Source organism: Bos taurus, chromosome 18, assembly GCF_002263795.3.
Source record: "Bos taurus isolate L1 Dominette 01449 registration number 42190680 breed Hereford chromosome 18, ARS-UCD2.0, whole genome shotgun sequence".
In the NCBI taxonomy this organism is placed as follows: Eukaryota; Metazoa; Chordata; class Mammalia; order Artiodactyla; family Bovidae; genus Bos; species Bos taurus.
The window spans coordinates 25,806,632-25,946,442 of record NC_037345.1 but is presented as its reverse complement, the minus strand read 5'-3'; the positions used below and the strand labels follow the sequence as shown (position 1 = coordinate 25,946,442).

General features: G+C 51.0%; 5 protein-coding genes and 1 long non-coding RNA gene across 15 annotated transcripts in view; 2 read left to right on the top strand and 4 right to left on the bottom strand.

Annotated features, from left to right (window-relative positions):
* MMP15 (matrix metallopeptidase 15) overlaps positions 1–6,496 on the bottom strand; it is a 20,774-nt gene extending 14,278 nt beyond the window's left edge. The window contains exon 1 of one of the 2 annotated variants that reach the window (NM_001191434.2): positions 6,270–6,496. In NM_001191434.2, coding sequence (NP_001178363.1) covers positions 6,270–6,431 — 162 coding nt within the window. In that variant the 5' untranslated portion in view covers positions 6,432–6,496. Of the gene's footprint in view, positions 1–4,127; positions 4,433–6,269 lie in introns of those variants that run through there. The other variant, XM_010814421.4, reaches the window with a different exon arrangement.
* A 16,788-nt stretch (positions 6,497–23,284) lies between these two features.
* Positions 23,285–38,783, bottom strand: USB1 (U6 snRNA biogenesis phosphodiesterase 1). Of its 3 annotated transcripts, none has more exons than XM_005218530.5 (7): positions 38,710–38,783; positions 36,893–37,059; positions 34,703–34,886; positions 29,276–29,329; positions 26,781–26,886; positions 25,456–25,539; positions 23,285–24,395 (listed from the first exon to the last, which is right to left on the bottom strand). In XM_005218530.5, exons 2-7 carry the CDS (start codon positions 37,002–37,004, stop codon positions 24,291–24,293), a joined length of 645 nt encoding a protein of 214 aa, XP_005218587.1. In that variant the 5' UTR covers positions 37,005–37,059; positions 38,710–38,783; the 3' UTR covers positions 23,285–24,290. The 3 variants fall into 3 exon arrangements, with proteins under 3 accessions (XP_005218587.1, XP_010812767.1, NP_001068945.1); XM_010814465.4 differs by lacking the exon at positions 38,710–38,783 and adding an exon at positions 38,553–38,621; NM_001075477.2 differs by lacking the exon at positions 38,710–38,783 and adding an exon at positions 38,436–38,587.
* A 763-nt stretch (positions 38,784–39,546) lies between these two features.
* Positions 39,547–45,652, top strand: ZNF319 (zinc finger protein 319). Of its 3 annotated transcripts, XM_024978965.2 has the most exons (3): positions 39,547–39,635; positions 41,657–43,624; positions 43,852–45,652. In XM_024978965.2, exons 2-3 carry the CDS (start codon positions 41,885–41,887, stop codon positions 43,864–43,866), a joined length of 1,755 nt encoding a protein of 584 aa, XP_024834733.1. In that variant the 5' UTR covers positions 39,547–39,635; positions 41,657–41,884; the 3' UTR covers positions 43,867–45,652. The 3 variants fall into 3 exon arrangements, with proteins under 3 accessions (XP_024834733.1, XP_005218873.1, XP_010812936.1); XM_005218816.5 differs by having other exon boundaries at positions 41,657–45,652; XM_010814634.3 differs by lacking the exon at positions 39,547–39,635 and adding an exon at positions 40,019–40,563 and having other exon boundaries at positions 41,657–45,652.
* Positions 45,653–50,891: 5,239 nt separating this feature from the next.
* On the bottom strand, positions 50,892–58,116 carry TEPP (testis, prostate and placenta expressed). Of its 3 annotated transcripts, none has more exons than XM_059876987.1 (8): positions 57,964–58,116; positions 56,965–57,223; positions 53,861–53,922; positions 53,464–53,638; positions 52,992–53,053; positions 52,705–52,769; positions 52,321–52,353; positions 50,892–51,054 (listed from the first exon to the last, which is right to left on the bottom strand). In XM_059876987.1, exons 2-8 carry the CDS (start codon positions 57,185–57,187, stop codon positions 51,024–51,026), a joined length of 651 nt encoding a protein of 216 aa, XP_059732970.1. In that variant the 5' UTR covers positions 57,188–57,223; positions 57,964–58,116; the 3' UTR covers positions 50,892–51,023. The 3 variants fall into 3 exon arrangements, with proteins under 3 accessions (XP_059732970.1, XP_024834373.1, NP_001289602.1); XM_024978605.2 differs by having other exon boundaries at positions 56,965–57,206; positions 57,969–58,116; NM_001302673.1 differs by having other exon boundaries at positions 57,969–58,075.
* A 5,784-nt stretch (positions 58,117–63,900) lies between these two features.
* On the top strand, positions 63,901–132,613 carry CNGB1 (cyclic nucleotide gated channel subunit beta 1). Of its 3 annotated transcripts, NM_181019.2 has the most exon segments (33): positions 63,918–63,951; positions 66,251–66,408; positions 67,471–67,528; positions 67,838–67,910; positions 68,707–68,827; positions 68,932–68,977; positions 69,386–69,422; positions 70,916–70,991; positions 71,233–71,272; positions 71,628–71,787; positions 72,782–72,857; positions 74,043–74,079; positions 79,955–80,123; positions 81,036–81,386; positions 87,753–88,008; positions 88,673–88,709; positions 97,438–97,600; positions 101,164–101,271; positions 103,353–103,510; positions 104,595–104,750; positions 106,079–106,287; positions 107,297–107,347; positions 107,606–107,692; positions 108,103–108,167; positions 108,998–109,120; positions 114,461–114,602; positions 115,387–115,546; positions 118,028–118,125; positions 118,220–118,303; positions 121,235–121,353; positions 121,917–122,063; positions 129,184–129,400; positions 132,172–132,613. In NM_181019.2, coding segments are annotated over 32 exon segments (4,161 nt in total). In that variant the 5' UTR covers positions 63,918–63,951; positions 66,251–66,258; the 3' UTR covers positions 132,559–132,613.
* On the bottom strand, positions 102,787–106,166 carry LOC132342814 (uncharacterized). Its single transcript, XR_009491333.1, has 2 exons — positions 106,081–106,166; positions 102,787–104,188 (listed from the first exon to the last, which is right to left on the bottom strand). It is a non-coding gene; the product is annotated as an uncharacterized lncRNA (long non-coding RNA).
* Positions 132,614–139,811: the final 7,198 nt, after the last annotated feature.

The window sequence follows — 139,811 nt, the reverse complement described above, 5'->3', positions numbered from 1 at the left end:
CCTTTGGCCAGTGGGTGGGCAGGGGTGGGGTGAAAGGGCCCTGTTGGCTGGTGGTTTCCGGTTGGCTGAGGGCCAGGCCTGGGCGGTCCACCTGGAAACCCCCCGGTAGGTGTGGTCTTTTCAGTGGGCCTGGCCCGAGTGGCTGGACAGGTGGGGGTAGGGCTCCCGGCTCCCGTGGTTGAGGGAGGCCCTGGCCCCACCCCCATCCCCTCCTTCCCACCTGGCTCTGGCCCAGCAGGCTCCAGTCTGGCCATGGAGCTTCCAAAAAATGACACCCTGGGCTTTGACCTGCAGCCTTTCACCCAGCCGGGAGCTGGGAGCTCAGGCTCCAAGCCACACTGACCGGCTCTGCTACCATCCAGGCTGCGGGATCAAGGGTAAGTTCTCTCACCTCACAGTCTCCACTTCCTCTTCTGTACAGTGGAGTCATGACTGCACCTAAACTTACAGAGCTAATTCAGGATTAAACGTGAAAATCTTACAAAACACCTGTAGGCCCTGCCCAGGATGGAATCAAGTATGTTGAAGGTGCTCACAAGTAACGCCTGGTTCTCCCCTGGGCACTGCGTGAGGGATATCGTGTGAAGCACTGGGTATTTTATATACAACCACACTGAATTTCCCCAATAACACCATCCCGTAGACACTACCACTAGTCTCATTTTGTAGACAAGGAAACCGAGGCTCTATCTTAGTCGCTAAGTCCAACTCTGCGACCCCATGGACTGCAGTACATCAGGCTTCCCTGTCCTTCATTATCTCCCAGAGTTCACTCAGATTCATGTCCACTGAGTCAGTGATGCTGTGGAACCGTCTCTAACCGTATTACCTAGCTGAGGCTCCGATGGGGTCAATGATTTGCCCAACAGCAAATGCCATCTGTGTCTCACTGTATTTTGCCACCATTTTGTAAGCACTTCCTATGTACCAGGCGCCGTGCTCAAATACAGTGGACTCAAAGTTGGGCTCTCACCCCTGGGGGGTGGGGGCAGTGGTGATCAGTACCCTCTGGGAGGAGGACAAGGTGGTGCCCAAGGTTCAAGGGTTAGTCCTGGAGAGCAGCTCCAAACCTTGGCCTCCAGCCTCCATGGCCATGGGGGCATGTCTGAGGGCTGGCTAATGGCTGGGACCCAGGGTCTGTCTGTCTAGATCCTAGAGGTTGAGTTGGGTCTATTTGTTCATTGTCTGCTGATCCCACGAGGGAAACGGGAGCTGGTGAGAGGCTTTCCTTTTTGTCTCTGTGATCCAGGCCCACCTTGAACATCTCTGCTGTTTTTGCTCCAAAACACAGCTGCAAAAATCTGTGCTACTCCCCTAAAGCGCTCAGGCATGCCTAAAACCAGGGTCCTGCTGGGGAACGGCTTCATATGAGCCTAACTCAGTCAAGGCTTGTCCAGTCAGAAAGCGCCTACTGTGTGCCTCAGGCCTGGAGTGCTCAGCAGCTGACAGGGTGCCAGGTCCTCACCGTCATCTGTGGACTCCTCCTGGGGCCCTCTCTGAGATGGAGGAAGCTCTAAGCAGAGAGCCCCAAGCCCTCTCTGCTTCTGCTGACCCAGAGAACACTTCTCCATGCCCAAGGCAGAGCTGGCCACGGGGTTTGGCCCCTGCCTAAGGAGCCAGCTGTGTGAACTACATAAATCTTGGGATGACACTGAAGGTGCCAACTGCCTTAGTCCATCCTGGCTGCTATAATAAAAATACCATAAGCTGGGTGGCTCATAACAACATTTATTTCTCCCAGTTCTGGAAGTAAGAAATTCAAGTTCAGAGTGACAGCATGCTCAGGTCTGGCTGCTAACTTTTTGCTGTGTCCTCACACGATGGAAGGGGCAAGGGAGATTTCTCCAACAGTTTTTGTGTTTTATCTTTTTACACCTCAGTCGCACCGTGAGGGATGTGGAATCTTAGTTAACTGTTGTTGTTCAGTCACTAAGTCATGTCTGATTCTTTTGCAATCCCATGGGTTGTAGCCCACCACGTTCTTCCGCCCATGAAATTCTCCAGGCAAGAATATTGGAATGGGTTTGGGTTGCCATTTCCTTCTCCAGGGGATCTTCTCAACCCAGGGATTGAACCCGTGTCTCTTGCATTGGCAGGTGGATTCTTTATCACTGAGAGAAGCTTAGTTCCCTGACCAGGGACCAAACCTACACCGTCTGCATTGGAAGCCTGGAGTCTTAACCAGTGCAGCACCAGTTAAGTCCCTCAGACAGTTTTTAGAATAACACTAATCCCACCCACGAGGGCTCTGCCCTCATGACCTAATCACTTTGCAAAGGCCCCCACATCCAAATATTGTCACCTTGGGGAAGTTAGGTTTCAACATATTATTTGAGAAAGCTGGGGGGTAGGTAGAGGGAGGGGAGGGGCTTCACTCAGTCTATAGCAACAACTTTAATTGGAGGTGGGAAGCTACAGCCACCACAAAGACCACCACAGCTGAGGTGGCCTCAGGCAGAAGTCAAACTGTCAGCTGGGCAGAGGGGTCCATGGCAGGGAACACCTGGAGGGCACGGAGGAGTGGCCAGAACCCAGTGCTTGGCAGGGAGAGGTTTATCCTTGCCGGGCAGTCTTGTTATTCTGAGTTGGTATTAGAGAATGCAGGCAGTATTTGGAGGGATTTTGGAGGAAGTATTTGGAGGGATTCTGGGGGAAGTCTTCTTTGGGAGGGGGGGGGCGTCTGGGTGTGTTTCTAGGTTATTTCCTCCCCACTGTCCTTGGACACAAATGAAGCAGTTTGCGTCTAGGGGTCAGAAGAGGCAGGTCTGTGACGCACAGACACGGAGCGCATGCAGAGCTGTTCTCTGCAAGGAGGCAGCCGACTGACCAGACCCCAGGGCAGCCCAAACATAGGGCCCTGGAGAAGGACTTGGCATAAAGGGCGTGGCCCAACAGATCCCAAGTCCCCGGCAGCACTCATCAGCCCCTTTCTCCCTGGGTTTTGAAACAAAGTATGGAGAACAGTGGCTTGCTACTGATAAGAGAATAGAAAGAAAAGAAGATTCAGCTTCTATAGGTTCTCAAAGACAAGGCCCTCACACGATCACACCTCTTCCCCTTGAGGGTGGGCATGGGGGCCCCTGCAGCTTCTGCTCCACCGTTAGGACAGGGCACTAATATGAGCACACCCGCGGAGCTCCAGGGGCCAGCACAGAAGTGTGGACAGAGACTGGAACACCGGAAGCCTGGGGCTGTGGCTCACCAGTTAGACCTGAAGGTCAAAGGCAGAATTCGAGCTGACCCCTACCCTCCTTTGTCTGCTCTTCTCCTCAGCTGCTGGGGAAGGGCAAGGAAGGTACCCAGGAGTCTGCTCAGGGAAAGTGGGTGTGCCCATGATTGAGTGGCAGGGGCACCACACCTGTGAACTCTGGCAGCCTGAGTCACCTCCCTGGGGCAGGGCAGGAGGGCTGAGGGCCTAGAGGTGTGTCTGGGGAGCAGTAGGGGGTGGGGAAAGACCAAAGCTTCTCTGATGAAAACCAAAGGCACTTAAGTGGACTAGGTGCTGGAGCCAGAGATAGGAGGACAGAAAGGGGAGCCTGGATTCTCAGGCCAGGAGGCCAGGAGCTGCAGCTCACACCTCAGTCAGGCAGGGAGGGCCTGGTTTATGCAGAACGGCTGCAGACTGGGAGGGAGGGAGTGGGACAGCCAGGGAGGGAGTGGGACAGGGCAGAATGGCTCAGTGGTGGCTTCCCCAAGACAGACAGCCTTCTCCAGGCTGGGGACTGGCAGGTTGCAGGTGTGTGCTGGCTCTGAGCACCTGCCTGCTTCCTTAGCCTGATGAAACTCTGCCCTGGGAGGGAGGGAGAGAGCAGCTGGCCTTGACTCAGCTGCTCAGAGACTGTCCTAGCTGTGACCTGACCCAAGGTCTGGAGCTGTGGTCAAGGACCAAAGCCCTTCTTCAAGGTATGGAGACTCTGGACACGGGGTGTAGCCAGGCCCATGAATCTCTGAGGCTGGTCATTGAAGCGCCTGGACTCGGCACAGTTTTCCTATAGCCTCGGGGCAAATGAGCTGGCTGTGGGCCCAGATCTGGCCAGACTTGATGGGACCCTAAGAAGCAACAGCCTGTACCCGAAAGCCAATTGTAGAATCTGGGCTAGCCCACCAGTCTTGAGCCCCCCATCTACCTTGGCTTCCAGCATTCAAGGGTCCCCTGTACTTTCCAGAGTTTCTTCCTGCAATAGCCCAACCCAAGTTTCCCCTGAGGAGAGGGGCTGCAGGTCAATCAATCCCTAGTCGGTGCCACACCGGCGTAGGGGCATGGTCTGTGCCCTCAGTGCAGACCCTGAAAGGTGAAAGGTGTTAGTCACTCAGTTGTGTCCCACTCTTTGCAACCCCACAGACTGTAGCCTGCCAGGCTCCTCCATGGAAATCTCCAGGCAAGAACACTGGAGTGGGTTGCCATTCTCTTCTCCTGGGGATCTTCCCAACCCAGGGATTGAACCAGGGTCTCTGGCATTGCAGGTGGATTCCTTACCATCAGAGCCCACAGGGAAGCCCCCAGTGCAGACCCTGGGCAGCAGGTACTCACTCAGCTGGGAGAGGACAGGGTGATGGAGAAGCAGAAGCAAAGGAGAGAACAAAGACCCTCACACCACAGGTCCCAGTGCCCAAGCTCCTATCCATCTAAGATGCCAAATCACAATACCTAGCTACCAAATCCCAGTTTGGTCCAAAGTGACTGCTTCTGTTCAGAGATGCCATTTCTAAGTAGATTATAAACTCCTGGGGGGTGGGTCTGTGACTTGCAATTCTTTGGTATTCCACTCCAGAGAGTGGCAGGTGGGTGCAAACAGCACTCTGGCCAGTACCTGGAGGCAGGCTGAGGGCCATTTCCCACCAGCAGGAGTTTTCAAATAAGCCCCTGCTTGTCTGAATGTGTGAATCAGGGGCGGGGTGATGGAGCTGGACTGGGCATGGCCTGGGCTCCCGGCTCTGCCTCCTGCCAGGGCCTGGCTCCTTGCTGCTTTCCCTGGCCAAGCCATAGAGGGAGGGCAGAGCAGGTGGGGAACTGGCTGGGAGGTGTAACTTGAGCTGGGAGGAATTCCCTGCCCTTCCTCCGAGCTTTTATTAAAGTAGGGCGGGGAAGGGCAGGCTTCTATCGGAAAAAACTCCCAGGCAGCCGGGGAGGTGGGGAAGCCGCAGGGAGGGTTGGGGGGGAGGGTGCTGGGAGGGAGCACCGGCCTGGCTGCAAATAGAAACGGCACTCAGGCCCGTAACCCGGGCGGCGAGAGGCTCCAGGCCAGCCCAAGGGCACCGAGGCCCAAGCCTACCGGGGACGTGCAGAGAAGGGTGTCTCCTCCACCATGCACCCAAACCTCACCTCTTCTCTGGGCCAGGAAGCAGTGTTTTGGGTGTCGGAGAAAGAACATGTTCGCTTTTGCTCTGACTCAGTGGAGCTAGTGCCCTCACTGTCCCTTGTCCGGAGGACAGCGCTCGGCGACCCCGTGGAGCCGGGGGCGCTGGCTAGACTCAGCTCTACGCCAGGAGGCCCCGCCTAATCATACATTATACATTGGACCGATCCAGAGATGAGTCCCCGTAGGGACGTCAGGCGGGTTCCTGGTGAAAAGATGTTCAGAGTCCACCCTCTTAGACCCGGGCCTTGGCCGTAGGGGCGCCGGTGAAGGGAGCGCCGGGTGAGATCCGGTCTCCCTCTTGATCCCATCTGGCGGTGGCACGACTTGCGCGCAAGAGTCCGAGAAAGTCGCCAAAGCGCCCCCTCAACCCTGATCGGCTGCCTCGGAGGTTCGCACCCCTTCCCCCTACCCCAGCGCGCCGCACGCGGCTCAGTGTCACCCAAACTCTTAGGCGGGAGCGCTGCCGCTGTGCTCAAGGTCCCCACCCCCACCCCCGGTCCCCAGAGCAGCCCCCTCTCGGTTAGCAAAGAACGTCACCGCGCGTCTGCAGGGCTCTCGAGGAATCGGGCATCCGGAAGAGAGGGGAGAGGAACAGGGGCTGGGGGCCGCAGAAGCAGCTCCCGGGAGGCGGGTTGTGAAGATCAGTGCCCTGGACATGGCTGGAGGAGTAGAGAGTGGGCTCAAGCCCTACATCCTCCAGGGTTTGTGAAGAGGTGCACCGCCAAGGGCCAGCTGGAGAGGGTCAGCTGGCCCGGTCCCCTTTCTTCCCCGCCCCCAACTCCGGGACAGGGGCTCATCTCTGCGCGCTTCCCCTCCACGCTTCAAGCTGCGGGCGTGGCTTCCTTCCCACCCTCAAGTCCCCCAGCCTCAAGTTCTCCAACCCCCGGCAAAGCGGCTGGCGGTCCTTACCTCCGCATTGACTTCGGCGTCCTCCGCCGCTGCGCCGCGGCCCAGGCAGCTCAGAAGCACCAGCAGCAGAGGCAACAGTTGCGGCCGCGTAGCCGCCTCCCGGCCGCCAAGGAGACTGCCCGCCCAGCCCGGCCGTCCGGGCGCGCTCCGGTCGCTGCCCATGCCCGCGGGGCTCGCCCGCTTGCGGGCGCCGGGTCCCCGCACGCGGCTCGGAACTTGCGACGCTCCCTGGCTCACCGCCCGAGCCTCGGCAAATTCCCACGGCCGAGGAGAAGCGGGCCGGGCAGGTCCGGGCGCGCGGAGCCGGCCCACTAGGGAGAGGGCGGGCCGGAGCCGCCCGCCGCGGAGTCCTGCAGCCTCGGCGCCCGGGGCCCGGCGGAGAGCAAGCGCAACTCCGGAGCCTTTGTCTGCCTCAGCGCTCCGGCCGCCCGATCCCGCGGCGTGCCCTGCGCGCCCAGCTCCTTCTGTCCATGTTGGGGGGCAGGCGCTGCCGGGAGCGCGCGCCTCCCGCCCGTGAATCCTGCTCGCCCCGCGTCCGACCCGGCCCGGCTCCCCGGGCAGCCTAAAAACGAGGCGCAGGGCACGAGCCGGAGCGAGTGAGCTAGCCAGGGAGCCGGCGCCCGAGGTTCCCGGCGAATTCCGCGCAGCTCCCGGCGCTCCCGGCCCTCCTCCCCGCGATCCCCTACCGCGGCTCTTAAAGGGCCAGCGCTCTTGTGGCGGACGGGCCCGGGCGGGGGCCGGGGGCGGTACCTCAGCCCGAGGTTTCTAGGTAGCAGGTGCCGGCGGTGGAGCCGGACCCGCGGCCCCTTTTACTCTTCCGGGACGGCGGGAATCTTCTCCAGCCCGCCCCCGCCACTCCCATCCTTGCTTTGGGGGAGCCGGATTGACCCCCCCCCACAAAGCGGCCCGCCCCACAGAGGGAGGGGCAAGGAGGAATGAAGACGCCTCTTTCTCCCACCTACTGGGTGGATGGGGATAAGGGTCAGGAAGGTGGGCCTTGCAAGGGGATCCAAGTGTCTGGTCTTAGGCTGAAAAAAAAAAAAAAAAAGATAAAAACCCAGAGATTGGTTGACCTAAGGCCTCTTTTCAAAAGCCTCGGGCTATCTTTGGCCCTTTCAGGACTTTACTCAGTTGCCCAGTGAGGCGTTGGGTACCTTGGATGCCATGCCACAGAGATGAGGTTGCCATCCTGGGTGGCTACAGACGTGCAGCATGGAGATGCGCAGGTTAATTAACTTTTCTGAGCCACCAAGTCCTTATCTGGAATGCAGGGCAAAGGGCTGGGGTGGGCAGTTAAGATACGCTTCCGGCTCCTGGCCTAGCACACGCTGGGTGTCCAAGCAAAGAACATTATTTTGTACAAACGAAATGTGACAGTGCAGCCCCACAGGGTGCTGGGCGGGTGGGCAAAACTGCCCGCAGAGCGGACTTTCAAGTGCGAGTCCCCAGTGGCTCAGATGGTAACGAATCTGCCTGCAGTGTGGGAGACCCGGACTCGATGCCTGGGTCGGGAAGATCCCCTGGAGAAGGGCATGGCACCCCACTCCAGTACTCCTGCCTGCAGAATTCCATGGACACAGAAGCCTGGCGGGCCATACAGTCCGTGGGGTTACAAAGAGTCGGACACGACTGACTTTCACTTAATTCTATTCCAAGATCGATTTGAGGATCTGGTTGGTTTGGATGCTGAAGGCTAGAGGTGGGAGGCCTGGTGTCTAAGGTTCACAAAGGTAACCTTCCAGACCAAGGGAAGTCCTGACCCGACGGACTGGCGTCAGGTCAGGAGGTGATGGCGCCCGCGGGAGGACAGGAGGGCGGAGACCTCGCCGGAGCCGCCTCCCAGCCCCGGAAATGGGAGCTTTCTTTACCTGAGGGCAGGTTTCGGTAGAGTAAGCCCTCGGGGTCGCCGGCAGGCCTCCCAACCTGGAAATCCGCAGAGATCTGGCAGGGCTTCAGAAAAAGCCTGTTCACCGACCTGCCAGGTGAAGACAAAGAGCACTGTTTGTTTTTTTCTTTTCTTTTTTAAATGGCCTTGTTTTCACTTCGGATTGGATTGGGAGGGGTTAATCTTTTTTTTTTAATTTATTTTTTTGGTTGCACTGGGGCATCCTTGTTGCTTGCGGCTTTCTCTAGTGTGTTTTTGGGGGAGGTGGGGGCTACTCTCCAGTTTTGGTGCACAGGCTTCTCACTGCAGTGGCTTCTGTTATTGCAGAGCACAGGCTCTAGGTGCACGGGCTTCAGTAGGTGCAGCACATGGGCTCAGCAGTTGTGACTCCTGGGCCTTGAAGCTGCAGGCTTCAGCTGTTGCAGCACTCAGGGTCAGTAGTTGTGGCACACTGGCTTAGCTGCTCTGCAGTGTCGACTTAAAAAATAGTCACAGCCTGAAAATTGGGAGTTATGTTTTATTTGGTGGGAATTTTTAGGACTTAAAGCCTGGGAGACAGCATCTCAAGTGACCCTGAGAGAACAGGTCTGAGGAGGGGGGGTGGTGTGAGGGTGTGTGTGTGGGGGGTGGGGGATCAGGTTATATAGAAGTTTGCAACAGGGCAGGTAGTCTGACCATCTAAAGATTATTATTAATTAAGTAAAACCAGATATTTCAAGTTGAGGAATTTAGCACTTTTCTATGTAGGGGAAGATGTAAGAGTCTAGGGTCACTGAAATCTTTCCTTTCAGATGCATCTCAGCTGCTAAGTCGCTTCAGTCGTGTCTGACTCTGTGCGACCCCATAGACGGCAGCCCACCAGGCTCCCCCGTCCCTGGGATTCTCCAGGCAAGAACACTGGAGTGGGTTGCCATTTCCTTCTCCAATGCATGAAAGTGAAAAGTGAAAGTGAAGTCACTCAGTCATGTCAGACTCTTAGCGACCCCATGGACTTCGGCCCACCAGGCTCCTCCGTCCATGGGATTTTCCCGGCAAGAGTGCTGGTGTGGGGTGCCATTGCCTTCTCCATTGCATCTCAGCTATCTGGGGTCAATATCCTTAGTTCCTCAAGGCTCACCACTGGGAGTGACTGCAGCCTAAGGGCTGCGAGATTATAGGTACTGTTCTTCCTGGGTGCTCTTGTAGCTCAGAAATTAACATTTGGAGGGACAGAGTCGCTGATGGCTGGGACATCCTTGTTTACTGATAATGGCAGGAAATACTCCATTTCTCAGCAGCATGTGGAATCCTTCTGGACCAGGTATTGAACCCATGTCCCCTGCATTTGCAGGCGGATTCTTATCCATCGCATTACCTGGGAAGTCCAGAAAAGAGCACTGTTAAAGAGAACAGGCAGAAGTTAAAATGGCCAAGACAGATTTTATTAAAAAAAAGATTGCAGTGGAGACTTGGATATAGAACTGGGACTGATTCAAAATACAACTAGAACAAGTGGGGATTTACTGCCAAGGAGCAACTTGGGGGGAGGGGCAGCTTTGGTGGATGGAAAATTACTAAGAAGAGTTATCAAGTCTTTGGGGGCAATTCTGGCTGAAGGTAGGTAAGGGTGATCACATATTCCCAGGGTATAGTGGGGATGCTGAGTTTGATCAGGTGTCAAGGGTAGGGTATTCAGCTAAATTGACTTAGCAAGATTCTTGCTAAAACTGGATTCTATAAGGAAGTACAGGGATGGGCCTTGCTGGGGAGAAGATTCAAGGGAGCCTGACTAACGTTGGGTTAAGCAGAGAGTCTTTGTCAGTTCCCTCTGACAAAGGGAAGAACGCAGAGGCATTCTTCTTTCCTCTGATCAATATATTAATACATTCATTTTTCATTTGGTTGCTTTTTATTCATTTAGAACCAGCTGAATCATCTGTTGAGACTTGATGAGGGTTGATAATTGCTATGCTGTGGGATCCACAGACATTTGATGAGAGGAATACCTTGAAGATAAATAGAAAGATGAAGACTAGAGGCCGAATTGGTCCTGTGCCCAACTTCGTAAACCTTCAGGGAGCCTCCAGAAGAAGTCCCCAGACCTGTTGTCCCTCCTCAGTGGGTGGTGATGGAAGTACTGCACACACCTCTTCATTCATGTCTCGAACCTTCCTGGTTAAGGCAGAGATTTCATGTAGATTGCCAAGGACAAAGATGCAGCAGTTGCTTCTGACCACTGCGCACGTGCCCCCTTTTTGGGTCATATCGAGACTGATGCAGTTATGGAGAACAGCGAGCTGGGTTTCTCATCCTTGGTGAGTCACTGATTTGAGGCCAATGGCGATGTTATCTGAGGACAAGGTGAATTGCTTCAGCAATGAGCAGGTGATTCTGTTGTTGAGTCTAACCTCTTGAGCCAGATGATAGATTCCTGGGAATTGTACCCAAAAGGTGACAAACCTTTGCCCCCAAATAGCAGTGAGGTAGTGGATGGAATGTAGGCCCAATTCTATAACTGTTTTTTTTTTTTTCTAAATAGCTCCCCAGGAACCAAGATCATCTACAAGGGTATTTGTAGATGGTGATGTAGATGATGTCCTGAATACCTTTTGTTCCTATAGTGGGAGGAAATTAAACTGAAGGAGTGATGACTGTTTTAAAGATAGTTTGAGAGAGGAAGGAGATCATGGGAAATTTAGTAAAATGAGGGGATGGGTGAGATTGTCAAGGTAACCAGTATCTGGCCCAGATGGAATGTAATAGCCAATAAAGCATGGGTTCCATGGACAAAATAAGAATCATTTGGAGTTAGGTAGTGGCTATAGAGATAGTTATCTGATGGCTGAAGGTAACCAAAGGATGCTTAATTTGGGTGGGGAAAGGATTTGTTTGAAGGTGGTCCTCCTGTGGTTGATCTGGGTCTGTTTCCACTTGTATGAGGGATGTGCAGAGTTCCTGGAGTGGCTTGGGGGTTTATGCTGTACAGCATATCCTTGCAACTTATTTGATACCTAATAGTGTGTACCCCTACCTGTATATTGCCCTTCCCCCTTTCCTTTCCCCCTGCCCCATAACCACTAATTTGTTCTCTTTATCTGTGAATTTGCATCCTTTTTGTTATATCACTAGTTTGTTGTATTTTTTTAGATTTCACATGTGAGTGATATACAGTGTTTGTCTTAGTCTGTCTGATTTATTTCACTTAGCATAATACCCTCCAAATCCATCCATGTTGCTGAAATAGCAAAATTTCATTCTTTCTTATGGCTTAGTGGCATTCCATTAAATATATATATCACATTTTCTTTATCCTTTCGTCTGTTGGTAGATATCTAGGTTGCTTCCCTGTCTTTGGCTATTGTAAAAAATGCTGCTATGAACATTGGGGTGCACATATCTTTTCAGATAAGTGTTTTTTTTTTTTTCCAGGTATATACCCAGGAGTGGAATTGCTGGGTCATATGGCAGTTCTATTTTTAGACTTTTGAGAAACTTCCATGCCATTTTTCCTAATGGCTGTACCAATTTACATTTCCCCCAACAGTGTGCAAGTGTTCCCTTTTCTCTGCATCCTTGCCAACATTTGTTCTCAGTGTTCTTTTTGATGATAGTCATTCTGACCAGTGTGAGGTGATACCTCGTTGTGGTTTTCTCACCTTTTTTTTTTTCTTTTTGGCTGTGTCACATGGCTTGTGGGATCATAGCTCCCTGATCAGTAGTTGTACCAGGCCCTGGCAGTGAAAGTGCTGAATCCTAACCACTGAACCACCAGGGAACTCCTCCCTTGTTTTTTTCATTGTCTTTTAAAAATCATTTATTTTTGGCTGTGCTGGGTCTTCATTGCTGCTCAGACTTTTCTCTAGTTGCAGTGCGTGGCTTCTCACTGTAGCGGCTTCTCTTGTTGCAGAGCATGGGCTCTAGGCACGTGGACTTCAGTACTTGCAACACAGCGGCTCGTTAGCTGTGGCTTGCGGGCTCTAGAGTGCGGGCTCAGTAGTTGTGTTATGTGGGCTTAATTGCCCTTGGCCTGTGGAATCTTCCCAGACCAGGGATCAAACTTGTGTCCCCTGCGTTGGCAGGTGGGTTCTGGTCCACTGGACCACGAGGGAAGTCCTTTTCATTGTGAGTTTGGTTTACATTTCCCTGATGATTAGCGATATTGAGCATCTTTTCATGTGCCTATTGGCCATCTGCATTTCCTCTTTGGAAAAAATGTCTATTCAGTTCTTCTGTCCATTAAAAAAAATCAGGTTGTTTGTGTTTTTGATGTTGTTATATGAGCTGCTTATATTGACTCTTATTTCTTTAGTTATGAAACACAACTCCAGTGTTGAACACCCAGTGATTTGACAGCAGTGTTAGCGATGAGTAAAGTGGTATAATAATCTTGAGCCTTCTAGGCTCAAGATTGGTTTTTTGACAGTGGCATTTCTAGAACACTAGATTGCTTATTGTAGGAGAAGGCAATGGCACCCCACTCCAGAACTCTTGCCTGGAAAATCCCATGGACAGAGAAGCCTGGTAGGCTGCAGTCCATGGGGTCGCTAAGAGTCGGACACGACTGAGCGACTTTTTTCACTTTTCACTTTCATGCATTGGAGAAGGAAATGGCAACCCACTCCAGTGTTCTTGCCTGGAGAATCCCAGGGACAGGGGAGCCTGGTGGGCTGCCATCTATGGGGTCGCACAGAGTCAGACACGACTGAAGTGACTTAGCAGCAGCAGCAGCAGCAGCAGATTGCTTATTGTAGTCACATGAAGGATAATCAGGAAGTTCTAAAGGGAAGGCAGTCAACGGAACCTTGACTTGTTGATTTAGGATCAAGTGTGTTTTGTTGATTCTTGACAGTATCTAAGGATGTCACATTGAATAAAGTTAGAATCTTCCACTAGTCAAGATGAATAAGGCGTCCCCATGAGCCTTCCTGTGATTGTTTCATAAGGGGATAGCTTGGGACTTCCCTGGTGGTCCAGTGGCTAGGACTCTGTCCTCCCAGTGCAGGGGGCCTGGGTTCAATCTCTGGTCAGGAAACTAGATCCCATATGCCTCACAACTAAGGATCCCACATGCCACCACTGAAAGATATTGCCACAGCTAAAGAAACCACGTGACTGAATCCCCGCACCGTTGAATAAATAAATAATTAAAAATAATAAATATTTTTTTAAAAGGGAGATAGCTTGCCTGAAGATAGGGGTGACAATGTGAGAGTCCTGAGAGCAAGAGGCAGGGCTTGTGGGCGTGTAAGCCCAGTCCTGGACAGTGGAGCCAGTCTAGCCTTGATGATGGTGTTTCTATGTTTTTTCTACGGCACTCTATGGCTGAGGATGCTAAGGACAGTGAAGTCTTTGACAATTGTGCTGCCTTTTCCATTCCCTGTATAATTTTACCAATGAAATGTGATCCCCTGTTGCTAGAGATGGTAGAGGGGATGCCACAGGTGGGGAAGATTTGTTGCAGCAACCCTTTGGCAACTGATATTGCTGAGGCATTTGGGCAGGGGAAAGCCTCTTCCCATTTAGAAAACAGGCAGACAGCGGTGAGAACATATTGGTAGCCTCGTGCTTTTGGTGCCTGGATAAAACCTACTTGCCAGTGAAGAAAGTTCTGAGGGGGAGCTGCCTCCCTTCCTGCCCCACTTTTACTTATATTTCTGGCAATTGAGGCAAGTGAACTGCTTGAACCAAATAAAAGCCAAATGGTCCAAACTACCTTTTGCCTAATATATCCTGCATCCTGTCCTTTCTGTATGAGTCATGTTGTGTGAACCACACCAAACGACTCGAGAGAGATATTAAGGGCTACCAAATAGACATCTTGGTGATGCCAAAGTCCATCTGAATGGCTTGAACAGACAGCTTTCTCCCATCCAATTCTTTCTGAGTCTGAAGCTGTTATCTGGGCCATGTGGACCTCTTTTATGATTTTCTTAGGACTCATTCTTTTTTAAAAACTAATTAATTTGGCTGCACTGGGTCTGACTTGCAGCAGGAGGGATCTTCAATTTTTGTTGTGGCATGCAGGATCACTTGTGGCATGTGGAACCTAGTTCCCCAACCAGGGATCGAACCCGGACCCCCTGCTTTGGGAGCACGGAGTCTTAGCTGCAGGACCACCAGGGAAGTCCCAGGAGTCCTTCTAAATTAGTGCTTTCCCTCGAAGGTAGGTGAGTAATCCCACTGGAGTCTAGGGCCTCAAAGAGGGATGCAGGGGGCTCCATCCCAAAGCATGGAAACTGCTTAGATTTTTTGGGTGGTTGGGGAAGATGCTACTAATTTATTGTATTTATTGGACTTTATCTGGATTTTTTTGTGCTATGTCTTTCAGTTTTAACTGTCATGATCTGCTGGGGTAATAACAATACCTTTAGAAGTTCTGCTATTTGGGGCCCACTTTTGACCAGGGTACCAGCTACTGTCATGAATCTTCTGTTTCTAGCATATACCAAAAGCATCCATTAACCCAAGGTGTAGTGGCTATCAGCATAGATGTTAACCTTCATTCCTTCTGCTCTTAGGCAAGCCCAGGTAAGAGCAATTAACTCAGCTACGTGGGCTGAACTGATGTTTGGCAAGCCTCGATATTCTAGAGGTTTATGTTGATCAGTGATGGCCTGTGCAGCCTGGAAGAGGTAGGAGCCATTAACCTCTGAAGAGTGAGGTCAACTAGGGGGAGGGGCTTTTCTGATAAATCTAGTTTAGGATAGAACAATGATCTAGCGTTACTGACGCAATCAAGGGATGTCCCATCAGTGGGTAAAGGAAGCAAGGGAGCAGGGTTAAGGTTTTGACTTTGATGTATACTAACATGAGGAGAGAGAGTAGTAGAAAGACAGTACCTTTCATGAGAGGTAAGTCAAGATGAAGAAAAGTACTGTATATTTTCATTAGGTGACAGGGTCTGTGGAGCACAAGGGACATATATATCAAGCGGATGACCTAATACTAAATTGGGGGTAGCTCAGACAAGCGTGGTGGTTGTAGCCATGGCTCACAGGCATGGGGGATATGCCATAGCTGCTGGGTCAAAGGTCAAACTATACTATCCCAGAGGTCTTGGGTGTCCATTACACTTCTAGGATAACACTCTGAGGGCATGACCCTCTTATTTATGCACAGACAAGAAAAAGGCAGGGAGTCCTTGGAAAGTTCAAGGGTGGGAAGTGAAAGCAGAGAGCCCTTGAGGTTCTTGGAAAGCATCTTTGGAAAGGGGGTTCTGAACTACTGGGACTAGGGGTGCCTCCCCAGTCATGGCATAGAGGGGTGAGGCAATCATAGAGAAATTATGGGATTCCCCTGGTGGTCCAGTGGTTAAGAATCCGCCTGCCAGTGCAGGGGACAGAGGGGCGATCCCTGGTCCACATGCCTTGGAACAACTAAGTGTGCCGCAACTCTTGAAGCCTGCTTGCCCTGCAGCCTGTGCTCTGCCGCAAGAGAAGCCCCCTCCACGAGAAGCCTGCGCACCACAGTCAGAGAGGAGCCCCTGCCCTGCTCGCTGCAACTAGAGAAAGCCCACGCAGCAACAAAGACCCAGCATGGCCAAAAATAATTTAAAAAAGATAAAAATACTTAAAAAAATGAGGTTTCCATGGCCTATAATATCCCGCAGGACCCCCAAACCCTGTCAGTTGTCCTTTTCTTTCAGGGAGAGGAAAAATGTTGAATAGCAGAGTCTGGGGAGATGGTTTTCCCTGCAGCTGAAATATCATGACCCAGATAGCAGACACACAGAGAGCATAGCTGAAATTCGTCTCTAGCCTCCTCGCGGCCCTTTCTTGCGAATGCCTTCGAAAGGTCTTCAGCATCCAAAAGGGGCTGTCACGACTGCCAGAACATAGAAGGAGGTCATCTGCCTTGTTGGATTGTGGTGGGGTCTCCCGGGAATTTTAAGTCCCTGGAAATGACATTCAGGATGTGTGAGAAGAAAGTGGGAGCCTCAGTAATCCCTGGGGCATAACAGTCCAAGTGTGTTATTGGTTATCCCAGGTGAAAGTAAAGTAAAGTGAATATATATTTATAATTGTTATATCTTCTTCTTGGATTGATCCTTTGATCATTATGTAGTGACCTTCTTTGTCTCTTTTCACAGCCTTTGTTTTAAAGTCTAATTTATCTGATACGAGTATTGTGACTCCTGCTTTCTTTTGGTCCCAATTTGCATGGAAAATCTTTTTCCAGCCCTTCACTTTCAGTCTGTATGTGTCCCCTGTTTTGAGGTGGGTCTCTTGTAGACAACATATGTAGGGGTCTTGTTTTTGTATCCATTCAGCCAGTCTTTGTCTTTTGGTTGGGGCATTCAACCCATTTACGTTTAAGGTAATTACTAATAAGTATGATCCCATTGCCATTTACTTTATTGTTTTGGGTTCGAGTTTATACACCATTTTTGTGTTTCCTGTCTAGAGAATATCCTTTAGTATTTGTTGGAGAGCTGGTTTGGTGGTGCAGAATTCTCTCAGCTTTTGCTTATCTGAAAAGCTTTTGATTTCTCCTTCATACTTGAATGAGATCCTTGCTGGGTACAATAATCTGGGCTGTAGGTTATTTTCTTTCATCATTTTAAGTAAGTCTTGCCATTCCCTCCTGGCTTGAAGAGTTTCTATTGAAAGATCAGCTGTTATCCTTATGGGAATTCCCTTGTGTGTTATTTGTTGTTTTTCCCTTGCTGCTTTTAATATTTGTTCTTTGTGTTTGATCTTTGTTAATTTGATTAATATGTGTCTTGGGGTGTTTCTCCTTGGGTTTATCCTGTTTGGGACTCTCTGGGTTTCTTGGACTTGGGTGATTATTTCCTTCCCCATTTTAGGGAAGTTTTCAACTATTATCTCCTCAAGTATTTTCTCATGATCTTTCTTTTTGTCTTCTTCTTCTGGAACCCCAATATATATATATATATATATATATATATCCACCCAACATGGGAGCACCGCAGTATGTAAGACAAATCCTAACAAGTATGAAAGGAGAAATTAACAATAACACAATAATAGTGGGAGACTTTAATACCCCACTCACACTTATGGATAGATCAACTAAACAGAAAATTAACAAGGAAAAAAAAAAAAAAAGCATGTATCTATAAAGTTCACTAAAGCAAAGCACAGTAAAATGAGGTATGGCAATAAAAGGCGTTAAATTTATCAAATTAAAAAAAAATAATAAAGTGCTGAAAAATTAAAAAAAAAAAAAAGAAAAGTATCTCCTGACAGATTGCTTCTTAGCTGCAAGAGAAAAAAATAGTGACCACGTGACCATGTAACTGGACCATAACTTGGCCAGGAGATCAGAGTTGACATCAACAATGAAGGGCAGATGGACATCATGTGCCACTGTATATGATACCCTGGAAAGGACATAAAATTACTTGAATAATATTTATATTAAGAATTTTAATCCAATCATGAGGAAACAGTAGAGAAGCTCCAAATGATGATCTTTCTACTGAGAAGGAAAGGGAGGAAGGATGTATGTACTGTTTAAAAAATGTCAATGTCATAAAAGATAAAGAAAAGCCAAGAAATTATTTCAGATTAAAGGAAATTCAAGAAGTCTGAATATTAAGTGTATTGTGTGTGACCCTAGACTGGATCCTGTACTTAATGAAAAAATGCTACATAGGCCTTTGTTCCATCCGTTGATAAAACTGCAATATGGTTAATAGATATCTAAGAGTTAAACATTTCATATTGATTATGTAAGAGAGTATCCTAATTCTTAGGATATACACATTGAAACATTAATGGGTAAAGGGTGATATTATACATAACTTATAAAAAAAAAAAGAAAAAAAGAAAATGCTGGTGACTCATTGAAACTTTAAAAAAAAAAAAAAAAATATGAACAACCTATAACCTTCCTTACAAGGTGGTTCTGAGGTGGTTTATAAAACACCCTTTTCTGTCTGGTATCTAGTAATAATCAAATGTTCATTTTCTTCCCTAATATCTTCAAATTTTCCTAGAGTGATAAGCTTATATAATTTAAATCAAAACACTACTTTGGTAGTATTTTGGTCTTTTAAAAATTATAATGTGTGATCCTGTGATATAATAAGAAATACATGAGACTTCCCTGGCAGTCATATTTGAATCTTGCACTAACTACAATAGACAGGCAAAAAAAAAAAATAATAATAAAGTAAAGTGAAGTCTCTCAGTCGTGTCCGACTCTTTGTGACCCCACGGACTATAGCCTACCAGGCTCTGAGGAGCCTCTCAGTCCATGGAATTTTCCAGGCAAAAGTACTGGAGTGGGTTGCCATTTCCTTCTCCAGGGGATCTTCCCAACCCAGGGATCGAACCCAGGTCTCCTGCACCGTGGGCAGATGCTTTACCGTTTGAGCCACCTGGGAAGCCTTCAACAAGGCAGAACACAAGTTGAGGGCTGAAAGTATTGGGTGTTGGGAGGAACAGCAGATGGGATAGTGCTAGGATTGGGCAGTAGGGCAAATCTGAGTTTGATGATTTTAATAAATCTCAGATCGGACTAACTAACCTCTTTGCCCATTGTGGGTTTTGATGGCCCAAATGGGAGTCATGCATGGATTAGAAGTAGGGGCTGAGCATTTCCTTTCTAATATACCTTGGATTATCAGTCAGGGCCCCTCAAGACCTTCTGGCTTTCAGTGCTATTCGGGAATCCTAGGCAGGGGCATGGAAAGATCCATTTCTATCTTAAGGGGTAGCTTTCCCCTCTTCTCGAGGTCTGGCCACTCCTAGACTCAAGTCCTTCTTTCTTACAATTTCAGAAGGAGGGGACCATGATTTTGGAGCTTGCCATAGATTAAAATTTTCAGGTCCTTCTAGCTGTTTTAACTGCAGTGCCTTAAGCTTGCAATTTTCTGGAAATACCATCTTCATAATGCTGGGCTAATGCCTAGAGTTAGACAAGTTTGCATTTTGCCCATTAATACTATTTCTCTGTAATGTGTCATGGAGCTCTGGCCTGAGGCCATTTACAAAGCTTGTGGTCAGAGCAGAGGCTGTTAGGGAGGTCAGGTCCAGCCCTGACTGCGTTGTTTCTAATTGATGGAGATGGCCATCAATTAGACGGGCAGCCACAGCTCATCTCTTTGCTGTTTACAATTTTGAATACAGGACCCCTCCGTTTTGGTGGAATGGCTCCTGGTGACTTTTCTCTTACTTCCCTCATTCTCCTGTGGGAATCAGGGTCATCTGAGACTCTTGAGGGTCTTCAGAAATGGGGTTCCCTTTGGCCTTCCAAACCAAAGGGCAGCATCCCTAGGGTCAACTGGTAGGGGGATAAGTTGACATCAGTTGGGGAATCCGGAGAGTATGCTCCCAGGACAGTCTTCAGTTCTTCAATAAATTTTTCCCTTTTCATTCGGCAGATCAGGAAAGTTAAAAAACAAAAAACAACACTATTTATTTTTGGCTGCACTGGGTATTCCTTGCTATGCATAGACTTTGTCTAGTTGTGGCAAGCGGTGGCTACTCTCTACTCCTGGTGCACAGGCTTCTCACTGCCGTGGCTTCTCTTATTGTGGGGTGTGGGCTCTTGGCACACAGGCTTCTCACTGCCGTGGCTTCTCTTATTGTGGGATGTGGGCTCTTGGCACACAGGCTTTGGTAGTTGTGGCGCATGGGCTTATTTGCCCCATCGCATGTGGAATCTTCCCGGACCAGGGATCAAACCCATGTCCGCTGCTGGTGAAGGACATTTTGGGGAGAAGGACAGATATCATAGCTGGAAGTGGGGACTCGGGCACTGTAAAGGGGTCTATGGGGTTTACTGGGTCAGAAAATATTTTCCGAAGACATTGTTGAAGAACTTCAATAGTTTGAATCAGCTGCTTTTTGGCTTCTTCATAGCAAGTGAAAAAAGTGGACCATTGTGCATCAGAAATTTGAGTTCTGTTTTGCCCTAGGGCTTCCCCTTAGGTAGACTAATTTGAACAGATTCCAGGAACCCCAAGAGGGGCTGTGTTAGCTCTAGAGTTTCGGGTAAAGTATTATCAGTGAAAACAGACAGTACTAGGGCCATAGAAGTGTGTGGTCCACAGAAATATGAAGACAGTTTCAGTCAATCAACAAGCCCCCATGTTTATTTTTTTTTAACTAATGCTTTTTTTTTTTTTTTAAATTAATTAATTTGGCTGCACCGGGTCTTAGTTGTGGCGGTTGAGATCGTCCATCTTCATTCTTAGATGTGGCATGTGGGATCTAGTTCCCTGATCAGGGATGGAACCCAGGACCCCAGCGTTGGGAACACGGAGTCTCAGCCACCGGATCCCCAGGGAAGTCCCAAGAAGCCCCTATGTTCTCGAACATGGTGCCTTTCCATTTACAAACAGAGAAACCTGGGGTTCTAACTCAGTCTCTGTTCCTTGTTAGGGAGAGGGTTCAGGAGAACGTGACTGAAGTTTGGTCAAGCACCGAATCTTGGTCAGCACCGACGGTGGACATTACCTGGTGTTGAACAGAGCATCCTGAGGGAAAAGAAGTCGAGGTTTGGACAAAGGGGACAATTTCATCCATTTCCACGACCTTTTGTGTAGGGCCCCTCATTTGGGAAATGGATTTCTAAAGTTTTCACTTTGAAATTTCCTTCTGGGAAATGTAGTGTAGTCATCAGAAATGGACAACAGGGTTGTCTCCATTTAACTGATTGCACTGCAATCTTTCATAATATTTATTCACAATTGGCAAAATAAAAAAAAAAAAGGCTTGCTTTTAGGGGTACCTAGTAAGGATGGGAGCCCAGGAACCGTAAGCAGTGCTGTCTGCTTACCCACAGTCAGGGCTGGTCGCTGTTTTCTCTCTAGTGACTGGTTTTGGCCCCTACAGGTACCTCAGGGCTCCAAGGTGGGTTTGTACCTGCACCCATCACAGGGGTCTGCAGTTCTGTGGCTCTGGCCAGACCCCGAGGCCTGAGGGGACCAGTGGGACTGAGCCCTGTGAACTCCAACCTTTCAGTCACCCAGTTGTTGTTTTTTTTTAAATTGGAGTATAGTTGATTAACAGTGTCATGTTAATTTCAGGTGCACAGCAAAGTGACTCAGTTATATATATACATCTATCTATTCTCAGTCACCCAGCTTTGAAACACCACCCATATCTTGCCTCAATCTTTTCATCTAGCCCCTAACCCTCCCCTCATTTTTGTCCCGGAGTCTTTTTTAATTAAATCCCAGACACCTCATTTCACAGCACAGTTTCATTCTGAGACCCTGCTGGAGTGTGAGAGGTTATACAAATAGCTCTGGATCCAAAGCCAGGCCAGGGGTTCCGGCCCAGCACAAATTTACTTACTGGGTAACCTTCTTAAAACTTTTTATTTATTTACTGGGCCATCTTGAGCAGGTGATCTCCCCTTTTGGGGTCAACCTCCTTATTTGTAAAAGGCAGGTTCTGGCTCAGGTAGAGGCCAAGACCCCTCCTTCAGTAAAGGAAAGGCAGGGTGGGTTGGAGGCAGGCCCGGAGCCCCCCACCCCCAACCCAAGGCCGCCCTGCTGCAGGCCCCTTGGGGCTCCTGGTACCGAGACTGGGAATAAACAAACAAGCTGGGGTAATTTCCCTCTTCCTTGGAAACAAAGCTGGGGTGGTCTGGAGAGGCGTGTGGAGAGACCGGAGAGTGCCAGGTGGAAGGGGGCCAAACAGGCCGGGAGATGATGATTTCCCTGCCCTGTGGGGAACATCTAAGGACAGATGTGTTGATTTTGCACCCTCCCTGGTGTGATAAACCCCCCCTCGAGAGCGTGTCTTTATTCCGAGCCGGCCTGCTGAGGGGTGGACCCCAGCTGGCTCTGGTCTCGCCTCCTGTCTCCTGAACACATCTCCTCTTATGGAAGAGCCCCAGCTGCTTCTGCACTGTCAGCGCGGCGCCCGATCGCAGCCTCTCCAGCGGCGCGCTCAGCGTCTGGGAGCCCGCCAAGCCCTGCTGCCCGTCACCCCTCCCCCCTCGGTGAATCTCCTGCTTCCTCCATCACCACCTCCATTCTCCCTGGAAGAGCCAGTTATTGATCTTGGCCCATCTCTCAAAGATGCCGCACTCTAATTCCATCCTTGCACCACATCCTCCCCCAGGGGGCCGGTCGGTCAATCAGTCCCCCTGGGTTTGTTAATGGTGATGCTACATGACATGGGGGGTGGGGGTGGGGGCTGAGGGGGGCCCTCCCAGGAAGAAGGAGTGCCTGAGATGGAGGCTCCAGGGCCCTGATGAGGATCAGGTGGTCCACGCCCTCAATACCTGCCTTGTGAGATGCTGGTCACTATCCTGAAATTGGAACCTGCAGGAAATTGGGTGGTTTTGCTTGCATCTCCCAGATGGGAATGGGTATTCTCTGCACCGTGTCAGCCCCACCCCCTCATTAGCATCCAGTGGGTTGGAGGAGGCTGATTCATTTAGCTGCCCAGGTCAGGGGCTGGCACAGAGCAGGTGTCAGTAAGCGCTGGCTGCACAGCAGAATTGCCAGGAAGGCTGGCCTGCATCTCCCTCTCCAGCCCGTGTGACCTCAAAAGCCAGCAGACCTGACTGGCCAATCCTGGTTGAATCAGCAGCTCCATGCAGAGGGCTTGGGGAAGAAGGCACAGAATGTGATTTCCTGGGTCTCTCCAGGGTGGTGATTGGGAGCTGGCCTCACGAAGAGGCCAGGAGGGAGGTTCAGAGGTGTAGGAAGGAGAGTGGGAACCAGAGCCACAGGCCCCCTTCTCCCCACATCCTTCCCAGGGGAGAGGGGGTGGTCTGGGCTGGAGCAGGGAGAGCAGGCCTGGCAGGCTGCAAAGGACAGCACTAAGGTTAGGGCCTTGTCTGACTTCTCATGTGACAATTCATGGAACCTGCTTTTCTGGAAAAGCAGAATAATCACTCCTACCTGGTTTACTCTCCAGGGGGTTCCTGGGAGGAAGAGATGAGAGGGTTCTAGAAAGGACTCCGGAAGTGTCACAGCAGGTTCGTGTCTAGATGTCTGTGCTTATATCTTGGTCCAGGTACCCAGCTCTGGCGAGCAGTCCTGGCAGGCCAGGTGCCCGCACCCTGTACTGATGCATCGTCAAGGCTTCTCATGGCCACCTTAAGAGGTCATAAGGGAGACTCCCAAGAGTGCATTCCCACCATGAAGCAGGCTAGAGAAGATGGGGGCAGAGGAAAGTCATCTTTGCACCTGGTTGAACAGAAGCAGTCCAAAACAGAGTCCAAAATAAAAATCCTAAGTTTTATTTGCTGAACATAATTTAAAACTAAAACATAAAAGTGTCTCTTCCGCCATCACTAGAAATACAGGTGGCCGCTGGAGAGAGGACTGGCCCTTGGCTCTGCTGAGGGCTCAAGGAAAACAAAAACCCCTGTGCAAGCCCTGGCCCTTCCTCTGAGTGCCCCCGGAACGCCCGCAGGCCGCAGCAGGCAGCCGGAGGCGGCAGAAAGAGAGCTCTGCCTCAGGAAGGCGCCTCTTGGTTTCTTTGGGAAGCTGATGGGAAGCCAGAGGTCAGAGCGTTGGAGGCCTGGCTTAAAGCCACCAGTCAGGCCAAGATGAAACATCTGCTCAAGTCTCCCAGGCACCTGGCTGGGGGTGAGTGGGAGGAAGGAATGGAGAAAACTGATGCTAAACCGCAAATTAGCACCCTGGGCCTTGGCCCTGAGATGGCCTCCACTGGCATAGGAGGGGGTGAGACTAAAAATAAATAAATAAAAGCGACACCGCTTCAAGGAGGGAGCATGACAGGCCCGTGGAAGCACCCTTTGTCAGGCCTGAGCAGAGATGAGACAGGGCATGATGGCTTCAAAAAGCCCTTGTCTGGGGGCCAATGGCATCCAAATGCAGACAGCCCAAGGGGGTGTGGGGGAAGGGCCATTTGTTGGCGGGACTACCATGGGGGTACTGGCTGAGTACGGGTGGGCTCACCAGGTGACCCCCATTTTTTGTTTTGTTTTGCTTTTTTGCATAACCACCACAGACCTAGAACTAGGAAGCCCAGGCTGCCCTCTACTGGTGATTTCTGGGAAAGACTACAATGCAGTGGTACCTGACCTGCAACTCAAAGGGGCCAAGAGAACCAGCTCCCAGAGAGCACCCAGAGCAGCTGTGCCTCCTCCAGCCAGGCCCCCCAGTGGAGGGCTGGCAGCATCCCCAGCGATCTGAGTGGGTTCTTCCATCTCTGTCTGGCTGCAGAGGGGCCCAAGACAATGAGGGCCTCTGGTGCTCACTTCAAAGGCATCGAGAAGAATTTGTTCCCAGACTTGCAGCGAATCTGCTCAGCGTATGCACGCAGCAGCATCTCGGAGTCTTCAAACTCATCCACGATTCCCTTAAAAGCAGGAGCCAGGAGAGGACAGTTGCGTTAAGAGGAATCAGGGACCCAGACGGCACTGCGAACAAAGCCAGCCTACCGAAATCCTTCACAGGTTAGGCTACCTTGTCTAATCAGCTCTGCTATTCTGTGAGGTCAGTACTATCATCCCACCTTGGCAGACGAGGAAATGGATGCTCAGAGTCCTGGATCATAGAATCCAATAAAACCAGGCTTGGGACCTGGGTCTGCTGGAGCCGGAGCCCAGAGCTCCTTGCCGCCTCCAGCGTGATCAGGCCAAGAACAGACGTGGCTACCTGATAATGGTCCAGGGGCTGTCTCCTGCCTGCATGTGTTTCCTTTGGCTCAAACAATATTTTCTTAAAAAATACATACTGGTGGCCAACATTTGAAAATAGGGTGATTACACATAAAAAAAAAAAAAAAAAAATCTAGGTTTCTGGCTTTTCTTGAAAAACAAGTGCTTGCAACACAAGGTCCACATTCCTACACAGCAACTCCCCACCGTCTCCTTTCCGAGAGGTATCAGCTCCTCTGAGGGCACTGACGGGAAAGTGAAAGTTACCCCCTACTTATCACAAGATGAGAAAGGCTGTGAGGATGGACGTTCTGGACACCTGGCACATTTCACTCATTTCCAGCCCCTGCCGGGCCCCTGTGAGCACCCGAGCCTTTGACCTCTGGGTGAGGGGCTGTGGACTTGAAGGGAAGTTGGCAGCGTCCTCTGAGATCAGTGTTCTCCGGCAGGGCATCTCCAGTTTTAACGTGCACACAAATCCCCAGACATCTTGTTAACTTCTGACTCCTTAGGTCTGGGTTGGGGCGAGAGAGTGGGTGTCGCTAATAAGCTCCCAGGTGGTGCCCTGCCGCTGGTCTGAGACTGCGCTGAGAGGAGCAGCAGGAGGTGTGGGTCTCTCTGGCCAGGCCAGTTATCTCCCAGGGATTCCAGTTTGTGGGCCTAATCCTCAGGGTTTGTCAGCCCCCTTCCCATCCCCCACCTTCCACAGCTTTACTTCCGGAGTTCAGCACCTGCCCGGCTCTCGTGCCAGGAATTCACCTGTAGTTCCTGCAGGCACGGCCCTTCCATCTGGAGACGCGCGTCACCCACACACCAGGCCAGGCTGATGTGGAAGGAGGGGTCCTGCAGAGGAACAGCAGGGAGGCAGGTGGTCACCTGGATGCCGTGGCAGATGTCACAAGAGCTCCGCGACGAGAGTTGTCCCAGTATCCCTACTGGATCCCTGACCTGATCCACGGAGACTAGATCCTTGGTGTTGATCCCAGGTGCCTCCACGGATAGATACAATAGCCCTGGGCTAGTCCTTGCTATGGACTGAATTGTGTGTTCCCCTCCCCCCCATCCCAATTCATATATTAAAGTCTTAATCCCCAAGGTGATGGTATTTGGAGAAGGGGCCCTTGGGAGATAACTGGGTTTAGCTGAGGTCATGAAGGTGGAGCCCTCGTGAGGGGGTTAGTGCCCACATAAGAGGCGGCAGATGGCTCCTCCCTCTCTCTTTCCATCGAATGAGGACATGATGGGAAGATGGCCATCGATAAGCCAAGAAAAGAGGCCTCACCAGAAACTGACCATGATGGCACCTTGGTTTCAGGCTTCTAGGCTCCAGAATTGCGAGAAAATAAAGTTCTATTGTTTAAGTCATCCAGTCTCTGGTATCTGGCTATGGCAGCCTGAGCTAAGACAGTCCTGTTCTCAGAGGCTCTCCTTTACATGTCATAACATTGAGTCCTTACATCTGGGACATGGAAGAGAACCCATGTCCCAGATTTAATGTTTTCTGATGTGAAACATTTCAATAGATGACATACTTTTTAAGGTGAACAAAACCTGAAATATCTAAAATTATGATTAAACTGTAAATTATCTCCATTCAAATTCATACTTCTATATCACAGCATGACTTTAAAAGAATATATCAAGCAAAACCACCGGCCCTTTAAACCCATAACATTCAACTTGGGTAGGTTCAAGTTCCCCTGGAGGGCACGGGGTAAGGCACAGGAAGGGATGTGAAGCTTTGACACTATCTGGAGTGTCGATGTGACTAAAAAATACTAGGGAAAGCTACTTCTTAAAAAATATAAAGATAAGCATGGATACATCAGAATCAAAGGCACAGATCTCGTCGAGCATACTGAAGAGATAACAGAAGATTTGTAAGAAATGCTGGACTTTGGCAGGGCAATATCTGACCCAACATCAGACCCTCAACTCCCCAGGGGTGTGGGTCATCTGAGGGCCAGGCGAATGGACGCTTCCCCTGGGAAAGTTCTGGAGGGCTCTGCAAGGGTTTCTTTAAGCTGGATTTATTGCCATTAGAGATGGGTTGGTGGAGAGGAAAAATGACGCCCGTTGATTACCTGGTAGAAAGTGCTGAGGTCAAACTCCTCCATGACCCTGTCTACCTCTGCAACCAGGTCCAGGAAGTGGGCGTGCCCTGAGGTGACCTCGAGCCCAACAAAGGTCCTGGGGGGAGACAGCAGTGGAGACAACACCGGTGTGAGACACGGCCGCTGAGAATGTAAACCAGCCGTGAGGAGGGCAGAGGATGCGACAGAAGGAAGCCGGGAGGTCTGGGTCATGAACTCAGTTCACTACCCTGCTCTCCCAGCTGGCTCTCCCATCCTCCCCTAGCTCTAACCACACACCTCCCCTCTTTCCCTAGGGTCTAAGATCCCCTGAAGGACCATCATCATCTGCCGCTGCCAAGTCTACGGACCCAATGCTTCTGTAGCCAGGCTCACCATCATCGCTCCCAGGTGGGTCCTTCTCCAGGGCTTCCCTCTCTGGCACTGACTCCCTCCCAGTAGCACACTCTCATCTTTATTCTCTTATTTATTTTTGGCCCCGCAGCACAGCATGTGGGATCTTAGTTCCCCCCACTGGAGATCAAACCCGTGCCTCCTGCAGTGGAACTTCAGTGTCTTAACCACTGGACTCTCTCATCCTTAAAACCCCTCCTTTGAACCCGAGTTCTCAGCCAGTCTTCATTCCATCCTCAGTTAGACTTGATGTTCAGATGCTCTGTCTCCCTCTGCTGTCTCTCCCGCCCCGCCATCTTCAGCCAGCTCGCATCAAAGCTGCCGCCCACCTCCGGGTTACTGCACTTGATGGACACTTCTCCGGCCTCACCTTGGCCTCTCAGCAGGGTCTGACACAGCTGGTTCCTCTCTCCCTGAAACCCATTTTTTTCCTCTTGGCTCCAAGAGACCACCCACTACACAGTCCTGGTGTGACCCTGCCTCTGGCCTCCGGTTCAGTCTCCTCTGCTGCCCTCTGTTCTTTCCAGCCTCTAAATGGTCAAGGGTTGCAGAGCCCAGCCCTCAGGCCTTTGATGTGCTCTGTGTGCCCTGGCCCCCACCCCAGCCCTGGTTTCAGTATCACACAGCCCGATGGCTCCCACATTTCCATCTCTGGCTGGCACCTCTCCTGTCTGCTTGACTGTGTATGTACCTCTTCCACCCATGGGTACCCGGGGATATCATCAGTGGCAACGTTTACTGGGAACAAAGCAAAACCGATTTTCCTCCCACAGGTGTTTCCAAACTCGGGAAGTGGGACCATTTATTTACCCAGCTGTTCAAACCCCAAGTCCAGGCATCTACTTTGGTTCTTCCCCTTACTGTGCATAGATCCGACTCACTGATGATTCTGGTTGATTCTCTCTGCAGCGTATCAGGAATACGTCTGCTTCTTGGCCCTTGCACTGCCATCATCCTGAGTCAGGACACCCTCGGCGCCTCACCTGGATGGTGACACCTGTCTCCTCTCTCTCTCCCTGCATCCAACCTCCTTTACATCTTGTCTCCATGTGGGAGCCACAGACACGATTGGGCCAGACCGGCAGTTACAAACGTAAGTTGGATCACGTCTCTGTGCAGATCCCTCCAGTGGCTTCCGTGACCCTGAAAACTCCTGACCCTGACCTTGAAGGCCCGGTAGGAGCTAACCCAGACTGACTCATCTCCTCCCACTCTCCCACTTGCTCCCTGGGTTCCGCTTCATTGGCCTCCTCAAACAAGCCAGGCTCCTTCCTCCTTAGACCACCTCCTCGGCTGTGTCCTCTGCTTGGAGGCTCTCTCAGTATCGTTTCCCAAGGCTCATTACTTTTCATCCTTAGGTCACTGGCAAATGCCAGCTCCCTAGGGGCGTCCTTGGCTGCATGATCCAGACTCATATCACAGTAGTTTCTAAGAGTCTCATTTCCTTGTTTATCTCCCCCTGCAGAACGTGAGACCCCAAAGAGCAAGGACTGTGCTGACCTTTTCATTGCTGACCTGCAGTGTACAGCAAGTCTCTGGCACCAGGACGTGCTGAACCAATTTTGCAGAATGAAGGAATGAGCTGTCCTCTCAGAGGTGCTGAGAGCAGAAGCAACTCAGTGAGTGGATCTGACAAGGACGTTTGCTTTGAAGCCTTGTTAATAACAATTTCTTTTGTTCATCTCATCCTTGAATGCTTTTATAAAACTCGTTCAGTTCATTTGAGCCTCACAACTGCCCACTGATAGATGTGTCAGGGCATGCCTGTGACAGCTTGGAAATGGCAGGTCACAGAGGTTGAAGGTATGAGCTCAACGTTAAATTGGAGACAGCTGGGCAGGCACCCAGGGTTTTTTTGTCTCAGGCTTTCCCCACTAAACCAAGATGTTATTCTCTACCTCTGCTCCTCCTCTTATGCTCCTGGAGTTATTTTTCTTAATGAAAGGTTCAGATTTGGGGACAACTGCCTTGGTAGTCATAGAGCTGGTTAAAACACAAACAAACCAAAAAATGAGACAGACAAGGCCTCCTCAAGTCTTTACTGCAAAGAATCCTCTTCTGGGAACAACTGGGGGCAGAGCAGGGAGACCCACCTGGTTTTCTCTTGATTGGTGTAAATCTTTACCTGGTCGGTGGTAAAGCAGAATCTGAAATTCAGAAGAACCACATTTCAGGAAAAATGATAAGGAAAATATTTTTAGAGAAAACAGTTTATATTAAAGAAACATCACTTTGAAACTATAGTTAACTCATTTCACGTGTAGTATTGTTGCCCTGTTATACAGGTGGTAAACTCAATCCTAGAATACAAGAGCTTAAATAATCGCTGAGTCCAGGTAACCCAGAGCTTCATTCAGATGCTAGTAAAAATTTTACTTTATTAAGAACAGTTGATTTTGATAAGCAATTTGAGACTATTTCAGCTTTACTGATGGGAACTGAGAAAGACATCATCAGGTTGGTGTTAATAGATGACTTAAGGGCCAATTTTTTCCTTGTAGGTTAAAAAAAAAGACAATTCTGACCCCGGCTAAGCAACAACAGGGGGCTTCCCACGTAGCTCAGATGGTAAAGAAGCTGCCTGTAATGCGGGAAACCTGGGTTAGATTCCTGGGTTGGGACGATCCCCTGGAGAAGAGATAGGCTACCCACTCCAGTATTCTTGGGCTTCCCTGGTTGCTTAGATGGTAAAGAATCCACCTGCAACTCGGGAGACCCAGCTTTGACTCCTGGGTTGGGAAGATCCCCTGGAGAAAGGAATGGTAACCCACTCTGATATTCTTGCTGGAAAATTCCATGGACAGAGGAGCCTAGCAGGCTACAGTCCATGGGGTTGAAAAGAGTCAACCACAACTGAGTGATTAACACTTTTCATGTACTTTATTCTATAACAGAACCCACGCTATCTGTATCTGCTCTGAATCAACAGACATATATGGTGCTGATTCTCCCGTAGCCAGGATTCACAGGGCCAGGAATCAAGGGGTGGAAATGGGAGTGGAACCGCTAATATGAGTGATCTATTAGCAAAATGTTTACTTTCTGTTCCCACAACTTCATGCTCTGGTAGCCCAGAGGTCTCAGTTCCAGAGGGAGGAATACTTCCCATAGGAGACATAGTGCTTTCATTGAACTGGAAGTTGAGACTTGCCACCTTGGTGGTCCAGTGGCTAAGACTTCACACTCCCAATGCAGGGAGCCAGGGTTTGATCCCTGGTTGGGGAACTAATCCTACATGCTGCAACTAAGACACAGTACAGCCAAATAAATAATATTAAAAAAAAAAAAAAGACTTGCCACTTTGGGCTCCTGTACCTTTGAATCAACAAAGAGTTCCAGTGTTGGCTGGGGTCCTTGATCCTGACTACCAAGGGGAAACTGGACTAGAACTCCATGATGGAGATAAGGCAGAGGGTGCCTGGGATATAGAAGACCTGCTGTTAGATCTTTTAGTATTAACCATGCCCACTGACTCAGGCCAGCGGAAAAGTACACCAACCAACCCAGGCAGGACTAGTAATGGCCCTGATCCTTCAGGAATAAAGGTTTGGGTCACCACCCCAGGTAAAGAACCATAACCACCTGAGGTGCTTGCCAAAGGCAAAGGGAATAGAGAGCTAGGAAGTGGAAGGTAGCTGTAAATATCAGCTGTGACCACGTGACCAGTTACAGAAATGAGGACTGTAATTATCATGAGAATTTCCTTATTTTATGAATACATCTGTGAGTATAAATACCGGACACCTCGGGGACACTGTGAGTTTGGATCTAGAACACGGCAATAAAGTGAATACTGCAATAAAGTATGGAGAAGGCGATGGCACCCACTCCAGTACTCTTGCCTGGAAAATCCCATGGAGGGAGGAGCCTGGTAGGCTGCAGTCCATGGGGTCGTTAAGAGCCTGGCACGACTTAGCAACTTCACTTTCACACATTGGAGAAGGAAATGGCAACCCACTCCAGTACTCTTGCCTGGAGAATCCCAGGGACAGAGGAGCCTAGTGGGCTGCTGTCTATGGGGTCGCACAGAGTCGGTCACGACTGAAGCAACTTAGCAGTAGCAGCAATAAAGTGAGTCACAATTTTTTGGCTTTTCAGTGCATATAAGAGTTATGTCTATACTACACTGCAGTCAACTAAGCATGCAAAGGCATTATGTCTAAAGAAACAATCTACATAATTTTTTAAATACTTTATTACTAAAACCTGCTAACCATCATTTGCGCATTCAGTGAGTCATAATCTCTTTGCTAGTGGAGGGTCCTGGCTCAGTGTACATGGCTGCTGACTGGTCAAGGTGGTAGTTGCTGAAGACTGGGGTGGTGAAGGCAATTTCTTAGAATAAGACAATAAGGCAAACGAAGTTTGCGCCATCAACCTTCTTTTCCTTCCATGAACAATTATTCTGTAGCATGCATTGCAATGCTGTTTAGTGGCACTTTATCCACAGGAGAGCTTCTTTCAAAATTGGAATCAATCCTCTCAAACCCTGCCACTGCTTTATCAACTAAGTTTATGTAATATTCTAAATCCTTGGTCGTCATTTCAACCATCTTCATAGCATCTTCACCAGAAGTAGATTCCGTCTCAAGAAGCCACGTTCTCTGCTCAGCCGTAAGAAGCTCCTCAGCCATTAAAGTTTTATCATGAGATGGCAGCAACTCACTCCCATCGTGAGGCTCCACTTCTAATTCTAGCTGTCTTGCTTCTTCCATCACATCTGCAGTTACTTCCTCCACTGAAGTCTTGCCCTCTTCAAAGTCACCCATGAGGACTGGAATCAACTTCTTCCACACTCCCGTGTATGTTGGTATTTTGACCTTTTCCTATGAATCACAAATGTTCTTAATGGCATCTAGAATGGTGAATCCTTTCCAGAGGTTTTCAATTGACTTTGCCCAGATCCATCAGTGGAATTATTACCTTTGGCAGCTATAACCTAAATGAAACATATTTCTTAAATAAGACTTGAGGGTTGAAATTTAGCCCTTGATCCATGGACTGCAGAATGTATGTTGTGTTAGCAACAGAGAAACGACACTGACCTCATCTGTCCATCTCCATCAGAGCTCTTGGGTCTCCTGGTGCATTGTTACTGAGCAGTAATATTTTGATAGGAATCTTTCTTCTGAGCTGGCTGTCTCAACAATGGGCTTGAAATATTCAGTAAACCAAGCTGTCAACAGATGTGCTGTCATCCAGGCTTTGTTGTTACATTAATAGAGCATCAGCAGAGTAGATTTAGCATAATTCTTAAGGGCCCTAGGATTTTTGAAATAGCAAATGAGCATTGGGTTAAACTTAAAATCAACAGCTGTATTAGCCCCTAACGAGAGAATTAGCCTGTTCTATGAAGCTGTGAAGCTAAGCCCTGACACCCCCTTTCAGGCTATGAAAATCCTAGCTGGCATCTTCTTCCAATAGAAGGCTGTTTCAGCTACACTGAAAAATCTGTTGCTTGGTGTGGCCACCTTCATTAATGATCTTAGCTAGATCTTCTGGGTAATTTGCGGCAGCATCTACATCAGTACTTGCAGCTTCATCTCACACTTTCATGTTATGGAGGCGGCTTCTTACATTAAACTTCATGAACCGACCTCTGCCAGCTTCAGACTTTTCTGCAGATTCCTCCCCTCTCAGCCTTCACAGAATTGAAGAGTTAGGGCCTTGCTCTGAATCAGGCTTTGGCTGAAGGGAATGCTGTGACTGGTTTCATCATCTGTCCAGACCACTAAAACTTTCTCCAGGCTCTTTTGCTTTACCATTCCTGCATTCGCTGGAGGAGTACTTCTGATTTCCTTCAAGAACTTTCCCTTTTCAGTCACAACTTGGCTAACAGGGACAAGAGGCCTAGCTTCCAGTTTCCTTCCACTTTTGACATGCCTTCCTCACTTAATCATTTTTGGCTTTTGATTTGAAGTGAGAGACGTGTGACCCTTCCTTTCACTTGAACACTTAAGAGGCTAGTGTAGGGTTATTAATTTCAATACTGTTGTATCTCAGGGAATAGGGAGGCCTAAGGGGAGGAAGAGAGATGCGGAGGAATGGCTGGTCGGTGGAGCGGTCAGAACATTCACATTTATCAATTGTCTGCCCTCTTATATGGGTGTGGCTCCTGGCACCCCAAAACAATTACAATAATAATGTCAAATATCACTATGACAAATATAAGGATAATGAGAAAGTTTGAAATATTGCAAGAATTACCGAAATATGACAAACACAAGAGCAAATGCTGGAACATGATGCTGACAGACTTGCTCAATGCAGGGTTGCCACAAACCTTCAGTTTATTAAAAAATGCTGTATCGGTGAAACATAAAAAACAAAATTTGCCTGTACATATATTAAGCAAATATCTTTGTTTTCTTCTCTTACTCCCTTATCACATAAGATGGAATGACTTTATTTTAGCATTTAAGTGTTGCTAATTGGTATTCAAGTTATGGGCTTCCTAGGTGGCTCAGGGGTAAAATAATCCACCTGCCAATGCAGGAGACATGGGTTTGATCCCTGGGTTGGGAAGATCCCCTGGAGGAGGAAATGGCAACCCATTCCAGTATTCTTGCCCGGGAAATGCCATGTAGAGAGGAGCCTGGCAGGCTATAGTCCACAGGGTTACAAAGAGTTGGACATGACTGAGCACGCATGCACGCATTCAAGTTAGGGGTGATTAGAAGAGCAAAAACATTGCTCAAGAACCTTACCCCCGCTTCTGGGAAAGGGATTAGTGCATTTTCAGGAGCACAATGGACGTTGTATTATGTTAGGCAGAGTTATGGCCTTGTTGTAGTGTTAATTTAGAGATTAAGTGTGGTTTAAGAAGATGCATGTAAGTGTCAAGTCAAGAAGGGATAGACTGGTGATGGTTAATTTTATGTGTTAACCTGACTGATCTAAGGGATGCCCAGAGAGCTGGTAAGCCATTATCTTGGGGTTTGTCTGTGAGGGTGTTTCTGGAAAGACTAACATTTGAACTGATGAACTGGGTAAAGCAAACGGCCTTCCTCAACGGGTGGGTGTTATCCAAGGTGCTGAGGGCCTGAACGGAACAGAAAGGCCGAGGAAGGACAAACTCCCCTTCCCTGCATGAGTTGAGACATCCATTTTCTCCTACCCTCTGACATCAGCACTCCTGGTTTTCAGGCTTTCAGGCTCATATCAGGACTTACATCACCAGTCCCCTGTTATTTTAGGACTTTGAAATCAAACTGAATTACACAACCAGCTCTTCTGGTTCTCTCCTTGTAGATGGCAGATAGTGGGCTTCTTGGCCTCCATAACTGCATAAGCCAACACCTGTAATAAATCTCTTCTTATCTATATACATCTTACGGGTTCTGTTTCATACATCAAAGTCACACAGGATGACATGTACAGGGCACAGCGCTAGGAGATACTCAGTGTGCTAGCCTTTAGGTCTGGCCTGCTTGCTGGGGTAACACCATCCCACAGGTCCATCCCCATGGGAACTTGGAGGGGAAGGAGAGGAGAGGCAGACAGAAGCATGGGACACTCACCTGTGGAAGGAGGCCACTCGGTCTTTCAGAGCCTGCACGAAGGGGAGGATCCAGTGGTGGCGCAGAACCACGCTCTGGGACAGGCTGAGGTGGAAGGCTTCCATCCTCACCAGCCGGGGGACGTATGTCTGCGCGTGGCACAGCAGTGCGTCAAGCAGGTCCAGGAACTCCTCCCGGGCTTCGTCTGGAGGGGAAGAGTGGAGTGGGTGGGCCATTCTCTTAGCAGGATGGCCACATGATGGCCAGGAGCAGAGAAAGGCTTTTGTTACTCTAGGTTTTAGGAGAAAGTTACTCTGAGAGCAGCCAGCATCTTGTTGTTGTTTAGTCGCTAAGTCGCATCCGACTCTTTTCAACTCCATGGACTGTAGCCTGCCAGGCTCCTCTGTCCGTGGAATTTTCCAGGCAAGACTACTGGAGCAGGTTGCCATTTCCTTCTCCAGGGGATCTTCCCGACCCAGGGATCCAACCTGCGTCTCATGCACTGGCAGGTGGATTCTTTACCACTGAGCCACCTGGGAAGCTCAGCCAATGTCTATGTATTCTAATCATATTTTAATATGTGTTTATGGTTATAGAATACACATATAGCTTGTTCCTTGGAAGAAAAGTTACGACCACCTAGACAGCATATTAAAAAGCAGGAACGTTACTTTGCCAACAAAGGTCCGTCTAGTCAAAGCTATGGTTTTTCCAGTAGTCATGTATGGATGTGAGACTTGGACTATAAAGAAAGCTGAGTGCCGAAGAACTGATGCTTTTGAACTGTGGTGCTGGAGAAGACTCTTGAGAGTCTCCTGGACTCCAAGGACATCCAACCAGTTCACCCTAAAGGAAATCAACCCTGAATATTCATTGGAAGGACTGATGCGGAAGCTGAAACTCCAATACTTTGGCTACCTGTTGCAAAGAACTGACTCATTTGAAAAGACCCTGATGCTGGCAGAGATTGAAGGCAGGAGGAGAAAGGGACAAAAGAAGATGAGATGGTTGGATGGCATCATTGACTCAATGGAGTAAGCTCTAGGAGCTGGCGATGGACAGGGAGGCCTGGTGTGCTGCAGTCCATGGGGATGCAAAGTGGTGGACATGACTGAGCAACTGAACTGATACATATATATACATATGCTTTTTGAAAAGAATTCGAGTAAAAAGAGAAATATGTGACAGAGAAAGCAGGGGTCCTCAAAGTCCACATCTAAAGCAGGGATATCCAAACTACTGTGATCACATGTGCCATTAGTCAAACGAGCTTGCACACATACCTACAGTCAATGTACATTTATTAATAAATTACAAACATGCGCTCCACTGCAAAATTATGTTATAAAATGTACACTCTGAAGAGTAGAAACTTAAAAAGATGAGATAAAGAGAAATACATTAAAAAGTCTTAATGCTTTTCTTTCTAAGAGGTCACCTTGATCTCTCCCTCAGGGCACATACCCCACTTTCAAGACCACTGCTACCTGCTAAGTCACTTCAGTCGTGTCTGACTCTGTACGACCCCATAGACGTCAGCCCACCAGGCTCCCCTGTCCCTGGGACTCTCCAGGCAAGAACACTGGAGTGGGTTGCCATTTCCCTTTCCAATGCATGAAAGTGAAAAGTGAAAGTGAAGTCGCTCAGGCCTGTCCGACTCTTAGCAACCCCGTGGACTGCAGCCTACCAGGCTCCTCCGTCCATGGGATTTGCCAGGCAAGAGTACTGGAGTGGGGTGCCATTGCCTTCTCCACAAGGATGGGTTACTGTGGAGCCATAATCATGAGCTTGCCTTCTGTAATGAGAGGAAGGCTGTCCAACATGTAGTGTCATATGGAGAAAGCTCAGGAAGAACTGCATGCCCTCATCTTTTCTAACAAATAAAATATATATATTGGCACAACACTGAAAAAAGCTGAGGAAATAAGCATCTGAGAAGTCTAGCAACTTAACTAAGGGCACCCAGAGTAATGGGTAGTGGAGTGAGGTCAGATTCTGAAGCCTGGGCTTTTTCTGCCTGCCACTCACTCATCAGGGTTAGGGTGGGGTGGGACTTGAAGCCAGAGCTTGCCCTCTCTCTGCTGAGTTGATCTCTTTCTCACTACCAGTGTCAGAACTTGAGGTTTCTGGCTTCCTCCTGGTTGGGGCCAGCTTCCTCCCATAAGAGGCACCTTGTCAGTGTCAGCCACATGTCTCTCAGGCATTACTTACAAGGTATGTAGACATGGGTGGCCCAGTTGCCACGCTCATGGGGAAAGGTGCGCACCCGGCCCCCGTGTTTTGCACTATCATCCACAGGCCCCTCCTCAGTGCTGGGGAACATGTGCAGCACACTGTCGGGTACTGGCAACCTCTGGCCGGGAAGGGGGCTCTGGCCCCTGCAAGAGGAAAGAAGAAAATAAGCCCAGTTAGCTTCCTACTTTCTCTGTCTGTACACATGAGGAAAGTTGTAACCCCTTGTACAGGGTGACTCTGCATGATTTTTCTCACCAAGTGCCATTAGATAACCACAAAGCTCTTTCCCCAACACTCTTTCATTGGTGTCTCCCAGATTTTTCCAGTAGTCATGTACAGATGTGAGAGTTGGACGTTAAAGAAGGCTGAGTGCCGAAGAATTGATGCTTTCAAACTGTGGTGCTGGAGAAGACTCCTGAAAGTCTCCTGGACTGCAAGGACATAAAACCAGCCAATCCTAAAGGAAATCAACCCTGAATATTCATTGGAAGGACTAATGCTGAAGCTAAAGTTCCAATACTATGGCCACCTGATGTGAAGAGCTGATTCATTGAAAAAGACCCTGATGCTGGGAAAGATTGAGGGTGGGAGGAGAAGGGGATGACAGAGGATGAGTTGGTTGGATGGCATCACCGACTCAATGGACATGAGTTTGAGCGAGCTTGGGGAGATAGTGAAGGACAGGGAAGCCTGGGGTGCTGCAGTCCATGGGATTGTAAAGCATGGGACACGACTCAGTGAACAACTCCTGGAAGCAGACTTTCTAGGAACCTGGTCCCCATCGGAAACAAAAGAGCAGGTGGCGATATGTGGAGGCAGGAGGGGGGCAGGAGGAGAAGGGGACGACAGAGGATGAGATGGCTGGATGGCATCACCGACTCAACAGATATGAGTTTGGGTAAATCCTGAGAGTTGGTGATGGATAGGGAGGCCTGGCGTGCTGAGATTCATGGGGTTGCAAAGAGTCGGACACGACTGAGCAAGTAAACTGAACTGAACTGGACAGGCCTGAGCCAGAGTGACGCTTCCTAGCTCTGTGGTCTTAGGCAAGTAATATGCTCTCTGTGGACCTCCCGTTTCCTCATCCATAAAGTGGGATGAACGAAAGTGCTGCTTGAAAAGCACTCAGCAGGTACCAGGCCTGGCAATTAACAACCGAAGCTCCTCCACAAAGTAGGAGACTTCCTACTTTGCTCACTGCTGAGTCCCCAGTTCCCAGCCTGGCGCAGAGCGAGTACTTCATGAATATTTATTAGATTAAAGAAACACTTTCCAAATGAGGAAACAGACCTATGGTGGTACAGTGGTGCGTACCAGGAGACAGAGTGGGCCGGCGCCCGAGGCTGGACCCAAACCCACCCCGTTTCCTGCCTCCTAACCTTGACCCAGCCAGGTGGGGGCACACCGAGGCTCTGTCTGGTCCTCCTTCCCCCCACCCCGTGCCCCTTTTCTTTCCCTCGCGAGCAGCCCCGGACCCTCTCCAATCACCCTTCCCCAGAAAGACTTCCTCGCTCCTCACCGACTGCGGCCTTCAGCCCCCGGCCGAACCCGGGCCCCGGCCTCGGCCTCATCTTCGGAGCCGCTGCTGCTGTAGCCCACGAGGGGCGCCGCACTCATGAGGCACCCCCGCACCCACCTTCAAGACCGCACAGACAGCCGGCAGGCAATCTCACCCCACCCGGAATTCCTCTGTGCCGGAAGTGCTCTCCCGGGGGCGGGGCACAAATTAGCACCGCCTCGGGGCGGGGTGCGGGGGCGGGGCCCGGCAGGACAGGAGCAAAGATTGTACCCACCCAGACCACGCTGCGTGCCCGCTCGCCTCGCTTTGACCGCTCCCTTGGAGCCTCCTGGCACGGCCATCCTCCGTGTGCCCATTTCAGAGATCGCTCTGGGTCCTGACCTCTCTCTCTGTCCGCTGCTCAGTCTGCAGCAACTCGGGACCTCCCGGCAGCCGATGGTCTCTGGGTCAGAGGTCAGAGCACTAGACCCAGCGGAGATCCTTGCCCTAGCCGTCCGGACTGGGGTCAGAGGTCCCGGGGCCCCTTCCCCAAGCCCCGCCCAAAGTCCGAGCTCCGGGGGGCCCCCTTCCCTAAGAGCGAGCTGAAGAATCAGAGGCGGGTCCGTTTCAGAAGATCAGAGGGTCTAGGAGGGCTCTCCTCTCAGGCTCAGGGGTCGGGCCGAGGGCCGGGCCCTGGGAACTCGCTCCCCTAAGGCCGAGTGGGGTGGTCGGAAGCAGAGCGCCCTTCCTGGGTCAGCTGAGACGTGCCGGCCGAGCGACCGGAGAGCCACCCAGCGCGTCCGGCTGTCCGACCCGGCCCGGCCGCGGGGTCCCCGGCAGGGGGCGGCCTCGCTCCGTGCCGCCCGCTCCTCCCGCAGCCGCCGCCGCCCGGGCTGCCGCTCCTCCCCCGGCCCCGCCTCCCTGGCCCCCGCGCCGCCCGCCTGTCCGCCGGTCTCTGCAAGGCCATCGTTCCGTCCGCCCGCCCTCCCAGCGCTCCTCCGCCCCGGCCCCGCTATCCCGGCCGCGCACGTCGCTTCCTCGATTCCGGCCGCCGCTAGCCCGTTCCCCGCCCCCGGGCCGGCAGCCGCCGCTACGCGAGGCCGGGGATTGGCAGCGCGCGTAGGCCGCGCTGCCGCGGATGGAGTCGGAATAAAGGGGCGGCTGAGAGAGCAGCCAGTCGCCACTCGCCCCGCGCCTGACCCCGCGGGCGGCCCGGAGCAGGTGAGCGGCGGGGCGCCCGGGGCCGCGTCTGGGGGCCACTCCCGCGCCCGCCGCACCCCTTCCCCAGCTGGTCCGGCAGTACCCGCCCCAACCCCACCTCCGGCCCGACCCGGCGGCCTCCTGAGCTCTTGGGCGGCCCAGGCCGACCTCGACACGCAGCTACCTCCCGGGCCCGGCCTGCAGCCCTGGGCCCTTTCTCGGGCCCACTCGCCCGCAGGTCCGGCGCCGGGGCCGCAGCGTCCTGGCCATTTCCCGGCGAGGGCTGACAGGAGGCAGCCCAGCTGGGCCGGCGGGCAGTGCCGGCGGGGAGGTGATCGGCTTTCATTCGGTTGGTTTCCCAAGGAAGAGGAAGGGCTGGGGTGGGGCGCAGGTGGGGGCCTCCCCTTGCCTCCCTAACCCTAGTCTCTCATCCTCTTTGCTGGGTGATCAGAGGCCTCCTGACCGCACCTTCCTGGAGGGGGGGCCGGAATGGTCAGCGGACCTGGGGGCCCGGGGCTGGGGACCCTGGGTCTGGCAGCCATTCATGCCAGGAGAAAAAAAAACAAAAACAAAAAACAGTTGGGTTGGCGCAGTCTGACCTAGACCTGGCTCAGAGTAGTCCTGCTTCCCTCTTTCCTGGGGAGGCTTCGGTACCTGCTGGCTCATGCAACCTGCTGCCTCCACTCGGAGCAGCGGCTTCTTCACTTCTTCCCTTCCCGGAAAGATGCTGAGGCTGACAGTTTTTAGCCTGACTCTTACGTTTCTTTAGCAGAACAGTTAGAAGCCCGGCTGGCTTGTGAAGGCATCCCCTTCCTTCTCTTTTCATCGGGAGAAAACTTAGAAACTTTTCAATGTTAGAAGCGGAGGAGCTGGGAACCTGAAAGCGGGTTGCATCTGATTCTAAAAGTTCCTCCCTCTCGCTGTCATTACCTTATGCTGCCACAAAGTGGTGAGTTAGAGATTTGCCTGGGCTGGGTGGTCTTTACCTTCCATGGATTATCCAGTGTTACAGACTTGGAGCAAGGAAACAGGGTTGTCTCCGGAAAGGTGACAGGGATGGTTAGCATGCTACATCCCACATTGCAGAGGCAAACTCAAAATTGCTTACATTTCCTGCAGGCCTTGACACTATCATATTAAGAGGATTTAAGGCTTTTTTTTTTTTTGGTGCTCTGGGAGATGACTAGCCTGGGGAACTTCTGCGGAGTAGCCATCAAGGCTGTGTGGGTCTGTGGATCTCATCCTTATCGGGCATTGGCTCAGGTCCCTGCAAAACCATCCCCCTTATTGAATGAAGAGAGAATAGGCACACAGTCAAGGGGGAGGACCTGGGGACAATTGAGAGAGGTATGGGCCAGCCCCTCACAGGAGAAGTTTTCTGAGATGGGCCTCCATTCCATGCAGGTGTTTTAAATATCGGTTGACTGAGGGGCCTTCAGATCTGGGAGGTCTGGCCCTTGAGCTCTACAGTCTGTTCTTATGAGCAGTTGTGTCCTGGGTCGAAATTCAGGGCAGCGACAGGAGAGGAGCTGGCAGGTCTACAGGGAGGCCTCAACCGGAGCCTCTATGCTTTTATCTGTCTTCTGTATTAGGCTTCCAAATAAGAAGTGTTTTGCACACACACAAAAAAAGGTTATGTTTTTAAAATTCTTGTTTTGTGCACCAAGGCCCTCACCGGTCAGTCTTTCCCTCCTTCTTTCCTGGGAGCATGAACAGAACTTGTGACTTCTTTGTATTGTGGGCAGATCACCCCAGACTGTCACTTGTGAGACAGCTAATGGAAATGGGTTGGCAGTAAGCTGGGAGACTGGGATGCCTGGCCAAGGGATGGGGAACTGAGGATGGGTGGGCCTGGAGACAGCCACCATCCCCTTTACTGAAGGAGTTGCGCTGCCAGAAAGTGAAGATCTCCCAGCCCAGAGCCCCCTTCACTTCCCTGATGTGTTTAATGTCAATGTGGCGAGTGCAGGCAGATCAGGGAGAGGCCCCGGGAACAGCTGTGTGTCCCTGCCTCAAGCTCACAATTTCTTTCTTCTCTGCAGAGCCTCCCTGCCACTCCTGGCACCCTGCCCGAAGACCCCAGTCCTGTAGGCACAGCCTTGTAGTCTGTCTTGGTGAATGACTTGGACCGCCTGACCAGTCCCGCTCCGTGCCTTGTCCGAGGTCCTCGTCCATCCCTGATCCTGGGCAGCTTCTCTCTTTGGTGTGGGTCACCTTAAGCAGGGAAACTGAAGCCATTACTCTCCAAACCCTGTTTCATCTTCCCAAGCATGTCGGAGAGCTGGCAGCAGCCGCCGCAGACGCAGCCGCAGCAGCCTCAGCCCCCACAGCCGCAGCACCATGCTGAACCCCCGCCGGCCCTGGCGGAGCACACGCTGCCCCCAGGCACGGCTGAGAACCCCCTGGGCTGCGCGGTCTATGGCATCCTCCTGCAGCCTGAGCCCGGCCTGCAGCCCCCGCAGCACGTGCCCCTGCAGGCCGCGGGGGAGCCGGGCCCCAAGTGTGGCGTGTGTGGTCATGACCTGGCGCACCTGTCCAGCCCACATGAGCACCAGTGCCTGGCGGGCCATGATCGCTCATTCCAGTGCACGCAGTGTCTTAAAATCTTCCACCAGGCTACCGACCTGCTGGAGCACCAGTGCGTGCAGGCCGAGCAGAAACCTTTCGTCTGCGGCGTCTGCAAGATGGGCTTCTCACTGCTCACGTCGCTGGCGCAGCACCACAGCGCCCACAGCGGCACCGGCGGCCTTGTGAAATGTTCCATCTGCGAGAAGACCTACAAGCCCGCCGAGGCGGCCGAGCCCGAGGCCACCGCCGCCCCCTCCCTGCCCCCGGCACCCCCGCCTCCGCCTGCCGTAGCCCCGGCGGAATCGGCCGACAAGCCCTACAGCTGCCCCATCTGCCAGAAGCCCTTCAAGCACCTGTCGGAGCTCTCGCGGCACGAGCGCATCCACACGGGCGAGAAGCCCTACAAGTGCACGCTGTGCGACAAGAGCTTCAGCCAGTCGTCGCACCTGGTGCATCACAAGCGCACGCACAGCTCGGAGCGGCCGTACAAGTGCGCGGTGTGCGAGAAGACCTTCAAGCACCGCTCGCACCTGGTGCGCCACATGTACGCGCATTCAGGCGAGCACCACCTGTTCCGCTGCAACGTGTGTGAGCTGCACTTCAAGGAGTCGTCGGAGCTGCTGCAGCACCCATGCACGCCGAGCGGGGAGCGGCCCTTTCGCTGCGGTGAGTGCCAGAAGGCCTTCAAGCGGCCGTCGGACCTGCGGCAGCACGAGCGCACGCACAGCGCCGAGCGGCCCTTCAAGTGCGACCTGTGCCCGATGGGCTTCAAGCAGCAGTACGCGCTCATGCGGCATCGGCGCACGCACAAGGCCGAGGAGCCCTTCAAGTGCGGCCTGTGTGAGAAGGGCTTCGGGCAGCCCAGCCACCTGCTCTACCACCAGCATGTGCACACCCTCGAGACCCTCTTCAAGTGCCCCGTGTGCCAGAAGGGCTTCGACCAGTCGGCCGAGCTGCTGCGGCATAAGTGCCTGCCGGGTGCGGCCGAGCGGCCTTTCAAGTGCCCAGTGTGCCACAAGGCCTACAAGCGGGCCTCGGCCCTGCAGAAGCACCAGCTGGCCCACTGCTCGGCGGCCGAGAAGCCCCTGCGCTGCACCCTGTGTGAGCGCCGCTTCTTCTCGTCCTCCGAGTTCGTGCAGCATCGCTGCGACCCGGCCCGCGAGAAGCCGCTCAAGTGCCCGGACTGCGACAAGCGCTTCAAGTACGCCTCCGACCTGCAGCGGCACCGGAGGGTGCACACGGGCGAGAAGCCCTACAAGTGCCCCAACTGCGACAAGGCCTTCAAGCAGCGCGAGCACCTCAACAAGCACCAGGGCGTGCACGCCCGTGAGCAGCAGTTCAAGTGTGTGTGGTGCGGTGAGCGTTTCCTGGACGTGGCCCTGCTGCAGGAGCACAGCGCGCAGCACAGCGCCGCAGCCGCTGCGGCCGAGGGCGCCTACCAGGTAGCTGCCTGCCTGCCCTGAGTCCCCGCTGCGGCCCCGGCACGGCCCGGCCCGGCCTCCTTGCGCCCATCCCCGGACCTGGCCCTGGGTGTGAGGATGAAAGGGCACCCGGGCAGGTGGAGGGTGTAGGTGCCAGGCACCCCTGGTACCGGCCTGGAGGAGGTGGGGTTGGGGGGGGCAGATGGCTGTGGCTGGTCTTGATCCTGCAAACCTCTTTCCCCTTACAGGATTCGCTCTCTTGAGAGACCTCAGCCTCCCTTTTCTCAATGGAACCAGGCTGGAAGTCGAACTGGCCTCTCTCCACCCCAAGGAGGGGGTGGTGCTAGCCCAACCTTCCCAAACGTTTCAGCCTCACTAGAGAAAACAGATAGGTTAGGAAAGAGAAGGGTCACGGGAGGGCCTGGGTGCAGGGTGGCCCCCTTCAGGTTGCTGTTTGAGGGGGAGGGCTAACTCCAGGAGGGAATCCTGGGGCCAGGAAGCAACTTCAGCCAGGGGCAACCCGCCCCCCAGGGTTCTGACAGGCGAGACACACAGGAGTGCTGCACACCTGTGGGCCGGGTCTCTTGGAGAGCAATTGGCCCAGCCAGAAGGGAGGAGGCAGGGAAGTTCTTCCACAACAGGCTCAGTCAGAAACAGTGCTGTCCCCAGGGAAAGGAGGAAAGGCAGCCTTTGCACGGAGGGCTCATCCCAGCGTTTTGGAAGCGCCCCTCCCACCTTTGCCACAGAGTTCCAAGCGCAGGTGGGGAACGTGCCCTCAGCCAGACAGAACTGCTGATGTGAAAGAAGGGGACTGTTAGACCCCCTGGTGCCCAGGAGGAGGAAGGGCCAAGCCCTTCATCTTCCTAGTGGATGGGAACAAGTGTCACTCCCTCACTCAAATCAAATCGTGTGAACCAAAGCCTCAAGGGTGTGGCCCTAATCAGCTCACCCCAGCCCTGCCTCAGGGCCAAGACCATGCCTGGGTGCCCGGAGCAGAAGAGGTAAAAAGAGGGTGGGAATGCCTCTGACCCCACAGTGCCCTCCCAGCCCCTGGGCCCCCTCCCCCATCAGTCTGGCTGCTGGCCTGTACTCCAGGGGTCTTGTGCTGCCAAGATGCTCTGGACAACATCCAGCTATTTCCAAGACCAGAGTGTTCTCCCTCGGGTCCTTTTAGGGTACCCCTAGGTCTCCGGCTACCCACAGGGCTCATGGAGCCTTGGGTGTCCTGGATAGGGAGTGGGCAGGGGAAGAGTGTTGTTAAGGAAACCAGCAGGTAGATGGAGTCAGCTGTTACCACTTGATGGCTGGGGCTCTTCTCAAGAAGGCCAGAAGACGTTGACTGTCAAAATGATTCTTCTGAACCCAGCTCTGCCCCCGCCCTCTCCCTACCCACCTCCAAGCTTGTGGTAAAAGGAGACTTTAATCAGTGCCCACCCCCAAATCCCAGAGGAGCAGGGAGACCCGCCTTGTCCCACTGTCACCTTCCGAAGTCTGAAAAGCCCACATCCACCTCCTCTGACTGGATTCCCTTCCTGTGCCTGCAGAGAGGGGCAGTCCTTCCCCTCGGTGCTGGCTTTAGTCACAATGCCTCAAAAGACATGGAACCCAGGCTGACAACAGTCCCAAGTGCTCATTTTCTTTTTTTTTCCTTTCATTTTGCTTTCTAAAAGCAGTTGTTATACTGTTCATAACATTGTATAGTTTAATTTCATGTCATTTTGGATCTTATCTAAAAATGTGAGGATTTGAGTTTTTAAAAAGAAAGACTCCATTTTAGATAGCCCTTTTTGATGTTAATATATAGTGAGTCCAATGTATGCTTTAGAAGTAAAGACATTGACCTTCACAGACCAAAGCACAGCTTCTTCTGGTCATTCTTCCACAGACGGATGTTGAGCCGTGGAGAGGGGGTGGTGTGCAGGCTAGGGGGGCCAGGCTGGGGACTGGGATCTAAAGCTGGGTTCCAATCCTGAGTCTGGAACACTCTGGTCATGTGACTTCGGTCAAGCCCTCAGTTGCCTCGTCTATAAAATACGGAGATTAACACTTGCCTTGTTTGGTTCTTGTGAGAGTTAAGTGGAGTTGCATATGGAGCTTCCCCAGGGGGGATGTTGTGACGATGCTGGAACCCTCAGGCTGCAACCTCTTGACCTCTATGGGGTTTTGCTGCAGCCACTGTAGAGGGAGCTGGACTGAGGGACCAGCAGCTCATAGATGGTCAGAAGCTGGGGCCTGAGCCTGGTAAGCAGGAGAGCTTGCTTGGCTCCAGTGGAAAACCAGGGCCTTCCTGGAGCAGCCTGTGGGCCCCACCCCCAAGGATGGCCTGTTCTGGCTTCATTTCCACTCACCATGTCACAGGGTGATCCTTTCGCATGTCCAACCCAGCCACTTCCATCTCAGCCTATCTGAACCCCTCTTCTGCCCCCATCCCTGTGTCCCCCAGGGAGCCAACTGCAACTTGGGCTCCTTCTGCTTCTCACAGGCAAGGGTGGAGGTGGGGAGAAGCAACTACCTCTGCCTGGGGTCTGAGAGCTAGTGGAGTGTGGTCAGCAGGGATCCCTGCCCTGAAGGTGGGATGGAGATGAGGGTAGAAAGAGGACCAGAAGCTGCCCCCGCTGCAGGGGACTCAAAATGCTGCAGAAGGCTTAGTGGAGAGGCTGGAGGACCCCAGATGTGACCAGGACACCATGCTTCTCTCCATGTGTGGCCATGGGGGACCTGCCCTTGAGAAGTTGGGTGGTTCCTTCCTGCAGGCATCTGCCTCTCAGCAATGATGCCCAGGGTCCCTTGTGTGTCTGCTAGGCTCGAATTCTGGCTTCCTTTCTAGCTGAATGACCTTAGGCAAAGCCCACCCACCTTGCAGAAACTCCTAGAAAGCACTGGCATGTGTTTGGTGCTTTATAGCTTCAGGTCGCCCTTCCTGGACAGACGATGGTCTGTGTGTGCCAGGGGCAGGAGGAGCCCTGGCAGATCTAACATAGACTGCAATGACTTTTTCTTTCTTCTTTTCCCACTCCATCTCTCACAAAGCAGTGGGGCTCCCACCTGGCCCTCAGCCTCTGGGCTCCAACTTGGGCCAAAACCAGGGCAGTAAATGGAGCCCTGGCCTGGGGGTTCAGGTCTTAGAGCTCTGATTGCAGGTGGTCCCAGGCAGGCTCTGCTCCTCTCAGGACCTCAGTTCCATCTGAAGTGGAGGTGTTGACTCCGATCTCTGAGGCTCCTAAGAGACCTGAATCTGGGAAGGTGATAGGATCGACCTGTGGCCCCCTTTCCCCTCCCTGCCTCTCCGGACCTCCAGTCTGGTCTCCACCTGCCTCATTCTGGTCTCTTGGTTTGTGTCAGAAACAGCATAAACTGGCTTAAGCAGCGGCCTTTCACTGTACCTGACCACGCACAGATAACCACTCCCACCTACCTACCAGGAACCCCGGTTTCCTGTGCTCCATAACTCCATCCTTAGAGCATGGAATTTTCATGGGCGAATGTCCAACATTATGGCTAGGGGTACAAACTAGCACTGTCTTCTTCTTTCTTAAAAAATACATTTATTTGTTTTATTTGACTTTGCTGGATCTTAGTCGTGGCATGTGGCATGTAGTTCCCCAGCCAGGGATTGAACCCTGGACCCCCTGCACTGGGAGTGCAGAGTCTTAGCCACCGGACCACCAGGGAAGTCCCAGACACTATCTTCTCTAGTCTTCCCAAAGTCAGAGGCTTATCATTCTCTCTGCCCCAACCACTGACAGCATAGGGACAGGGTGGTCCCTTGGGGTGAGGGGTGACATCTGGATGAGAGCCAGAGGACTGAGAGGGAGAGGCTAACATAGGGACTTCCCTGGTAGTCCAGTAGTTTGTTGCACTTACACTGGCAGCAGGGGTCGTGGGTTTGATCCCTGGTCGAGGATCCTGCTTGCTTCGAGGCTCAGCCAAAAAGAAACACTAACATAAATTTCACACTTTGGAGTTAATAATTCCCCCTGCATGGCTTGGGTGGGTGTACATTCTCTTGGGTCCTCAAAGTCATTGCCAGGGCAGGCTGGATCATCAGAGACAACTTTCCCAGGGAGCCCACCATCTTGCTGACTTTGTGTGGCCGGCTCTGTGCTCAGCCCCTCAGCGGGGCAGTGGGAGGGGACCCTGCTGTCCAGGAGTGGAGCCTGTGCCCGTGAACCGTTGTGGCCCTGCTGTGCTCTTGTGGTTAAGAGCACCACAGTCAAGCCCGACTGGAGTCCTGCCTCTGCCACTCATAAGCACCAAAGGTTTGGGAAGGTCTTTGAATCTTTATGGGCCTTATTCCTCATCTGTGAAATGGAGCCAGTAACACTCTCTTCTGGGCTTAGGATGAGGGTCCCATGAAATGACCCATGTGGAGTATTGGACATGTAGCAGTCACTCAGGAAAGCAGAGGACTGGGAGGTCTGAGGCAGAAGGGAGCCAGCCTCGCTCTCCCATCCGAGTGTCAGGGTTCTCTTTACCTTTCCCCGCCACCCCCCCAACCCACCGTCACTTTCCTATCTACCAGTTGGTTGGAGCCTCATATCATCTCCATGAGACGGGCCGGGCAGACCTGAGGATCTGCTTTGTGTTGACCCTTGAGAAGTCCAGAGGCTTCCCAAAGTCAGATAGTTTGTGATGAGAGACGCCTGGAATTGTGGGGGCGGGTCAGGTGGGCCAGGCAGGGGATAGGCAGTTGGGCAGGACCGTCCTAGGCTCTGAACCTCACAGGTCTCCACCTCCAGCCACTGGAGCTCGGGGCTCTGGTTCCAACCTACTCTTTGCTGGCCAGGAAGCTGGGAACAATGGCCGGGACTGGTGCTGGCACCCGGGCTGGCCAGGGGAGCAGGAGAGCTCTTCAACCAGCAGTGGAGGTGGGGAGCGTGGTGTCGCCAGCCCTCTGGCCTGCTCTCAACTCCTTGAGGGATTGGAGCCACCGTTCTGCATCTTCCCATCTGTGCAGAGACAGCTCCATAGAGAGCCTTTGCCTGACCTCCCAGCCCCCAACTTCATCCCTTCTCCAGAGCAGGCCCTAGCCGAGGACCACAAACTGCTCAAACCTTGGAGAGTTGCCTGGGGCCTAATTGCCTGGCCCAGACTCGCCTGTGATAAGCTCCACATCCCATCCTCAAGCCGGTGCTTTCTTTGTTCCTTGAAGGTCATGCCTCTAGGAAAAGCCTTGGCCGCTATTGATTTTCGTAGATCTACAAAGATTCTGGCAGGAATGTCCAGTCCTCCTCACAGGGTCTTGAAAAGGAGGTCGAGGGGAGGGGTGGGGGTGGGCCAGGGCTTGTGGGATCTCCCTCTTCACTCTGCGTGCGTGTCCATCCCCATTCTGGGTCTGCGTTCCTGCCTTTGTTCGTCTGTAAGCATCACTGAACACCTGCTGTTTGCCAGGCCCTGAGCTGGTGCAACTGGGCACGAAGGTAGGACTTAGGATGAGAGAGTTTTGAGGTTTTCATGTATATCAAAAGATAGGGTCAAAAATATCAAAGCTGCTGGAATACAGTACAAAATACTGCCTGCAAGAGTCCTCCTTGACCCTCCCACCACCCTCCCTCAATCAGGACCCTTCTTCCATCCCCGATCCTCCCCATTGCCAGGCCCAGGGTGAGAGGATGTGTCTGTGTGTTACTCTGTAATAAACACAACTATTACTTTGTAGGAGTTGTTTCATTTCATCCAGGTCTTGTGTTGGTTCTGGGAGGCCCCAGGCCCCCTTCCTGAGTCCTGGATCCTACTGGATAGATGAGAGGCGGCCAGCAAATACAGTATTTCCCAAGAGCCTACTGTGGGCCAGAGGCTACGATTCCTGTCCTCATAATCTTGGGGAAGAACTGGGCAGAAGGGAAGACTGGGGAGAGGCCTGCCTGGAAGAAAGGATGAGATTTGGGTAGGAAGAGATGGCGAAAGCATTTCACGTGGAAGGAAGGCTTTGACCAAGGGTTAGGAGGCAGGCAAGAGTCTGAGTGTTTGGAACAGCAAGGAGACTGGTGATGGGGTTTGGGCTGGGTAGTGCATTGAGGCCCAGGGCCTGGGTTGTGGCTTGGGGTCAGGCCAGAAAGGCCTAGAGGTGAGACCATGGAAGCTGGGCTGTCCCCAAGTCAATGGCCACAGGGAGGATTTCTAAAGTAATCTCTCTATGAGGAGCAAAGAGCCCCCTGGGACTGAGGGGACTTAAAGGCAGAGATAGAGGCAATGGCTCAGGCTCAGTGGCCTCTCTCCGTCTCTTGGGATTTTTCAACCTGCAGGTGATGAGGAGGATGTAAGTCAGGGTTTCCTAACCTTTGCGGGCACTGACTCTCCTGAGAATCAAGTGAAAACAAGGAGATTTTCCATGGAAAATGCACATGTGAGTGGACCCATGGCTTTGCACGTGATTTCGGAAGATTTGTGGATCCCCGAAGTCCCAGATCATAATAGTGTCAGAAGTCCTGTTCAAATACCTCGTGAGCCTCGTGGCTACTGACCCTGACTTGGGTCTGTCCTTGCAGACTGGCCACAGGTGGGATGGTCTTTGGAAGATCCTGGAGCTAAGTGCCGAGGATGGCTGCTCTAACCCCAGCCACGCCGAGACGTTCTTCTTTCCCCCTTTGAGCAGGGTTATTTTGGACTTGGCCCAGGAACACCCATGGCTGTCTGCAGGGCATCAGACCTCCTTTCTGTAGGTTGGTAGGCAATCAGAACTAGTCCTGAAGCTTTGTGGACAGAGCAAATAACTTTTGTTTCTATGGTATATTCATTGGCAATGCTCTGGGCAGAGGAAACCTTCTCTGAGTGGCCTCAGGCACCTCGCCTTACTTCTACACTGCAGGTGATGAGGAGGGTTACACTGTGTTGCTTCACCATGAATCGAGGCCCTAGGCCAAACCTCCAGGGCCTGACTCCACTTCTTCAAGGGGACCCAGGCCCAGGGAAGCCCCCCAGCATATATTGGTATGGCAAGGGCTTCTGAGAGAGGGGTCTTAAATCCCTTTTGTGCCCTCTCTTTTCTCTTTTTGACTCAAGTTCAGAGTCTGAGGCGGAAGGGGCTTGCCTGCAGGTCTATAAGCAGTGGACAGGGGCACAGAGAGAACCTAATTCCTGGCCTGAGTTTGCACCTCATCCCCAGCTGGGGCTTGGGGCTTAGACCCTGACTCTCTGCCTGGGGTCACCAGATACATCTTTCCTAGACCCCATCAGTCCTCGAGGAGCTGGCAGGAGGCAGGTTAGGGTAAATATCATCATCCTGAGGTCCTGATCCTCCCCCAGCCTTTGCAACACACACACACACACACACACACACACAGGGGTTGGGTGCCTCCCTGTGGAGTGTAAGGTTTATTTCTACTTAGGGAAATGGGTATGGCCACCATATACCCTTGTCCTGCTGGGGAACGCAAGTGGCACAGTTAGGCAGCCCGGGTGTCAGCCTCCTTTTCACAGATTAATGCCAGGGGGTCAGATAGTTGACACGACTGTGAAAAGAAACATGGGTGAGATGGGGGCCTCCAGGGTGTCCTGGGGAAAAAAATCAGTTTGTCTTTCTCTAGGTATTCCTCACAAAACCTATCTACCTGCCTTCAAGGCTCTGAAAACAGCTTCCATCCTGTCTCTTACGGCTCAAGAGCCTTCACTGGCTCCCTATTTCCTTTCATATATTTTTGGCTCATCCCTTTGATTTTAAAGCCCCATTTCCAATTTGCCTCATTCTTATCTCCTGTGAATCGGACTCATTTTTCAATCATTTAGTGAACCTACTCTGGGAGGCATTATATACTAGTATAAAAATAGATAGCATTCCCTTCTATGTGCAAGGGTAGGTGAGAGAAGAGAAACTTTCATCAATGTGGCATTATAATGCAATAGTCTGTGTGCTCCAAAATAGAGAGGGATGCACATGAGGTGACCCTCTGGAGGGGGGTGGTTTGAGTTGGAGGGGAGGGGCAGAAGGTCAGAGAAGACTTCAAGAAGGATGGGACATCTGGGTTGGGCTTTAAAGAGTAAGGAGGAGTTTTCCAGGTAGAGATGGAAGGATCATCTAGGCGCTGAAACAGCACAAGCAAAGATGTGGAGTGCTCCATTGTGTGGGTGGTTTGGGTTGCCCCCAGGAGTCTGGTACCGCTGAAGTGTAGGGAATGGGACTGGAGAGGTGGGAGCCAAGTTATGAAGGTGCTTGAGTATCTCGAATTCTCCTATTGGGAACACTAGTCCCAGTCCCTACCACCTTACCTGCCTCCTGGAAGGCAAATTCTTGGCTTTTTCCAACATATTCCTTATACATCTCTTTACTCTTTCCGCCCCTGCTCTTTGTCCAGGTAAACCCCCACCCCGCTACTCCCCATCTTTGTCTTTTGTCCTGACTGGGCCAAATCGAGTGGACACGAGTTTGAGCAAACTCCGGGAGATGGTGAAGGACAGGGAAACCAGGCGTGCTGCAGTCTACGGGGTCGTCGCAAAGAGTCGGACACGACTGAGGGGCTGATAACTGCTCCCTCCACCTCCCAATAGGCTGCACTTTTGCCTGGAGAGGATCTCTCTAGGGGGAAGCCCTTCGAATCCTCTTGACATCACCCAGGAGGGTACAAATACCCCGGGAACTCCCACAAGAGGCTCTGCGAGTGGAGAGGGATCTGAGCATGGCCTGAGGACTGTGGACGCCAAGCGCCGTCCCACCGGAGGCGTGGCCAGATGGGGCTGGGCGGGACGGGGTCATTCCCCGCCTCCTGCAGTTGGGGCCTTACCTGTAGTTGGAGCCGAAACGTCGGAAAGCATTCCTGAAATAGAGGAGGGTGAGGCCGAGGCGGAGAACAGTGATCCTCTTTGGGAACCGCCACGTCGGGAGGTGCCATCCCACCAGAATTACACTGCACCTTCGCCCCACCCAAACGCCTCCACTCTGAAAGGGTGGAGTTGCTAGGGACTGGATGACAAGATGCTCCGTTTGGTAGGAATTAAACATTTACTCATTTTGAAATTGCAATTTTCTTGTGGTATTTTGGAGCCAATCGATGCTTTCGAGGTCTCACATTTTCAAGGGCCACTTGGTATGTGCTGGTGAAAGCTGCCAAGACCCCAGCCTCCTTCCCAGGTATGGGGTCCCCCGGGGTCTGTGCGGGGTCACTTACAGGGAGTCGAAAGGCAGGGGCTTCTGTCCATAGCGGTCCAGACTGGGATTCTGGTTAAGACAGAACTGGGGCGGGCCAGAGGGATGGGGGTGTCTACTGAGGAGGGGGGGACACGGACATCGCCCCTCTCCGACGCCCCAAACATTGCTGACTGCCGGAGATCTTGGCCTTCTGGGCTGTCGGAGACCTTAGTCCGGGTCTCTTCTCCCCCTCCCCGACCCCCGTGTTAGCAGCTCCTCCTCCACCCCGGCGTCCTCAGGGACCGGTCGGCGAGCAGCCCTTCCTACCCGCCAGCTCTGGGTCACCTCCGGCTTCAAGTACCGCACCGCATAGCCGCTGAAGCTCTCGACTGCGAAAAGACCGCTGGTCTCCGGCCCCACACCCGCCCTGAGCAAGCCGGCGCCCCGGCTCTTACCTGATCCCCGCCCCTAGGTCAAGACACGCCTCACGCCCGCTCGAGGAACCAGTCCCACCTCCGGACTTTGTTCCGCCTGCCCTCCACCTCCGCCCCACTGGCTCCCACTGCTCGGACCTGGCACCGCCCCCTCCCCAATATAAGCCCCGCCTCTGTAAACCTCAACCGGTCCGCGTGCAGCACCCTCTGAGTGCCGCGGCTGCTGCTAGTCCCCTGTCTTTTTCAGATTTCACCCAGGAAGCCCCCTGCTCTTCTTTGGTCAGCGCTCGGGGTCCCAGCTCTATGGACCCAGCGGCTCAGTTGTCTCTCCCGCCCTAGGGCATCCTCCGCGCGGTTAGACTGACCCTTCTTGCTCGCGCAGGGCAGCTTAAACTCTCCCGCGGAGGACACGAATCGGGACCAGTCCTCGATGGCGCGCGTGAAGCAGGGCCAGTCGACCCTGTTGATGCCCGGTGCGATGGGAGCCAGCTTTCCCTCGTGGTACCTGTTTCGGAGCCTCTGGCCGGTCTCCGTGATGTCCTGCCAGGAGGAAGGAAGTCAGGGAGCCGGGCGCACTCGAACCATCTGACCCAGGGGGCTCCCGAAGCCCCTCAAAGAGATGGGAAGGGCAGGGTAGGGTCCCAGAGAGGTAGCTGAGAAAGTGAGCGGAATGGAGATTGGGACCGGAGGTGCTTGGTGCTGGGTGCACAGAGGACCTTCTGGTCCTCTCTCCAGGGCAAACCAGGGAAAAAGGACGCTCACCAAGCACTGCAGGGGTTTGTTGGGGACACCGAGAAGTGTGAAGTAGGCATTATCAAAGTCATCTGAAGGAGAGAGAGAAAGGGAGAGGAGTTAGTGCAGTTATCAGAAACAGGGTCATTGCCATACATTGCCAGAGGGGATAATAAATTAATTTGAGCCTATGGAAAGAAATTGGCATTATCTATCAGAACTATAAATACACATATATTTTGACCCTATACTCCTACTTCTGGGAATTTATTCTATTTTATATTTTGCACAACTGGGAAATGATGTGGGTATAAAGTTTACTCATTTCAGCGTTGTTTGTATTATAATAGAAAATGACTGGAAAAAACCCAAGTGTCTGTCATTAAACGACTGGTTAAATAAACCATGATGCATCCTCACTATGCCTTGATTACAAATAAAGTTCTTGATTCAAGAACTTCCAAGGTACAGAAGAGTATATGCCATGTGCTACCTTTGTCTTTAAAGACTAAAATTGAGACGACTGGAGGCAAACAAGAATATACATTTAGGTCATCACCTAACCACGTCATCAAACAGCACCACTAATAGTCTGTTTGATGTTAAGCGCCCCCTGCCGAGCCATCATGGCAAATATGGCATTCAAAACTTGAGAAAGCTTTTACAGTCAAGCCTCTACACCTAATTCCTGGTTTACAGAAACTAGACTATCAAGGTAAACAACACTGTAAGGAAAGAACTACTCAAATTCACTATGTAAGACTTGTCTACAACACAACTGTTTTGGATTTCTTAAAAAGTCGATATTATGAGGGAAAAATGGAAAGTGGTTAGATTGGTTCTAGACTAAGGCCCAAGAGACATGACAAGCAATTGCAAGGCACAATCCTAGATCAAATCCTGGTTCCAAAAATGTTTTAACAGTTGTAAAAGACATCTTTGGGGATAATTGGGGACATTTTAATATGGACTGAATATTGGATGTTAGGGAATTATCTTTAACTTTCCTAAATGTGATAATAGTAGGGAGTCATGTAGGAAGTTGTTTTTATCACTGGAAACTGATTGCTAAAGTGTGTGTGAGTGTGTGTGTGTGTGTGTGTGTGTGTGTGTGTGTATGAGAGAGAGAGAGAAAATAAATATGGCAAAACATTAATTGAAGCAGGTAGAAGGTAATAAATGTTCAAAATATTAGTCTTTCAACTTTCCTCTATGTTTGAATATGTTCGTAATAAAAAAAAAGTTGGAGAGGAAAAGAACAGATTTGTATTTGCCATAGTAAAGAATGAAAAGATACACCAGGAACTCAGAGTGGTTACTTGTAAGTGAGAATGAGGGGAATGAGGAGGAGCAAGAATTTTTAAAAAGTGCATTGTTATAACATTTTGAACCTGTGGCTCCATTGCCTTGATTAAAACTTACTTGCAATAAAATGCATATCTAAATCAAGAGCTCTCCCTATAAATCTAGATTCCTGGCTTCTCCTGGGAACTAGGAAATTGGTAGACCTGTGCTGACCCTTCCCACACAGCAGTCAGGGGGGACCCTATAGCTGCTCCCCTTTATAGAGGGGCGGGTGAGGGGGCCCCACCTCACTTTCACCCCACCCCCCACTGCTTCCCTACCCACTTCCCCTATTTGTGTTTTCCCTCTTGGCCCTGCAGGGGTCTCTGTGGGACCTCTGGAGAGCCCCCTATCCTCTCTGACAGGCTCACTCCATCTGTCACCCAAGCCTGAACCTGGGTGTCACCCTGGACTCCCCACTCTTACCCCTCTACTTACACTGGTACCAAGTCCTATTCCTTTATCTCCTAAATACCTTCCAAATCTCTCCCCCATGTCCAAGACATAGTCACTACCTCCTGAAGGCTGTGGTCCCTCCCAGTGTCCTAACCACTAACCCCTCCCTATTATCCACTTCTAGTCCCTCTCGGTCACCCCCTCCCTGACACCCCAATGCTCAGACCTCTTTCCTATTTAAAGTCTTCAGGGGTTCTTATCTACCTCCCAAGAAAGTCCAGATTGCTGAGCTCAATGACAGGGCCCTCCCTGAGCTGTGTTCCCCACACCACCAGCCACAGCTCCTGCTGCCCCCATGTACTTTGTCCTTGGGCCCAAACAAATCCCTCAAGTTCACCTTGAGCAGCTTTTCCCCTCCAGGCCTCGGTATCTGCTGCTCCCTCTAGCTAGAAGGCCTTTGTACAAAGTACAAACTCAAGTACAGACTCAAGTACAAAGAGGGCAACGAATAAATGTGCTGAAATGCATGCATGTGGGCATCTGTGTGACACCCCTATCTCAGTGCCCAAGCTTCTCAGCCAGTGAAGAGTTCTTCCTTAGCCCCGTGTAGTCCTTAACCCCAGAGGCTTCCATGTTCCCCTCTCTTTCATGACAGGTATCTTTCTCTTCCTTTTTCAAAGGGAGAGATAACTGGGCAGAAATTATTACTGCTGTTATTATTCTTCCTCTTCCTGCACTGCTGACCTCTGCTGTTCTCTCTCCATGAATAACAACATTATTGTTGAACACATAGTATGTGCCAGGCACTACTCTAAGGACTTCTCATGCCTTATCTCACTTTAATCTCACAATTTAATCTCACAAAGTTAATCTCAAACCAGTTGATCCTAAAGGAAATCAGTCCTGAATATTCATTGGAAGGACTGATGCTGAAGTTAAAGCTCCAATATTTTGGCCACCAGATACGAAGACATCACTCACTGGAAAAGATCCTGATGCTGGGAAAGACTGAAGGCATAGGAGAAGGGAGCAGCCGATGATGAGATGGTTAGATAGCATCATCGACTCAATGAACAAGAATTTGAACAAACTCCAGGAGGTAGTGGAGGACCCCCACAGGGTTGTAAAAAGTCATTCCTGACTTATCGACTGAACAACAACAATCTCCCAATAGCCCTGAGAGGCCACCCTGTTAGACTTCCCATTTTACTGATAGGAAAACAGAGGCTCAGACCCAGAGGATTCTCAGGCAAGGAGGAGCAGAGCTGGGACTAGTCCCTCTAAGCCTTTCATCTGCCACTCCTGGCTTCTCCCTCTGAGATCTTTCTCCTCCAAACCATCCACACCTTCCCCTAAGACCCCGAGGGGCCACCGCAGCGCCCAGGTGGCCCAACCTTTGCGGCAGTAGGTGGTGGACTGGCAGTGCTCGTCGGAAAGGCAGGCCTTGACAGAGTCCATGTCCATGCGGCGCAGGCTGGGCAGGGCCGGGTGGTAGAGCTGCTGTTTCACGCCGGCCAGCTGGTTGCGCCGCCGGGGAATGGGGAGTAGGATGGCTGGGGATGCATACACGTGGGTGGAGCCATCCTCCCAGGGCACCAGGTCGATGATGCGGGCCATGGCTGGGTGGTGGAGACACCTGAAGCAGACACCCTTCTGTGTAGGAACACAAACTTGGCCAGTGCTGACTTGTCATCCAACAGGTATTGAGCACCTACTGTGAGCCAGGAGCTGTGGTGGGGTCAGGGACACTCAGAAACACACAGACACACACAGATACACACACACTCACAGAGCATGTGCTAAGGGCTCTGGCAGAGGTCCGTACAGGAGGGGGTGTGTGGAGGGAGGCTGGGGCTGGGGCTTTCAGGGAATTGTCTAAAAGAGATGCTATTTGTGTCTATTCTGCAATAATGAGCAGGAAGCAACAGCAGCAAGTGGGTTCAGAAGTGAGCTCAGCCTGCCTCTGGGTAATTAATTATGGATTTCTGGCATTAGCTCAGGTACCTGGCATTTACTCAACATTCTACAGGGAGACATGGGGAAGTTTTAAATAAGGGGAGAAACATAATGGATATGAAGTAGAAAAAATATGGCTGGTTCTCCAGCACTCCCTTTTAAAAAGCAGATATTCCCAGAGCCTTTGAGTCATTTAAACTTCAGTCAGAATTTGTTGAGTCCGGTTGCTTCCTTTCTGACCCTAGTGGGAGGTGAGAGATGGAGGAGGGCAACAGGGAGGTGGATAGGAGGAGAGAGGACCTTTAGTGGGGAGAGGGCATGACGACGGGATGGGGAAGCTGCTCCAGGGGCTGGGCCTTCGAAGGGAGGGACAGGGAACAGGAGCAGTGAGAGGAGGGGGAGGGCGACCCCTTGCCCCCCATCCACCTTTAAAGTACCTCACCTGCAGGCCACCAGCCACAGGTGCACAAGCTTATAGAGAATTTCTCCTTCCTTGCCTGCTCAGTGGGGAAGAGAGGTAGAGAGATGGGCCAGGCCCAAGTGCCTTATGAGACAGGAGAATCAAGGGACATTCTGCAGAGACAATGCCCATTGTAGGCTCATTGTGAGGGCACCAGCTCCTTGGCAACCGTGGCAACCACAGGCTCCGAGGAGAAGAGCCTGCTGCCCTCTTGGGTCCTTACACTGGCCCCCTTGTTCAGCCTGCCTGAAGGTTGCTTGTCTCTGGGGCTCACACAGGATGGGCATGTTGAGAAAATCAGACAAGGAGCTGGGGCTTCCTGGGGGTAACCATGGTAGGGCTGGCCAGGGCAGGCTGTGTGACCTTAGACTAGTCACTGTCTCTCTCTGGGCCTCAACGTTCCCATCTGTGTTAAGCAAGGGTCCTGGGCCCTGTCAGGAGGGGTATCTGAACTGGCAGGGTGTTTCTCTCCTTGCAAACCTCAGAGAAGAGGGCACTGCCCTGCCTGCCAGTCCTTGAGGCTCCAGAGGTGGAGATTAGTGGCTGCCAGGATCCAGGGTCAGCATAAGGGGATCAGTGAGATTGGTGGCCTCAGCACGACAGGGATTAGCAGGTGATACTCCACGGCCAGCCCCCTGTAGGCCTGCAGCTTCCCTCCCACCTTCCCCAAGCGAGGTCATGAGGGCCTAAGCCAAGCACCCTGAAGTGGTCAGAACCACTGCGGGAGATCCCTGGGCAGCCAGTGGTTACGACTCAGCGCTTTCACTGCTGTGGACCTGGGTTCAGTCTCTGTTCGGGGGATTAAGATCTTTGCAGATTACATAGTGCAGCCAAAAAAAAAAAAGAATTACAGAAAGTGGGAAATCCTTCCAGCCCCATGAGGGAACCCTGTGGAGACACTAACTTATTTGCATATCTTGGCATGTGCTTTGCATACACCTGTCCACTTGCTGAGCCTAATGGGCTGTGGGACCCCTGCTGTGAGATTCCTGTAGGATTTGGCTCCCTAGCTACTCCTCCTCAAGTGTAGTGTTCCATCCAGCCCCCAGAGCAGCATCTCCAAGTTCCACCCCTTAGAGAAAAATTTCCTAGAGTTGACTTCATTCACCACCTCATTGAAAATTTTTCACTCTTTTAAAGTTAAAAATTTAACAAAATCCAGGGGTTCCTTGACGGTCCAGTCATTAAGACTCTGCACTTCCAATGCAAGGGGTGTGGGTTCAGTCCCTGGTTGGGGAGCTAAGATCCCGCATGCCTCCCAGCCAAAAAACAAAACATAAAAAAAAAAAGAAGAAACAATACTGTAACAAATTCAATAAAGACTTTAAAAATGGTCCACGTTAAAAAAATCTTAAAAAATAACAAAATCTAAAAAGTGCTTAAATATGTAATATAACTCATAATTACTGGACTTCCCTGGTGGCTCAGAGTGTAAAGCATCTGCCTGAAATGCGGGAGACCCAGCTTTGATCCCTGGGTCGGGAAGATCCCCTGGAGAAGGAAATGGCAACCCACTCCAGTATTCTTGCCTGGGAAATCCCATGGAATGAGGAGCCTGGTGGGCTACAGTCCACCGGGTTGCAAAGAGTCGGACATGACTGAAAAAGTGAGACTTGTAACCACCAGTTGAGGGGTACTACTTGGCAAAACAGTGTAGCAGTCTCTTGAAACATGAAACATAGATTTACCATGAGTGTGTGTGTGTGCTAACTCGCTTTAGTCATGTCTGACTCTTTGTGACACCATGGACTGTAGCCCTCCAGTTTCCTCCACCCATGGGATTCTCCCGGCAAGAATACTGGAGTGGGTTACCATTTCCTTCTCCAGGGGGTCTTCCCGACCCAGGGATCGAACCTTTCATCTCTTGCATCTCCTGCATTGGCAGGTGGGTTCTTTACCATTAGCACCGCCCGGGAAGCCTTAAATTTACCATATGACCCTGAAATTCTACCCCTAAGAATCTTCCCAGGAGAAATATATGTCCACACAAAGACTTGCATGCAGATGTTCATAGAAGCATTCATTATAATAGCCAAAATATGGAAACAATTTAAGTTGACTAATGAATAGATAAACAGACTGTGATATATCTATACCATGGAATACTCTTGGGAATGAAAAAGGTAAGAATTATGAAAACATGCCACACTGTGAACGACCATCAGAACATTATATTAAATGAAAGAAACCAAATACAAAAACACTCTACACATTATACAGTCCATCTGTGTGTGATGTCTAGAAAAGGCACATCTTTAGAGACAGAAAACACTTTAGTGGTTGCCTGGGCCTGGGGGTGGGAATGGGGAGTGACTAATGAGCATGACGGAGGCAATGGCACCCCACTCCAGTACTCTTGCCTGGAAAATCCCATGGACAGAGGAGCCTGGTAGGCTGCAGTCCATGGGGTCGCTAAGAGTCGGACATGACTGAGCGACTGCACTTTCCCTTTTCACTTTCGTGCCATTTCGTGTGAAGGAAATGGCAACCCACTCCAGTGTTCTTGCCTGGAGAACCCCAGGGATGGGGGAGCCTAGTGGGCTGCTGTCTATGGGGTCGTCGGACATGACTGAAGCGACTTAGCAGCATCAGTAGCGATGAGCATGAAGGATCTTATTGGGGGTGATGGAAATGCTCTGAAGTAGTTTATTTTTTGAAAGTAGATGTGGCATTGTCCAGTCAATTTACTAAAAATCATTGAGCTGTACACTTAAAATGGGTGAATTTTATGGCATACAAGTTATACTACGATAATGTTTTAAAAAATTGAGGTCAGCTAAAGAAAACATGTTAGAGCCCTGCCAATCCCTAGGAGCTTCCACAGCCCCTTTTCCAATCCCACCTCCTGAAAGAAGTAACCAGTCTGGTGGCTGAGTAGTATAACCACTGCTTTTCTTTTTTTCATTCCTAAGATTTTTTTCAATGGGGACCATTTTTAAAGCCTTTATTGCATTTGTTACAATGTTGCTTCTGTCTTATGTTTTTTGGCCCTGAGGCATGCAGATCTTAGTTCCCCTACCAGGGATCAAACCCACACCCCCTGCATTGGAAGGTGAAGTCTTAACCACTGGACTACCAGGGAAGACCCCCTCTGCTTCTCTTTGTAGTTTCACTATCTACGTTTGCAGCCATATAGACAAGACAGGCTGATAATGCTCTTTCTGAGCTTTGTATGCACAAACCATTGGGATCTTTTGAGTCTGGCTTTTTACTATCTGTGTATATTTTTAGGAGAGTCATCCAATGGGGGTGTGGCTGAGCCCCATTCACTTTCCTCACCCTAGAGCCCATTACTCTTCAGCCAGGCCCACCTGACTCTGCCCACTGCCCACGCTTCATGCTCCAGGTTGCCCAGCCTGGGGGCACAGCTCAGCCTCTGCTCACCTGGTGGTCCCAGGAGACCACTCCTCTTCCCAATACACTCACCTGTCTTGGCTGCAGCACACTCCACTTCTTGGTCCTCCCACTCCCTCCCCAGCGGCTCCTTCAGTTTCCTTTCCCAGCCCCTCTTCCTTTTCCCCAAATCACACCAAGCCAGTGTGCTCCAGGCATCATCTTTGGTCCTTCTCTTCTTTACACTGGATTCAATCAGTCCTGCAACTTTAACTGTCATTTACAAGCTGAGCTGATATCTCCAAAATTTCTATCTCCAGGCTCTCCTAAACTCCAACCCCACCCCCCTCCCCACCCCTGCCACCACCGCAACACTCACACACCTCTTGCTACCCACTGCACACTTCCACTCGGATGTCTCTCAGACATTGTAACCAAGTGGAGCTCATGACTTTCCCCCAAAACTCTTCCCAAGCTGAATACCCTCAATACCACCCTCTTCCCTCCTCTCCCCTTTGCTCTCTCCTGCCACCCTAGTCCAAGCCTCATCATCTCTGCCCTGGCCTCTGTTGAGAAGGTGTCACCGATGATATAGGCCATCACTTGGGCACCCAGAAAGAGTAGGAGAGCTGGCTCTTCCTAGAAGGGGTCTGGCTGGAGATGCCTGGGGGAGGAGCGCTGATCCCCAGCAGCCAGGTATTGACAAAGCACGGCCGGGGCCACCTTGAGCTCTGCCATTGGTGTCCAACCTTGCTGACAGAAAGAGCATCCTCTGATACCAGTTGCCTTGCGGGTGAGTTGCATATCTGAGTTTTAGCATAAGAAGGACAGCCCATGGGTCATCCAGTCACAAAGTGGCTTGCTCCTCCACTACCTCCTGACTAGTTTCTTGCTTCCACACCTGCCCACCAGAGAGCAACTTCACAGATTGTGTCCGGCCCCTGTTCTAAACTGAACCATCGTGGGCTTCCATGGGCCATCAGCTAAAACCCAAGCTTCTGACTGTGGCTTACAGGCCCTACGTGATTTGTGCTGGACCTCATCTCCTACCACTCTCCCCTGCCCCCACTAAGCCCCTGGTCCCACTTTGTCCCTCAGGGGCATCCAAGCTTATTTCAGCCTCAGGACCTCTATTCACCCTTCCAGTGTCCTCTATCTGAAACACCATTCACTTAAATCTTACGTCTCAGCTCAAATATTTGCCTCTGCGTAGAGGCACCTATGCCCACCCCCACCTCATACACGTCTCTTTTCTGTGTGTTTCTTTCATGGCACTCAGCATATCTGCAATATTTTTAAATTCATTGTTAATTTTTTTATTTCTGAATCTTCCGTTGGAACAGAAGCTCTGTGAGGGCAGGTCCGATTTCTATCTTTCTCAGTGTGCAGGGGCTGGCACACTGCCTGGCACACAGGCAAGGTTGAGAAATGTTGTAGATAATCAAGTCAAGTCCCCTGTTGTTCAGTCGCTAAGTCATGTCTGATTCTCTGTGAATCTGTGCACTGCAGTACACCAGGCTCCTCTGTCCTCCATTATCTCCTGGAGCTTGCTCAAACTCATGTCCATTGAGTCAGTGGACTCATCTTCTTTTGCCCTCTTCTCCTCTTGCCTTCAATCTTTCCCAGCATCAGGGTCTTTTCCAATGAGTGGGCTTTTCCCATCAGGTGGCCAAAGTATTGGAGCTTCAGCTTCAGCATCATTCCTTCCAATGAATATTCAGGGTTGATTTCTTTAGGATTGACTGGTTTGACCTTCTTGCAGTCCAAGGGCCTCTCAAGAGTCTTCTCCAGCAAAATTTGAAAGCATCAGTTTTTCAGTGCTCAGCCTTCTTTATGATCCAACTCTCACATCCGTATATGACTACAGGAAAAACCATAGCTTCGACTCTACAAATTGTTGGCAAAGTGATATCTCTGCTTTTTAAGTCCCCTGCCTTTTGCTAAACAGCCCACCGCCCTGCCCCCCACCCAGGTCCTGTCACCTCACTGAACCCCTTTGCACTGGGTCTCTGTTCCTCTCCCCTTCTCCTCTGAGATCACCATCTCCCCTCTAGGGTATGACTTCAGTTCAGGAGGCTGGCTTGAATGCGGTCAGTCCTTTGATCCTCCCTAAAGGCCCAGCCCTGGGACTACAGCCATTCTGATGGATCCCAAGGCAGGGGTGCTGAGACCCTGCCCAAGCTACAGAAGATTCTGGGACAGAAAGACCCTGCTTGAGTCCCTCCATTAGGGCTGGAGAGCTGGGATGTGCCTGCTGCCACTGCTGACTGAGACTGATGAGCCCCTGTCACCTTGAGGAGTCTCCCAGGGTCCCCTGGGGGCTGTAAGCAGTTATTCTCCTACCATCACTAGGTGGGTTGGCCAAGGTCTATGGGGAATCATGATGCCCCAACCAGGGTCGCGTAGAGCTCCTTCCCTGAGGCCCAGATCCCTGCTGGCCCCTGGGGGGTTGCTGACAGCTCCCTTGGCATCGATTGCCTCTCTTCCACCACCACCTCCCCACCCTCTCTAGAGTCTCCTAATCCTTTGCACACGGCCCTGCTGCTGCCAATTAATCCCCGCTGTGTCTGAGAGGCCATCCGAGAGAAGCAGGAAGAAGGCAAGTCCTGGCTGGTGGACGGCATCCGAGCAGGTAACTCAGGGTGAGGTGGCAGCTCTGTGGGACCCCTTCCATGCTCTTCTCCCAGCAAGGCATTTAGACATGGAGAATCTGGCAAGGCTAGAAACCTGAGGCTTCTATTTTTCCCTGTGAGGCTCAAACCTTAGTGAATCTCCAAGGCAGCTTGTGAAATATGGATTCCAGGTCCTGCAGAGTGTTTACAGGGGCCTAGGAATCTGTATCCCCCCAGCTTCCCTGGAAGATTGTGAAAGGCTGGTGGTCCAGGTACCATTGTTGCTCTGAGTATCACTCCCAGGCCCCCTTCCTGCCTATGCCTCCCTCATCAATGTGAAATCAGCAGCAACAGGGCAAAAAGACGGGAGGGACCTGCACGTGTTTCTATCCAGGAGGAAATGGCTGGGGAAAGAAGGAAAATTGGAGTGGGGAAGGCTCCCCTAGTCATTTCCAAAAGGTTCAGAAACACAAGCCAGAATTGCTGCCTGCTGGGAAATGGCTCGTAGCACTGGGGTGCAGAAGCAGCCAATCCTGGGCAAATGTCAGCACCTCCAGGTAGACGTAGGACACTTGGAATCAGGCCAGACTGAGCATAAGCGCAGCTGGGTCACTTACTGGCTGTGTTACTTTGGGCAGGTCTCCTGACCTCTCTGTGCCTCCATTTCCTTAGCTATAAAGCGGTGATGAAAAAATGCTTATTTTCCTGAGGCTGAGGAGGAGGCGGAGGTGAGAACAAGGATGAATGATCGTGGCTTATGGAGCTGCCTGTGCCTGGCTGGGGTGGTGAAATCTGCCATCCTAAACATGCCATGTGGGGTTCTGCCAACCTTGGAAATCAGTGTCGACACCCCCACACCCAACAAGGAAAGGGAAGACCAGAGATGTCATGTCTGGCCCAGGTTCACATTGTTGGCAGCTGAGCCAGGGATCTGACCCCCTCACTAAGAGCGGTGTCCCCAAACCATAGCTTCACTTAGGAGGAGTTGGGCCGCTGATGCCAGAGTGGAGACAGAAGTCGGGGCTGTGAGCAGAAGGGCAGGCAGTGTGGAGCTGGGCCCTGGGGCAGGGATCCTGGGCCTGTGATTGCCCTTTGCAGCCCTGGACCAGGGTCCTTGGCAATGGAGGGACAGAGAAGCACTCTAATACCTTGGCTGCCCATGGCCAGGGGAAGGAGGCCACACCATGCCAGCACAGCCTCAAAAAGGTCCTATAAGGGCTGGGAGTTTGCATATATTGATCTGTGTGATACTCGCTGGGCTGGGCCATCCTGTGGGGGTGTAATCATAAGGTCAGGGCTGCCCATTCCCTAAAGATGTATAAAGCCAGAATCAGAACCCATGTAAGGTAGCTATCGCAGTAAACCACGAAAAAGGGTGCCTGTTATTTTATCTTAAAATTTTCTAAATCATGAAAATATATTAATTTTTATAATATATTAAACAAAAAAGTTATTTTCCATTCACATGCTGCTCATCATGTATTTTAAAAAATTTATAATGGGGTTCTGCTGAACATGATAATCTAAAATTAGCATTTTTGCTTGACATCCAATAATAGTCACAGCCAACATTTATTAAGCTCTCATCATGTGCCAGTCACTCTCATCAGTTTGTTTTATCCTCACGATTATCTCCACAAGATAGCTACTATTCACGTCCCCATTTTATAGACAAGCAAACTGAGGCATAGAGCATTTACTCGATTTGCTCATGACTGGAGTCCAGAGCATGTAGGTCTTTCCATGTTAGTTCAAATAGATCTATTTAAAATCAATGGCTCCATAATATTCCATTATTGGATATTTATTTAGTCTGTGCTCTGCTTACAGATGAACAATTAGGTACTTCCCAATAACCAGCCTCCTACAGGCTTCCCTGGTGGCTCAGCAGTAAAGAATCTGCCTGCAGTGCAGGAGACACGGGTTCAATCCCTGGGTTGGGAAGATGCCCTGGAGAAGGAAATGGCTACCCACTCCAGTATTCTTTCCTGGGAAATCCTGTGGACAGAGGAGCCTGGTGGTTACAGTTCATGGGCTCACAAAAGAGTCAGACACGACTTAAGTGACTACACAACACACGGATGGATATGTGGATATTTTTCATCTTTTTCTCTAACACAATCATGACCCACCTCTTTACACATATATGTGTGGGCTTGAATGCTTCTATAAGGAAAATACCTGGAAGTATAACTGCAAAAATGTACTTTAAAGATGGTGAGTGAAAAGGGAAACATGTGACTCACAAAAGCAGCCCATGAAAGGTGGGAGCAACCGCGAGCTCTCAGGGGATACTGAAGGACTTTTTGTCCCCTGCAGGTGTCAGGATGCTGGGCTGGGTCCAGAGGGTGCTGCCTCAGCCCCCAGGGACCCCTCAGAAGACCAAGCAAGAGGAGGAGGGGACAGAACCAGAGCCAGAGTTGGAGCCGAAGCCTGAAACAGCTCCCGAGGAGACTGAGCTAGAGGAAGTGTCCCTGGTAAGAACTGAAGGGCCAGGAAGGTCACGCTGGCCTCGCTGCTCAGAGAATCCCCAGCTTGGATCAGTTGCCCCCACCCAGCTTCCAGAACAGAGAAAGTTGGGGCCAAAGTGAAACGTGGGGGGTGGGGGTATCCTGGTTCTGTAATCAGCCAGATAGTAAACATTTTATGCTTTGTAGGTCACGCTATCTCTGTTAATTACTCAATTCTGCCACTGTAGTGTGAGAACAGCCATGGACAATATATAAATGAATGAACATGGTGGCTGTGTTCCAATAAAACTTTATTTGCAAAAACAATCACTAGGCTGGATTTGGCCCACTGGCCATTGTTTTCTAACCTCTAGAGTCTAAAACAGACCTAATCAAAGTAGCCAGGCCCTGAACCATTTGTTGCTAGTCCAGGAGGAGACCAGGAGCTTGCCAGAGATAAACCTACTATATATTAAGCACACTGCTTAGTTCAGCTGGTATTGTTTTGCAGTATGACTTTCTCCTTAAAGGAAGCAGTGTGTTGATATACACACTGCTGCAAACCTCTTAAACATTGTGGACCAGTAACAGTTTGCAGACTGCCACTGGTTCCTGGTCCACATCTGGGACAGCTCTAGATTTATGTACATATTTTGTGCACTTGTGCATGTATGCACATCTCTGTGTGTATTTGTGTGTTAATAGACCTGAAATAATGTGTTTATGAGTACATATTTGTGTGTCAGTGCAAAACCACAAGTATATTTGTATACGCCTATATATGTGTGTGTGTATGTTTATGTGACTGGCATATACATGTACATGTGTACAAACAAATATCTGTGTCTGGGTCTATATGCAAATGTAAGTGTTTGCACACTTGAGTGGGGCAGCTTTCTGGGCCAGGTGGTAGACCTGGGAGACACTTTGTCCCAGGTGGGAGGTGAGGCCCTAGGATTTCAGAGACCATTGTGAGAATAGAGCTGTTTGTTCCTGCTGGGGCTTGGTCATGGGTGGGTCAAGGGCTGCTCCGCCTGTACCAGGGCTGGCATCACTGGGGGCTCACATGGCCCTGTTTGACCCCTCCAGCCACCAGAGGAGCCCTGCGTGGGGAAGGAAGTGGCTGCGGTTACTCTGGGTCCTCAGGGTGAGTGCTGGAAGCCCTGGCCGGTGGGTGGGGGGAGGGAGGGAAGGGAGAAGGGCTGTATCCTCTGCTTAGAGCCCTGCAGCAGCCCATGAGGCTGGCAGACCCATTTCACAGATGAAGAAACTGAGGCTCAGGAAGCTAAGGGCAGACTCCTGGGGACTTTCTAGCTGAGCTGAGGTAGGACTGCAGGCTTCCAACTCCCTCAGGGTTCTCCCCTCCCCTCTCCTCTGCCTCTGACTTGACCTCCCCAGCAGGTAGAAACTGGCCTCTGAGAGGGTCTAGTCCTAAAGTCAGAGGGACTCTTTCCAGGAACCCAGGAGACTGCTCTCACTCCGCCCACATCCCTCCAGGCTCAGGTCTCTGTGGCTCCCGAAGCTCACAGGTACTACAGCACCCTCCCCTCTCCTCAGGGCCAGCCCCCCACCCAAGCTAGGGAGCCACTGAGGGGGCGGGGATGGCCACTGCTCTCTGGTCTGCAGTCATTCCCAAGCAAAGGCCCGGGTGACCTTAGGAATTGGCTGAGGGGAGCCTCGGGCAGAGGAGGGGGTTCTCCTGGGCCAAATCGACCATATGAACAAGAGAAATGGAGGCTGGGGACCAGAGATTTCTCAGTGATCAGGTGAAATGCAGATTTGGTGTGGCCAGAGCTTCTGATTTTCCACATGAAGACAGAAATCCAGACTTTCCCACGAAATCTCCCAAAAAGGTCACATTTTAGACCCTGGGTGGTTGCCCCAGTGAGCATGTGTGTGGTGGGGGGTGGGTGGTTGGCTTCAGATGGTGAGTCTGTGATTCTGTCTGGGCTCACAAGCTTCTGTCACAACACCCCACAGGAAACCCTCAACCCTTCCAGAACACAAGACACGAGCCAAGTGCAGGAGGGGCCCCCTGGAGCCAGGCTAACTGGGCACAAGGATAATTGGCTGATGTTTTACTGAGTATCTCAGCAGGGTGGGCTTCAAATGGCATGGGGCAGGCCTGGCCTCGCCAAGCATTGGTGTCCCCCATTTTCCAGAGATGAACACGAGGCTCTTGAAGGGAGTTGATGTGTCTGAAGAATCACAGTGGGAGATAGAGGCTTGGGGTTCAAACCAAGTTCTTTAGGATGCTGTGGACTGCCATGCTGACCAGGGAGGGGTTGGGGGCGTTGAGGGCAGGCCAGTCTCTCTGTCCCTCAGCAGTCCCAGAGGCTGGGTGCTGACCTGGCTCAGGAAGGGTGTGGAGAAGGTTGTCCCGCAGCCCGCCCACAGCAGCAGGCCCTCCCAGAACATTGCTGCAGGCCTGGAGAGTCCAGATCAGGTACTGCTGGGGTTGGGAGCTGCGGTGGGTCAGGGGGTAAGGGGCGGGACGGAGGTCAGCGCACCTGTATCCTTTGCCCACGTCTGTCTGTCTGTCTTTCTCAGCAGGCAGGAGCACAGATCCTTGGGCAGTGCGGCACTGGGGGCTCAGGTAAGGACAGGAGGCCGGATGGCATTATAGTGGTGGCTTTAGAGGCTGCTAGGACTTCGCTAGTGGCTCAGTGGTAAGGAGTCCGCCTGCCAATGCAGGAAATGCAGGTTCAATCCCTGGGTTGGGAAGATCCCCTGAAGAAGGAAATGGTAACCCACTCCAGTATTCTTGCCTGGACTATCCCATGGACAGAGGAGCCTGGAGGGCTATCCATGGGGTCGCAAAGAATCAGACATGACTGAGCAACTGAGCACTGAGGGGCTGCTGGGTTGGGCCCAGCTCTGGGGAAAGAGTCCATGGGGCCAGAGCTCATCTGTCTCAGGCCTGGTTCAAACCTGGGTTTGAGTTGGGTTGACCGGGGGCTCTGGGCAGGCCTCTTGCTGCTGACTGGCTTCTTTTCTTTTGCAGATGAACCCAGTGAACCCTCCAGGGCCGAAGACCCCGGGTGCGTCCCTGTCCCCGAGCGCCATTGTAGTGTGTGTGGTGGGCTCAGCATGCCCAGAGCCCAGGGTCCACCCCTACCTCTATGTATGACCTTGGACAAGCCTCTTGTCTTTTCTGGACCTCACTTTTGTCATCCACAGTATGGGGATGATGGGCCCTGTGCTGCTCATAGTTTTTTGTGTTCATTACTGGGAGATCCTTGGATAGGGGCCAAGGCAGGGGTGAGCTGCTTAGGGGTGGGCCTTGTGTAGGTGGGTGCCACATGGAGGTGGGTGCCCAGAGGCAGGATCTGGGCCACCATGGGGGACAGTAGGGTGCCCAGTTGGCCTCACAGCTGGCCACAGCTTCTGACTTCTCAGGGTGCTTCCCTGGTGGCTCAGACAGTAAAGAATCTGTCTGCAATGCAGACGTGGGTTCTATTCCTTGGTTGGGAAGATCCCCTGGAGACAGGAAAGCTAACCCACTCCGGTATTCTTGCCTGGAGACAAGCCTGGTGGGCTACAGTCCATGGGGTCACCAAGAGTTGGACACGACTGAGCGACTGATACTCTTGCTCCAGTTGCTCTGACTTCTCAGAACTGACTGAGAGGGTGGCAGGCTGGGTGGTGACTGTGGCAAATGGTGGAGCCCATGTCCTACTCCTGGGAGGGGCCTCACTGAGCTCCACCTGCCTGTGCCTTGTTAGACTATCGGGTCCCTGAACTCAGGTGTGTTTGTCTAGGTCACTGCCAAACCCCTAGTGACCAGCACAGTGCCTGCTGTACAAAGCCGACTGAGCACAGGAGAGATGAATGAATGAATATACAGTCACATACCATTCATACATTGATTCATTGCTCCCGCTTGCTTTCTATTTCTTTTGTCCCCTGGAGGCTGCCTAGGTCATGGGTCCCCAGGGTTATTCTGGAGACTAGTGAGACCAGTAAAGCCATTAAGGATGAAGGCATCCAGAGGACCTGCCAGCTTTCTTTTGGGCCACACCTGGGAGATGGGTTCCCCTGGGAGCATGGAGCTTCCCTGAAGAGAGTGGGGCTGCCTGGAATAGATGGATCTGGGGACCCAGTGTTTATCCCAGAGCCAGCTATGTAATTAGTGGGGCCCACTGCAAAATGAAAATACAGGATTAAGATGGTGACAATAGAGCATTAAACCAAACATGAGCCTTTCTAAGTATGGGGCCCTGTGTGACCACACTGTTCACATACCCATGAAGCCAGACTTCTCTGTGCCAGTCACAGGGAGCACCCCTCACCCCCATGCTGCATTCATGTCCGCAAGCAGCCCCAACTCTCATCTGCTGCCCAGGAGGCCAAGGCTGGGCCTGTGGTTCCAGAGCCTTGTCCAGCCTTGGGTCAGAATTTCAGTTTGGCAGAAGTCCCCTACCACTGGAAGCCCTTTAAGAGTATGCAGTCCCAGGTCCCCACTGTGCAGAACGGGAGCCGGGGAAGGGCTGATCACTTGAGTTTGCTCAGCTGACCGCTGGCCCCTCTGCAGGCCTGGGCCCTGGCTCCTCCGGTGGTTCGAACAGAATCTGGAGAAAATGCTGCCTCAGCCCCCGAAAATCTCTGAGGTGAGTTGAAAAGGGAGAGCAGGCAGCTGACTACCCAGGAAGGGCCCACCTACTCCAGCAAGTGCTCCTCACCCCTGGGACCCTTGGTGGGGGACGGGTGCTCTCCTCCCTGCAGGATCCTTAGTGGGGAGGAGTGGCTGCAAGAGGGGATACGGGTGGAGGGGAAGAGTGGGCGGGGCTGGCCAGGGCCTGAGCGCACCTGACCTCTTCCTCCGTCATGTCATTTCCTGTTTTGACCCAGGGCTGGAGCGATGAGCCTACAGATGCTGCCTTGGGTCCAGGTACAGGGAAGGGACCTGGGGAGGGGCTGCCTGGGATAGTCACAGACTGGGCTGGGGGTACAAATGGGACTCCAAGGGTGCTCGGGGAGTGGTTCAGCTTGCAGGGAACTGGCTGTTGTGGGAACTCTGAAACCCCTTCCCTAGTCCAGGCTGGGAAGCCGGGGACAGCCTCGTCAAGGCCTGGACAAGGCCCTGCACCTCAGCTCCATGTCTGTCTGAGGATGGGGGCAGTTAACATGGTCCCGAAGGGCTCCCCACTCAGTCACATTGGCACCTCGAATCTGGATCCCATGCCCTTAGGGGTTGCATGGAGCCCCGCCATGTCATCCTTACTCCCTTCCTCTCTGTTACTTAGAGCCCCCAGGACCCGCCTTGGAGATCAAGCCCATGCTGCAGGCCCAGGAGAGCCCCTCCCTGCCAGCTCCTGGCCCCCCGGAGCCTGAGGAGGAACCGATCCCAGAGCCCCAGCCCACTATTCAAGCCTCCTCCCTGCCGCCCCCGCAGGACTCTGCCAGGTGAGCCCCTCAAACACCTCTGCTTCCACAGGCAGCAGGCTCAGTGCCTGGCCCCAGCCCAGTACCGCACCCACCCACCCACCAGCCCCCTGCCCCCCCAAAACAAGTCTTTTAAATTAGAAAAGTAACACATGCAGCTGGGAGAAAATTCCAGCGGGTTTGCAGCGCCCCCTCCCTGGGCCATCACATCTGCAGCTTCTCCTGCTTCTGCACAATTCCGAGATGCAGACGAGCTCGGAGAACATTTCTCCTGCAAACGTACATACCCGGCAGCAGCAAACTCTAGATACGCTAGACTCTAGTAGTAGATTCCAGTTCATCTCACTTTTTTTTAACCTAAAAATATATCTTAGAGGTGGTTTTTACACATAAAGCTCAGTTCCACTCTTTCGGCAGCTGCATACTACTTCATTATACCCATGTACCAGCTTTTATTTAACCATTTGGTGGACATTTAGGTGGGTTTCCACTCTTGGAACAGATAATATACTTGTACAGGCATCATCGCGTTCATGTGCAAGAGAATCAGAGGAAATGGAGTTGTTGGCTCAAAGGATACACGCATTTAAAATCAGGATGGCTACTTCCCTGGTGGTCCAGTAGTTAGGACTCCACTCTTCCAGTGCAGGGGACACGGGTTCGATCTCTGGTTGGGAAATTAAGATCCCTCATGCCATGTGGCCAAAAAAATAAAATCAAGATAGGTACTGCTAAGTGCTCCCACCCTGGCAGTGAGTGAGGGGCTGGAAATGAATCTTAGAGGTGGGGTGGAGGGTAGCGGGGGACTGAGTTACTTGCTGGGGTCTGAACAGTCACCAGAGGCTCACCTGGGGAGGCCAGGGATGGGGCAGCGGTGTTCAGGCCTCGGCACTTGGGCTCTGGTTCATCTTCTGGCGGGTTGCTACCTGCCTTGGGGAGGGGTCTGACTCTAGCCTCAGTCTTCCTATGAGTTCTCCTGCCTGGACATGGCCCCTTCTCTCTCTCCCACTTGCAGGTTGATGGCATGGATCCTGCACAGGCTGGAGATGGCCCTGCCACAGCCAGTGATCCGTGGGAAGGGTGGGGAGCAGGTGGGTGCTGTCTGGGGGAGTAGGGGTCCTGGGTCGTGGTGGTGGGAGGGTCCTGGGAGCTCAGACAAGGGTGAGATTGTCCCTGGTCGGGGAGGGCACAGACGGAAGATGGGAGCCTACAACAAGAACTCAGCCCCCCTAGCCTGCCTGTCTGCATGGCTCATGTCCATTCCACATACACACACTCTCTGGTCACTGTAACCACAGTGACTGCCTGCCCGCTGGTCACAGTCACTGGGGAGGTGCTTCCATGGGGGGAGCAGGGAGGATGTGGGATGCAGAGGAGGAGCCTCCCAGGAGCATCAAGGAGGACTTCCTAGTAGAGGTGGCCTGCAAGCTGAGACCTGAAGGAGGAGTAAGAAGAGGGTGGGTGAAAATGAAGGGGCTGGTGTAGGAAGGGTCCTTTAGGCAGGAGGTCAGTATGCGCAAAGGCCCAGAGACAAGCAAGGCCCGGAATCTTCTAGGAAGAAGTGGGGCTCGTGGGAAGCCACCAGGCCCTGTGTGCATTTCTGACGATCTAGAGCTCCCACATGGGTTGGAGAGGGGAGCAGGGCACCCTACCTTGCCCTCTCCAAGAACCCGCCGCCTGGCCTTTCTCCTTTGGACACAATTGAACATTTTCATAGAAGCACCTGGAATGGGAGGCCTGGGTGGTAGTCCCCCTGTAGTGGAAGGTGGACAGGAAGCTCCAGGACTGCTTCCCTGCCGGCTGACCCCTCAGGCTCCATGTTTACACACCCTCTGTGGGCGGCAGAGGAAGGAACAGCTTTGGAGCTCCCCAAGAGGAGGGAAGGGGGGTGTCCAGCAGCAGGAATGATTAGTGGGTGAAGATGCACTGACTGAGTGGGGGTCTCTGAGGATGGGCTGGTGGGGAGAGGCCTGCGTGCAGATGGAGCTTTGAGAGAACCCTCAGGGGAGGATGGGAGAGGGTTTTCATGCATAGAGAACCAGAGAGAGGGCAACCAAGGCAGGTGCCCACCTGGGCAAAGGAGCTGAGGTGGGACCAGGCAAGCGGTGAGCCTGATAGGGGAATGACGAGTGCAGCGGGCCACTCTAAGGGGAAGGGAGTGTCTCGGGTGCTGTGAGGATACCCTCTTACTCCTGGCGTGCCAGGAGTGCTGACTGAAGCAGGAAGGCCGGTAAGGAGCCCACAGAAACTGTTTCCCCATTTCTCCCCCCATACAGGAGTCTGATGCCCCAGTGACATGTGACGTGCAGACCAGTAAGTGACACCTTAGTGGGTCCTTGTGTGCGTCTCTGTGGGGGTTGTTTGGTCTGAGTACGTATGGGCCAGGCAAGGACATGGGGATGGCTGGGGTAGCCAGTCTCCAGACCTGGAGCTGGGAGAGCCAACGCTCTGCAGGCCACACTTCAGGTCAGCCTGGCCAGGTAGCCAGAGCCTGGCCCAGAATCAGATGGTGGTTGGAGACCCCCTCCTGGGGACCGGGGAGCCGAGGGGATGGGCACATATTCAGGAACTTGGCCTGCCTTCCAGCTTCTATCCAGAAAAAATAATTCTGAGATCAAGTCAGATGAGCCTCCCTTCCTGCGAGGAAGCCCTGGAGAGAGTGTCCCATGGTCCCCTGGGCTAGTGGGTTTGGCTCAGCAGAGTCCCTGGTTATGGGGTGAAAGGAGAGAGATGGGCTTTCTATGGGGGTACTGGACGCCTTGAGCTGGGAGGGCATCCCCTTGCCTGTGGGGGGTATGTATTGCTTTTTATCTCAGCCCTGCAGGAGGACTGGGGCCTGGAGGGGAGGGCTGAGATCCAAAATCTGCTCTTCCTTCATGTCATAGCCTCTGGAAAGGCATGTGGGATATGGGGCACCCACACATCCATTCATGTGTTCATAAATGCTCATGGAGGGCTGCTCTGTGCCAGGCCTGTGATGAGAGATGGAGGTGAGCGGAGCAGAGTTCAGGTCAAGGGCAGTGGCCCTCTTTCACCCTGGACACAGGCCCTCAGAATGTGGGCCCTGGGTGTCCCAGAGCTGCCTGCCCCAGCCCCACTATGGTGGCCTTTATGACCCACTCCAGTATTCTTGCCTGGAGAATCTCATGGACAGAGGAGCTGGTGGGCTGCAGTCTATGGGGTCAGAGTTGGACATGACTGAAGCGACTTAGCGCACGTGGTCACTCCGACACAGGGCGGCACGCGCAGACTGGCTGATTGTGGAGCTCAGGCATGGGAGGCGATGGGGTTTGTATAATCATGGTAGTGTCGTGAAGGGAAGGCTCAGAGCAGAGTTCACTCAGTCTCGAGCTCACGGCCATGCTAAAGGGTGCAGAGCAGGGCTGCCCACGGCTATTGGGGTGGGCAGAAGGGCAGAAATGTGCCCAAGGTCACAGAGCAGTTGTCATGGGGCAGTGACTAGAGTCCCTTGGGCCCAGCAGCAGCTGCTTAGCCAGGCCAAGGTTAGAGGACCGGAAGCCCTTCCCTGGAACAGAGACCCATCCCCTCCACCCCCAGGGGCCAGTGAGAGATCTGAGGATGGACCCTCACCCCCCACCCACCCTCTGAACCCGCTCCCTGATCCTCTGAAAGCCAGCTGCAGGCAGGACCTAGCTGTGTGCCTGGAGCATGTGGGTCATGAATGAAACTAGGGGTGTGTCAGTTTCCTAGGGCTGCCATAACAAAGACCAGAAATGGATACCCTCAAACGGCAGAAATGTATTCTCTCTAAGTTCAGGAAGCTGGAAGTCTAAAACTGAAGTGTTGGTAGGGTTGGCTCTGGGGCTCTGAGGTGGGCACCATGCCATACCTCTCTCCTGGCTCCAGTGGCTGCTGGCTATCCTTGATGCCCCTTGGTGTCTAGCTGCCCTCCAAGCTCTGCCTTTTCTGTGTCTGCCAAACCTCCCTCTCATGTCTTCTATAAGGAGGTGTCATTGGGTTTAGGTCCCTCCCATTCTAAATCCAGCATCACTTCACCCTGAGATCTTTAACTAGTGATACCTGCAAAAACTCATTTCCCAATAAGGTCCCACTCACAGGTAACAGGGGTTAGGACTGGGATATAGTTTCTTGGGGTGAACACTGTTCAGATAAGGGTGACCCCTCCCCTGCCCGGTCTCCCAGATCCCCCCATCCTTTCACTCATTCACTCCCTCTGCCTGTCCACCCCGCCACCCACTCCTCTGTCTTCTCCTTTGTTTCAGGGGTGGTGGCAGCTGGAAGCCTCTGAAACAAAAGGGAAGGGAGCCTGGGAGAGCGCAGATGGACACATGGACAGATGGATGGAAGGAAAGAAGGGTACCCTGAAGAGAAGACCTGCTGGGGAGGGGAATGAGGTGGCCATTGAACTCCCTACCCTCCTTGAACCCCCTGCTGCCCACCCCCGCCACCAATCCCAGGCAGGGTGATGGGGAGCCAGTCCCAGAACTGCCTCTCAGAGACTAAGGCTGCCCTTTTCCACCTAAGCAAGGGGAAGGCCAGCCCGGCAGCCTGTAGGGTTTAGGCTGGACAGCGGGAAGACCTCCCACCAGAAGGCTGCAAGGACGCCCACGGGCATGGCTTTCAAAGGACACCCACACAGTTCTCAGGATGGTGCCTGACGCACTCAGCGCCCCCACGGGACAGTTTTTCCCGAAAGAGGATCTCCTTAGGCTTGGCCATGTTCTCCCCCTCCAAAATTTGGAGGCCACTAGTGGATGACATCACATGCTTTAACTGACATTAAAAGCATATAGTAGTACATCAAACTTGTGATTGCATGATGTTACTGCTCCGGGTAAGGCTAAAGGGAGTACTTAGGCTTGAGACGTGGGTGAATTAATATGGCCCGCATATTGGGGTTGTTGGAAGGAGTCAGCCAGGGGTCCTGAGCCAGTTGCCCTGGGTCCCAGCTGACCCATAAGATGTCTTTGTTTCGGGCAAGGAGGATTTTAAACATTGGCATTAGTTGTCAACATTGAAAAATCAGGTGGCTTGGCACAGAAAAACCTGGCTTCTCTTGACAACTGGGAATATCGGGCTGTCATGGTCCCACACTGTGTGTTGGGGACAGTCTGAGTGGCAGCTGCCACCTGAGAGCAGGTGGCACCCTCCACTCTCATCTCCCCAGCTACATAGGCCTTTGAGTTTTGAGACCCCCGAGGTCTCAGACTGGCAACGAGGGGAGGGCAAGCTGGTAGAGGGAACAGGGTGAACATATGCCTGGCGGTGAGAGTGTACAGGGAGAGGGCTGGGCACTTCAGCTAATCTGGAGCCCAGAGTCCTTGATGCAGAAAACTAGAAAAGTCAGGGCCTGATGTCAGGGGACTAGGCTGTAGGTGACGGGGAGCTGTTGGAGGTGGTCGAGCAGGGCAGTGACTTCACAGAGATTACTCTGAGGCCAAGCAAGCATCGGAGGCAGAGAAGGCCACTGAAGCAGGGGTTCTTGAACTTCAGGTGACATCTGGGGGTGGCTATGAAGAATGTCACACACCCAGACCTTCCAATTTAAAGAGTGGGAGCCTGATAATCTGCACTTTCAAGAAGCACCCACTTGCTCAGATGATTCTGACGGTGGTGTAGTGAAGAGGACCACACTTTGAGAAATACCCAGTTAGTGAGGAGTTAGTGCTTCAGGGGCCATAAGATGCGGGTCTGGGCTAGCGAGAGACAGAGAGAACGGGTGTCATGACCCAGTCGTGCCAGGGAGGATGGGGGTTTTAAGTCCAGGCCAGGGCTTTGCCAGCAACCCAGGGACCGGGTGGGCGGCTTGGCCTAGAATCCATGCCCCTGGGCTCCCTGTCAGGTGGTCTTAGAAGCAATAGCTCCCTCCCTGTATAGAGCTATCGACCTGCGCTGCTGGAGTCAGGACCCCATTTGGCTGCCCTGAAGACCACCCTAGGCTGGGAGGATACTGCACAGGAAGGGGTGTGCCCTGAGGCACTCCAGGGTGAAGTTTAAGCCCTGGATGGAGCAGCAGTTTCCATGTGAGTTTGAGCATCCATAGCGCTTCGTGGCTCCATCTGTGACCTGGGTGCCTGGACGGACCCTGGAAAAGCCGAAAGAGCTGAGAATCAGATGCCTGCGGAGAGGGTCCCACCTTACAGCTACAGGGACAGGAGGGCCCTGCCCCAGGATCGGTACCCCCTGCCTGCCTTTTTGACTGGTAATCTCAGGCACCATCCTCTTCTTTGGCTATAAAATGGGGACAGGCCTGGCACGAAGATGAAAGGAGAAAATGCTTGTAAAATGCCTACTCACTAATTAGTACCTAAAGAGAGAGGGTTAATGAGAGGGAAAGCAAGGATGTGAGCAAGGATGGCATCCAACACCTGTCATGGGGTGGCTGCCAGTGCCGGGCAGGTGCTTCTGGGGCATGCTTGTCACCTAGGATAGCACCTGGGAAGTGAGTCAGGGGACCTGGCCCTGCCTCTGGCATCCTGTGTGGCCTTAGACACAGGTCTAAGGTCTCTGGTCTATAAAATGGGGAGAGGACTGTTCTTACCCTGCAGGGTTGCTGCAAAAGCTCATGAGCTCATGGGTCAGGGGATATTCTGTCCTATGGGTGACCCCTGGGTGTCAAGCAGGAACTCGCACCCTCAAGGCGTGGTCCGCATGAAGACCCCACACCAAGGCTGGGTGACGACATAGAACAGCAAGCACCTATGACCTGTATGTCCCACCACTGGGTTCAGGGCCACAGTGGGAGGGTCTTCCCTGGTCAGAATCCAGGGTGCTTAGAGGGATAGGGGAGATAGGACTGTAGTCCAGGATGTGGTGGGCACCTCCTCTGTGAGGCAGGATAACATCTGTACCTGGAAGACAGGAGGCAGGAGTGGGGAGTGAGAACTCTTGGAAGGCAGACTGCCCCTGAGCCTGGCGTGAGGGAAACACCCTATAAAAGAAAGCCTTAATCTGCATCTCAGTTTGCTCATCTGTAAAATGGGAAATAAATCATAAAAGAGGGAAAATAAAATAGGGATAATAGTTATTCCCACTTCAAAAGGTTGACGTGAGGACTAATTGAGTTAATCCATGTAGGTCACTTAGTACCGGGCCTGGCACATAGTAAATGCTCAATAAGTGTAGCTGGTGCTATTGTTGTTACTATCCTGCATTATGAACAAAACTCCCAGAGTCAGAGGAGAAGACTTGAGGCCAGCTTCCACTGAAAGTCACCATTAGTAATTCACACCTGGCTTCAGGCCCACCAAGAGCCCTGGAGGTTTTGGGGACCACCTGCTCCCAGGTAATCTTCAGCTTTCTCCCATTTTTCCTGTCTGGGGGTGGGCTCAAGCTCCTGATGAACTTCCCCTGCACCCACTTCTGCCACGCTCACAGCCCCACTTTCTCTGCCAGGGACCAGAGTCCACAGAGTAACGTTGAAAGTGAGACCACGTCCATGAGAAAGTCAGGTTCCCTTGGAGCTGGAGCCTCCAGTTCAAGAGAAAATCTTTCTAGACTTCCAGGGGCAGGTTCTGAGATTATGGGCATGAAGGGTGCTGTCGGCAGGGGTGGCATCTGGAGAACAGGCAGTGAACAAGCTCTCTCTGTAGCCCTCGGGACATTCCAGGCCATTGCACCTTGATATGGCAGGGTGGACTTTGAGCATAGTGTCACCTCATGGTGTCACCTACAATTCTGTGTTTGGAAGCATCGTTTCTGTACAGACCTCCAGGAAGGAGGCCCTGCTGAGAAACAAAGACTAACTATAATTGAAAAGTGACAGTGTCAGTTGCTCAGTTGTGTCCGACTCTTTGTGACCCCATGGACTAGAGCCCGCCAGGCTCCTCATTCCATAGGATTCTCCAGACAAGAATACTGGAGTGGGTTGCCCTTCCCTTCTCCAGGTGAGATCTTCCTGACCCAAGGATCGAACCTGGGTCTCCTGCATTGCAGGCAGATTCTTTACCATCTGAGCCACCAGAGAAGCCTTGTCTCAAAAGGAAAAAGAGAGGGGGAACTAATGGAAGGAGACAGGGTGAATTATTGTGGGCTTCAGCCCATCACTTTAGCACTGGCCTGGTCGTCAGTGGTCCCAGTGATGACTGCTGTTTCCGCTGCTTGGCTGAGAACTGGCGCGTGGCTGGTGATGACCAAGGCTCCCTGTGTGGTCCCTGGGACTCAGAGGCCCAGGCCCACTCTCTCCCATATCCTGTGTCCCCTGTAGTCAGCATCCTCCCTGGAGAGCAAGAGGAGTCGCATCTCATCCTAGAAGAGGTTGACCCTCACTGGGAGGAGGATGAACACCAGGAGGGCAGCACCAGCACCAGCCCGCGGACCTCAGAGGCAGCTCCAGCTGATGAAGAGAAGGGCGAGGTGGTGGAGCAGACGCCCAGGTGGGAGCCAGAGAAGGCCCTGAAAAAAAGATTGTCTGGGAAGATAACAGGCATATGGTACAGAATCCCCATATGCAAAAGGGCAGAGAGCTGGGACCAAGCCTACCTTCTCCTCCCTCTCCCTCCCACCAGATACACATCTTTCTCCCCATGGGCACGACAGCTGCCAAGGTTCTTCTGTAACTTTCCAGGGCCTATCTGAGCATATGTGATCATGGATTCCCTTCATTTTTTGCACAAAAGATAGCATATCACATCCATCGATCTTACTACATTTATTCAACAATGTACCTTGAGATCTTTCCGCATTGATAACATGGAGATCATACTCATTTTTTTCAACAACTGCATAGAATTTCATTGTATGGATATGCCAGAATGTACTTAACTTGTCCACTATTGATGGCCGTTTTTATTATTTTAAATAATTCTGCCACAAGCACTCTTGTTACATGTCCCTGAATGTGCATATATGGATATCTGCAGGGTACATTTCCAGAAGGGAATTGCAGGGTCATCAAGGAAAGGAGTGTGTAACCATGGTAGTGATGGCCAGGCCACCCTCCGCAAGGACAGGAGCTTCTCAGTTCAGTCCCTGTGGAGTCTTAGCCGCTCAAGTCAGGAGGCCTCAGGTCCATAGGTCCATAGGTCCATAGGTCCATGACCTACATTGCAAAGATGGGGAAACTGAGGACCAGGGAGAGTGAGGGGTGACCTAGGGTTGGCACCAGGGTGGTTGGGGGCCAAGACAGGCCCCTGATGCAGGGAGGGAGCCTTCATTGCTAGAGAGAGGCAAGGGCTCCCCACGTGCAGTCTTGTGGTTATAGGACATCCTACTGAGAACTGGGGCAGGAAGGGGACTTGGGGTGCAGCTAAAAATGACCTCGCCTCTTGCCTCTGACCTCAACTCAGGGAGCTGCCTCGGATTCAAGAGGAGAAAGAAGATGAGGAGGAGGAGAAGGAAGACGGAGAGGAGGAAGAAGAGGAAGGCAGAGAGAAAGAGGAGGAAGAAGGTGAAGAAAAAGAGGAGGAGGAAGGCAGAGAGAAAGAGGAGGAAGAAGGCGAAAAAAAAGAGGAAGAAGGCAGAGAGAAAGAGGAGGAAGAAGGTGGAGAGAAAGAAGATGAAGAAGGCAGAGAGAAAGAGGAGGAAGAAGGCAGAGGGAAAGAGGAAGAAGAAGGTGGAGAGAAAGAGGAAGAAGAAGGCAGAGGGAAAGAGGAGGTGGAAGGCAGAGAGGAGGAGGAAGACGAAGAGGAGGAGCAGGAGTAAGACACTTGTGCGCCTGGCTTAGGGATGACCCAGGGAGGGGCTGCCATGGCTTTTGGGGTGGGAATGCTTTCTGCTGCTCACGGGAGCTCCTCCCTTTGTTCTGTGCTGTGTGCTGAACAACTGAGCACTGATCAGAGAGGCTAGGGGGCTGCTGGGAGACCTCCACTGGGCTCATAATGACCTTGGGATTCACAATACCCAACACTCAACAACCACCCCCACCCCACCCACCCCTATACGGGCAAACAAATGTAGAATGCACTTCCACAAGAAGGGGGTTTTGGGGAGAGAATCCTGAACCATGAGAGCTGGACAGAAGGGCAGATGGTGAGATGGATGCATGTGGAGGTGACGCACAGACTGCTGGGTGCCTGAGTGGGGTTAGTGGGTAAGAGGCTGGACCAGAGATGTAAAGGCAGGTGTCTAGTCTGGTAGACGGAATTGAAAGTGGGGCTAGAGGAGGTGCCCAGGGAGTGAGTATGGATGAAGGAGAGACCCAAAGGCCAGATCAGAGTTCAGGAGGAACCAGAAAGGACCAAGGAGGAGGAGAGGGAGATGAGAAGAGTGTGGGACCTGGAGGTCAGTTGGAAAGTGTTTCAAGGAGGCGAAAGTGAACTGCAGCCTCACGAGCAGCCTGCGTGGCCCAGGAAGAGTGACAGTGTAACTTGAAGTGGGGGAGATGATCCTTCAGAGGAGCCGGATTGTGAAGGCCTTGAACTTGACTTCCTGGGAGCAATAGGGAGCCACAGAAGGTTTGTGAGCAGGGGAGTGACGCAGGCTGGCAGCTGCACTGTGCAGAGATTGAAGCAGGAGGAGCATCGAGGTGGCTGGGTGATTTAATCTCTCCCCTGATCAGACCGGGTGATTTAGTCTTTCCCCTTGATTCACCCCCCTGGCATTGTTCCCTGTCCCTGTCGTTCTGCCCTCTGTGGTACCCCTTGGCCCACACCCTGCCTCCCTGTCCCTTTGGCTATGGCCTAAGGCAAGATAGCACTGCGAGTGTTAGGAGCCCAAGCTTTGCTTCTCTCAGCAGAGTGACCCGGGTGAGCAGCAGGTGGGCATAGATCTTCTGCCTCTGTATCTGTAAAATGGGAGGTCTGGCAGTGGGGATAATAGCCCCTGCTGAGTGGCCAGAGGGCCGGCTGGGAACAGATGCAGTAGGACCTGGTGTGGAGTATGCGGTCCATCAAAAACTACCAACCTTCTCATCTCTACTAAGGGTCGCTTTTAGTCTCAGTCAGGAAACAGTTAAATCATGAGACCACATAGGATTTGGGAGCTAGAAGCCTGCTTAGTCTCATCTGCTTTGAGTCCACACTTGCCCAGTTCACATATAATCTTTCCATCCTTAGCAGGAGGCCACATAACTACTTGCTTGCCTCCAATAATGGGGTGCTCACAACCTCTAAAGGCTATTGATTCCATCCACACATACCTCTGACTTAGAAAATTATGTCTACTGCCAAAACTAAGAGTGCTTCCTTTTGGCTTCTGTAACCTGGTCCTAATTCTGCCCTCTAGGCCCCTCCAGAGCCAGGATGCTCTCACTCCCTTAGGTGAAGACCTTAGGTGCTGCCTGGGTTTTCATTAGTACAGCCCTATCTGCTCTCTCCTTTCCTCTTGCCTCTGGGTATAGTGCAGAGCCCTGAGCTGTTCTGCCAGAACACACACATGCCCAACACTCAGGCCTACAAATCCCTTTATATGCCATGGCTCTTGAACTAAACACCACTGGAAGGCCAGGGAGCCAATGCACCCAGGCACACATACTAACTACACATATGTTCTCTGCCTAATACACACGGGCACTCCACACATATCTGCACTGTGCATACACACCTGCACACAGACACAGATGTGCTGGGTTATGTGCACACTTACGTGTTGTCAGGGCACTTATACCCACACACAGCCTGCAGACAGGCACAGGTGCATTCACCTGCATGTATCCACACTATACACAAGCACACGCATACAGTTACCTACAAACACTGCCAGGCACGTACCTGATCACACAAATATTTGCCCAGAACTTCAAACTCAGGGAACTTTGGGACCTAGGGCCCCAAGTAAGGACAAGGGTCTTGTGATGACAGAGTGGCTGATCCCAGGCACAATGCCAGAGGCTGTCAGGCGTGGGACAGGCGGCTGGGCTGTTGCTGCCTGGGGAAGGATGCTCTTGCCAGCTCTGTGGAGACACAGGGGTTACTGATGACGCGCAGGCCCTGGTAACGGGCAGATGGTCGCCTAGCGACCTGATCTCTGCTGGCAACAGCTCGGCTTTTCCTAGCAACCACAGCCTTTTGGTCCCCACCTGGTCTCCCTGGGGGCGTTTCTGCAGAGTTCCCCGCACATCCCCTCAATCTGATTAGAAGCAGGAAGGATTGGAGGCTCATCCACCACTCAAGTCACACTAGCTCTGGAGTTCGCCTTGCAGACTCGGGGCTGGGCCAGGGCTCCCCATTTCTCCACTGGCACGCACCGACCTGGGGCTTGGGATGAATGTCATTGCCCCCCGCTGAGCTCCTGCATCATGGGCGTCCCTGTTGGCAAAGACAGCAAGACCCAAGTAGGTGCCTGATTCTCCCTAAGGGCTCCCCTCCGTTCTTTCGGGGTTGAGGGATGCTGGGCGAAGAGTCTACAGTGAGGTCCTTGAGCTGGGGACACGGCCTGCTTTGTGACTTGAGGGAGGAGCAATGGGCTGGTAAACTCTTGCCAGAGGCTATAGCTGCTGCTTCCCACATCTTTAACTCAGAGAGCCAGGATCTCTGTGTTCCCCGCCTCAGCCGGTCTGTCTGAGCCCCTGCTTGCAAATCCCAGGAATTTGGGAGCTTTCCAGAAGCTCATGGCCTGCTGCTTCTGGGCAGGTCAGGAGGGGGCCTTGGCAGGCAGTGGGAACACTCCCAACCAGGGGCAATAAGATTTTTGTGTACATGGGTCCCCAAACAGCCCCTGGTGAGGCTGACAGGGGCACCGTAGGGCCTGTTATGGTGTATCAAGAGCTAGAGTTGTTTGTGTAAAATGTTCTTCCATCTCCGTGGGTGATTCATAGATCGCCTCCTCCTCTGGGATTAATAATAACTATGACAGGAACAGTCTTAATAACAGCTGTCAAATATTTGATGAACACTTGTGTTCCCTGCCACATGCTGTGCCAGGGCTCCTACTGCCAATCCCATTTCACAGATGAGAGAACTGAGGCCCAGAGACAGCAGCCCACACATCCAGGGTGCCCTGGCAGCAAGCGCAGAGCTGGGATTGTGTCCCAGGTCAGGCTGGGGTCTTAAGCAGACATCTGGTACTGCAGACAAGGAATGGTTCAACTTACCTGTGTTTAGAGATGGAGAATCCAGATGACTCTGGACAGGGGGAGATTTTTTGACTTTTCTCTTAGCTTCTTACTGGCACTTCTGACCTCACTCAAATAAGCCAGGCTGGGACTTCCCTGGCAATCCAGTGGTTAGGACTCTGTGCTTCCAATGCAGGGTTATGGCTCTGATCCCTGGTCAGGGAACTAAGATCCCACATGCCATGCAGTGTGGCCAAAAAACAAAAAAAAAGGCCAGGCTGTATGGTAGAGGCTGCACAAGTCCTACCCATTTGCTGCTGCTGCTGCTGCTGCTGTCACTTCAGTCATGTTCGACTCTGTGTGACCGCATAGACGGCAGCCCACCAGGCTCCCCCATCCCTGGGATTCTCCAGGCAAGAACACTGGAGTGGGTTGCCATTTCCTTCTCCAATGCATGAAAGTGAAAAGTGAAAGAAGTCGCTCAGTTGTGTCCGACTCTTAGCGACCCCATGGACTGCAGCCTACCAGGCTCCTCCATCCATGGGATTTTCCAGGCAAGAGTACTGGAGTGGGTTGCCATTGCCTTCTCCACCTACCCATTTGACTGAAAAGCAAATGGAGGCTTCCCAGGGACTTGCTTTCCAGGCCTGATTCTATAATGAGCAAGACCCCAGCAAGTCTCTGACTGGGACTGTGGGAAGTTCATTTCCTGGGCCTTCGTGCTCTGAGAACCGAGGAGGCCACTGCATCTGTTTCAGGGAAGGAGAGTCAAGTCAGCTTCTTGCAGCACCAGCCCATCCACCCCTTCCAGGCAGGGCCTTCTTCTTTGTTAGGCTTGAGGGCATGGTTTCTGTAATACTTTTAGAAGCCCTCCAAGAACATGGGCTTCCCAAGTGGTGCTAGTGGTAAAGAACCCGCCTGCCAGTGTAGGAGATATAAGAGATACAGCTTTGATCCTTGAGGTGGGAAGATCCCCTGGAGGAAGGCATACCAACCCACTCCAATATTCTTGCCTGGAGAATCCCAAGGACAGGGGAGCCTGGCGGGCTACAGTCCATAGGGTCAGAAAGCGCAGACACAACTGAAGCGACTTAGCATGCAACTGCTAAGTCACTTCAGTCGTGTCCGACTCTGTGCGACCCCATAGACGGCAGCCCACCAGGCTCCCCCGTCCCTGGGATTCTCCAGGCAAGAACACTGGAGTGAGTTGCCATTTCCCTCTCCAATGCATGAAAGTGAAAAGTGAGAGTGGGGTGCCATTGAAAAGCAGACCCAACAAATGAATTTTAAGATGGAAGAGAATATTTTAAATATAATATTAACATGTTAATCTTCATATAAATGCAGTCACAAAATAGAATTTTAAAAATATATTTATGGAGGAAGGGGCCCATGTAGGCTGAAGTGCCAAGCCCTGTGAAAGTCATAATATGCCTTTTTCTTTAAGAAAATCTGTTTCTTCCTGGGCAGGATAGAATCTGACAACTCAAGGCCCCTCACAATGGAAATATGTATACAATGAAGAGAAAGAAAATGTGTTGGGTGCTTGAATCCTCCAGACACTCACGTCACTCATCCACATCACCTGGGGCTGTGCAGACACTCAGAGGCTGGCAGTGGAGTATTAAGGACTTGGCACTGGGGTCAGATATACCCATCTTTTATCCAGGTTCACCTGGTACAGGGTATGTGACCTTGGCCAGGCCATCTGACCTCTCTGAGCCTCCAATTACTAAGCTCAAATGGGATCAATCGCAGCTGGGCTCTTAGGGTCATTTGGGTGAGGATTTGGTGGGACAAGTGCTTGGCCCTGTGCCTGGCACTCAGCCCTTGGGAACTGCTGTGATAATATGATTGCTGGCTGATTCCTTCTCCCAGGCTGCTGTCTCCAAATCAACTGGGCCCCATCTCCTCACCCACCTCAGAGGCTGAGACTTGCCCCTTTGGGTAGAGGATGGGGGATCCAGGTTTTCTGGGCAGCAGACGCTAAAGAGCGTCCTCCGTGAGCCCCTCGGTGACAATGGTCCATGGTGTGGGTTGAGGCTGCTAGGAGGCCGGATCTAATTCTAACCACAAAAATCACATTAGCCCTTGGTCCCAAGCCATCATTTTAATCCAGAGATTGCACACAGGCATCTCAGGGCCCAATTTAGCCTGGAGACAGGCTCTTTGAGATATTGACATATTAATATAGATGTCAATATAGATCATACAGATTTTAATATAGATATTAGTTTGGATTAATTATCAGCCTCTAAAGATGGGGAGATTCCACATTCAAATGTGTATGTAGTTCAGTCTTTTCTTGAAAATCAGCAGATCTGGCCGCGGGGCACCCATTCCAGGCAGAATGGGGTTGCTGATTCAGATGGGCAGGGGTTCTCTGATTTGCCATATTCTCCTCTGCTCCCTATAGTCTAACCCTGGCCCCTGTCACTCATGTATGCCTTTGCCTGGGCCAGGGGCCCCTGAAACCTTCAGCAGTTGCAGTGTGGCTCTGATCTCATGGCATGCAAAGAAATCAGGGTGTGTGTCTGTCTTGTGTGATGTGGGACAATATGCTGTGTGGTTTTGGTCAGGCCAATTGACCTCTCTGGGCCTCACTTTTCTCATACCTCCTTCTCTGCCTCCATCTTTAAGGTTGTTTGGAGACTCCAAGAGGGGAAATGCTGGGCATAGGTTTTGAACACCATACAGTGCCCATTAGTCTTCCCTGCTGGAGAGGATGTTTCCTCAACACCGTGCTCCAGAATTTTCTTCGCACATGCTGTTCTTGTTTCCTGGACACCATTCCCCACCTGTTTCCAACCCGATCTCCTCTGGGAAGCCCTCCTTCCTAGCAGAATTGTGGCTTTGTCCTTCACAGCTGCTTGCTCCAGCACATGACGCAGACTGTGAGATTGTTAATAGGACGTGGTATCTGCCGCCTGCCCGGTGCCGGGAGCTTCAGAAGGCCGAGGACCGATCCTTAGGCATCTTTGTGCCCCAGCTCCTCACAGAGCCTGGCACTCAGCACAGCTGGGAAAACATTTAATATCCCTAACCCCAGACCTTGCCTCCTGCCCCCTCGCAGTCACAGTGTCCTGCTGGATAGTTATCTGGTGCCACAGAGCGAGGAGGACCAGAGTGAAGAAAGTGAAACCCAGGACCAGAGTGAAGTGGGCGGAGCCCAGGCCCAGGGCGAAGTGGGCGGAGCCCAGGCCCTGAGTGAAGAAAGTGAAACCCAGGACCAGAGTGAAGTGGGCGGAGCCCAGGCCCAGGGCGAAGTGGGTGGAGCCCAGGAGCAGGACGGAGTAGGCGGAGCCCAGGACCAGAGCACCTCACACCAGGTATGGAGCAGCGCCAGGCCTCGTGCCCCAGCTACCTTGGATTCCTGGGCCTAAGTCAGTGGAAGGGGCTGGGGCCTTGTTCACTTTGTTTACGGAGGGTGAGGGTTCAGCTGATGAGATGCCCACTGAATAGAGAAGAGTGGGATGGTAGTTGCTGTAAGGCCCTGCTTGTGTCAGGGATCAGATGGCATCAAGAAGGGCCTTGGCGACATGGCCATGAGTGGGCAGCAGCGGTCCTAGACTCCAGTCCTCATATGGCTATGTGACCCTAGGTAAGACCTTACCTTGGGCCTCAGTGGTCACCTCTGTAAAATGGGGCTAAAAACCTCTCTCCAGAGTTTTGTACATGGCTGTAGGCTGTGAAATGTGGTGCCAGGCGGAGAGTGCCATGGGGGCTGCTTTAGTTGCTTTGTCTCCACACACAGAGAGTTGCCAGAGAATTTCCCCTCATGGTATGTGACGGGCCCAGGTGTTGGGGCCTGGGGCTCCTGTGTGCACTGGATGCTCCAGAAGGTGGGCTGAAGGTGTGACCAGTGGGCAGGGTAAGGAGTAGACTTGGGCCCATGAAGATGCCTGAGGGCAGATCCCCCGACACTGGCTGGGCTGGACCAGGGCAGGTATGGTTGGATGGTTACCACTTGGGTTTCTGCTTTATCTTTCACAGGAGCTGCAAGAAGAGGCCTTGGCCGACAGCTCAGGAGGTAGGTGTGCAGTGGGGGTGGGGTTGCATAAGAATGTCCAGGCTTCTTTGAGGCTGGGGGCAGCCGGGGCACAGGGGCAAGCCCTCCCCCTCTGCCTCTCAATTCCTTCCCCTCCCCAACTCATCCCATCCTCAGGCAAAACCCATTTTCTGCATCTTAGGACCACATAACCAGAGTCTGATGATGTATTTCAAGGGCCCCAAGGGAATTGCCTTAGACCCTGTCCCCCACCTTCCCCCGATCCCTACCCCACCAGGACTCCAGGTGTGTGTATGCTCACTCACTCAGTCCTGTGTGACTCTGCAGTCCCATGGACTGTAGCTCACCAGGCTCTTCTGTCCATGGGATTCTCCAGCCAAGAATACTGGAGCAGGTTGCCATTTCCTACTGGGGAATCTTCCCGACCCAGGGATCGAACCCACATTTCTTGCATCTCCTGCATTGACAGGCGGGTTCCTTTCCACTACACCACCTGGGAAACCCCAGGACCCCAGGAGGCCTAGGGAAACCCTACTCCTAGCTAATCCCTCCTGCCAACCTCTTCATTGAGTCCACAACTCTCTAGGCTACAGACTAGTGAGAATTTGGCTCAAATGTATCATACCTGAATGAAGATTGGGACCAGAGCTTGCTAAAAGCATGTCCTAGACCCTGTGTCTTTTGAGTTTTTCCTTACTGCTGAGATCTTTGGTACAAGTTTGGTCATTTGTCACTCCGACTCCTAATCCTGAGAACTTTAGGGACGACAGGCCAGAGTCTAGGGGAGTGAGGCCAGCTGGACACTGAACCCAGGCCTTGCAAACCTCCACAATCCTCAAGGCACTAGTAGTGCTCCAGACACCCTGGGAGGCACACAGACCATTTTATAGATGAGAAAACGGAGGCTTTGTGTGGGCAGCAAGGACACAGACCTTCATGTCACTCCTGGCTCCCCCCTTCCTTTCTGTGTGACCTGGAGCCAGTCTGTGACCTCTCTTAACTGTGGCTTCCAAGTCAAGAAGAGGGGGCAGTAACAGTACCTACCTCACTGGGTTGTTGGGCAGAGTAGGGGTGACCAGGCATCCCTGGCCCTGAAGGAAGAGACCATAATTGGGGTCATGAGCCTGTTTCCTAGGCAACCAGTGTTGGAGATGGGATGGACCCAGCTGTCTTAACCCAGGTGTCCTGAGTCTGCTTCCCACCTGGTCTTTGAAAAACATCCTCTGTTAACTTTAACCCAAATCTACTGGAAACCTACTAAGTCTGCACCCCACAAAGATGAGCAAGACCAGGATCAGGGGGTGCAAACTAGGGTTCCATGGGGCTGGTTCCACGCCCTTCCCCAGGTCATTTGGAAGCAGGTGGCCTGAGAATCACACTTTGAGAAACACTGAGGCATGGCCCTCTGTCTGCCGCCACTTGAAAGTGTGGCTGTCAAACCAGCAGCTTTGGTGTCACCTGGGAGCTGCTTCAGAATGCAGAATCCAGGCCCCACACCACCCAGCTGAAGCAGAAACTGCTCTGTGACAAGATCCCTGGAGGTTTCTCTGCACATTTGTGTTTGAGAGGCAGTGGCCTTGAGTCGTGGTTCTCATGACTGCGATTGCAATCATTTGGGGGAGATTTAAAAAAATCCTGGTGCCAGTCCTCACCTCAGACCATTAAATCAGAATCTCTGGGGGTGGGCCTGGGCATCAGGCATTTCCAGGCCTCCCTAGGCAATTCCAATATGCAGCCTATTTGGGGAACCAGGAACCTAGGAAAAGTTATTGTGTCTGGTTGGAAGTGAAATTAATTGAGCTCCAGGGTTTCTTTAGGATGGAAAATCCTACCGGATTAAGAATGTTTAAGTGTTAGCCTAAGAGCCTGAGGAGTTCTAGGTTCTTTGATTGTAAAGTAGGAAATGCTATGATGGTTGGTTAAGGAGAGAAAGTGCCAGAACTGGGTGGTGCTCAGAGCTGTCTCTCAGAGCTGTGGGTGGACCAGCCACACGACTGGTGTTGCCCTCGAGGGACAAGAGTGGTGCTTCAGACTCTGAGTGCACTCCTGCGAGTGCACGTGGGCACTGGGCTGGTCTGTGTTGACACCGGTGGGGAAGAGCCCCACTTTCTCTGCCTCTCCCAACTCTTTGCTCCTCATTGCAGTCCCCAGGGTCCTGCCTCTGCCTAAGACCCCCTGGCCTCAGCATTATGGCTAAACCAGGCCGGGACATGGAGCTGAATCACCTAGTCCAGGACCAGTCGCCTGGCCAAGTGACCCCCAGGCTTGCCTCCCGCAACCTGGTGGAGCACCTCCCCAATGTGCCCAGCTACCGCCCCCCCATCACCCGCATCCCTGTCCTCATCTCCCGGAGGACAAACTTATCCAACTCCAGCTTCGTCAAGGAGACCAGGAGCTCAGTCCGTCGTCTAGGTAGCGTGAAACTGCCCACCCAGCATGCTGGTGTCTGTGTTGTGTGTTTCTGCATGGCTTGGGCTGTTTTCTGCATGGGTGCTGTGGTCTTGGTGTGGGACTGCTATTTGGGCTCCTGGAAAACCACCCCTTTTTCCTCTGCTGACCAGTGTCTTCGCCTTGCTTTGTGGTGATTTAAGGCATAATAGTCCCCTTCTCTCTGTCCCTAAAATTCCACAATTAGCTATTCATTTTTGGGGGTTAAACGTGGCATTTTGCAGATCATCAGTTTTTATATGGGTTAGTCACTCATACCCTAGTTTAAAGAAGTCATTCAGATCTCCAGGCCAATGAAGAGGCTTGGATCAAGGAGCTGGGTCAGGGGGAAGAATAATCAGAGGGAAATGGACCAGGAGATGAGGTGAAGGTCCATTGCAGACAGAATCTACTGACCTTGAGAGTTTGCTGGGAGCTGGACTTTCTGAGGACTGTGGCTGTCTGCCCAGCAAATTCCCTTTCAGGAAAGGAGAGGCCCCCAGGTGTTGACAGGCAGACCCAGAGGAGAGGTGTCCTTAGGGGCCAGTGCAGAGAGAGAGCCTGTCTGGACCCATTTAATTGTGACAGGGTCCCCATAGTGGCCTTCGGGCTCCTGCTATTTGCTGCCTGCTGACAAAGAGCTGGGGGACATACTGGTGCCTCGCGGCGAATCCCTGTCACTTTGAGTCTGCCTTGACTCAAACCAGACCTGCCCGTTTTGCCTTTGATTCATCTGTTTGTTTCTGGATGACCCTGGGCAAAGTTGTCTGTGATATCCATAGGCAGGTCAAGCTGAACATTTCATGAGAAGAGATCCACTCTTATTCTCCCCTCCTCCTGTCTTGAGGGGGGCAGAGCGGGGGTGAGGTGGAGTAAGATCAGCCCGCCTGGCCAAGTGACCCCAGGGCTTGTTCGGTTAGCAGGGACAGCGTAACACCTGGGGTTGGGGGTGGCGGTGGCTCAGGGTGGCTCAGGGCTGTCTCTCAGAGCTCCTGGATAGACGTCATGACCGGTGACGTTCTCCACATGAGCTACTGGGGATGACATGCCAAGCTCAGTCTTCCAGGCCAGCCCTAAATCTCACTCCAAAGGGTCCCGCATGTCCTCCACCCTTGCATCACTTCTTGATTTTTGTATATTCTGTATCAACTCTGCCGGAAGAGAGCGTGGCAACCCACTCCAGTATTCTTGCCTGGAGAATCCCATGGACAGAGGAGCCTGGCGGGCTACAGCCCATAGGATCACAAAAAGTCGGACATGACTAAAGTGACCTAGCACGCGTGCATGCAACCATGCACCAACTCTGCACTTATTTGCTTACTCACTTTTTCATTCACTTCAGTGTATTTAAATAGGAAGCTTTACATTATAATTCAAATGGAAAACCAGCCTGGCCTGCCATAAATAGAAGGGCATAAATAGAAATAACCACAAAGACATGGGGAACTAGGTCGTGTTGGTAATTTCTGGTGAGGTGGGGGCCTGCTGAAGGCTCATAGCTGAGTCTGCGGAAGGGAACTAGGACATGTCTGGGAGGCGTTGAGGCCATAGCAGCACTAACCTGAGGTTTCCTCTCTGCCCAGGCTGGATCCAGAGAGAACAGGAAAGGGGGCAGTGGTCTCATTCTGTGTCATCCTTTGTCTTGGCTGTGCCATCTAAAATCATCACGTGCCTTCTCTGGTTCCTGGGAGCCCCAAGCTTTGAGAAACAGTCGCAGTGACACCTTGGGACGGTGGTCTGAACCAACTGTGATTGACACACGATGATTTTAGATGGTATGGCCGAGGCAATGACAGCATGCAGTGACAAGATTATTTCCATTTCAGTGGTTCTGCGTGGCACAGAAGTCTGTATGTAGGCTGGTCACCAACCTCAGGATGGGCTGAGAATTTTAGCTTTGGAGCCAGGATGCCTGGGTCCAAATCTGGGCTCTGCTGCGGGTTTCTTCATGTGCTTCATTTCCTTCTCCACAAAATGGGGACAATGATAACAATGACCTCATAGAATGGCTGGGAATGACGAAAGGGTTTATATATACATATAAATAAAGCACTTAGAGTTTAGTGAAACAAATGCCTAGTAGGCACATAGGAAGTGCTTAACAGTAAATATTATTATTCTCTAAACCAATTTAAGCATACAATATTATTCTTTGTGTTCTTAGTCACAGATTCTTATTCTATAAATCAGTATAATATAAACAAATATGATATCTGTTTTGAGTTCCTACTCTGTCATACTGGCAGGAAATGAAACATTGGGTTTAGGAGGTCCCCCTACCTTTGAGAGTGACTGAGTTTGTAGGGTCTTATGCAGGGTGAGGTAGGGGGTGAGGGGACCACGTGGTCCCTCCCAGGCTCCCTGGGACAGCCTCATGGATGCTGAGGCCACGTGTTTTTTTGCTGCCAGGGGGCCATTCTGGAAGCACCCGGGGCCCTGAGCATTTCTGAGAAGCTGCCTTAGTCCTGGCTGCCTCCATGCCCCCAGCCCACCTCCAGCTCCCCTCTCCCGAGGTCTGTGGGAGGCAGGGGGAGGTCCCTGCCACCCCATGGCTCTCTCCTGCTTTGCACAACCTGGGGCACCTCTGTTGAGTCTAGCAAAAGTCCTGCTCATCCTCTTTTCCTGAGGGCTTAGGGTTAGTACAACAAATGCCCCAGAATCTTGAGGTCTGCTTATGTTCCCTCCACCAACTTTCATAATGTGCTGGCTTTTCCCATGTGGCCATTAAAAACAGCTCACATATCCAAATGTTTCAAAATGCACCCCTCCACATTTTGGGGGTGTGCACCTGCCTTGCTGGTACCCAGACCTGCACCTGGCTACTACTGCGTGGCTTGGCCCAGGTGTAGTGGGGAGTGGGGGCACCCTCCCAGCCCCTCAGCATCCTCTGAGCTCTGCCTAGGGGCACACCTGTCCCCACAGTCACGGGGGAGGGTAATGAAGCCCAAAACAGGGACACACCCAGTCTCCCCAGGGAGGATCTGATTCTCAGGATGCAAGGCCTCTCAGAAGTCAGGAGAGGAGCTGAGGGGATTATTTCTGGGGGCTCTTGGCAGATGCAAAAATAAGAAAGTACCAAAGGTCACAGGGGTAACAGGCATTACAAAAACAGTCTGCCACCCTTGATTGTAGGAAGCTTCCAAATGTCTCCATTCGAGGCCCTTCAAGAGTGTGAGGCCCTGAAGAGGTAAAATTGTCACTACATGCAGATGACATGATACTATACGTAGGAAACCCTAAAGACTCCACGCAAACACTGCTGCTGCTGCTGCTACGTCGCTTCAGTCGTGTCCAACTCTGCTCGGCCCCATAGACGGCAGCCCACCAGGCTCCCCCGTCCCTGGGATTCTCCAGGCAAAAACACTGGAGTGGGTTGCCATTTCCTTCTCCAATGCATGAAAGTGAAAGGTGAAAGGGAAGTCTCTCAGTCGTGTCTGACTCTTAGCGACCCCATGGACTGCAGCCTACCAGGCTCCTCCGTCCATGGGATTTTCCAGACAAGAGTACTGGAGTGGGGTGCCATTGCCTTCTAATAAATGAATTTAGCGAAGTAGCGGGATTCAAGATTAATATTAAAAAATGAGTTGCAACACTTTATAATAACAATGAAATATCAGAAAAGGAATGTAAAAAAAAGAAACCCTTTAAAAATAGCACCAAAAAAAAAAAAAAAAAAAGGACTTACCCGGTGGCAAAGTGGTTAAGAATCTGCCTGCCAAAGTAGGGGACATGGGTTTGATCCCTGGTTTGGGAGGATTCCACATGCCTTGGAGCAACTAAGCCTGTGCGCTGCCACTACCGAGCCTGCATGTTGCAACTCCTGAAGCCCACGCTCTAAAACAAGAGAAGCTACTGCAATGAGAAGCCCACGCACTGCAACTAGAGAGTAGCTCCTGCTTGCCACAGCTGGAGAAAATCCTGCACCCAGCAACGAAGGCCCAGTGCAACCAAAAATAAATTTAAAAAAACACAAAACACCTAGGAATAAACCTGACCAAAGAGGTGAAAGACTAATATGCTGAAAACTATAAAATATCAGTAAAGCAAATTAAAGAGGATTCAAAGAAATGGAAAGATATCCCATTCCCTTCCAAGAGGATTGCAAGGATTAATATTGTTAAAATGGCAATTTTATCCAAAGCAATGTGCAAATTTAGTATGATACGTATCAAAATACCCAAGACAGTTTTCACAGAACTAGAACAAGGAATCAAAAAATTTTTATAAGGACTATTAAAGACCCAGAATTGCCAAAGCAATCCTGTGAGGTGGTCTAGGGATGGGGGCCATGGAGCAAGAGGCATAACTCTCCCAGACTTCAGATAATACTACAAAGCTATAGTAAAATCAAAACAGGGTTGTAAGGGTATAAAAATGGACATGCAGATCTATGGAACAGTGAAAATAGAGCCTAGAAATAAACCCATACACCTATGACCAATTAATCTCCAACAAAGGAGGCAAGAATATAAAATGGGTAAAAGACAGTCTCTTTAGCAAGTGGTGCTGGGAAAGTTACCTGCATGTAAATAAGTGAAGTTCGAACATACCCTCACACCATATACAAAAATAAAATGGCTTGAAGACTTAAACCTAAGACATGACATGTAAAACTCCTAGAAGAGAGCATAGGCAAAACATTCTCTGACATAAATCGTACCAATGCTTTCTTAGTTCAGTCTCCCAAGGCAATAGAAATAAAAAACAAAAATAAATAAATGGGACCTAATCAAACTTTTACAAGCTTTTGCACAGCAGAGGAAATCATGAAAAAGGGAGAAAGAAAGAAAAGACAGCCTATGGAATGGGAGAAAATATTTGCAAATGGGTTGATGGACAAGGGCTTAGTCTCCAAAATATACAAACAGTTCCTACCACCACCACCACCACCACCAGAACAGCTCCGTTGAAAAATGGGCAAAAGACTTTAATAGGCATTTCTTCAAAGAAGATGTACAGATGACCAGTAAGCACATGAAAAGATGCTAACAGCATTGATTATTAGAGAAATGCAAATCCAAACTAGAAGGTACCACCTCACATTGATCAGAATGACCATCGTGAAAAAGTCTACAAATAACAAATGTTGGAGAGGGTATGGAGAAAAGGGAACCCTCCTACACCGCTGGTAGGAATGTAAGTTGGTACAGCCACTGAGGAGAACAGTGTGGAGGTTCCTCAGAAAACTAAAAATTGAATTACCAGATGATCCAGAAATCCCACTCCTGGTCATATACCTGGACAAAGCTATAATTCAGAAGATACATCACCCCTATGTTCATGGCAGCACTGTTTACAATAGTCAAAACATGAAAACAACTAAATGCCCATTGACAGACGAACGAATAAAGATGTGGTACATGTATAAATGGAATACTACTCAGCCACAAAAAGAATGAAATCATGCCATTTGCAGCAGCATGGATGCAATTAGAGATTATCATACTAAATGAAGTAAGTCAGAAAGAGAAAGACAAATATCATATGCAGTCAGTATATGTGGAATCCAAAAGATGGTGCAAATGAACCTGTCTCAAAACAGAAAGAGACACAGATTTCTGGCTGCCACTGGGGAGGGAGATAGGGGAGGGAAGGACTGGCAGTGCGGGATTGGATATAAAATATTATATATAGGGTGGATAAACAAGAAGGTCCTGCAGTATAGCACAGGGAACTAGATTCAACATCCTGTGATAAACCATAATGGAAAAGAATGTGAAAAGAAAGAATATATGTGTATAACTGAGTCACTTTGGTGTACAGCAGAGATTGGCACAACATTGTAAATCAACTATGCTTTAATAAAAAATTAAAAAAAAGAGGTCTTGTACCCCCATGTCTGCTGCCCCCACGGGCCTGGGAAAGCCTCATCATTCCTACCTTGGGATGGGGAAACTGAGGCCCTGGGAGAGGAAGCAGCTGAGCCAGACTGCACCAGGCCAGACCCTAGGACTCAGCGCCCCCCAGGCAGGCTCCCCAAGCCCTTTCTCAGCGCTGCCACCGCAACCCCCACCCCAGGGCCTTGCTGCTTCTCCAGGCCCAGGGAAACCAGGCTGGGCTCCAGGCTGTGTCCGGGAGCTCCTGTGACGTCATGGCTGCTCCCGTGGCTCCTGGGTCAATGGCCGCCAGGGGCATGGCCCTCAGAGGGCCCTGGACACCGCATCGTTGTGCCCCCTGCATGGAGCTCTCCTGTGGGCCCTGTGTGGAGGCAAGGCTGCCACAGGCCCCTCCAGACACACACACTCTGGCTTCCCCGTAGAACACAGCAAGGCTCCGGGGACCTGGCTCCTCTCTGACGCTGTGTCCTCCTTCCCCTCCCCAGTACCTGCCACAGAAGAGCACCCCGAACTGCAGGTGGAAGACGCTGATGCTGACAGTCGCCCCCTCATCGCGGAGGAGAACCCACCCTCTCCCGTGCAGCTGCCCCTGTCTCCTGCCAAATCCGACACCCTTGCAGTCCCAGGATCAGCCACAGGGAGCCTCAGGTCACCGTCTATGCTTCTCTTGGGTGTTTCGTAGCACTGTGCCATGTGTGCATTTGGTAGAAGAGGACACTGGGGCCAGAGAGGGGAAGAAACTGGCCCAAGGTCACTCAGTGAGGTGCCGTCAGCATTGGGACCATGGGCCCACCCCTTTCCAGGTCTCCTAATTCCTGGTTTCAGGCTCCAGAAAGAGATCTCTGAGGAAGCCCTGTCCAGAATACCCTTGAGTGTATGGTTTGAAGAGGGTAATAGATGTGACAGGGAATTATTGTTAACAATTACAATGGGAATACCAAAGAACTCTAGATACAATAACCATCCCTCATCCCACCACGCTAGGTTAGGTTGTGGTTTTATTTTTCTGCCCTCTCTTCCATACCTTATTTGTGGGCCCAGGCTTCTGAGTGGTTTTAATTGAAGGTAGGATTGGATCACATCTCATCTGAGACCACATCGTATTTATTGAGCCCCTTTCCATACTGCTAGACTGTCACTATGATGCTGTGTTGACATCTTCCAGCTCCACATGTCAGAACAGACCTAACAATCCTTGCCTGTTAAATACTGAACACAAAGGTGCTATGGATATCTCTTTGGTCCTCTGCCTTCTGTCCTTGGGCTCCTTTCTCGAAAGTGAAATTCCTGCTCAGGGTTGCACACACTGTTGTGCTTCTTGAGATAAGTTAGTTGCTGCATGGTTAGAGGTGGTTTTGGACAACCTGAGCCAGGTAGCTGAGAGCGTTCCTGTATAGAGCTATAGGCAGGCTGTGAGGTGCAGTACTGTGCTTTGTGAGTGGTTATTAAAGAAGAGCCACCAGTGCCTTCCCTTTGCTGGCTGGATTGAGAGATGGTTCTTTTTTCTTGATTAATTCTTGCTCTCATCCATGAGCTCTTGAGTAATTTCTCAGCTGAAGTCAGGCGCCTGCTGGGATAGAAATGGCTGGATGTCGTCAACAGAGGTTCCCAAATTTTAATGTGGAGAAGAGAGGCATAATCTCACCTGGTCTCAGAACACAGCTCACAGACACATCAGTCCTTATGGCTAATTCACTGAATCATATACAGAGTACAGATAGCAGAAGACAAGGCACTACCATGACTGTGGACATCTGGTCTACCTCCCTCTATTCCCTTTATTAGGGTGGAGAAACTGTACAGGTTGGATTAAAGATGGATACTGGGGAGCAGCGATGAGGGGACTAGGGTCACATGGGGCTAGAATCCAAGCTCCTACCTTTTGCTTATGAGCTAGGTCTGTGAGGCTCCTCTGGTTATCATTCATTTGCAAACATTTTTTGAACATCTTTATGTGCCAGCCTCTGCTCTAGGTGCTGTAGACACATCAGGGAAAAGCCTGTCCTAATAGAGCTGATATTCTAGTGCGACAGAGATGGTGAACAAGTAATCACACAAGACTCCTCCAGGGAGTTGCTAAGCAGAACATGACTGTGAGAAACTGGAGAAGCCTCAGCCTGAGCTTGCCCCCAAGAAGGAATTCTGACGCCTGACATGAGAGACCAATGGGGCTGTCTGTGGTCAGGGATGGAATGAACACAGGGCAATTGATGGGAGCAGAGAAGCCACCCAAACAGAGGGGTAGAGGGGGGCATGTGGGCAAGGCCCTTCTCACAGCGCAGAGCTGTGGTTTGGAGTGAATCCCAGGTCACCACTTACCAGATGTGAGGCTTAAAGCAAGTCATTTGATCTTCCTAGGCCTTCATCTCTCCGTGATAAGATGGGGATGAAACATTCCCTGTACCTTAGGCATGTGAAAATTCAACAAACTCCTGTAAGTGAAGTGCTTAGCACAGGGCCAAGCACTGGGCAGTGCTGGGGGAACAGAGCTTCTGACTTACTTCCACTTTCTGGACTCTCTCCAGATCCTCGGAAGGCACTGGGATGAGGGCAGGAGGGCTGAGTTTAAGTCCTAGTTGTGAGATTTCTGCCCCAGTCTTCTTGTGTGCAGGCATCCTTTTTTTCAGTATTTATATATTTATTTGGCTACCAGTCAGTTCAGTTGCTCAGTCGTGTCCAACTCTTTGCAGCCCCATGGACTGCAGCAGGCCAGGCTTCCCTGTCCATCACCAACTCCCGGAGCTTGCTCAACCTCATGTCCATTGAGTCAGTGATGCCATCCAACCATCTCATCTGCTGTTGTCCCCTTTTCCTCCCACCTTCAATCTTTCCCAGCATCAGGGTCTTTTCCCTGATGGCTATTGGACTATGCCAGGTCTTAGTTGTGGCATGTGGGATATAGCGCCCTGACCAGGGGTCAAGCCCGGGTCCCCTGCATTGGGAGTGCAGAGTTTTAGCCACTGGACCACCAGGGAAGTGCCCTGCAGGCCTCCTTTTAATTAGTGTGTAAAAGAGGCGAACCCATGAGTCTTGCCATTTTAGTTGAGTTGACAGAAGATAGTAGGGTCGTTCCAGAGCTTCTGGAATAAAGCAAATGCTGCACATCCCTCTGACTGTATCCCTCTAGAAGCCCTAATGGTGGAATCCTGAGTCACGGTGGTGGGGGATGGTAGAAGTACCACATGTGTTCAGATCTAGACACCATCAGCCAAGACACCAGTGGTTCCAAAATCAACACTGGTGGACTTGGACTGAATGGTGGGGACGCAGGATAGTTTAGTCTTCATCCTTCAGATAGGGAATAGGGAGCTTCAGGAGGGGATGGGGCTTGTCCCAGGTCACACCACGTGTAGGAGACCAGACTCCATGGCCTGTGGGTGTCAGTTTTTCCAATCAGGGGCACATCTGTTAAGGGAGGGAATCTGAGCTTCTAGGAGAGTTAACAGGATGGAATGGGAGCCCCCACACCTTATTGGAGGCTGGAAGGGTGGTGTGGTGGAGAAAGAGGTGGGGGTGGGCTGGGGAGCTCTGTGCCGCCAGACTGGGAGGTGGGGGGAGAAGGATGTTTAAAATGAGACCTGACTGAGTGATAAGCACCTCATTGAGCTGGTTAGATTTAGTCCCATTTTGGGCTTCCCTGGTAGCTCAGCTGGTAAAGAATACATCTGCAATGAGGGAGACCTGGGTTTGATCCCTGGGTCGGGAAGATCCCCTGGAGGAGGGCATGGCAACCCACTTTCATATTCTTGCTGGAGAATCCCCGTGGACAGAGGTGCCTGGCGGGCTACAGTAGTCCATGGGGTCACAAAGAGGCGGACATGACTGAGCAACTAAGCACAGCATACACAGTCCCATTTTACAGAGGGGAAAGCTGAGGCAGCTCAGAGAGTTTAAGTTAACTTGCCAAGGTCACACGTTGGGAAGAAGCAGGGCTGGGGAGCAAACTTGGGTTTGCCTGATGCTGAGTCAGTGCTGTTACTTTTACGTGAGGCCGCTGAATGAATGCAGAGACTAAGGTCCAGAGGCCAGCTGTGTCCCCTCTTCTCCCTTTTTGTTTCCCTGCAGGCAAGCGAGGACCCTCGGGCAGCACCATCCTCTGCCCCCACCTCCCACCCAGGATTTGCTCTGGGTGATCTGCAGGGCCCCAAGTTGGCTCCCCGCTTGTGGCTCCTGCCTCCCTGAAGTCCCTTTCCATGTCTGTGTTCTTGCAGGAAGAGGCTGCCTTCCCAAGATGATGAGGCTGAAGAGCTCAAGATGCTGTCACCGGCTGCATCCCCCGTGGTTGCCTGGTCGGACCCCACCAGCCCACAGGGCACTGAGTAAGTGGGGGCCGCCTCTGGGGTCTCATGGAGTCAGAAGTCTGGGTGGGGATGGGCAAGCAAAGGGAGGTGAGCTGGGGAGAGCATGGATGTTTTTAGAACACTCTGCCTGAAGGTAGACTGTGCCAGTGGTTTCCAAGCAGTAAGGGAGGGCTGGGTCCCCTGCCCTGGCTGCTTCTGGCTGGCCCAGCAGTTGTGCAAAATCTGGTCTGCAGAATGGGCCGGGGCTCTGGGCCTCCTGTGTCCCGAGCCACAGAGAGTGGACCTGGGGAAGCCAAGTGTTTATAAGCTCCTCAGGTGATTCCAATGCAGCTGGTCCATGGAACAAAGTTTAAAGGCCACTCTGAGGGCATCAGGGCCTGTGTCTCTGATATCTGCCTGTCTCAAGGGCTGGGCCAGTGGGAAGTGTTTTCCTGAAGGGTCTACGTAGGCTAGTGATAACGAATCCCCCAGCCCTGGGCTCTGGCCTGGGCGTCTCACCTCCTCCCCAGCCATACTCCTGGAGTGACCTCAGGAAACCACGGCCTTTCCTTCCAGTCTTTTTTTTTCTGCCTGTAATTTTACGGAGTTTATGCTTAGCAGTATTGCGGAAAGTTCAGAAAAGCCAGAGAAGCAGGAAAAAACCCCAAACCTCACGTATCATCCAGTGATTGTTTTTAGTGTACAGTGGGAGTCTCATCTTATGCAATAGGATCAGGGCGGGGTTAGGGTTCATATCAGAAGATAAGGCAGAAATCCTGTAGAATAATAAAAATTCCCTTGGGAGAAAAGCTCTTAAGGTGGTCAGCATGGAGCCCTAGGTATTCCCTCAGTAGGTTAAGATGCTATAGCAAATAGACCTCAGTGTTTCAGCGCATAAGGAACAAGATGGCTCATGTCAGTCATGCCATCAGGTGCGTGTTTCAGGTCAGTGGCAGACTCTGCTCTCTGCAGTCATTTAAGGACCCAGCCAGCAGTGGCTCTGCCATCTTTCTGCGGCTTTCAAGATCTCACTGGTCAGACTGGAAAGGGAGAGTGCCAGGCCGCTCTCCATAAGGAGGCCTGCAGTTGCACAAGGCTTGTGCGCAGAAGAGAGCTGACATGGCCACACGTGGGCAACAGGGTCCCTGGCTGGGTGGCGACTGCTTCCCAAAGTGGGTGAGCAGTTTCTGTCTCCTCCACTCCTGGTACCGTCTCTCATTATGACCCCACACTGCTTGTCTCCAGCTCAGCTGAGCACATGAAGAGTAGCTGGCTTGAGTTTCAGTGCCTCAGTGTATGAAAAAAACAATAGATCTGTAAACACCAGTATCATCCTCAGCTCAGCGAGAGGATCACAGGCCACTCAGCAAAGAACAGGGAACTAGGCTGATTCACACAGCCACCCATCTCAACTCACCCAGAGCTCTGGACCCAGGCTGAGGGGACTGTCAGGCAGACTCTCATTCATTCTGTCTGTCTATGTCTGTCTCTCTTGATGCAAGTTCATACATTTTAAATTCCTATAAATTAAAAGGATTTGTAATGTATCTGTAATGTTTTTTAAAATTTTAATTGAATTAAACTAATTAATTAATTTATTTTGCCCATGCTGCATGGCTTGTGGGATCTTAGTTCCCTGACCAGGGATCAAACCCATGACCTTGGCAATGAGAGCTCAGAGTCCTAACCTCAGGACTGCCAGGGAATTTCCTGCACTGTTTTTAAAATCAGCTATTTCCTAAACCTCAAAAAGTAGCCGCTGTCCCCTCTCTGATCAGTCCTGTATGTCATGTGAACCCCAAACTGAGTCTAACGGCCCTGAACTGAGTTCCAAGAGTTGCCCCCTAAATTACAAGTGGAATCCAGAGTTTTTCAGAATTTCCCATCTGAATCAGAGCCTGCATGGTACATTTCCTAAAAAGCTGGGTATCCCGGTGCAATTCCCAGGCTGAATTTCCTCCCAGGAGATATTAAGGTGGGTTTGATGTTTTGATGTCCAGAGGGAGACTGGGGCAGGATTGACCCCCTCCAGCCAGGTGGGATACAGATTCTGCCCTTGCCTGGGGGCGCAGGGGTCCCTCCCCACACAGTCCGCTCAGCTCTGGGTGCTGTTTCCACAGTGACCAGGACCGTGCAACCTCGACAGCCAGCCAGAACAGTGCCATCATCAATGACCGGCTCCAGGAGCTGGTGAAGCTCTTCAAGGAGCGGACGGAGAAGGTGAAGGAGAAGCTCATCGACCCTGACGTCACCTCCGATGAGGAGAGCCCCAAGCCCTGTGAGTCCAGAGCTGGTGATGGTCCACTGGACCCAGGGTGTGGTGGGGCCCCTGGAGCCCTCTTTCAACTCATAGGGAGCGTAACCCCAAGAAAATGGTGGGGGTGCTTGAGAGAAGCGCAGATCTCCACTCTCTGGAATTCGAGATCCTTTGTATACAGTTTTAGCTACGTGTCCAGGGGTGGAAAGAAGGTCAGAGTTCTGGCTGATGATCCAGTTGTACTTAGCTCTGTCTCCCAGAGGGCAAGTTCCCTGGTTGACCTTCTGCCCCTTTCCTGCTTGCAGGCAGGTAGGTGGTCCACCCTGGGGCGTATGTCACGGTCTAACACTCAGATGGTATCCATAACCCACTCTGGAACCACACAGTCTTCGTTTTCAAAGGCCTTGGTTACAATATTTATGTGGAAGTTTTCTTCTTTCAGAGTACCAGGAGGAAATAAGAACCACGCTCTCTTGCCAGGGAGGTTTTCTAGGTTTTTCCAAAGGAGGCTTGTGTCTTCGAACTCAAAGTACCGACAATGAACCTAGCAGAGCCTGACTTCATAATCCTAAAGCTAGAAACATAGCCATATTGAACCTTTGAGAGCCAATCTCTAGTTCACCAACAAACATCTCCACAGATGCAGAGGGAGGCTGTGATCCCATTCAGTGTCTTGTTTTAGAGACGAAGATTCCTGTGCTGAAAAACATAGGGCAATGTTTTCCTGATTCCTGGGGGTGGGAGTTCTGGGTACCAATGTCCCCCCACCTCCAGAGAGAACCAGGGTGTCCAAACAAGCATTGACACACAAGCAGACATGCAACTGAACACCCAACTTTCCCAGAAACACCTCATTTTAGGCAGCTCCTGAGCAGTGGTCCCCTATTGGTAGTAGGTAAGCGTTTCAGAGCAGGTGCTCAGGCTGCCATTTAAGAGGATATGTGGGGTTTGCTGCAGGAGAACACGCAGAGCTTGTGGCTGGTTGTGGAGAGCTGTCAGGGTCCCCTCAGCTCCAGCTCCAGCATCTGCAGTCGGGTGCCTTGTCTTTGCATCCTCAGCCTGAGCCCCGGGGCTAGGTCAGAGGGTCACCAGTGTCATCCCACAGCCCCAGCCAAAAAAGCCCCAGAGCCGGCCCCAGAAGTGAAGCCAGCTGAAGCGGGGCAGGTGGAAGAGGAACACTACTGTGAGATGCTCTGCTGCAAGTTCAAACGCCGCCCCTGGAAGAAGTACCAGTTTCCCCAGAGCATCGACCCGCTGACCAGTGAGTCCTGGGACGGCAGTGGGCGTGGCCACACGTCATGGAAGGGGGCGGGGCGGGGCGGGGACAGAGAGGGGCCCAAACAAACTGAAGTCCCTGGACTAGGAAGGAGGACTAGGGCACCCGTCTTAACAGGCAAGGAAACTAAGGCACAGAGGAGTTAACTGGCCTAAAGACGCAACTAGTCAGCGGCAGACTCAGAACTCCTGACTCTTGGCCAAGTCTTTTTTCTACTCTGCCCTTACTGGCTGCTTTCCCAGATCTGCTGCTCTGAGCAGAGGAGGGGAAAAATTCTTCCAACATCTCAAGTGAAGTGCCTCTCACTTGCCCTTTAGCTCACTTTATATTCTTCAGGAATAACAAACCTTCATATGTGCACAGCACTTTACAAAGGGTTTCCCTGCCTTTTCTTTTCTTTTTTAAATCTGACTTCTGTGACTTCTCTGAGGAGGACAGAGCAGGGACCAGAGAGGGACTTTCCCAGGGTCATACAAGAAGTCACTGAGGGGCAGGACTCCAACCCTGGTGTCCACGGGTCCTTTAAAATGCCCAGGTTGGGGGGAATTCCCTTTCAGTCCTATGGTTAGGAGCCTGCACATTCACTGCAGGGGGCACTAGTTCGATCCCTGTTCAGGGAACTAAGATCCCACAAACTGCTGGATGTGGCCGAAAAATAAAAGTAAATAAATAAATAATAAAATGCCCACGTGACCTACAGTATCCATCCTTCCATACACCTGTCCATGTATCCATCTGTCCATCTTCTATGCATTGTTCACTATTGTGTATTTAGGAAAGCAGGAAATACATTTTTGGCAAAAATTCAACCAGAGTGGATCAAAAGTGTTTTCTGTTAGCTGTCTATGAACTGATAATGACCTCACATCCCCTACTGAAAGTATTCCGTTTGTTAGGGCCTAGCTGTGATTTATTTTTATATCAAAGATTGTTTTTTATGCTCCCCCCCGACCAGGCTTCCCTGGTGGCTCAGTCTGTAAAGAAACCGCCTGCAATGCAGGAGACCCAGGTTCGATCCTTGGTTTGGGAAGGTCCCCTGGAGAAGGGAATGGCAACCTACTCCAGTATTCTTGTCTGGAGAATCCCATGGACAGAGGAGCCTGGTAGCCTATAGTAGTCCACGAGGTCGTAAAGAGTTGGACACGACTGAATGATTAACACTTTGACTTTCCCTCAAGAAGGGCCACATTAAGAGCTGGTAAGAAAGTCAGATTGATAAGTGGAAATAAGAAAGCCCCATCCCAATCACACAGCGAGATGAGGGGCCCTTCTCCGGCTGAGGTTCTAGCACCTTCCCTCCCCCACCCCTGCAGACCTGATGTACATCTTGTGGCTGTTCTTCGTGGTGCTGGCCTGGAACTGGAACTGCTGGCTGATTCCCGTGCGCTGGGCCTTCCCCTATCAGACGCCAGACAACATCCACCTCTGGCTGCTGATGGATTACCTGTGTGACCTCATCTACCTCCTGGACATCACCGTGTTCCAGATGCGCCTGCAGTTTGTCAGAGGCGGGGACATCATTGTGAGTCACAGCCGGGTCAGGGGGTGGCTGGGGGCAGACCCTGCCGCCAGAGACCCTGATGCTGGGATGGACAAGAAGCTAAATGAACAGGGAAATCTCAGGACATCCACTCGTGCCTATTCAACAGCATGGTTGTTTGTTTCACATATCTTTGATACATTCAAATTACACACATCTTCATGTGTGGGTAAAATGGTCCCTGGACCACCTGATAGAGTTGAAGTAGTCCAGAGAATGGTCTTTAGAGTAGGCAGACGTGGTTCAAATCTTGGCTGTATGAGAACTAACTGTGTCACCTCTCAGAGCCTCAGTTTTCTCATCTTTAAAATGGGGATAGTAATTGTTCTCACCTCTTACCATTGCTGTGAGGCTCCATGGAGGTGATGTATGCAGAGTGCTCAGCACAGGTAACTGCTGACAATCGACATTTCCTGAGTTGGGGGCGCACAGTTCCTGCAAAAAGCACACTCCTCAGACCAGGTGAGGAGTCCATGTTCTGGTGCACTTTCTGGGGAGGAAACCAAAATCCTGACTGGGATGTGGCAAACTCCCCATCTCCCTATGTAGGTCATTTTTCAAAATTCCATGCAGGTGGAGCTGGGTCTCCTCTGTGTGCAAAGTTGAAGTTGAGCTGCTAAAATAATTCACAGGAAGAATTCCCTGGGCAATCTCCTTCCTGGTCTGATCAGAGCAGTGAATAAGGTTGCAAATGATCCAGGTGAGGCTAATGTACTCAGAGAGTAAGGTCAGTGTCCCTGCTTTCCATCTAAGAAGCTGGAATCAAGCTGAGTGACCTTGGATGACACACCCCCACTCCATCTTGGGGAGCTCGATCTCCCCATCTGTAGGCTTTCACCAGGCTTCACTGGTCCATTCAATGGCTCTGCACCCATGGGGCTGTTACTTGGATAGGAAGGTCGAGGTTGGGTGGGAATTTGCATCACTGCTCTGATGGGGTCAGGGGGAAGCTCTCAGGCCATTTCACAGTCATTATTCCATTTTATTCCAGACGGACAAAAAGGAGATGCGCAACAATTACGTGAAATCTCAGCGCTTTAAGGTGTGTGCCAGGGGTCTCAGGAGGCTGTGTCTCTGGGGGCCTGGGTGTTTTGAGGCCAGTGTGATGTGGCTTCCCCCACAGGACCAGCACAGGCTGGAGCTTGTTGGTAGGATACCTGCTGCCGTAGTTTTAGCCCCTCCATGGGCATCCTGACCTCGCCTCTCCATTGAAGGTGGAGAACCCCACCACTCACCCCATCCCACAACCCTGGGAGTTACACGCTGTTTTATACACTGTGGTGTCCTGCTGGCATTTCAGATGGACATGCTCTGCCTCTTGCCCTTGGACTTACTCTACTTGAAATTCGGTGTGAATCCCCTCCTGCGCTTGCCCCGCTGTTTGAAGGTAAGACGAGTGGACTTCCCCATCCAAGGCCTCCAGCTCCTCTGGTGCTCTGTACTGGCACCAACATCTTGATGCCTGGTCTAAGCAGCACTGGTGAGGCATCAGGAAAGGGTGGCTGCAAGGAATGATGGGAAATTCCTTACGATTGTTAGTGCTTCTTAGCTGTGCTGTGTGTTAGATATTGTTCTGGAGGCTTTACAAGTGCTTCCTCCTCAATTCCATGAGGTGAGGGTTATTAGTACTAGCAACAACTTAGGGTGACATAGGAGTCCAGCCACACATTCAGATCCATCCTGGCTCCCCCTCCCACTGGGGGGCTGCAGAGAGAACCCTCGGTCCTGGAAGCTGTGGGGAGTGGGTGGGGAGGGGAGGGCAGTGGGCCACCCCTGATGCCTTGCTCTTCCTCCCAGTATATGGCCTTCTTTGAGTTTAACAACCGCCTGGAATCCATCCTCAGCAAAGCCTACGTTTACAGGTGAGACCCCCGACACGTGCACACACATGTCCCAGGATATTTGCAGCAAGAACAGAGCAAGACATTCTCTACCCCATCCCTTCCCCTTTTAGCATCCCCTGGCTCCCAGGCCCCCTAGCCACTACCACCCGCCGGAAGCCAGGCCTCTTCCTCATCCTTTTTTGAAGGGATGTTTGTTTTTTAAAGATCCAGGAATGTCCCGTTTCCCCCAATTGTGAGGAGGGCACATTCAGGCTGACGTGTGTGGCTCCCCTGCACATCCAGGGAGCTGGGCCTCGATTTGGTTTCAGCTCAGGAAACTGACCCCCAAACACTCAAACATGGGTGGTGGGCTGTAGGGACACAGTGGGCCATCTTGCAGATGCCCAGGCTTGGAATACAGGACAAGCCAGGCCACGCTGGGGGACAGGGCTCCTCTTGATATCTCTCAGGGGCAGCGCTTCTCTGCATGCATGTCCTTTCTTTGCCCCCCGCCCCCACCCCACGCATTCCCTCCTCAGCTTCTCCACTTCCCCAGAATTGTCTGCACATGTAGCTCTGTGCCAATTCTGGGACCCAGTCTTGACAACTTTCTGTTGGAGCATCACCATTCCTAGCCAGCAAAGTCTCAGCAGAGCAGCCAGTAGGCCCTGTAATATAGCCACCGGTTCCCATGGGCCAAGTGTCTGTTGCACCAGGCAGCTGGGCAGGGCCTTGCGGCTCTGATACGGGGATCTCTGAGGGTGCTGGGGAGGGTGAGGACTAGCTTCTTCCCTGCAGTCCCCACCCCTGGGCTGAGATATAATTGCCACCTTTTTGACTGCTGCGTTCATGCCTTCCTTCTTCTGCAGGGTTATCAGGACCACAGCCTACCTGCTCTACAGCTTACATCTGAACTCATGTCTCTATTACTGGGCATCGGCCTATGAGGGCCTCGGCTCCACTCACTGGGTTTATGATGGCGTGGGAAACAGGTGAGCCGCAGTCTTCCTCCTGTGTCTTAATAATTCAAAGCACCAAGACTCCTAGAGAGGAGTCCCGCTGCCGCCATGTTGCCGGGTCACCTCGTTCCCAAGGAATCAGTGCCAGGCCGCAGTGGGCACTTGGTCAGCTGTGGCGACAGAGGCAGAGGAAGAGTTCAGGCCCAGGGGGCTGCGAGTCCCCTCAGGCAGGCCCTGCCTCACCCTGGGCTGTGCCCACAAGTGATGCAAAATGCTCTCCATCCAGCTTGTCAACACTTTGACCTCCTCCTCACACTTGCTTCTAGCTTGAGCTAGAGCAGGTGGTCACTTGCATCCAAGGTGGTTTCTTTTTTTTTTTTTTTAAGGTTTGTTTATTTGCTTTTGGTAGTGCTGGGTCTTCGTTGCTGCACACGGGCTTTCCCTGGTTGCGGTGAGTTGGGGGCTACTTTCTAGTCGCAGTGAGCAGGCCTCTCATTGTGGTGGCTTCTCTCGTTTCAGAGCACAGGCTCTAGGCATGCGGGCTTAGTTACTCTGTAGCATGTGGGACTTTCCTGGTTCAGGGATCAAACCTGGGTCCCCTGCATTGGCAGGCAGATTTTTGACCACTGGACCAGCAGGGAGGTCCCAAGGTAGCTTCTTTAGAGTGGCTGTTGGTCCAGAATGTCCCCTTCTCGGGCCAAATGCCTCAGTACTTGGCCACAGTGACCCTTCACCTTCTGAGATGGGCCTGTGGCCTGAGGGGAGCTCACCGGGAGAGTCTGAGGGTCCAGGGCAGCCCAGCATGCAGGAGGGGGAACCTGACATCCGCTGTGGGGTGCTGTGTGTCGGGGGTGGGATCAGGGCCCAACCCCCTGACACCACCACTGACCCTGCTCCTGTTTCCCTTAGCTGAACCCACCTACATCCCTGGTCCAGAGACCATGACTAGACCATTCATTCACTCACTCACTTGTTCATTCATTCATCCCCTCACAAGGGGGCAGAGAGAGGACTCACAGGCCTTCTGTGCAAAGGGAAGAACAGAAGCTATTCATTAAATCTTGCTCTGTGACTTTGGGTAAGGCCGTTACCCTTTCTGAGACTCAGTTTTCTCATCTATAAAATGGGGGTGGGATCACACAGATTTCTCATGAGAAATAAATAAATTAACGTGTGTAACACATCCAGCCCATGCGTGGACAGGAGTCAGTGACCCCACTTCCTAGCTGTGGTCACTCTTAAGGGGAAGCCAGCACACCAGGAACCTAACCTAGGGTCACAAACCCCCCTTGAAATCGGAACTGAATTTTGGGAGCATGCTGACTTCTGAGGAGAAGCTTCCTAACTGTCCTCAAATTCTCAGAGGGGTTCGTATCCCACCTGGCTAAGAAACCATTTCCCAGGGCGGGGCCTGGCACCCATCACAGGCAGGCCTGCATGGATGGCAGGCAGAGTGCGGAAGACAGCGCTAGCCCTCTGGGGCTTCCCTGTGCCGTGGAGAGGCACACTTTCTGGCAGCATCACCCTTTTCCAAATAAAACCCTACAGTGAAACCCAAGATATGCAAAAGCACAACTAGTGAAGGAGAATTCCTCTAAAAATCCAATATCATTCATAATAATAACTTTCAAAATAGTGAGCATTTCTTGAATGCCTGCTATAGGCCGGGGGGCCTAAGGACCTAAGCTCCTATATATTTGGTTTCTTCATCCTGCTTTGCGTTGGCCAGGTCTGGGGCAGTATGCAGAGGTCTCCACAGGTCTAGTCACATGGAATATTCAAGAGACCCCTAAGATGTGCCATCCATGCCAGTAGCTGGCTTCTCTAGTCAGGAAGGGCTTCTAGTCAGGGAAAGCCAGAGCTATATGGATCACTCATCTTCATTCTGCTGGTGGCCCAGCAGCACCCGGCACCCAGGCAGTGCCCAACTCAGTCCCCCTAAAGGGGACTTGATTTTCTTAACGCTCAAGAAAATTAGAGATACCAAGGGAATATTTCATGCAAAGATGGACACAATAAAGGACAGAAATGGTATGGACCTAACAGAAGCACAAGATATTAAGAAGAGGTGGCAAGAATACACAGAAGAACTATACAAAAAAGATCTTCATGACCCACATAACCATGATAGTGTGATCATTCACCTGGAGCCAGACATCCTGGAATGCAAAGTCAAATGGGCCTTAGGAAGCATCGCTACAAACAAAGCTAGTGGAGGGGATGGAATTTCAGCTGAGCAATTTCAAATCCTAAAAGATGATGCTGCAAAAGTGCTGCACTCAATATGCCAGCAAATCTGGAAAACTCAACAGTGGCCACAGGACTGGAAAAAGTCAGTTTTCATTTCAAAGAAGGGCAGGGCCAAAGAATGTTCAAACTACTGCACAGTTGCACTCATCTCACATGCTAGCAAAGTAATGCTCAAAATTCTCCAAGCCAGGCTTCAACAGTATGTGAACCATACACTTCCAGATGTTCAAGCTGGATTTAGAAAAGGCAGAGGAACCAGAGATCAAATTGCCAACATCTGTTAGATCACAGAAAAGGCAAGAGAATTCCAGAAAAGCTTCTGCTTTATTGATTACGCCAAAGCCTTTGACTGTGTAGATCACAACAAACGGTGGAAAATTCTTCAAGACATGGGACTACCAGACCACCTGACATGCCTCCTGAGACACCTGTATGCAGGTCAAGAAGCAATAGTTAGAACCAGACATGGAACAACAGATTGGTTCCAAATTGAGAAAGGAGTACGTCAAGGCTGTATATTGTCACCCTGCCTATTTAACTTATATTCAGAGTACATCATGTGACATGCCAGGCTGGATGAAGCACAAGCTGGAATCAAGATTTCCAGGAGAAATATCAATAAACTCAGATATACAGATGACACCACCCTTATGGCAGAAAGCAAAGAAGAACTAAAGAGCCTCTTGATGAAAGTGAAAGAGGAGAGTTTAAAAGCTGGCTTAAAACTCAACATTCAAAAATCTAAGATCATGGCATCTGGTCCCATCACTTCATGGCAAATAGATGGGAAAACAATGGAAATAGTGACAGACTTTATTTTCTTGGGCTCCAAAATCACTGCAGATGGTGACTACAGCCATGAAATTAAGACGCTTGCTCCTTGGAAGAAAAACTATGACCAACCCAGACAGCATATTAAAAAGCAGAGACATTACTTTGCCAACAAAGGTCTGTCCAGTCAAAACTATGGATTTCCCAGTAGTCATGTATGGATGTGAGAGTTGGACTATAAAGAAAGCTGAGCACCAAAGAATTGATGCTTTTGAACTGTGGTGTTAGAGAAGGCTCTTGAGAGTCTCTTGGACTGCAAGGAGATTAAACCAGTCCATCCTAAGGGAAACCAGTCCTGAATATTCATTGGAAGGACTGATGCTGAAGCTGAAGCTCTAATACTTTGGCCACCTGATACAAAAAACAGACTCCTTGGAAAAGACCCTGATGCTGGGAAAGATTGAAGGCAGGAGAAGGGGAGGACAGAGGATGAGATGGTTGGATAGCATCACTGACTCAATGAACATGAGTTTGAGGAAGCTCCCAGAGTTGGTGATGGACAGGGAAGCCTGGCGTGCTGCAGTCCATGGGGTTGCAAAGTCCAACACGACTGACCGACAGAAGGGAATTGAACTGAAAGGCTGCTTAGCATGCCCCCTGGTGGCCAGAACTGGTATGACAGGGGATTGACAGGGCAGGCCTGGCCCGTGGGTCTGAGATTTTCTTGGACCAGGTGGTAATGAGGGCCTGGAAGGCCTAGGGAGAGCCCTGCCCTAGGTCTTGCAGAGGCCAAGACCCCCACTACCCAACTCCCTTCTCCACCCCTCCCCCAGTACTCATTGCACACTGACTTGCCTGCCTCCCCTAGATAGTGAACTTCCTGAGGGCACAGGCCAGTCTATTGTTCTCCACTGCCGGAACCAGTGACAGTGAAGGTGCTGGTAGCTGACACTTCCTGAGGGCCCACCATGGGCCAGGCGCTCTTTTCACCTCACATCATCCTCATGGTCTCCCTGTGAAGGACGGTCGATGGCCATGCCCCTTCCAGAAGAAGGACCCCGGGGCTTGACGAGATGGGTTACTTATGCAGCGAGAAAGTGTCAGGACTGGGTTTGAGCCCAGGCAGTCTGTGCCAGAGCCCATGATCTAACCACAATACTGCATAAATAGCTGGTGAGTGGAGCCCAGGGGGGGACCAGTTTGGGATCAATCTCAGACCAGATGATTGGCCAGTTGGATGATGTTCTCCATTTCCCGGCTAAGCAGGGACCCTGGCAGCATGGATGTATCAGGACACTGGGGACAGGGCAGGCTCTGGGCAGTTCCTATGCCCTGGTAGGATGACAGAAAGTACGGGAAAGCCTGCTGAGAATGCCCTGAGTTTAGGCCCTGCTGACCTCAACCTTGCTGACCCCTTGGAGGGCACAGTCTGAAGGTCTGAACATAAGCACCTTGGTAATTAAATCCGTTTAAATAGCTATAAAGGTTTTACTTCTGTATCGATTAAGTTATTGTAAAAGCTTAAGTTTATTTTTGTAGGACTTAATGGCTAGGAATTAGAACAGTGAGGCTGCTCTGTTGGAATAATGCAAACTTGTAATTATTAATAAACATGCAAACCTTTAAAACTCAAAATAGTGAGGGAGGGACTCTTGCTACTTTGTGTGATTACACAAGCTTGGGCATTTCCTATGCCTTGTACCACACAGCAGGACCCCATTGGCCACCTCCCTTCCTGATGGCTCATGCGCCTGTGTCAAGGGGTTACTGACGGTGGGTAACAGCTTAGAGAGAAGGTGACACCTGTTTTCCAGTCCCAGCCCTGGAACTTGCCAGCTGGTGACCATGGGTGTTCCCTTTCCCTTTGTGGCCCTCAGTTTCACTGTCTGGTTAGTGGACAGGAGAGGGGAGGGTCAGAAAAGGTGACCCTCGAGATATCTTCCAGTTTTAAGCTTGTTCTTGAACCTCATGATGGGAGAGCAAAGCAGAGACTGTGGACATTGAAAACATACGGAGGGAAACTGAAGGATCCCAGGCATCAGGAGCCGGAAAACCCTGGTTTATTCTCTTGCCAAGTATTCCAAGCAATCTCCGGAAGCCTCAGTTTCCACATCTGTAAATGGGGATGACAGCATGTCTCTACAGCGTCAGGGCAGAGTCATGACCAAACCACGCAGCACCTGCAGACATGCTCTGTACGCTGCAGAGGATGCTGCAGTTGGGAGAAGGATTTTTTTCCTTTTTTTTTTTTTTTGCACTCATGAGCTATAAAGCTTTATATTCAAGCCAGATTGCCTAGGATCCACAGGCTGAGTTCTGATGACTGAGGTCCCCTTCCTCTTCTCTCCCCAGTTACATTCGCTGTTACTACTGGGCTGTGAAGACCCTCATCACCATCGGCGGCCTGCCCGACCCCAGGACGCTCTTTGAAATTGTCTTCCAGGGTCTAAACTATTTCACGGGCGTCTTCGCTTTCTCCGTGATGATCGGACAGGTAGCTGGGCCACTAGTCTGTCCCGACCCACCTGCCTGCAGGGCCCCTCTCCCTCCCGCCGCTGCCAGGAACATCACCATCTGTGCCCCTTCCTTCCAGACCAAGCGCAGGAAAGAGCACTGGGCAGAGAGTCAGGAGCTTGGAGCTCTGGGACCTGTGAGGTGAAGGGGTGGTGATGGAGGCGTAGGTCCCGCTTCCTCACTGAAGGTTCTTCTTGTTTGAAATGTCAGTCTCTGGGGTATCTGGAGAGCTGGGGCCAGTGGCTTTCTGCAGAGGCTGAGAATTTGGGCTGTTCGCTTGGAGAGAAGCCCGTGGTGGATTCTAATGTGCTGGGCCCTGGCGTGAGGTTCACCTTGTAGCAGTGTATGAGGTGACACCAGGGGTGCTCAGTGTTGCCTTTGAGGGGCTCTGCCCCAAGGACCAGCGCACCTGGCTCACATTTCCTCGTGCGGGTGGTCAAAGTGGCCTCTGAGGGGTCACACTGGCACCAGAATCAGCCCAGCCCAGCAAGACCAGCCCTTCTTGAGTGGCCCCAGAGACCTAAGCCCACCTGAAGGGCCAGGAGCCTCGCTCCTCCACGTCTGCCCTGAAGGCAGAACATCCTGGGTCAGCGAAACCTCTTAAGTGTGGACATGGGTTTCCCCTCTCTCCTGATCTCCTAACAGCCCTGCAAGCGTGCACCTGGACGCCTGTGTTACATTAATGTGCCCACAACCCATGTCCCTGAAGCCCGGCCCCACCCTGACCCAGTGGCCGTCCTGACCACCACCCCCCTGGCCCCCAGATGAGAGACGTAGTGGGGGCCGCCACCGCGGGACAGACCTACTACCGCAGCTGCATGGACAGCACCGTGAAGTATATGAACTTCTACAAGATCCCCAGGTCCGTGCAGAACCGGGTCAAGACCTGGTACGAATACACCTGGCACTCCCAAGGCATGCTGGGTAAGACACGCCCCTCCTGGGCCCCGCCCTCCTGGGCCCCGCCCTCCTGGGCCCCGCCCTCCTGGGCCCCGCCCTCCTGGGCCCCGCCCTCCTGGGCCCCGCCCTCCTGGGCCCCGCCCTCCTGGGCCCCGCCCTCCTGGGCCCCGCCCTCCTGGGCCCCGCCCTCCTGGGCCCCGCCCTCCTGGGCCCCGCCCTCCTGGGCCCCGCCCTTGTCCTCTGTCCTTGGGGCCCTGAGCTTGGGGGCCTCTCGGGGCTGCAGCCCCAACATGTAAGTGAGAGATGCCTGGGGAGGCCTTGGGAGGTGCCCATTCAAAGTTGGACGTGCAGTTGGAACCAGGAAAGGAAGAAGTCTGTCTCTGTCTCTCTCACTTTTCTTGCTCTCCATATACAAGAAGTTGCTAAGTCGGGTCTGACTCTTTTGTGACCCCATGGACTGTAGCCTGCCAGGTTCCTCCATCCGTGGGATTTTTCAGGCAAGAATACTGGAGTGTGTTACCATTTCCTTCTACAGGGCATCTTTCTGACCCAGGGTTCGAACCCAGGTCTCCTGCATTGCAGGCAGATTCTTTACCACTGAGCCATCAGAGAAGCCTGTATACATCAGAGAAGCATGTATACATATACATCTATACATACAATATATATTTTATAAATTAAAAAAAATTTCTTTTCAGATCATTTTCCATTATAGTTTATTACAATAATTTTATAGTTGTTTGTCATGCTTTGCTTCTGAAATTGGCTAAAACAACACATGTTCATTCACTGTGGTTCAGCTTTCTTGTCAGCGATGAGGTATGCTCAGTAATTCTTGCAAAGTGGGAGAATCTTACCCATAAATTGTTTCCAAATGTAGTGAAGTTCTTACGGATTCTGAATGGAATCCTTAAGGAAATTTGACATGCTAATTATATGTTAATTGACCTTTTCCCCCGCTGTTTCCTTTTTATCTTTGTGCTAAGTTGCTTCAGTTGTGTTGGACTGTTTGTGAACTTATGGACTACAGCCCTCCAGGCTCCTCTGTCAGTGGGATTCTCCAGGCAAGGATACTGGAGTGGGTCGCCATGCCCTTCTCCAGGAGATCTTCTTGACCCAGGGATTGAACCTGCATCTTTTGTGTCTTCTGCATTGGCAGGGGAATTTCTTTACCACTAACACCACCCGAGTTAGTAATTTTGTTTTTGTGCTTCCCAGGTGGCCCTACTATTAAAGCATCTGTCTGTATGCTTTCCACTTACATTTACAGTATTCTTGCCTGTAAAATCCCATGGACAGAGGATCCTGGTGGGCTACAGTCCACAGGGTCACAGAGTCAGGTACAACTGAGCACACGTACACACATGCACACAGTTTTGTTTTCAGAGCCTAGGCATCATTTGGGAAGGCTCTCAAAAGCTTGTGGACCACTGGCACAGTGCCTTAGAGTCCCCCAAGGCCCTCAGCAAAATGAAAGGGCCCCCCTTCACCTCCATGGGGTTCTGTCTGGTCTCAGAGAAGCCGTACTTGAGCCCCACAGTCTCCTGAATGGGGGTTGTTGGCAAGTCTGTGGACAATGCACTTAATCATAGTAGTTTCCAAGGCATGTTCACTTCCACTGCCTCATTCCATCCCAGGGACAGCCTGTGAATTCAATACCATTGGCCCTTTTCACAGGGGCACATGTTAAGGACCAGAGAGGGCTCTGACCTGCCCAGGGTTGCACAGACCCAGCACTTGAGCCCTAAGCTAATGTACAGTGGGCAGAGCATGGGACTGGGGCCCCAGGGTGCATCTCTGTTTCCAGTTACCAACCTTCACTCTGCCAGACTCTCCACTGTGAGCATGGACGCCATGGTGGACAGACGTACTGCTCTCCCAGGATAGGTTCTAAAGTCACCGGGCCTGAGTGGGGCCCTGATTCCATCCCCAAGCTGTGTGGCTGTGGGCAAGTCACTGCCCTCCTGAGCTGTCCTTTCTTTGTCTGTGAGGTGAGTTTTAGTAGTGGGCACCTCTTGGGCTGCTGGGAGAAGATAATGAAATCATCTTGGTAAAGCACTCTGTAAAACAGTGCCTGGCACATAGTACATCCTCCAGGTACTTTAGTTCTTGCAAATGCCGTTCTTATAATGTAAGTGGAGAAGACAGATCCTCAGCAAGCAACTGCAGTAAAGGGTGTGATACGTGCTATGGGACAGGGACTGATAACATAATAGCTGGATGGGAGGATGTCAAGGGAAGGCTTCCTGGAGGAGGTAACATGAGTGCTGGGTTCTGAAGCATGAGTAGGGATTAGCCAGGAAAGCAAAGGGGGTTGTTCCCAGCAGAGGGAACGGCACGGGCAAAGGCCTGGAGGCAGAGAGCATACCCTCCCGATCAGGGGTGATTCTGAGTGGCAGAGGAATGGCACACCGGGTGCCCAGCCAGTGCAGCGTGGGCTTGGCACTGGGTGTGTGAAGGAGGGGCCTGGCCGTGCCTCTGACCCTTGCAGGGTCTCATTTGCAGATGAGTCAGAGCTGATGGTGCAGCTTCCGGACAAGATGCGGCTGGACCTCGCCATTGACGTGAACTATTCCATCGTCAGCAAAGTGGCACTCTTCCAGGTATGGCCTGCCCAGTGCCCCACTCTCAGGACTCTGGAAGGCCCCGAGCCCATGCCTTCCTCTAAATGGCTCCTTCCCCTCCTCTCGGGGCCAGGGCTGTGACCGGCAGATGATCTTTGACATGCTGAAGAGGCTGCGCTCTGTAGTCTACCTGCCCAATGATTACGTGTGCAAGAAGGTGAGTGGCCAGGGCGGCGGCAAGGCAGTCTGGGTTTCACAGCCCCTGCCCATCAGAGCTGGGCTGGAGGGGGCCCCTGGGAAGGTGATGAGGTTTGCAGATGCAGACAGAGCGGAATTGCTGGGAGGAGAGGCGGGTGGCAAGCTGACCCCAGGGCTCCCGGCTTGCTTGGCAGGAGGAGCTCTAGGCACAAGCTCAGATGCATCTCAGCCTGGCTCCTTACTCATGGTACCACGGGGACCAGGATGAGGAACCCCACTTTACAGAAGAGGAAAGTGAGGAGCCAAAAGAGGGTCAGGGTCTTGACTGTGTACATGGAACTGCTTCCAGGGTCTTGGTCTTCCTGTCAGGAAAACGAGGCTGGACAGGGGAGGGATAGGTCAGAGGTTGCAAACTGATGGTCCTTGCCAAGGAGCCAGCCCACAATGTCTCATGGATTGTTTCCTCCCCACACACCCGGTTTAATCTAAAAATAAAGTTTTGAATTAGTCTCCAACCTGTAAAAAATGGGAAGGTTTCAGGAATTCCCTGGTGGTCCAGTGGTTAGCATGTGGTATTTCCACTGCTGTGACCCAGGTTCAATCCTTGGTTAGGGAACTAGGATCCTGTTAGCTGTGCAGTACAGCCAAAAAAAAAAAAAAAAAAAGGAAGGTTTCACATAAAAATCCAGATTCCTGGCTGAAAACAGAATTGGCCAGCACTGAGCCCCACTTTCCCAAATAGCAAGAGTCCTCTGGAGTGGAGAAGGGAATGGCTCTGAAGAGATGCCCATGCCCCACCACTCCTGACTGCCCTACTGGCTCCCTTCTCTCCTTTACATCACCTACCTGATCCTGGGGAACATATGGATTTGAATCCCAGGGCTAGACAGTCTCTAAGGCCCCTTCTGCTCCATTTTTTGGGATTTAAGGTGAGACTGAGGTCACTTAGTGACTGAGTGGTCAGGGTAGGGGAGCAGGAACCAGATTTTCAGAGCTGTTAATAAGGCTTAGTGTGTGTACAGAGGTGGAAATATTGCTCAAAAACCCCCTGTAAGACTCAGGAACTCCCAGCCCCAGAAGCCCTGACTCCAAGGTGTATGCTGCACAACAGCATACAGTTGGAAGCAAAGAGCTGAAGGAAGAGGGACAAGGATGCTGTAAATGGCTGAGAATTCAAAGCTGCAGCCTTCGAGGCCAAGAGAGGTTTGGGAGCAATAGAGTGATTTGTCTGACACTGGAGCCACTTCCTAGCTGTGCAGCCTTGGGGAAGCAGCTTGCCCTCTCTGAATCTGACTCTTTTCATAGGTAAAGTATGGATATTAATAGTATCTCCCTCATGGGGTGGTTGTGAGAATTAAAATATATGAGCATATGGAGTCTGGCACCATGGCTGGCAGAGTTGGTGCCATTGCTGTAGCTAGTATCCTCGTGGGTAATGTAGACTTGACTTTGGATGAGAGTGAATCAGATTGTTGGGGAGTTTGCCGAGGAAGCCGAACACTTGGTGAACATGTGTGAATGGCGCCCTCTGCTGACAGGTTTTGTTCTGTGACAATCTCACTGAGACACACCCCCTGGGCCACCCCGGGGCTGCTTAGTGAGATGAGGGTGAGTGCTTTAGACACCTCACATTTCAGCACCTTTTCAAATTGGACTCCGAAACAGGGGAAGGAGACTTTATTCTTTTTTGTTAAGAAGGCCATGCATGTGTGAGATGCCCAAGAAACATTTGTCAAATGAATCGAAAGCAAAAGCCACTTACCTGTCCTTGGTCTCTGTCTCTCCTTAAACACGCCAGGTATGACCAATAGGTAGCTGGCCAGGGTGATGGCCCCTGAGGGCATGGGGATTAGAAGGTGCTTGGCAGACTGGCTATTTCTGATTGTAGTCTGAAGCAAGTCATTCATTCATTCCTTTGGTTTAATTTGGGACTAAGACTAAATTGTATCAGTCTACTAGGGCTGCCATAACAAAGTACCACAAACACAATGGCTTGCACGACAGAAACGCATTGACTCACAGTTCTGGAGGCCAGAAGTCCAAGGTCCAAGTGTCAGTGGGGTCGGTGCCTTCTGAGAACAGTGAGCGAAGGATCTCCTGACGGTCTCCTCCCTGTGTCTCTTCACACCACCTTCCCTGTGTGCCTGACTTTGTATCCAAAGGCCCCTTTATGAGGACACCAGTCCTATTGGGTTAGGGGCTCCCCCAACTCCAGCACGACCTCATCTTCACTTAATTCTTTACACCTCTGATGACCCTTTTTCCAAATAAGGCCACATTCTGAGGAGCTGGGTGCTAGGACTGCGACATATGAATTTGCGGGGGCACTCAGTTCAACAAGTAACAGCCATGAGCTCTGGAACCAGACTGCCTGGGTTCAAATCCCGGCTCTGCCTTGCTGAACTTTGGGACCTTGGGCAGAGTTCCTACCTCGAGGGCTATCGAGGACTAAGTGGTCTCAGCCACACAAAGCACTTAGAGCAGCACCTGGCACAGAAAAGTGATAGGTAAATGCTGGCCATTCTTGTTCATGCTATCCTTCCCATGTCGGTTAGCAAATGCCTCCCAAGCACCTGGTAGGATGTGGGGGAGTCACAGGTATCAGCCGATTGTGTGATCAGTATGGGCTTTTCCGTGCCTCGGGGCCCTCCATGGTATGCACAATTGGGAATCTGTCAAATACCCCTACACCTGGGCCTCCTTATCTAGCACTTTCTGTCATACCACTAAGTCCCTACCATAATCCTGCCAATTAGGCAGGCTGGCAGGGTGGGGGTGGTCACTCTGCCCAATCCACAGATGGAGAGACTGAGGCCCCCGAGGGGAACCACATGCCAAGTCAGCTGAAGGGCTGGTCCACAGAGCTGTGCCACCAGTGTCCAGGCCCAGCCCTGCTGCTTCTGTGGTCGCCTTTGGTGATGACAGGGGGACCGCCCCTTCTCTGTTTCAGGGGGAGATAGGCCGGGAAATGTACATCATCCAGGCGGGGCAGGTGCAGGTCTTGGGTGGCCCGGATGGGAAATCCGTGCTGGTGACGCTGAAGGCTGGATCTGTGTTCGGAGAAATAAGGTCAGAGTGGGGTGAGATGAGGGCCCTGGGCAAAGGCTGGGGAAGGGGGTGTGACCAGTCGGGGGGACCACGTCCTCAAGGGCCCTTTGGTGGGTCTGAGGAAGCCACGGTGCAGGCAGCACCGGCACTTGCTGGCATGTGAGAGAGGTGGGCCTGATACCGACCAGGGTGTAGAAATTGGGGAGGCCAGAGAAGAAATCAGGCAAGGCTTTACTGGGGCCCCAGCCGCACAGGAGGGAGAAGGAACAAGCAAAAGTTTCCCTTGCTCACTTGCTCCCTAAGGTGGGGTGGGGGGGTGAGCTGGTTACTTATATGGGCTCAAGGTAGGGGTGTGTTCAGGGGTTGGGCCAGAGGGGTGGCTAGGCTATCAAGGAGGAGACGTTTGTCCAGGTGCAAGCATTGCAGCCCTGAAGTAAAGGGCCCCAGGTCCCAGCCTGTCTCAGGCCCAGCTCTCACCCACCTGAGGCCATCATGGTGCTCCAGGCAGGGGTGAAAATGAAGATGCTGCTGTGATCAAAACCACAGCCTTGAAGGGCCTCACCTCCCTCTCATCTCTGCCCCAGCTTGCTGGCTGTAGGGGGCGGGAACCGGCGCACAGCTAACGTGGTGGCCCATGGGTTTACCAACCTCTTCATTCTGGATAAGAAGGACCTGAATGAAATTCTGGTGCATTATCCCGAGTCTCAGAAGTTGCTCCGCAAGAAGGCCAGGTACATTTTTTTTTTTAATTAAAATCCATGTAGACTTTAATATGCACTTTTCTTAAGGACTCAGACTTTCTTTTACATAACCATAGTACCTTTCTCAAAATTAGGAAATTGGAGATTGAAACAATACTGTTATTTCACCTTTAATCCATAATCTAAATTTCCTAATTGTTCCAAGAGGGTCTTTTATAGCTTTTCTTTTCTTCTATTCCTGGATCCCCTTTGCACGACATTGCCATGTTAGTCTCCTTTGATCTGGGACCAGAGTCCCAGATCTTTATTGATCTTTAAGATCTTTATTGATCTTAACTTCTCTGAAGAGGACAGGCCAGTTATTTTGCAGAATACCCCTCCATTAAGTTTTTTGGGAAAAGATTTATTTATTTATTTATGGCTGTGCTGGGTCTTCACTGCTGCACACGTGCTTCCTCTGGTTGTGGCCAGCGGGGGCTTCTCTCTACTTGCAGTGCTCAGGCTTCTCATGGCAGTGGCTTCTCTTGTAGAGCGTGGGCTGGAGTGCTGGCTCAGGAGTTGTGGCACACAGGCTTAGTTGCTAACAGCATGTGGGCCAGGGATTGAACCCACATCCCCTGCATTGGCAGGCAGACTCTTTACCACTGAGCCACCAGGGAAGTCCCCTCCATTTAAGTTTACGTGATGTTAATGTTTTCTCATCATTATCTTCAGGCTCTGCGTTTGAGGCGGAAATTACTGAGAAGTGATGTTGTGTCCTTCTCAGTACAGCATATTGAGAGGCACGTGGCGCTGCTTTCTCACTATACAGATGATTTTTACTCTGATCACTGGTTAAATTTTCCACACATTAAAGTTACTATTTTTCTCTTTGAAATTAGTAAGTAATGAGTGAGAAGTCAAGAAGATTTAGATTTCCTGTTCCTCACCTTGCTTTCACTCACTACTTTCAGCCTCCAATGAAGGTTCCTTGCAATGATTGCCATGATGGTTGCAAATGGTGATTTTCTATCTCCATCCTGCCTTCTGCATTTAACTAGTGTCCTACTATATGGAAGAACTTTCTTTTCTTTCCCATTTATTTATCTATTTATAAAGATACAGATTTGCTTTATTCCATGAATATCCTGTTACAATCATGGTTTTGATGCTCCAGCTGTTCCAGACTGGCCACTGGCCACCTCTTCAGGCTGGGTATAGTGAACTTTTGTTACGGCCCTGTTATATTTTAGCGCTTTTTTGCTTACAGACATAATAAGTTGCCCTAGATTCATCTTATACTTTCCCTGCTGTGTCCCTGGATAGGGTCATTTCTCCAAGGAGGCTTGATTCCTTTTAGAGGGGAATGGTTTTCAGAAACTAAGGTCTGAATAGTCCCTGGTAGCTCAGCTGGTAAAGAGTCTGTCTGCAATGGAGGAGACCCTGGTTCAATTCCTGGGTTGGGAAGATCCCCTGGAGAAGGGATAGACTACCCACTTCAGTATTCTTGGGCTTCCCTGGTGGCTCAGATGGTAAAGAATCTGCCTGCAATGCTGGAGACCTGGGTTCTATCCCTGGGTTGGGAAGATCCCCTGGAGAAGGGAACAGCTACTCACTCCAGTATTCTGGCCTGGAGAATTCCATGGACTGAATAGTCCATGGGGTCACAAAGAGTATGACATGACTGAGTGACTTTCACTCACTCACTCATTGCTACTGGGTTGCTACTAGGCCTTCACAGTGGATAGAGCTGGGAAATATGCCCACATGTACAGCTGGAAAAGGTACCCACATGTATATTTTTGTGTATAAATGCAAATGTATACATATATGTACATCATATACATAAACATCAACATTTTTTTTGTCTGTGTCTATCTATATCTCTATTTCCATCTAACAATTTCGATCCAGTATCACAGAGTCCATTCTAATCTCCTTTTCCAGATTTGTAAATTTCCTTGTCAACACTGAGAAATTTGACTCCCTTTATCCTCATTACATTTATGTTTGTTCTGTCCTACAGTATAATGTAGTACCAGAATTCCTATCCCACACTATTGGAAAGAAGAAAGCCTTAAGTAGAGAGTAGTTCTTTGGCCTGAGTACCTATGATATACGTGTTGTATTCAGAGTTGTTTGGATTGATTCTCTGTTTCCTTTACTGTGATTGTTCTGTTCGTTTGAGGTACAGCTAGGTTCATATGGTTCATTTTTCATTTCATTTTAGTGTTTCCCCACTTTGATCTTGGTTGATTTTAAGTGTTTGGAATATGTAGAACATTAACATGGCAGAAGTCTACAAAACAGTACACTCAGAGTCCCAAATACCCCCACTTGTTGCCACTCACCCTCTATAGGAGCCTAATCTCATTAGTTTCTGCTTTTTTCTTCCTGTGTTTCTCTTTGCAAAAATAGGAAGATTCATGACCGTTTTGTTATTTTCCTTTCTGTCTTACACAAAGGGTAGCATACTGTAGATTCTCTTTTGCACCTCGCTTGACTTTTTTCATGTGACAATAAATCCCGGAAAACATTCTCTGAGTCTACAGACAGTCCTCGTTCCTTTTAACAACTGCAAAACATTCCTATGAATGGGCATGTAGGCTAGTTCCAGTAGTTTTCAATTATAGATAGTGCTGCAATGAATAAACTCATGCATGTGTATTTTGTGTTGTTGGGGGATTGGTAGGTTTTTTTGTGGCTGTGCTGTGCAACTTGTGGGATCTTAGTTTCTCAGCCAGGGACTGAACCCTGCCCCCGGCAGTGAAAGCCTGAAATCCTGACCACTGGACTGCTAGGGAATCCCCTGGAATAGGCAAGAAAAGCAGTTGTTTTGCTTTCAAACCCAGAAGATCAGGTTTTAAATTGAGCAATGGATGCAGCTTGATGTGGTAGAAAACAGACTTGGGAGAGTGGTAGGATTCAAATGCTGTCTGTGTGCAGTACTGGCTGTGTGACCTCGGAAAAGGTGCTTTCCCTTCTGGTCTCAGTTTCTCCACTGGAAAACGAGAGTGATCACTTTTTTGTGGAGCCAATTAAATAAAAAGTGTCCGTGAATGTCTCCAGCAGGGGGCCCAGCACACAAGAGAGCTCAACGTATGTTAATAATAATGATTGTTCCTCTTTATCCATTGAATTTTCTCTATAATTTTCCATGGGATAATATCTTTTTAATCCACCTATCTGGTATTTCCTCCCATAGCTTTTATCATATATTCATATTTTCCACTTCAGTCACCATGAATAAACTACACCGAGAGTGATCATGATCGAGGGGAAAAACTCACCAGTATCCATTCATACAGCACAATAATTTGTTGAGCTGATATGTTGAGGCCCTGGGGACACAGCAGAGACCAAACAAAGCTTATGTTCTAGCTGGGGAGATCAACAGTGGAGAAATGAGTGACTATGTGATATGTCACCTGGAGATAAAGGCCATAAGGAAATATAAAGCCACCTGAGGAGACAGAGGTGATGGAGGGAGCTATGTGAGATAAGTTGGTCAGGAAGAGTCATTCTGAGGACATGGGACTTAGGTGGAGACCTGCCCAGAGTGAAGGAGTGAGCTGCCTACAAGGAAAAGCATGCCAAGGGGAGGGAACAGCATGTGCGAAGGTTCAGAGGAGGCACAGACTTGGTGTTACACAGAGGCCAGCAACAAAATGAGCATAGGTTGTTATGGGGTGGGAGGAGTGGAAGGGGTGAGATTGGGTAGGACCTTGTAGGGGAAGTCTCATCTATAGCTTTAGTTTTTATTCTGGGGGAGACGGGAGCTATGCAGGGTTTTATACTGCAGAATAACTTGCTGTGACTTGAGTTTTTAATGAAATGCCTTTGGCAGCTCCCAGATGAGTGGAAGCAGTGTCAACCTTAGAGCATAATACAGACAAGGCACTGGGGTCTCCTGGGGAAGGAAGCTGCCCCGTAACTCATTTTACCTGGCTGCTCACAGAGCAGCCACCGGGCCCTTCCAATGGCTGGTCTACCTGAGCTTCCGCCAAAGAAACAGGAAATAAAAATAAAGTCAATTAACATATAAGTAGCATATTCAAATTTTGCCAAGTCTGCCTGCTTCATCCTACCCTCCTGAGGGAGAATCCACCCTCATTATTCATGGATTCTGTATGTGCAATTCACCTACTCATTAAATTTATTCATAACCCCCAAATCAATACTCAAAGGCTTATAGGGACGTGTGCCCTATTCACAGACGTGTGCCCAGTGGCAAAAATTTGAGTCATTGAAGTGCACTTTCTAGCTAAATTGAAGAAGGTGACACTCTGCCTTCTTATTTCAGCTCAGATTGTAAACAAGTGTCTTTCTGTGGTCCACTTCGTACCATATTTTTCACATTTTTGTGAATTTTTTTGGTGATTTCACTATTAAAATGGCCCCAGGCGTAGTGCTGAAGTGAGGCCTCATGTTTCCACGTGCAGGCCTGAGTCACAGAGCCACACGTTCGTTGTAAATGAATCAACAATATTAAATAAGATATCTTTAAAAGAGACCACACACACACATAAGACAAGGTTACAAAATGATCAGTTAATGAAAATGTTGTGTTGAGAGGCTCACAGTAACCAAATCCTGTATTTTCCCAAAAGCCATTGCTCAGTAGTCACTAATTCTGTGTCTGCAGACGCTTGACAGGGCTTAACTACCGCGGATAATGAGAACTGACTTTAAGTCTGAGAACGGGCACCAGGTTCCCCCTCCCCTTCCCTTCCTGCCCCCTGCAAGAGGAGCATGGCTCAGAAAAGCCATACTTAGAGCTGCCATCCCATCCCTCCACCAGGCTTAGGTGTGGGTTTGGGGGTCCCACAGAGGCCTCGCTCCTGGCTGTGCCTACAGTGTGCTGGCCAGAGGCAACCAGAGGAAGGAGGAGGGGCTGGTGGGCCATGCCACATAGAGGGGGCAGTGACATGGCTCTTCAGAGGCTGCTTCTCTGGACAGGCAAGCTTCAGGAGAGAGGCAGGGGGTCACAGATGAACTCTGCCCACCCAAGGAGAGATGGGGCTGAGAACCACAGGGCCTGGGGATGTCTGAGTTGGTGAGAGCCCCGCGTGGGATTCTGTCCAAGCTGCCCACTTTACAGATGGGGGACCCAAGGCCACAAAGATGTGAGATGTTCCCCTCTCTGACTCGGCCACTCCAAGAAACGAGGCAACAGGGTCTCACGCATGCTGCTGTCTCCAGGGGTGAATTATACAGTAATTATAGAGAAATGCGTGTCAGCTGAAAATGAGGATAAATTTCCTTAATCTGGAAACGTCCCAGAAGTTAGCTCAATGTTTCAAAACAGAGACAGCCATTAGCAATCAGCAAAGGTCCCGTAGCTGCTGCCTCCATGTCATCTGAGTACCACGCTGAGCCTTCCCACGGACCGCCGTGCTGTGAATTATGGACTCAGATAACACAGGTGGCAATGCCAGGCCTGGAAGAGACCCCTCAAGATTATTGTGTTTGCGGCCTCCCGGGGGAGCCCCAGCTAGACAATGCAAGTCTCGGGCAATTAATATCAATATGCACTATTTAAATCCATTGCATCTGATTAGATAAGCAGCTAGTAATGGCTTCATTTTTAAACAAACAAGTTTTGCTGGAACCCTGATGGATGAATTTGCCAATTAGTCGCCTAGGCCCGCTGGACTGCAGGCGAAACTCATTTGTTCTTGAGCCAAACCACTCACCACATATCAGCAGCATGAACAATTCCTTAGAAAAGGCCAGAGCTCTCTTTGATGGAACATTCTTTCCTTATTTAGAGAAGCAGAGTGGTATATTGCATTGAGATCTGGGTTGTAATTCTGTCTCTGCCACCTCTTGCAACCTTGGGCATGTCACTCATTTCATACTGAACCTCAGTTTCCCCAGTTCTTTTAGGTATAATAATCCCTCTGGCCAGCACACTGCAGGCACAGCCAGAAGCAAGGCCTCTGTGGGATCCCCAAACTCACACCTACCCTGTGGAGTATTGTCAGCATCCAAGAAGATAATAAATGTGATATTCCTTTGTAATCATTAAGACATGGGGTACTGGGGTCAAAGGCATGGGTTTGAGTTCCAACTCTGTACTTCCCAGCTGTGTGGCCTTGGGAAAATTACTCACTCTCTCTGGGCTTCCATATCTTCATTTGAAATGAGGGAGACTAATAGGACCTTCCTGCGAGGATTAGTGTGAGGATTATTCTGATAAGAACAGAGAGCGGGTCAGTTATCTATTGTTACCACAAATGGAGTGGCTTAAAACCACGCATATTGATTATCTCAGAGTTTCTAGGGGTCAGAAATCTGGGGACAGTTTAGGTGCGTCCAGTACAAGGCAGTCATCAAGATGGGGGCCAGAGCTGGGTCTTATCTCAAGTCTCAACTGGGGAAGAATCTTCTTCCAGGGTCCCACAGTTGTTGATTGAATTCCGTTCCTCATGGCTGTGGGACTGGGGGCAGCTTCTAGTGAGTCATTGGCCAGTGGCCGCCCTCAGGTTTAGGCCTCCCCCAACATGACTGCTTACTTCATCAAAGCCAGCAGGGGAAGAGTCTTCTTGCAGGACAGAGGCCACAATCCGATGTGACCTACGTTCACAAAAACGACATTTGACCTATGTTCACAAAAACATCTGATTGTATTCCGTTGGTTGAAACCAAGTCACATGTCCCACCACACTCAAAGGAAGTGGGTCACACAGAGGTGTGAACACCAGGAAGGGGGATCACAGGGATCACCAGAGAATCCCTGCCTGTTAAGGTCTGAGCACACAGCCTGACACATATAGACACTCAGTGTTGATGATGGTAAAATGACAATAAAGCCAAAGGAGAAGCAAGAAGCTCGGGCTCTTCTTCCTCTGGGCATCCTATTTCCGATTCCTCATATTAAAGTATCCTGCATCATTTCCTGTGTACCCTCAGAAAAGTCACTCAACCCCTCTGAGCCTCATCTATTAAGTACAGGCAGTAAGACCCCACATCATTATGATTGTTCTGATCGTTCAGTGAGATGTGATGTCCCAAGCATCACTGCGCTGGGCTCAGAAAAGGACTTCAAAACTGTCAGCCAACCCAGCCTGCATCACACAACTCAACTAAAGGGCTCTGTCCGAATGAGTGAGGCTTCGTTCTCTCCCAGAGCTTGCCGGTGATGTTAGCGGATGCTGCTTTCTTTCAGGCGAATGCTGAGAAATAACAACAAGCCCAAGGAGAAGAGCGTGCTTATTCTCCCTCCGCGGGCAGGCACCCCCAAGCTCTTCAATGCCGCCCTGGCCGCAGCAGGAAAGATGGGTGCCAAGGGAGGCAGAGGTGGCAGGCTTGCCCTCCTCAGGGCTCGACTCAAGGAGCTGGCTGCGCTGGAGGCGGCCGCCAGACAGCAGCAGTTGCTGGAACAGGTAATGCAGTTGGAGACCCAGCCACCTGGGCCATTTTAACCATGTGCCAGGGAAAAGGCCTCGGGACCCAGGCGTTCCATTGTGGGACTATTTTTCCTTCTTTGTATCCATCTGGATTCGTTTGGTTGCAAGTGACAGAAAGGCAACTGACAGTGCAAGCTCGAATCAGCTTGAGAAAACGGGGAGTTTACTGGAGCGGGTCATTGAAAGGTTCAGGCAAGCCTGAATCTACACGTTCAAATGATGCCAACAGGATGAGATCTGCCATTCTGTCACCTCTGCTTCCCTGGCGGGAGGCTCCATTCCCAGGCAGGGCCCCAGGGGCTTGAGATGACACCCCCTAAGGTTACATCCTCCTGGCTGAGCAGCTGCCACAGAAAGTACCTCTTTCCCAGCAGTCCCAACAAGGAGTCCCAGGGTTCATAGTCATTGGGCAGAAGTGAATGGAATCATGTCAATTCCTGATGTGTGGAGCACCAATGTGGTGCTCTCTGGGGAGGACCGGCTCATGTGCCCACCCCTGGACTGAGAGTGGGGAGGGGTTGGGGTGAGGAGTGTTCCCCCAGATGGAAGTTCGGGTGCTGCTGCAGAGGTAGGAGCAGTGGGTGTGGGCAGGGAATGTCCCTCCCCAGACAGTGATGGTCTCATATCTAATGTTGTGTCTGTGACAATTTAAAAGATTTGAAACAGGCATGGTGCCAACAGTCCCCACCCCCTAAGTCTAAAGGGAATTTTTAAATTAGTTCTGGGACTTTTTTATGTGACTAATGCCAAGAATGCCAATTAGAATGATTGCACTAATTATGGTTGTTCATAACTGTCCTTTAGGAAGGCTGCTGGAAAGGGGCGGGGGATGGGGTTAGGCAGAAGCTCAGTGACGGGGATGCGGGGGCGGATGGCAGTCTACATGACAGAATTCAAAGGAGCCTGGTGAACTCAGTCTCAATCCAGGCTGGTGTCAGAGTCCAGGAGACCTGTTCAGAGGTCCTTTGACAGCAGGAGTCAGGGGATGACACCCAAATCACCCAGGGTTCCAAGACATTCTCCAGATACATCCACCAATGGCCCCAGACTGAGAAGAGATATGACTGTCTGGCTCACAAACTGTTAAGGGCAGGGCCAAGCTGGTTTTTAAAGCTGGGCTCTTATGTGCTGGCTCGTGTGTGGAGTGAGTGAACGTGAGCTCCGACAGTGTTCTCAGCACAGTGAAAGGTTTTATCTGAAACGGGTTAGCAATTTGTTGCTTCTAAGTGTTAGCTCTTCACCCAGGCAGCTTGAAGATGTGCATTAAATTTGCATGCGTGTGCTCATGAAAGACAGTTTTAGAACAACCAGGGCAAAAGGGTGGAGTGCAAGGAACTCTAAAACAGCAGCCTAAAGACACAGGTCCAAACCCTGGCTCTGTCACCCTGTGTCCTGGGGAAGCTCTTCCAGGACATTCTGGGACCCAGATTTCTCCTGGCTGTCACACGGGGTGGCAGAGATGGAGCAGGATACTTCCTTGGATACTTGTATAAAAGCATGTTAAACAAGGTGAAACATTTGGTCAACCTTCCCATGATCCTTCTGGCTCCATTCACAGCAGGATCTCACAAGGGGCCCCACTAGGCATCCTGCCCTGGAAGTGTGTTGTCAGAGTTTGGGGATGGTGAGGTGAAACAGGCACATCAAAAGATGCAGAAACACCAAGACAGGGAGCTGCAGGTCCCAGAACTGCCTTAGTATCTAGGAGCTTCTTGGATAACCTCACCTTTACCCAATTCCCTTCCTGCAGCACCCTCTCACTTGAGTACTCTTCAGGGGGTCTCTAGTCCCCATAAGCACACTGACTGCTCTCATGTGAAACTCCCTAAGAACCATCGGGCCTTCTCCTCTGGGGGCTGTTCCCTCCCCAGCTTCTTCCCACTCAAAGATGGGGTCAGACAGCAGGAGGGGCCGTGGTATCCACAAAGGCTTGGATTTTCACTCACTTCCCTAATTACACCCATAGGAACCTGGGTCCCTTAGAACCCCACAGGCTGGAGACTGGAGATAGCCACCAAGTCCACAAACACAGGGGCTCAGTTCAGCCTAACGCCAGTGGTACCCAGCCCATTCTTCCCTGGGGGTCTCAACCTTAGAGACCGTTCGAGAAATGTGCAGATCACAACTGCTTCTGCTCTCAGCAGCCTTTACCTTGTATTTATTTATCTCTCTTTCTCTCTTTCTCTCTTTTTTTTTTTTGACTGCACCCTCTGGTTTGTGGGATCTTAGTTCCTTGACCAGAAATTGAACTCAGCCCTGGCAGGGGAAGTGCAGAGTCCTGACTTCTGGACCACCAGGGAATTCTCAGTCTTTACCTTATTTGCTTAGAGTTTTTCTCATACTCCAGCGAACACACATCCAGGCTAACTGGGCAGGGCAGGCCGTCTAAGCTTTGCAAAGGCCTTGGTGGTGGTCCCTCCTGGTCACAGCCTCTCTCTCCTCCCTCAACAGTTCAGTGCGGGGCTCTGCCCTTCATTCCGCATCCTCACTCCAGCTTCCAGCCCTATGGCTCCAGACACCTAAAATATCCCAAAGACCTTCACCAAACGCTGCCCAGACTTTGAATCCTTAAACTTCCCCACGATATATGTTTCTACCAAATACCTGATGCATCTCCGTCCAACATTACAGCTGTTAGATTTCACCTGCGGAGTGCCATGGTCTTCTCAGGGGTCCGAGGATGAGGAAAGTGTCCGAGACCCCTCTAAGACCCCTCTGCCTCACTAGTCACTCTTTCTGGATTCCAGGCCAAGAGCTCGGAAGACGCCGCCGTGGGAGAGGAGGGATCGGCCGCCCCAGAACAGCCTCCGGCTCCAGAGCCGCCGGCCCCAGAGGCCCCCGCACCAGAACCGACGGCCCCAGAGCCCCTGGCCCCAGAGGCCCCCGCCCCAGAGGCCCCGGCCCCAAGCTCTCCACCACCTGCCTCCCAGGAGAGGCCGGAGGGAGACAAGGAGGCCGCGGCGCGGCCAGAAGAGCACCCGGTGCGGATCCACGTGACCCTGGGCCCGGATCCCAGCGAACAGATCCTGTTGGTGGAGGTCCCTGAGAAGCAGGAGGAGAAGGAGAAAAAGGAGGAGGAGACAGAGGAAAAGGAGGAAGGGGAGGAGGCGAGGAAGGAGAAAGAGGAGGAGTAAGGCGGCAGTTAGTGCACTACCCGCTCCCCCAGCCCCCGCAGGTGCCCGCTCCCCACCACCCGGCACCCCACCTCGAGCCCCCGCCCCCTCCTTCCCCCTGCACCCCGCACCCTCTGCTCCCCAAAGGCCAAGACGCTGGTCCGCGATAGTGGCCTCAAGTGCTCGGCCGGTGGTCCTGATCTGACATCAGTTTCTCCATCTCGCGGGGCTGGTATTGAAATTAACAAACTTCATTGTGTCTGTGCTGGGTGAGTTCCCACCGTCACTAGAGAACCCTGCCTCCTCTGCACCTGTAATTATATTTAAGAACAAAATACTTTTCTGTAGGGCTTCAGTACATGGGAAGCCTTGTTGGAGAAACAAAGAGCTGTTGAAAGTTTGGATTTTCCCCTCAGGAATTTGTCTTCCCCTCATTTCAAGAAGAGAAAACATTTCTGGCAGAAGTGGGAGACAGCTATGCTGTTCTTTCGACGACGTGGAGATAGCACACGCATCAGACCCGTGGTCTGGTGCTGTCTCTCTACTGGGCAGTCACATTAGAAACAAAGTGCTCCAGAGGACAGTTAGTACTTCCGCAGACATTATCCCATTGTGCCCAGCGATGCTGTTTCCTTAGAATAGATATAATGGAAATGGTTTACTGGCAAGAGGTTGTGAGCGTTTCTGAGCATCCACTCTGCCAGTTACCTAATCCTCTTCATCAGGGATTAACTCATTACTTGTTTTTGACACCCTTGCTGTAGAGATGATGATGTGTGCTAAGTCACTTCAGTCGTGTCCAACTCTTTTCGACCCCATGGACCACAGCCTGCCAGGTTTCTCTGTGGGATTCTCCAGGCAAGAATACTGGAGTGGGTTACCATGCCCTCCTCCCAGGGATCGTCTTTCCAACCCAGAGATCAAACCCAAGTCGCTTATGTCTCCTGCATTGGCACATAAGTTCTTTACCACTAGCGCCACCTGGGAAGCCCTAAGAGATAATGGTAGCAATTTCCACTAAGCCTAGAAGGTGGGGTCTCATGACTAACAACCACTGAAATTTCTGAGCTTTCTCCAGAACAAGTCATGTTGCTTTTATAATGAAAACAGGAAAAAGAGTCACTCAGTCAAATGAATATTTATTGAGAGGATTATATTTGCATACCAAATGGCTCTTTGTGGGGTGTGGGTGATTAAAAACAAAAACTAGGATTGGGCCATTTGTTTCTATCAGCAACAATGAATAAAAAGACCTGGCATTCCAAAAGGTCCTGCCCATTTCATATAAAATTACAGAAACCAGGTGAACTACAGAAAGGGGCCTTTGAAGGCTGGCAAAGTTGTGTTCTTAATCCATCCAAATGAAAGCACAGCATTCACTTCCCTGTGAAGAGTAAACAATATGGGAATTCCCAGACTGGCCTAAGTATTGCTAAATCCCAGGGTAACAAACAGATTCCCCTAGTCCCTGTCGTATCATGTGATCGTAGTAATCTTTCTATTGAATATAGCGATGAGCAGTGTTATTAACTGACCTTTCAAAAAACTTCTATTTATTTTTAAAGGTAATAACTTATTTACTAAGTCACTTCAGTCGTGTCCAACTCTCTGTGACCCTATGGACTGTAGCCCACCAAGCTCCTCTTTTCATGGGATTCTCCAGGCAAGAATACTGGAGTGGATTGCCATGCCTTCCTCCAGGGGATTTTCCCAACCCAGGGATCGAACCCCTGTCTCATTATGTTTCCCGCATTGGCAGGCAGGTTCTTTACCACTAGCGCCACCTGGGAAGCCAATAACATATTTACATATGTACAAAGGATAGTCATTAAAAATTCTCCCTCCCACCCCAGATTCCCAACCTCCTTGGTCCCCTTCCTGGAAGCAACCATGATTATCAGTTTCTTGTTTATTCTTTCAGAGATATTTTTAAGCTTGCACGAGGAAATATGTAAATTCACTCTGATTTCCTTCCTTCCCTCTCTGCTGCTGCTGCTAAGTTGCTTCAGTCGTGTCCGACTCTATGCGACCCCATAGAAGGCAGCCCGCCAGGCTCGTCCCTGGGATTCTCCAGGCAAGAACACTGGAGTGGGTTGCCATCTCCTTCTCCAATGCATGAAAGTGAAAAGTGAAAGTGAAGTCGCTCAGTTGTGTCCGACTCTTAGCGACCCCGTGGACTGCAGCCTACCAGTCTCCTCTGTCCATGGGATTTTCCAGGCAAGAGTACTGAAGTGGGGTGCCATTGCCTTCTCCGCCTTCCCTCCCTACCCACCTCCAAATGGTAACATACTAGAGCTGCTGCTATTTTTCACTTGATTTATTTTGGAGATTGTTTCCTATCAGAACATAAAGGGCTTGCTTATTTTTTCTGGACTGCAACCTAGCCCATTGTATGGATGTACCCTAACGCTTAGGGGCTTCCTCTGTGACTCAGCAGTCAAGAATCCGCCTGAAATGCAGGAGAGACGCAGGTTTGATCCCTGGATTGGGAAGTTCCCCTGGAGGAGGGCATGGCAGCCCACTCCAATATTCTTGCCTGGAGAATCCCATGGGCTGAAGAGCCTGGCGGGCTACAATCCGTGGGGTTGCAAAGAGTCGGACTCGACTGAAGAGGCAGAGAACACGTACACGCACCGTAACACTTCACCTCTCTCCCATTGATGGCCATTTGCATTGTTTCCAGTCATAAGCTATTAAAAATAATGCTGCAGTTAAAAATACTGTACAGATACCATTTCACTGGTAAATACTTTTTAAATAGGAGAAGTCTGGAGGCTTGGGCTAATTTTTTTCTTTACCATCCCCATTCCTCTTTATCATATTTGAACTATATGTTCTACGACCCAAGCATAGAGAGTACTTCCATCTTTACCAAGTATTTCAGATATATCAATCAGCTTATTGCCTTTCAGTAGATGGCAAAAAGTTTCAAAGGCACCTTCACTGTTATCTTCTACTTACTAAGGAGTCTTTGTTATATAAATGTGCTTATTCTTTTAGATATCAACCCTTGAGTGTATACTGCTTATTATATAAAGCGAGAGATTTTTGAGGTTTCCAAGAATTGTCCTGGAAAGAAAATTGATTTTGAAATGAGATCAGCAGTGTCTTAATTTCACTGAGAAATCTCATAAAACTTGATACTTTCACCAACTTTGGATATTAGATAAATTGAATTTGAGGCTGACCTTATTCTCCAAATAGAATGAGATGGGCTGATTGGCAAGATATAGATGATACAGATCAGGAATACTGTTATTCTGCAGCTGAAACAGGACTTTTACTTATATGTGTTGTCTTTACTAATTTAAAATGTTTCAACATTTCCTGCATTTTGGTAGAAAATGAACATCAATTTTTTTTTTTAACCATGTAAATATTTTAAATAAGATGAAAACCAAGAAGCTGTTTGCAGTTTCATTATCCCAATGTATTCGGCTCCCTGGAATATTTTCATTCATTTTCTTAGTAAACATGAATATTGTGTTTGCACTCCGGCTTTTATCCTATTATAATGCATTTTAATTAAAAGTATTTAGACAAATGTTCCTGGCTTGTGGATTCGTTTCAGAAAGTGACCAAGTATGACAGACACTTTTATGAGAAAAATGAAGTTTATTTTCCAGCTCAGTCTCCCTAGTTGATCTCCTGTGGACATCCTTGGGGCTATAATCTATCCTGTATTTCTGTTGCTGGACTGATATCCCTTATGAAACTGCCCCTAGTAGTTGAAGTCCCTCAAAAACAGCCCTTTTATGTCCAGTCTTACACAGCCCACTCCTTACAATTTCTCCAACCTCATTAGATGTGTTCTAATGCTGACAAATATATGGGGAAACAGTGGCTGACTTTATTTTTCTGGGCTCCAAAATCACTGCAGATGGTGATTGCAGCCATGAAATTGAAAGAGGCTTGCTTTTTGGAAGGAAAGTTATGACCAACATAGACAGCATATTAAAAAGCAGAGACATTACTTTGCTAACAAAGGTTCGTCTAGTCAAGGCTGTGGTTTTTCCAGTAGTCATGTATGGATGTGAGAGTTGGACTATAAAGAAAGCTGAGCACAGAAGAATTGAGGCTTTTGAACTGTGGTGTTGGAGAAGACTCTTGAGAGTCCCTTGGACTGCAAGGAGAGCCAACCAGTCCATCCTAAAGGAGATCAGTCCTGGGTGTTCATTGGAGGGACTGATGTTGAAGCTGAAACTCCAATACTTTGGGCAGCTGATGTGAAGAGCTGACTCATTTGAAAAGACCCTGATGCTGGGAGGGATTGGGGGCAGGAGGAGAAGGGAATGACAGAGGATGAGATGGTTGGATGGCATCACCAACTGAATGGACATGGGTTTGGGTGGACTCTGGGAGTTGGTGTTGGACAGGGAGGCCTGGTGTGCTGAGGTTCATGGGGTCGCAAAGAGTCGGACACAACTGAGCGACTGAGCTGAACTGAATGCTGACACTTCAGAGAGCTGACACACATGAATTCTAGATTCACACTGCCTAGCTTCTAATCCCAGCTTGACCGTGTACCTCTGTGAGCCCCGGTGACCTCATGGAGATAATACATTGCGCTGCACAGGGCCACTGAGACGATCAAATAATAAACTGGCATGGTCAAGTCTGCATGGGCACAAGAAATAAAGCCGATGTGCCATCCCCCCTTGCCCAGCCACAGTTGGAATAGATCAGAAGCCCCCTCAGAACTCTGTATTGTCTGAATTCTTCCACTGCCTGTGGTTATTACACATGCAGAAGGGGTGTGATCACCTCTTTCTTTGCTCTTTAACTAATAGTTTGTACAACAGCCTGGATATATGTGAATTATAACATTGTCAACCACAGCTTCCCCCGCCATCCCTGAACGTCTTTAATACAATCTCATACAAAAACAGACCCAACCAAGGCTGATTCTCTTGGGATGGTCACTCCATTCTGGGCACCCTTCATGGGCACATGACCCATGCAGTCACACATGGACCTGTGCTTGTCAGCATATTTAAATTCTTAATAATTTGTAAACAAGAGGGCTCACACTTTTATTTGTACTGGGCTCCACAATTTATGTAGGCTGTCCTGCTATCTGAAAAGACCTGTGAGGAGGGAGATGGAGCTGTGTCTCTTCTGTACTCAGCTTCCTGCTTCTTCTTCCTGCTTCCCCTTCAAAAGCTTACCTTTCAATCATGTTTCCTGACTCAAGCAGGATGACCCAGGCTAGGCCCATTGACTCTTACCCAGGAATCTGAATCTTGAGGGCTATTGCCCTATCCTCCTTGCTAGCAGAACCCTGATTTAGTTTTGGGCAGCAACATGTCCAGCCTCAGGGGATGAAGCCCCCCATGTAAGCTAATCACTGCTCTTCAGACACTTTATGCCAGACATTCACTCTCTCAGCCTCCCCTGCAGCTGGAGGTGCTCACTGGGGCCAAACCTAACCAACGAGTATACAGGGAAGGATGATGGGCAGGCACCCTAATAAAGGAACCCCACCCTGTGCTTTGGTCCCTCTTTCTTCCTTGCAATGCTGATCAGTTCAGTTCAGTTCAGAACTTTCTTCCTTGCAATGCTGATCAGTTCAGTTCAGTTCAGAATATTCTGAAAGAGATGGGAATACCAGACCACCTGACCTGCCTCTTGAGAAATCTGTATGCAGGTCAGGAAGCAACAGTCAGGACTGGGCATGGAACAACAGACTGGTTCCAAATAGGAAAACGAGTACGTCAAGGCTGTATATTGTCACCCTGCTTATTTAACTTATATGCAGAGTGCTGCTGCTGCTGCTGCTAAGTCACTTCAGTCATGTCCAACTCTGTGCGACCCCATAGATGGCAGCCCACCAGGCTCCCCCGTCCCTGGGATTCTCCAGGCAAGAACACTGGAGTGGGTTGCCATTTCCTTCTCCAATGCATGAAAGTGAAAAGTGAAAGTGAAGTCACTCAGTCGTGTCCGACTCTCCACGACCCCATGGACTGCAGCCTACCAGGCTCCTCCATCCATGGGATTTTCTAGGCAAGAGTACTGGAGTGGGGTGCCATCGCCTTCTCCGTACATCATGAGAAATGCTGGGCTGGATGAAGCACAAGCTGGAATCAAGATTGCTGGGAGAATATCAACAACCTCAGATATGCAGATCACAACACCCTTGTGGCAGATAGTGAAGAAGAACTAAAGAGCTTCTTGAACAAAGTGAAAGGAGAGTGAAAAAGTTGGCTTAAAGCTCAACATTAAGAAAACAAAGATCGTGGCATACGGTCCCATCAATTCATGGCAAATAGATGGAGAAAGAGTGGCAGACTTAATTTTTTGGGGCTCCAAAATCATGCAGATGGTGACTGCAGCCATAAAATAAAAAGACACTTACTGCTTGGAAGGAAAGTTATGACCAACCTAGACAACATATTCAAAAGCAGAGACATTACTTTGTCAACAAAGATCTGTCTAGTCAAGGCTATGGTTTTTCCAGTAGTCATGTATGGATGTGAGAGTTGAACTGTAAAGAAAGCTGAGCCCTGAAGAATTGATGCTTTTGAACTGTGGTGTTGGAGAAGACTCTTGAGAGTCCCTTGGACTGGAAGGAGATCCAACCAGTCCATCTAAAGGAGATCAGTCCTGGGTGTTCATTGGAGGGACTGATGTTGAAGCTGAAACTCCAATACTTTGGGCAGCTGATGTGAAGAGCTGACTCATTTGAAAAGACCCTGATGCTGGGAAAGATTGAAGGCAGGAGGAGAAGGAGATGACAGAGGATGAGATGGTTGGATGGCATCACCAACTTGATGGACATGAGTTTGAGTAGACTCTGGGAGTTGGTGATGGACGGGGGGGCCTGGCGTGCTGTGATTCATGGGGTTGCAAAGAGTCGGACACGACTGAGCGACTGAACTGAACATGCATTTTCTCATATAGATACAATTTAAAAAAGAGGAAAGGAAATTCGGATTTACTCTCTTAACTTTCCTATGTATCATACAGTAGTGTTAGTCCTAGTCATTGCATTGTACATTACTTCCCTATGCTATGCTATGCTATGCTATGCTAAGTCACTTCAGTCGTGAGATCTTACAGTATTTGTCTTTCTCTGTCTGACATTTCATTTCGCACAATGCCTTCAGAGGCCACCCATGTTGTGGTCGGATTTCCTTGTTTTTTTTTTTTTTATGGTTGAATAATATTCCACATCATTATATGGAATATATATATCATATTTATCACAAGATTTTTTTAAATTAAAAGATACTTTATTGCTAAAAAGTCAAAACCATTATAAAATATCAAAGGTC

Coding starts and splice junctions, on each gene's coding strand:
- USB1 (NM_001075477.2), bottom strand. CDS start 38,533: ATGAGTGCGGCGCCCCTCGTGGGCTACAGCAGCAGCGGCTCCGAAGAT. Junction 37,060..38,435: donor GGGGCTGAAGGCCGCAGTCG/GTGAGGAGCGAG, acceptor TTCCTCTTGCAG/GGGCCAGAGCCCCCTTCCCG. Junction 29,330..34,702: donor CGAGTGGCCTCCTTCCACAG/GTGAGTGTCCCA, acceptor TCTGAATTTCAG/ATTCTGCTTTACCACCGACC.
- ZNF319 (XM_005218816.5), top strand. CDS start 41,885: ATGTCGGAGAGCTGGCAGCAGCCGCCGCAGACGCAGCCGCAGCAGCCT.
- TEPP (XM_059876987.1), bottom strand. CDS start 57,187: ATGGCCCGCATCATCGACCTGGTGCCCTGGGAGGATGGCTCCACCCAC. Junction 53,054..53,463: donor GCCCTGCGCGAGCAAGAAGG/GTCAGTCTAACC, acceptor GTCTTTTCGCAG/TCGAGAGCTTCAGCGGCTAT. Junction 52,354..52,704: donor CCCCTGCCTTTCGACTCCCT/GTAAGTGACCCC, acceptor CCTCTATTTCAG/GAATGCTTTCCGACGTTTCG.